Source organism: Aptenodytes patagonicus, chromosome 2 (assembly GCF_965638725.1).
Source record: "Aptenodytes patagonicus chromosome 2, bAptPat1.pri.cur, whole genome shotgun sequence".
NCBI lineage: Eukaryota > Metazoa > Chordata > Aves > Sphenisciformes > Spheniscidae > Aptenodytes > Aptenodytes patagonicus.
Genome location: NC_134950.1, coordinates 59,487,672 through 59,606,811, shown reverse-complemented (window position 1 = coordinate 59,606,811; position 119,140 = coordinate 59,487,672). Strand labels below are relative to the sequence as shown.

Here is a 119,140-nt window from a genome sequence, read left to right as displayed (position 1 = left end):
AGCTAAAATATTAGAAGATTACCTATCCTTCTTACATCACCTGGAATCATTTTGATTTGTCTTATGAATACAAGTATAGCAATATAATTCAAACAGCCAAAACAACTGCTGCGACAAGTGCTCTGGGGATGTTCTCCAGCACAGAATCTGGTCATGGAGTTACCAGCCTGTAGCTTCCTCTTCACACTGCAAAGAAAACCATTGTTACTAGAAGTGAATCAAGCAAAATGGGCTGCAAATAGCTGCCAAAATATTTAGCATCACCTGCAAACCAGGACTCCCTTGGATAACGAGGGCAGGTCATTTGCTCATACTCATTCTTCAAAACATGTTTCACCCATATATATATTTACACATTTATACACACACACGAGCACAGTTCAGCAGAGAGTATCCATAGCAGCACATTCTGCACCCTTTTCCTCCCTTACGTCCAATCCAGGTGGCGAAATAGGAAAGAATACATAAGCATTCCTCCCAGTTCTTCTCTCTCATCTCAAGAATTCCAGAAAAGCCCATAACAGAAGCGCGAACAGAGTTCCAGACAGCAGCCCTATCACAGGAACAGCACACACAGACAATTCTGAATTTAGACCAAATAAACAATTATCCAAAACTAGGGTTTCTTATTGCAATTCAAAGGTGCTCTTTTACAAAGACCACTATTTAGGGGGAAATTCTCCGTGACAATACTGACAGCCATTTCAACTCCTTTGGCACAGACAGAAACAAGGCATCTTTTTAAAGAGGCTTGTCTTATTAATATAGAAGGAACAGAGGCTGGTCCAGCATCAAAGTAATGACGATTTAATTCTATAAGATTGAAATTTAGAGGTAAAATAATCTGGAATAAACTGATATCACAATCAATCTTTGACGAAAATTTTGGATGTGTTCTAAGTTATTTTATCCTTATGGAAACCAGTGTTATGAAGAATCTTAACACAGGAGGGACTGTCATCTAACCTTGTGGAAATAACTACTAAAAATGTCCCAATGAATAGTAAAAGGTACAAAATCACATAGCTCTTATTAACAGATAGTGATCCTTCCTCCTCAGTGATCCAGTTTCCTTATTAACAGACAGTCATCTAAAGACAGTTTCTACTGAGAAACCAAGGTCCTTGAGAAAAAGGTAAAGGTTAATCAATCCCTCCAGAAACTGGTTCAGAAAACCTACCATAAAGTTGAGCATGTAAGAGTAAACTGCAGAGCTTATTAAAATGTCAGGTTTAAGTGGATAGTCAAGAACAGCTGCTACAGTTGTAAATGTATAGTGAACATGACTTCCATCAACAACAAATCACAAGCCTTCTCTTCAATAATTAAGACTTTAACTACATTAACATGTAACATGAAACAACAGAAGAGAATCTGTAGAACAGCTGGAGCTAATGACCTGAAGTCCATACTACCTGCATCTCACGAGGATTATTCTAGACTAGCAAGAGGCAAGGACAACTTTAGAACAGAGGGCAGCTGGAAGATATTCAACTAGGAAATGCAAAGGCTTAGAAGATAGTGACATTGAGCTTGGTCTTTTTTCCAGCTCTGGAAGAGACTTCTGATTGTGCTTCTAAAACTGAACCAACATAGGCTTTTGGACACTGAGGTCTTCCGCAAATGAAGCGGCCAAGCCCGTTGAGGTAAGGCAACAGACAGAAGATTCCTTCCGTTCCAATTCTGCATTCAGGAGAAGTACACAGGCATCAACTAGGGAAACATGCAAGTAACATCTGGCAGAGAGAGGGCAAGAGGAACATGGTCACAGTATCTAGCAGACAGGAGCTTACGTGTTGATGGAAGAATAAGGAGGTGGCAAGTCTTCTGATGTCTAGTTTAATTTCTTTTAGTAAATCTTCCCTTCCTTGTTTCCAGACTGTTGAGAAACGAGGTTTTATAAAGAAACGGCAGCTTTAATATACTTTAACATAATACTGGTGGCGTGTATCAAAGGCAATGCACTGGGTACTTCAGGTTTTTCCTCCCAGTTTTTTCAAATTTCAGTTGTTTGAAAATGCAGTTAAACAATCAATCAATCTCATATTGAAAGGAATTTCACTCACATTTCTACAAACCTGAAGAAAGGAATAATGTACATAAGCTATGACAGAACTATGCTGCCAAAAAGCTGCATTTCTAGCTTAAGGCAACTTCAGACATACAGCTCCATGCTACAGAAATAAAATAGCAGACAGAGCCAAGGCTACAAAGGACATGGTAACAGTGGGTAAGCTGATTGTGGAACTGTTGTTCATTGAATCCTACAATATGGAGAGCACTCAACAAAATTAGAAAGAAGCCAGTTTAGCACACAAAAAATAACTTTTTTTGAAAGAGCACACAGTGAACTTTTAGAGCTTGCTGCCACACAAAGTTGTGGAAACAAGGTGTCAAAAGGGTTCAAAAAGGTAAATAGATAAATTCACAAACAGGTCCATAAATGGAAAAAAAAGGGATAGGTGGGAATCTACCTCCCATTCCTAATCCAATGACTGCAGATGCTGAGGAAATGCAAGCGAAGTGAACTGAAGGCAGCAGCCAGGCTTATGTCATGTCTCAAAGCAACATCTTTTCACCGCTGTTAGAGGAAGAATACTGGGTTAGATGAATTGTTCTGGAGGGCTGAAGGCAGTATTGCTTATGTTTAATTTACACTGTTTTCACATTGTTAGAGTTAAAAACAATGCTTATGCCTGCCACTGAACTGTGTAAAAAGTTAAGGGCTGATTGTCAGATTATCAATCTGGTCCCAGCTTTACCAGATGGAGACATGATACTAACAGGCCAGCTTCTGTACTGCAATCCGTCCCCCTGCTCCCCAACAGCCCCCGAAAAACTAGCATTGCCTAAGAGCAGGCAGCTTGATCCCTTACCTACAGCAAGGAATCCTCTAACCAAAGACAGAAACCAGGTAGAATCAACTGTTAACACATAGATTTTATTTCTGTATTTACAATGCTTAAAATAAAATATATCAGTATCTAGCTATTCCTAATAAATGCAAAAATAGAAAACTTCCCTTTTCAACAAAAGTGCAGAAACATAAATTAGAACATGATAACTTTAAAACATACAATGTTATTTCTCAGTGTTTTTACTTTGAAAACAGATTTGTAAAACAAGCACCATAATTCATCTTACAGAAGACTTTCCATCAAAGCAGCATCACAGGGCAAAACAAGTAGGACGTTAGTACGGAAATGTAATAGCAAATCTTCAAATATTTTAAATGACAAACTGTTATAAATTATTATAAACAGTTATAAAACTGTTCTGACTATTTTTTTGCAATAGCTTTACCACATAGTCGAATATTAACTGAGCCATATTTGGTCGTCAGCACAATGAAGAGACCTTCAAATTTTCCTTCTGCCTTTGGCTTGAACTGGACTGGCACGTTGATGTAATGATGGGATCTGTAAAAAGGCAATTATGTGCATATTCATTGTTAATAAACAAGTAAATCCTACCAGATAGAGAAATTCTTGTCTAGTTTTGATTTTCACCAAAATAGTATATTGGATGTGCACTGGATCATCAAGTTTATTTTTACAGATTTGATTATCTATTATTCTTCTGAGGGACTTTGATTGTTAGGGTCATTCTTTCCTACTGATTATACGAAGTACTGCAATACTTCATTGCTGCTAGTTTACCTAGATAAGTTTGGTCTGCCTCTTTGCAATAATATTGACAGTGCATAAGCTATATTTAGAGCAAAGTTACTACATTTCATCCCTTCAGAAGTCATGTGACAAGTACACTAAAATTTCCAATTCTTTTGGAAATCCCACCAATTTGAACCTAGTAAAATAATTTCAATTACTTCTAATTGTCTGCACATTAACAAATATTTTGCTGAATCATTGCAAGTCAATATACCCATCCTCAAAGAGTGTTTTAAAGATTTTACATTACACCTTTTTAGGTTATAGAATTCCTCTTCTATTCAGATTGCATAAAAACATACCAAATGTAATGGGTGGCTGTCTTAATTGTCAAAAGCCTAGAGTGAACGCTTTAAAAAAATATAAGCTATACAACAAGCTGGAAATGCTGAGTGGCAGTCTATTAGATTCCATGGCATCCAATGGAAATATCCAGCACTAACAGACAGGTAACAGTAACAGGCACTGTTCCTGTGTGGGAGCAGTTGCTGGACGTTTTCAACTTTGGAGCTGGGCTCTGGCTGTGCTGAGAAGGAACGTATTGGAATAAGGAAAAACGAACATCACTTAGACAAAGAAAGAAAAGACTGCTTTGTTTTCTTTTATTGCAGCTTCAATTTTCTCCCCTTAACAGTATTTAGTATTATCCAACGTCCTCTGGCATATGATTATTTTCCCTACTTTTTCTTATTTCATTCCTACCTTTTCATATTCCTTTCCTCTACACTAATCCAACCTATCATAATCAGTCTGTGCTCTTACCCTTCTCCTACATTTGGAAATCATAATATTGGCCCTACATATAAGCCTGATCCCAGCCTCATTTGTTTAGTATCATCCTTAGTGCTAAAATAGCTACACTAGCAAATGTATTTTGATTCTTTCTTTTCTTTTTTCTTTTAAAACAGATCCTGGTCAATCAAGTAACTTTCAGAATAAAGACTGGTATGTTACTGTATTTTTTTAATTGGGTTAATACAAAAACAAAGCACTAATTATGTAGTACTGAACTACAATCAACAATACAGCAAAGGAGTACAGCCAGATCAGGGTTTCATGTCTCATACTTGATTGACGAGTGTTATATAACAAACCTGGCACGCTCTGTCTCTTATCTATCTATAATATATGGGATGAAGATATTTACTCAGCTTTATTTTTAAAAATCCATTTTATAAATGAAGAACATCAGTATGACTATTTAATCTGTAAAAGATGCATTATGTTAGAAAACACAAATTTTAGTAAGAATAGAGTCTGAAGCTGCATACAACCAGGCCACCTGAGAGTTTACAAAAATAAAAGTAAACTCAGCAGAAAGTCAGGAGGGATGCACAAGTCTATATCATCTCCAAAATAATATATGTATGCTTCCTTACATATCCTAACACTTACTCAGAAAGAACAATATAACCAAACTCAAACTTATATTATCAAGAACTTAGCAGTGAGTTATGTATCACTCTTTTAAAGATATGGCCAGATCTGGCTGTCAAATATTAGTTTCCAGAACACATACTATATGACCTCAGTGATACTGAGGCAGAGCACACTTTCTTAGCTATATTCAGTTCCATCTGACCTCTAAATTCAGGTGTCCATTTGGTTGGTGCTATACACATTATTGTTCTTCTCTAAAAGCAGAATTAGTCAGACATTACTTAGAGTTTGTTTTGTAGCAGTCAGTTGATTTCTCACAATCGGGATAAGGCTCAACACACTTGAATCCTTATGCTTCCTAATCCAAAGGGAAAGATACTGTTTTCATTTTCTTCAACTAACAAAACGGAAAAGTTCAGACTCCAGCTACTACATAGCATAAATGTTCTTATAAATGAAGCAACCTGGAGGATTTTTCTGAAGTACAGTAGCCAGAAACTAGTCAAGAAGAATAGTGTCAGGACAACCAGAATTCCCCTGCAATTAACTGTTTTTTTCTTATTGAAAAGTTTTACTTTACTTCAAACTTTTCACTGTGCCTGCAACTCAATTAGTCTATGAATACTATATGGCCTTTACAGGTTGTTGCATCAGTTTCAAGTGGTATTTCTAAGAAGCCAGGTATGTCTGAAGCCTACTTCATAGACAAACTAATACTGTAGTTTTCTAAACACAATAGCAGCCATAGGTAAGTTTAAAAGGAGCAGTATGGGTAAGCTGCATCTAAGCCATAGTAACCAGATCTATCATCAATGAATAGTGACTCCTGACACCCAGAATGGTGGCTACCGGAAACAAAAATAAATAGTCAAGCAAAAAAACAGTTTTACCTTTTAGTAATATCTGAAATATATACTACCCTGTAATCAACTTATTTCAGATGGCTTCTGAAGGCAATACAATAGAAACGCCTCGATTTTCAAACATTTTTTAGGTAGGCATAACCTGGTAGTCCTTCCAGAAACAGAACTTAGCCAAAGGTTTTTAAAAAGTCAAGTGTTTTTTAATGTTTCACCCATATGTTTACATCACTTCAGAGTCATCTTGTTAAAAGTATTCTCTCTGCAGTAGAAAAAATTAAAAGATCTACTCTGTCAACAAATAGAACTCCTCTTCTGAATGCAAATTCCAGACAGAATTCGTTCCCACCCATTCTTTGCAGGACTTATAATATTAGCTAAATGACATCTCTCTGGTTAAAGAACAAAATACATGCTTTGAGGTATTTGGTGAAGATTATTAAAATTCCTCCCCCCCCCCCAGTTTTGGTTGCAAGATACTGTATTTGGATAAAGCCCATTACTATTTTCAACTGAGCAAACTGCAGTAAAGGAACAAGCAGTGCTACGTATTAGTACTTGTGATCACATAACCAAATGAACAAGAACTGGCAAGCTACTATACCAACTTCTGAAGGTCAGACTCTTGATGCTGAATACAAATACAAACTTGCAATTCCATCATCCGGATTTAAAACTTGATTACATAGGATTGCTTTCAAATTTGGCCCTCAAAGTAAAGAGCATGCAATAGACCGTGTTTACTACAGGACATTTTTTTGGTCCAAAAAAAACATAGGTAGGTGGTACTTTCTATTTTTACGCTCTTATTTACAGACTAATATTCCAAGCTCCTGCAAACAGTTTTCTTATCCAATTACTTTTGAACATTACTTTGTAAAATGTCCAGTTAACCTAGTTTAGATGGAAACAGTTAACATTGGCTTTCTTGAAACTCTCCTTGATGCTGTTCTCAAATAAAAGCCATTTAAAGAAGTTTTTAACACTTTTTTAAAAGCATCTATCCAAGTCAAGTAATTCTTCTGTGCTTTATGCTCTTAAATGGGAGAGCTTCTTCAGAGAGCTATGCTGACTTCAGGTAAATGAATTTTAAAAAGGCTAGGAAAGGCCAATATTTACAACTGGAGAAAAAACAGCCAAACTTACTAGAAAAAAAGGTTGTAGAATGTTATTAGAAAGTGCAGTATATTCCATTAATAACCTTTAGAAATGGTACACTGAATTTTAAACTTGTTAACTCTACTGTGGATAAAAGCAATAGGAGTTTATTATCTCTCACAGAACATATACCAAATAGCTTTTACAGCATTCCTCAAGAATATTTTTGAAATATTTAAGTGTCTTCCAGCAAAATTACTCATCTTTTTTTCCAGGAACAATCAAGTCATCCTGTCCTTTGTCTGCAGCTGTACAGCCTCAGACAGATCTAGCTAGTAATCTTTATTTGGATAGATTTTATCTTGGTCATTGCTTCCATAAAACACCCTTCTGTGCCGTCTGATGTGACATATTTAATAAAAAGATGCCAGTTAAATAGAAACACTGGAACACATGCCTTAAACGGAGTTATAACACTTAGCACTGAAAAGCGGCCTTAAGAATACCTTGAATACCTGTGGCTAACACCACCACAGCCCTGTCTTTATAATAAATGCTAAGTATCATTGGCAGACACAAAACTAGATTAGGAGCCAGTGTATCTAGTTCCATTTACGATTTGGTCACAATTTCTGTTCTGTATATCATTAGTTTCCCCATCTTTAAAACGGGGACCTGTTTAAACACTGGGAATGTATGCTGTATGACTTCTAATGAAATGGTTGCATTTCTGTCTTCCTGACAATCCCACTGTTACAGATGAGCACGTGAGATGCTGTACTTCTTGAAGAGATGACTAATAGGACTGTCAAATACTTGTTGTAATGAACTCTAAAGATAACTGGGTTTATTTTGAGGGATTGTTATCACCAACTTGAAAATTCCTTTTATGCAGGTAATATGTTGAAATACTTGGTATGACCAGGCAATTCCACTGGCTGCTCAAACCTTGTATTTGCAGAGAATCTTCGATGCAGCTCTGCAGGTTTGTCAAATTACAAGCATGATGAAAGCAATTTGCTTGGTCTGTTGTGCAGAAAGTATAAATGGAAGGAATGACTTGATTGTGCACAGCATGCCAAATGGTTAAATGAAGCATTAGGCTTAGCATTAAAAGCAGCAGCACTGTTAGAAACAATTTGCAGGGAAGAAGTTGGCAGATGCAGAAATAACTGTGTGGGCTCATTCTGCTTCGAACCAAGATTACAGAGTACAGCTTAGCAAAAAAAAAAAAAAAAAAAACCACACACCACACCAAAAAAACCCACACATGCAAAAAAACCCAAACCTTTAACTAGACAGCCAGAATGTTGGATATTTATATCTACATTTTAGCACTGTACATACAGAGAAGATATTTATCTTACTAAATTACTTGTTTAATTTTTTTGTTAGGAGAGAATGTTAGCATATGCATTACTCACCTTAGCAAGTATTTCGAGTGCTTGATGTAGAAAGGCTCTCTGGGACTTACAAATTTCAGCTGCAATTTAATACAAAATGCTTAAAAGCACACTATATCTAAGCCTATCATATTCAATTTATGACACGCTTAAGATAAATCAGGTCACTTACAAATACAGCTTTACATAGACCCAGGGTTTAAAAATAAAGCAGGCCCACATTTGCGCATAGTAAGAAAAATTCATATCTCAATATTTTAATGAAGTTAAAAAATAAAATAAATAAATCAGGATAATAACAAATCTATGCAGACTATAATCTATTATTTTTTCAGTTGCAAATATATTACAAATACACTCAGTGATTCAGTCAGAAGAAAAGAGAAAAATTGCCGGAGAGCAAAATTCTTCAGATATAATATTGACTTTTGAAACTAACAAACTAAGACTTGTACTATCACAATCTTCTGTCAAGAGTAAAAAAACAGTGCAGTTGAACTGTTGGAAGTACTTATGAAGATGTATTTAAAATAAAGTCTGTCAAACTTACCAAGTGTGTTGTAAAGGAATTATTCCGCAAGTTGACCTTTAATGTGCAGGATTCACCAACTCTAGTTGGAGGAAAAGCGTACAGGTCTTCTGGTGCATATACCCCTCGAGTTATCTCATTTTGTCTGATTTGAAAAAGGGATTTAAGATATTAAGATTTCCTACTTATATGGTCTGGATATATTGATTGCATATTTCAAGATAACACGTGTATTTTCTGAGACTAAATCAGGAAAAAATTGAAAGATCCTGAAGGCATCAACTCTCACCTTAAATTTTATAGGCAATACATTTTAGCCAGAAAGAATAATGAAAGCATCACTGTGGCACAAATATACGTACATTTACTTATACACACTTTCACAATCTGAATTTTTCCCCCATATGCTTTACTAGAGAACTAGACTCTTCTCATAGATGACATGTTTAACCAAAACATTTTACTCCCCTGCCATATTCACATTATCCCATAGTAAAAGAACTGGAAATCAACTTAAGACTGAAGAACACCAAGGTTAAGACATGCAGTACAGTGGTCTTCCCAGAAGTGACTCTACAGGTCTATGGACTCTCCAAAAGGGGAGTATACAAAAAAGCATACACAAGATTCTACTGCTGATACCAGTTCATTTACAACAGCAAATCATGGTTAGGCAACTTAGAAACCCAACTGAAAAGAAAAAGCATGGGAGATTGAACAATACAAAGCCATAAAGAGGTTTGGCAAGTCTGTTTTTTGCAGTTGTTTACTCTTTAACATCGAATCATAGGATAATTCAGGTCAGAAGAGACTCAGGAGGTCTCTAGTTCAACCTCTTGCTCCAATCAGGATCAGCTGTGAGGTCAGACCAGGCTGCTCAGGACTTTGTCCAGTCAGATCCCAAAAACCTTCAAGGACAGAGACTGCACAGCCTCTCTGCGCAGCCTGTTCCACCACATAGCTGTCCTAATAGTAAAAAAGGTTTTGGTTGTGGGGTTGCTCCCCCCACCTTTACCCAGTTGCAGACTCTCTCATTTCAAGTTTTGTCCATACGTACCCTGCTTTAATTGTACATGCTTCAGAGTAAACCTTCATTTCTGGTATAACTGGAAGCTCAGTTTTTGTGAGGGCACTTGCAGAAGGTTTCGCAATTGAAGTTTCATTTTCTGTTTTAGTACCCTATTAGCAAAAACAGAGAAGCCTTTAAACTTTGCATTCAAAAGTATTTAAGTATTCAATTGGTCATTTCCCTTACCCAACCCAAGACTTATTTAGAGTATAATCTTTCAGAAACAGTAGAGTCTGGATCATTGAGACAGAAGCAATGATTTAGGAGGAATACTTTAGCAGGCTTCTGTGTTTTACGAATACTTTATTTGTTACATGCCAGTTCACAACAAACTAGCAGTGCAGGTGGAATCTTGAGAAGGCTGCTAGCAACGAAGATTTTACTAAAAGCCAAAACAAAAAACAACTCCTCTGCAGATATTCTGCCCATATGCCTCAAGAACAGCAGTCAGCTGAACAACTGCTCAGAAAGAAAGAAGGCATAAGTCATCATTACAGTTTGAATTCTCACAACAGCAAAAAGCTTTGTAATAATTTGGTATTACGAACAATACATCCTTCTCAAAGAAATATCTCTCCAGAGAAACAGAATCTGCTAATGCATTATATGGTAATTGTTACATTCAGAAATTAGGCCAAAATATTTACCACCGTCAGGACCCCCATTCGGTGTACTCTAACGCAAGGAGACCAGATCACCCTAAAGGAATACTTTGCCAAATAGCCAATTTCAAACTCTGCCTTGTTTAACAAATCTAGCCAGATACTGTTTGGAGCCCCTTGGGTCACAACATCTTGAACAAAGTTAAAGAACCAAAAGAACCTCCTACACTTAGGGTTGTACAACATTATCTCAATTTTTGAAATGGTGCTGACGTTTTAGACAAGCAGTTGATTCCCTTACGCAGAGGAGAGTAAAAAAATAGATTCATCTTCAATAGAGCTGCTATGACAAACTTGTCTTTTAGACATTCATTTCTTCCACTGAAAGAGCTGCTAATCAGTCTGTCAGAAATAGCAGAAGCCAAAAAAAAAAACCACTAACACCTTAATTTTAAAGAATATTTTTCAGTTGCAAATAACCCATGAACCACAGTAGAACCCAATACATAAAGACAAGAAAGGATTTGTACATGTCTTGTTTCAAGAGCTTTTCATTTTTCATGTAGTGAAAAATGGTGGGTGTCATGCCTCAGTATTATCATTCAAATTCTAACTTATCAATAAGGCAAGTTTACTGCATGAGAATAAGGCACATTATGGAAAATGATCAGAAGTTCCCCCAGTCTTTATAAGGCCATCTTGAAGTACTGCATGCTTTACCATAGCCCATACTGACTTTTCCTGTTTCAAATGAAAGCAGTATGTTAACACTGTCCAAATGGTTACAATTGAGTGCTGTTGTTCCAAAGCAACCTCAGGAGCATAGAAATTTGTTTAGCTTTAAAATTTTAATTATTTTGCTCACAGAGTTTAAAAAGATTTTTCCTCCTCTCATTTCTGGGATACCCAAAGAAGATGAAGCTTTGTACTGCTGATAATAATAATCAAATCAGAATTCTTAGTTAGCAGTATGTTTTGTGCTAAGTATTAAGAAGTTCAGCTCAGTTTGCTGCAAAGTGATACATTAAAAAGTTACGTGGTTACACAGCTAAAGTACATAAACGATGTAAATTAAAAAGTGGTATGCACTTAACATTTGTAATATCTTCAAACAACAGCGGAGATACTTTATGCAGTCCTCAACTTTCTATGTGCGAAAGGAGCAATCAGAACTTAGGTGCTGCCTCAGCCTTCTGGCAGGTTCTTGCTAGTTCCCTGTTTCACCCAGAAGGGACCAATAATTAGACCGAAATACCAATCCAAGACTTCTGTGCACAATGGTGATACTCTTAGCTCAATGATCTTAGAACAATACCCGATAGCAGCCTAACGAATGTTTCTCAGGAAAAGAAAAAAAGTAAGTTTGAGTATTGAGAGGCTGGGGCTGCAAAGCACAGGTAGAATCCCTCCTTTGTCTCTGGGATCAGTTTTGGAGACATGATCTTCTGAGCTCCTGACTATGGTTTCCAGTGGTGGGGACTGCAAACACATGCAGAGCATAATCAAAGTCACAGTTAATTGTTTTTTCAGGAAAAAATGGAAGTGGTAAATGCCACTGATTTTCCTAACTTCACCTTGTTCTTTCAGTTCTTTCCTGAGCTCTTCCAAATTTCTCATTTCTTTTGAAGTGGTGCTATAAATAAATACCACTCAGTCACTCTGAATGACAGTCAGTCAATCTTCCCACTTCATTCTATCAAAAGTCACATTAACCAGAGCCGTAACCCTCTCTGTCTCAGCAAACCCAGCAGGATCCAAGTCCTTTTCAAAGTTGTAGTAACACAGTCTAAACTCTTGATCCCTAGGACATAACAGATTGTAATTGACTTTTCTCGACTAAAAGTGGATCTGATTGAAAAGCTGTAACAATCTAAGCAAAGGTTCTGTGTTGACCCCTCTTCCAAACAAATGTATAGTTCCTTACCTAGTTGATAAAGTATTTCCCTTTCAAATCTTTCAAAATGATCATGACATATTTCAAGTATTTTCTACAAATTTCTTCCCATATGCACAAAGAGATGCTGGAATGATCTAATTGTTAACAGCTTTGAAAAAAATCAAGAGGAACAAATCTGACATGGTAGTTCAAAAACATTAATATCAAGTTGTGCCGCTCAAAGATATACACAACTCTTGACAACTAGTCATGTTTTAAAAGAATTCTTCAAAACTCTAGATTTCTGATAAAGAATTCATCTTCTCTCAATTTCAACTAGCTTTAAACAGACAAATGACATAGACATTTCCCTCATTTTAAGGAAAATTATGTTCAAAGAATTAGATGAAAGCTGAATAAAAAACCCTCCCAAACCAAACATTATACAGGTCTCAAGTCTTCACACCAAAATTAGAAGTCATTTAACATATACTTTTTTAACAAGTCCCTTCTTCAACACAATTAACTACTGGGAAGAGCAAGGACCCTACAAAATAAAAGGTAAGGTACCCCAACAAGAAGGGTAAGTAAGGTTCCTACTACAGAAACAGATTTGGTACTCTAAAGAAAGATACCAAATCTTTATCTGGGCTGCTTAGAAAAATCAAGTCAAACTCTCTGGAGAGGACAGCAGAGCATATATAGCAATCATGCAATACTGAACGTACAAAGCTTTTCACATTCAGCTCATTTAATTGATCATTAGAATTAATTCTTCCTAATAATAATAGATTCTCTGTCCTATGTAGACTGCTCTTGTATGGATGGTGAGGTAGGGATTAAAAGCAAGGTAAAGAGACAGAGCACAGAAAATCTGTTCTAACTCCCAAACCCTGCCTTCCAAGCCTCACCATAAAGTTAGAGCTGAGGAACAATAGGGGAGCAAGGGAGAGCTCAAATCCAATCACTTCCATGTACAAATCTCAAAAATCTCCCCCACCTATGTTGTTATTCTGATAAAATACTCAAACAGATTCTATCAGAGACACATCCATATCTCCAATACGGATATTTGAAAACTCCAATGTTGCATTAAGTTACTTATTATAGCAAAGGTCAGTTACTTTGCTATTTATTTACAAAAATACAACCAATCCACTTAGTGTCTGATACAAACAAATCTGCATCTACAGAAACAATTCCCACAGAAGGCAAGTTTGTCTCTACTTTTCCTGAGCAAAATAAAATTTTACATCTTAAATGGCAAAAGATAATACATTATCACATAAGCAAGATGAAAAAGGTATTTTTGTAACATAAGAAAAACAGTACAGTATAGTCCAACAAAAATATCAGCAGGTTTTTTTTCCTCAGAATACGCCAGTGCATATGAGAAAGAGTACTGTAAAGTAAAATTAAGATGTTATCAAAAATTTGTGCTCAGGACAGCATTTGTAGCATTTATATACTCACTGCTCCAGAAAGCTGAAATCTTAATTTGTGTTTCCAACTAGGTTTTTCAACTGGGTGACACTCGAGGTCCCAGAACTGGGAATAATCCCCTTTATCTCTAGGTAAAAAGATTACAGCAACCTACCAAAACAAGAGAAAAATTTTGCAGAAGCTTATTAAAATAATCTATACGTATTCACAATTTTACCTACACAAAGTTACAGTTAAGCCAGCACAAAATTTATACACTACAGAACATACATTCCACACACAGATGATCTTGCACAAAACAATACAGCTCATCCTCTTTTGCCCACAAGAGAGAAAGTTCTGATGAAATAGGTTGTGCAAGCAATCTCGACCAAAATTTGAGTTCAGCTAACCTGCTTTAAGCAAAGTCAGCAAGTACTTGCACAATTATTTCTATTAGTAAAATGGAGGAGAAGGGGACCAGGAGGGGAAATACGCGCAGCTGAAAGACAGCAATACCTTCTTTCATCTGCCAGCTAAGCTGTGAACAACTGTATTCCTCCAGTTCCAAGTCAGTAAGCACACTGTGCTACAATTACTAGAAGGCCTGAAATGTAAACCAACTTGCAGGCTATACATTTGATCATCCTTAAGGGTCACCTATGTGACAAAGGCTTGTCTCTGTATAGTGCTGTACCAGGTTAATTCAAGAGTAAACTTGCATTGTTTTCAGAGTTGAGGTTGGGGGAAGAAAGAGAAGGGGAGCAGCAGATTAGAATAGATCACTACGACTGTATCTAACAGCCAAATATTATCATACCCACTGCAAAAAAACAGCAAATCGTGATAGCACGGTACCTTATCAGCTCCAGCCAACAGCCTGACATGCCAATAACGTAAATGTTATTCAAATAGGCCTGAACTAGGATTGCTAAGGCAAAGACAATTGTTTAAATTAAAATAATGTTTTTCAATATTATGAAATAACTATGAAACTGGACAGGAGTAAGTTTTTTTGTCTTGTAAATAGATTACAAGTTGCATCACCACAGGAATAATGTAGTTAAGGAATGCCATAATAATCCATAATGATTAAAAGATAGGTGTTCAAGAAGATGAATAGATAGAATTGAAGTAGCATTGAGGGAGAAGGTGAGGGACAACAGCCCCACAGAAACCCATTCAGTATGTCCTTGGATGTGCTTTATAATTGTGGTTATGAAACCCTCTACTGGCCAGGAGATAAAATTGTAAGTCAAATGAAACTAACTTCAGGAACAGACAACTGATCCTGAACAAGTATGACAAGACTGCTTCTAAGGAAGGGAAACTGGTTCTCACACCAATTTCATAAGAACCCAGTATTATTTGTGACTTTCTTGTGGATTTTTACAAAACATTTAAAAACAATTTTCTGTTCTAGAATAATTTATCTAAAAGAAAAAAACAAAACACAAAAACACCACCATGTTAAAGTCAAACTACAGATTGTATGAATTCTCAGGATCAACTCAGCTGACATTGTAACAGCTGTGTTAAGTAGATACTGACTACCTGATACACCCCAGAACCCAGATTTTGGAAGGCCAACATTTTATCATTATCAGATAAAGTATGACCAGCTTCAAAAATTCAACTGTTATTTCAGAGAATTTCTCATGTAAGTTCCTATTATACAACTGAGATATAAACATTTCAAGCATATTAGTGTAACTGTCAATTTACCTTCTCATCTCCATGAGCTTCAAGAGTACCAGAAACACGGGAACATCTGAAAGCGGAGTAAGTGACCCTATAAACACAACCAGTTCCATCCACATCCTGCAAATAAAGTTATGAGTCAGATTCAGAAGGAGAAAAAAAAAAACAACCCACCAAACAACAAAACACCACACAATACACCCACCCACACACCATCCTTGCAAAGGACTGAAGAAAATACACCCAATCAAGCTGCTTTCAAGTGAACAAATAATATTGACTCCCCGAAAGCAAATAAAGACTAAAACTACTACAACATCTATGCAGTCACCATGACTACTGACTTCCAGTTTAGAGGTGGTGCACTGGCTGGAACATGGCATACTCAGTCTTCTGGGCTACAGCGAAGAGTGCTACATAACCATTTTTCATCATTTCATGACAACAGACCATAATAATTCTAGCATAAAATCCAAGTGACCATCACAGCATTTCAGACTATCAAAAAAATAGGGAAGCATTTACAAATACCAATGGTACAGCTACAGTAATTGCACAGGTGACAGCAGTGTAATTCAAATATCCTTGACCTAACTCAAATTACCTCCAAGAGATACCATGTACAGCGTAATTCCAGCAGCACAAGTCTCAAAACAAGGCAAGTCTAACTTTCTGGAGCCAAAAGGGACACACATCTTTCATGTATGCTTGACTACTTAATGCAGTCTGGACAATGATACTGGATAAGCACAAGCAAACTCTATAAGCCAGTAAGTGAACCAAAAATTGTCCCACAGAGCACTGATTCACAGTCAGGGAGCACATTAGAGATGGGGGGGGGGGGAGGGGGAGGAGTAAAACATTTCCCTGATATGGACAGAAGCAAAAAGAAACTTTGTAACTGAGTTCATGCTCAAATATATATTCTTTCTTGAGGGTATGGAGGGAAAAAGAGAGCAGCAGGAAGAGAGAAGGGGAAAAAAACAAGATATTTGCATAAAACTACCAATGCAAACATTCACTCACTTTAACATAGGGTGGTGCAAAAGATGACAAATGCCACTTCACATTTTCATCCCCTTTATTCTCCATTTCCAGGTAACTCTCTAAAAGAGAAATATCAGACTAATACATTAAATGCCTTTGTTCCAGTGCTCAACTATCTTTAGTGGAAAGAGTTTAAACAGAAACTATGTTTCAAGACACACAGAAGTTTAATGGAAACAGTTCTCATGATGCCAACTTCAAGAGCAGACTCAAACAAAGCACACTGTCATAAAATTCTTGAAAGCTTACACAAAAGAAGTTTGGAAGTAAAGTCTTCTAGTGAAGAATCATATTAAAGATGCTTACAAGAAACAAAGTGAGACCTAAATCTCACCCCCAATAACCCTAAAACAATAATAGGTAATCCTCTAAAAGAACCTGAAGCATAGCAAAGAATACTATGTGAATGTATTGCTCATAGTAGGAAGTTAGCTTCTTATAAATCCAGAACATGACAAATAGCAGAAAGATCTACGTAACCTCCATCTGTCTCAGTTTATTGCATTCAAATTTTTTGGCAGATACCTTCACATATCAGTATACAAAAAAATACCAGAAAAACCCACAAGATACCCAACTCCCTCCCAAGATATTATTTGACTGTTCAGGGAAAAACACTGACAGTATTCTAGTTTGGGACCAATCAAATAAAGTTGCATCAAATAAAAACTGTTCTCATCCTAGTACGGATTTGTTACTCAGCATACATATATATACACACACACATATATAATGTATATTATGTGTGTGTATATATCTATATAAAAAAATGAAACCTCAATAGAAAAGCTTATGCTTGACTTGCAGAAAGGAGAATAACTACTGACGTTATCAGAAAATCCCAACTTTGACAGTATCCATAAGCATATTTCACACCTTGAAATGTGCCTCTTGCCAAGAATCAACAGGACATTTGTGAGATCATCTCGGTCTAGAGTAGCACTTCAGGAAGTTTAGCTACATATATATTATATGGGACATTTATAAAAATAGGAAAGGAGTATTATATTATACTCCTCTTTTGTAAGGGTGGCAAAAAAACCCAGATATAATTGAGAAATTAAGCCTTGAAAGTTCTAGTCTGTTAAATAAATATGTAGCATCAGTGAATCATTAAAAAAAAAATCTCATTACCTAGAAAAGAAAACTAAGCACTACCAAAAAATCTGGTATCTAGATAACAGAATGACAGTTTCATACAGTAATTTGGAGAATTTTAAGTATTACCGGCATCAGAAGCACAGACAGGATTTGAGACTCCATTATCAGCAGTGTCCTCCTCAATCATTAAGTACAAGACAAGGATAGCCAGACTCATAGCTGACATTTCTATGTCAGAACTACATGTAACATTGTAACTACTATGTAGAATATTTATTTCTCTGCTACACGCAGATGGATTTATCTCACATCTTAGGGACATCTACACAGATGAGCAGAATGAGTCTACTGCAGAAGTGCATTGACCCAAAAGAACATCAACAAAACACAGTAACCTCAGTGCCCTCTTCACCCAGGCACAGTATGGTTGCATTCATCATAGTTGCTTAAAAAATTGGCAACTTACCTGTCTGTATGCAAACCTATCTGTGGGAAAAAGTGTGGCTATACTGCATAAGAAGAAAGAAAAAAAAAACAACCAAGCAAAACAAACAAAAAAGACTTCTGAAAAAAGTTCCATCACAAGGAGTAACATTTCAAACTACAATCAGAAGAGGGGAACTGGTCAATTGCACTTATCAGGCTAAAAGAACAAAAACAAAGTCAAGGCATTCAAGTTCCCAAACATGCAATACAGTAAACAAGACCTCTGAACACAAGATACTACAGATGTTGCATTTACTAAGTAAGCAATATTACCTGAGCTTTGGCCAGGTCTTGTTTTAGGAAAAACAATGGTTCTGTTCTTTATTTCCATTTTTGTTAGAGGGAGCACTGAGAGAGGCTTTGCCACGTGAACAGTAGGACTTTCAGACTGCGGAGTAAATATATCACGTCTTCTAGATGGAAAGTCTGCTCCAGACACACTCTGTGCGACTGCCTCTCGAATTTGCACTTTAATAAACTTTTGCACAATTTGGAGAAAAAGAAAGATTTAGATAGTGAACATTGATATATTAACAAGTCAAACTATTTAGCTCTATTTCCTTTCAGCTTTATGTTCCAACAGAGAAAGAGTCTCATACATTAAATCACCAGGTATTCTCTAACTTCAGTTCACAAAGTTCAAAGATTTTAGGACAAGTTTAATTTAGGAGAACAGGAAAATTTACTGGAAATTTGCTATCTAGACATTTTAATTAAATAGAAATAAATTTAATCTAGTTAAATTGACAACTAATTGACAACTCCTACAATATTCTCTGCTTGCAGAGAATGGGAACAGGGCTGCCTCACAGAACGAGCTTTGTGTTCACTTCTGCTACATAACTAGCACTTCTAAAAAACTTCAGTTAATGCTAGTAAAATCTTAGCATACTTTTTGCTTAATTGGATAGGTAGCAAAGAAATGGCAAAAGCATTATCAGCTACCAGATCTCTTACAATTTGATTGGTTTTGCTACATTCTCTACTTTTGTCTTAGTAGGTTTCTTCTCTTAAATCCTTTTCTCATATTGTAGAACATAACATAGTTAAATATGTGCACAGTCTCCATTTCCTTCTCAACTCACTCTTTTCAACAACCTCCGTTTGTTTGGGGTTTTTTTTAAGACAGTTTCCAATTCTGTATCACCTTCCTTCATCAAGAAGGAAAGTAGATATGCCATTTTATCCTTTCAGTGTCTTTTACTTCTCTCTTCATGCAATGTTACAATTAACCCAAAATACATACTGACTGTAAAAATAAAAAGACAAGTGTCTATTTGGGGGGGGGGGGGGGGAGATTACCAAGGAGTCTTTCTGCTTTTACACTGATGAAAGAAGAAACTGTTGGCTTCATAAATTTTATTCATATACCTTAATTTAATCAGGGAAAAGTCTTGGATTAAAATGCATGAAGAGCAAGAACCTGTTCTAGACATTCTTTATCACAGACTTGTTGGCCAGAAGGTTAAGTTTACCCTAAGGGAGCTCAAAAGGAGCTATGGTGACTTGTCCAATAACCTCCTTTAACTTCTTTTAAAATATTACATAGACTACTTTTATATATGCATGTGTACATATACATATTTAGCATTTTAGAAAATTATGCGTAAAGCAGTGGTGGGTGTACAGTTGGCAATTCAGTCTAAGTGTTCACATCATAGTATTTTTTCTTCAGAGAGGAATGAACTAAGAATCTCAGTTTGCAGAACAGCATCTCAACTACTTTTTTTTTTTTTTAAAAGAGAACTTTACAAATTAGAGAGAATAATGGAAGTTGACAGAACTGCTGTCTCATACCTGAAAAGTTTTAGCAATGTTACTAGACCTTATCCAGCAAAGTAAAATAAACAATTGCAATCTCAACTCTCAAGTAAGCCACATACCTTTTGTCCGTTATCACAATGGATATAGATTAGGCCACTCCAAGGAATTAATGAAAGCTTTGTGGCAAGTGATGGATTAGGACTCACCAGAATTAGTGTACTGCTCCTAATAAAAGAAAAAAAAAATTAGCATGATCCTCACATTAGAATGATTATCTACCACAGATCTCACTAGCTCCCCCAAAGAAGAGATGTACTTTTAAGATAGCAGGTAAGCGAAGATCATCTAGAGATAGTTAAATTTAAGGTATTCAGATATCCAATACATTATCAAGCTTTAGTAGTCAGAAACTTAACACTAACACATATAATAAACTTGTCATTGATGATTGTATAAGGGGTCATAGGGAAAAAGTAAGTCTTACCTGTTGTTAACATATACAACCGGTCAGGCCATGTAAATCAGACATATAACTACATGTTTCAGGAAAAAATAAGCTTCAATACTAGTCAACAAGGGAATTGTACTGTTCAAACAAAGTATACCGCACACAAATTGCATTTCAAGAATCTTTTAAACTAATTCTAGCTTTAGAAAAGCAGCTTGCTTTCCTTCCTCCCATGCAGAATTGATCTTGGGAAAAAAGAAAAGTCTTTCAATGTTATCAGTGCTTTCTATAGTTATTTAGAGTAGGGGACACTGAAGAGTCTAAACTCACTCGAAGCAGTTATGGCATCACACAGTAATTTGACCAGCGAGAACATAAATTCTGATTTGCAATGTTCCATATTCTATACTAAAGACATTTAAATAAAGGAGGAATAAAGGAGGGGAGAAAGTACTGAAGTATTTAAAAAATGAGTACAAAATCACTGATGTAAAGGTCATTGGTTGTATGTTAGCAAAAGTACTCAAGCTACACCTGAAGAATTAGCTTAACAGGTCATTAGCACAGCACTTTGCATTTGAAAAGTTTAGTGTAGGAACAAGATCAGTCCCCATAGGAAAGTCAGTTCCATAATCCTTGTCACAAAATGACCATCTCTACAATCTTCAACTAACAGATGTTAATGGCCTTAAAATATTAAATCAGGATACTGATATTTCCTTAAAGAATTGTGGGGGTTTTTTGAATCTCAGCAGTTTTCAGAATCTTTTCACTCATGGTTCTCTCTCTCATGTACGAGCTGCATTCATGAGAGTATGATTTACTAAGTACACACAGTATCTGTTATCACAAACCATTCCACTGTCTTTGCTCCTACCAGCTTGTCTTTGACATTTACTGCAAACTTCTCATGCAAATCCAACTTGCATGGGGTCACAAACCACGTGTCTCTCAGAAGAGTCATATTCAACCTAAAGACACTATCTCTCAGTACTTTCATTACCACGGAAAGGAGCAGAGCCTAGGGAAGAAACGCTTTCCAAAGGTAGCTCTTGCAGCCTTTGGAGATTCCAACAGTCCCTGCTCCAAAAGTGCAATTCCTTTCACAGCACTTACCAATACTCCCAACACTGAGGCACAGCAACATGCCAGAGACTAGTTTCAATTCACCTCCACGAGAAAATCTCTTGGAATTCTACCAAATTCAGTAGGGACTCAGGACTTTATTATTCCACATTCAGGCAGGTTAGAGGTTGCCTTTAGCTCATTCCATAGAACTTAAGGGGTCTAGTCAAAATGAAACCGGGAGTGCTCTGCTTGCTCTAGCATGACACAGTCCTTGATCTTAGGACCTTCTTTCACCATCACTGAGAAATCAGACCTTCTCTTTTCCTGGCCTAAATCAGTTCAAGAATTCTGTCAGCTCCAGCCATCGCAGTGCATAGTACGAAAGATTCTGGCTGGCTCCTGTCCCGACAGGATGACTGCTCTTGGCACTGCAGGGAGATGGTCATGAAAAGTAGAAAACTGGGCAAGCGCTCCTTGCTGTGCTTAAGTCAGCTGTTCTCACGGGTCTGTTTCCTACTTGCAGGCCTCTGTTCTCGATCCAGACTACTTACTTGGATCCCACATGTGACGTTTCAGCTCATTGTTTTCCAGTGAAGGGAACACATCTTAAAATTATGCAGTGCAAGAAAATTGCTTGCAGAAGGCCTTCAATTCCCTCTTTTTAAGAAATCATTCCACAGACAGTCCTGAGTCTAGGGTATGAGACACTCGAGATGTCCTTACTTTCACAGCTACTGGAAAGTTGTTCATTGTTATCTCTTTTTGAAACCACTGTTCTTGGCACTGAATCTGCAAGGAGTGGCAGATATCCTAGCCCTTCCAGAGAATCCTCTTTATTTTGTTCTCACTCGTGATGAAAATTCCCCAGCAGTATATCCAAGAATTTATATACACATGAACATGGAGTTAAGTGTTTAAATGTATCAACTTGCACAGTGATGCAGGACTGAAAAGAAAGTACCTGTTCAGGCAAACATCTACAAAGTTAAAGAAATTACTTAAATAAAACTCAAAGCAAAACCTATTTTTTTGTGGAACATGAGACTTTTTTTTTTTTTTGGAAGATGAGAATACTTAAATAACAGCGTCTTAAAAGCCTTTCTGAACTGACCGTAAAAAAACCATAAATTTAGAAGTAAGAGCTGGTCAGAACTTTCAAGCATTTTATTGTGAAAGATTTCACTGACATTTGTGAGAAGTCTCACACACACATGCAGTGATATTAAGACTACTGTTCCAAAATACTGCTAATTAAGACAGGTGACCTGACACTGGCTTGTAATTCTTTTCATACCTACAGGTATTGAGAAGCCAAAGGTTGAGTGGCAAAAAACAGTTTTGTCAGAATACAAAAAAAAACCAAAAAACCACAATCAACTTCTGATGAATATCAGCACATTTGCAAAAGAAAATGCTAAGTCCCCAGAAGAGAAGCATTCTGTAAGAACTGTTATTTTTGGTTTTGTTTGTTTGTTGTGGGGGGCAGGGGAGAAGTCCTTTTTGTTTTTAAACACACAGGTCATTTTTAAACAAAAAACTATTGTGAAAGGAAATTTTTAAAAGCTTCAGCTTTGTTGACCATCCAGCTCCTGGAAAATTATGCAATAATAATAGTATTTCCAGGCACAGAAAATTCTTGGCCTCCAGCTAACTTTGTAGGTGACAGAAGAACATTCCCTCTATACAGAACTACAAAAGGATAAGGTCCTAAAATATAAAAGCTAGATTTGTGTGTTAGCTGACAAAAAGACTATACCCTAACTAAAATAGCTAGTTCCAGGGTATAGTCTAAACAAACTAAAATAAACTCCTAAAAACTAACTACAATTCCTAAATTAACTAAATTCCTAAACTAACTAAAAATAAATTCCTCCAAAACCTCACCACACTTTCACACGTGAAAAGAAACTTACTCTGGTTCAATAACTCCATGCTGTGGGGTTATAGTAAGGCAGTGAGCTGGCCATGAAAGCTCAAATGCCAACATCCTATTAGAATTGTTGACAATTTGTACATGTCCAGTATCCGCTGTTCCACCTGTAATATTAAAAAAAGCTAATATGTACAAAAATTCACAGAAGTGCCCAACATTCAGAGATGCACCAATTAAGATAAAGCATTTTCTGCCCTATTTTTACCTTCACAATGCTTTAAAACCTTCATTAAGCATGCAGGGCATATTATATCTACACACACGGGGCACACTACCTCTGACAATTTAACTGAAATTGTGTTCAAACCAAGTTTACTGTTTACATGTAAAACTACTGCAGCAATATTATTTGCCAAGCCACATTTACAATCACAATATAATTACAAACACAGTATACAGTACAGTTATTTTAGTACTAGAATGGTTATTTTATTAACTTCAAGAAATACTCACTAATAGAAGGAGACATCAAAGTCAAGTACTCAGGTTTAACAGCCCAAGTCTGTTGAGCATCTGATTTATTCTGAACCAGGTCATCAGTTTTTACAGGTACTGGAGGACCCTGAGGTCCTTTAACAGGAAGAACATCCAAAGTTGCATTGATATGTCTGACAGCGTTCTCAAATCTGAAAATAAGATTGCATTAAGCAAAAATAGTAATAAAAATAACTTATGAGTAATTATAATAGCCTACTTTTAGTATTTCTCAAAATTTAATACTGAAATGCAGTGTTCTTTACATGGGCCTTCAATTTAATTCAATTCTCCATTATTAAGAAAAAATTAATTCAGCAGCTATATCATGACACAGCTTTTTCACAGAATGTTTAGAAGTGGAAGGTACCATTTAGAATGGAAGGTATTAAAATAAATAATTATCTTCAGGTGATAATAAAGCAATATGCCTTCTCTATACATATTTTATTCAGATTAAGAAAGTACTGCAGAGAGAAATAAGGCAATGCAAGTTGTGTTTCACAGAATGCTGGAGGTCAGGAGGGACCTCTGGAGATCACCTAGTGCAACACCCCTGCTCAAAGCAGGGTCAGCTACAGCAGGTTATTCTGGACACTGTCCAGTCAGGTTTTGAATTTCTCCACAGATGAAGACTTTACAGCCTCTCTGGGCAACCTGTTCCAGTTTCTGACCACCCTCACCAGAAAAAAAAAAAGTTTTTTTCTCATGTTTAAATTTAGTTTCTTGCATTTCAGTTTGTGTCCATTGTCTCTTGTCCTGTCACTGGACACCACTGGGAAGACTCTGCCTTCCTCTTCTCTACTTCCCTATCAGGTATTTATACACATCGATAAGATCCTCCCCCTGCTCAAGCCTTCAAACCCAGCTCTTAGTCTCTCCTTGCAAGACAGATGCTCCAATCCCTTCATCATCTTCATAGCCTAGCATTTCACACCTTTGCTTGCAAAATACACGGCAGATAAGCTCATATATGAAAGCTAGGAAGTTGTTATTTTAGGATTCAGCATGTTTTCTTAAGTTAAAAGCTTAACTCACAACAAGTTTGTTTTTAAATACTAAAATAAAAGCAGAAATCAACAATTAAAGAAAAAATAGGTAACTTTTGCTCCATACAACGTTGTGCAAACATACAGCTCTTCTTCCTATTATTTCTACTCCTACTTTTAAGGCTTCTGAGAATCCTGACTCAGTTCAGGACAGCTGAACTAATAACTGTGAGAATTCATCCCTTAAGATAGCTATGGAGCCAGGAAGGCAACTGATTCACATAATTCCTTGACATGGAATTTCCTAACAGTCAGATTAGTAGTTAACATGCTCAGATCTCTTCCAAGAATTACAGTCTACTCAGAAAATGAAGATCCTCATGATGCTTAGCCAGGGAATAAATTAAAGTCTAGAAGAACTGATAAGGGTATCGATTGGAAAAAACAAACAACAACCACCAAATAAGAGAAATGTCCTGCTTGCTGCTGCAGATATTTGTTTCCAACCTCTAGCTTCGCAATCCCACTATGCCTAACACCTTGCCAGCCGACAAATCTGTCAAGTGTCCCAAAGTGTTCAGCATCTGGAGTTCAACAGGTACAAGGAATTCCAAGACAACATCTACACATGTAGATGTTAACACAACAGGACTAGGTAGGACCCCTTCTTCACCTATGTAACAGGATCTTGAGAAGAAAAAACACGAAGACTCAAGAAACAACCTATGCAAATATATTCCTTATAGCGTTTAAGTTAACCCATCTTTAATTTGTTTTTATGCTACACTATCTTATTAAGTAGGACTTGTATAGGGTTTGGACATTTCTTTCCCTTTTCAGGGCTCCAAATGCTACAGCAACCTGTCTAAATAAAAGTGACAGGTCCGTTTTAAGACCAGGTCTCTGCCTCCTCCAAAGAAATCCTCCCAGTAACGGACCACTTCATTCGAGAGAGTGACAGGGGTGGGGGTAGCCTCAGCACTGATCATTCTTTTCATGAGTATAGTACACACTACATTGAAAGGCTGGCACATGGGCTGGACAAGGAAAAGGCCGCTAAGTCTTCCTAAGATGTCTCTCTTGCCATCCCAGACACCAAAAATACATTACAAGGAATGAAGTGGTTATAGTCCTATTAGGACTACAACAACAAATGCACTTTGGAAATGCCTATGGAAAAAAAAAAACCAAAACAGTTTCTTCAGATGAAGAATAGGAAGTTGCAGATAAAGTTAATGGTGTCAGTTGAGGGAATAGTTTAAAAGTTATCATAACAGTTTAAACAGACTATATAGAGAAAAAGTGAGAGGAGCCACCTAGATACTCACTGGAGTCATTCTCATTAGAGCCAGCTCTTTCACTTGTAAATCAAGTCAATTTTCATCACTAACATTAAAATTTTCAATGAAAGGAGATGCACTTCAGTTAGGCCTTATTTGACAGGTAGCCTTATAGTTACATTACCTGTCCGATTCCAAATGACGTCCAGGAGACTGCTGAAATCCATCCTGATCAAAAGTGGAATATCCAACCACAGAAAGGATAACCTTTCGCATATTTGCATAGAAAAGATGGATATCATTTGTCCCCCGTGGGATATCGCATACTAAAAATGAGAGTAATAGAGCAATTCTAGTAAGAACAGATCTATAATACTCAGAAATTATACAACAGAGATATAGGATATAGATCTAGTTAATAATCTGTTGGCTAAGATATCCTAGATGATTCAATAAATTACTTACTACAAGTTCAGTTATCAGGCGTAAATCAACATTAACGTGAGATGTAACAAAAATCTAAATACACACCAAATTTTAACTTAAGATAGATATTTTCCACCTTTATAGAAATAGTACACACTAATCTGATTCTATGCCAAATTAAAGTTAAGTTTTACTTTTTTTACCCTGACAAATAAGACTAATACATGCCTAAGGCTTCACAGGAAGAGATTCAACTTGAGAAAAGTTGTTTTTCAATTACTCAGTCTAGTCAATCTAACACTTCATTATTTAATTCATTATACCAGGAATGTAAGAGTATGATTTAAAAATAAACTGTTTCATCAAAATGTTTAATAAGTCAAAGTTTTCTCCTTTGCTTTGAGCCATTTCATGTTGAATAGACAGCATGAAGAAGTGAACACTTCTCACACAGGATACATTTGATCCAACCATTATTTCATTTGCTGTGTAGTAGATACCAGGGACAATTATTATTTGTATATAGCTTCTACAACTCAGCTACAGATAAGACAGAGCAGCATCTGTTGTAGCAGTGGTTTTTAGTTAGAATCTACATGCCATGAGAAACTTGTTAACAAAGCTAAGTTTTGCAAAAGGAAGTCTAGCAGAATGTGTTTTCTGGAAGAAATAATTTATTTCTTCTGTCATATCTATAAAAAAATTGAGTATGGAAATGTGTTTTCTTTAAGATGACCATTATTTCTACTCTAAGTTTCTTTTATTCCCTCCCCCATCCCCCAAATGAATTCCATTCAGTTCAGGAAATTCCGATTTTCAAATATCCCATTAAAATATTTAACTCTTACCACTTATCTCATTTTCACCAACTTAAAAATATTGAAATGGCCAGTTTATGATATCATTAAGATAACTTTGAATGCCAAGGCCACAGTGCACACAATTCCAGACCCAAGTGTCAGACCCAAATCACTGCATGCAAACAGCATGACGGTGCCATCTTCACAATCACAACAGACAGAAACCGTTTTATACAAAGGCTGATCTTATAAAATACAGTGAAGTACATCATATGATACCTAGAAATGCACAAGAGGATCTTGTGAAGAATATTTGATCAGAATTCCTTCCCTCCTCTTTAACAATACATCCACATGCAGACAAGATGCTAATATGCATTGGAAACCAAATTCCTTTTGACGACCCAAGTACAGAAGTCACAAAACGTTTCAGACTGCTTTAGAATAAAAAGTTGCTAGATGTTAAATATCAACAACCACTGTCTCTGTTCAGCTAGTAACTGAAGCATACCTTAGCAATTAGAAACATATTCAGTATGTAAAAGATGTTCGATTAGTGCAGCAAACCACATTAGTGTTAGGGAGTAACTGCATCTGGTAGCCTGATAGAGGTGAGGGCTGCCACAGGTCCAACCAGAAGCAAGGCTGAGCGTGTGCTCCCAGGAAGCACCCCCACGCACCCCACACACATACGCACACACAGAGCCAGCCACACAGACAGAAACACTCAGCACTCACGCAAACACAAACAGCACCAATGGCCTCATCCTGTTCCCCTCTCTGGCTGATCAGGATGAAGGCTCATTACTGGGAACATACACACGTACAACGTGGATCCCCCCAGCTGCTGGCCCCTGGACCATAACACACTGATGCATCAAGTGAGCAAATTGGTGAAAAACTGTCACCACACTATGTCAAACACTAACGTTAGTATGTCATTTCTTAATAGTTTTTTCAAATACCTCTGTGGATTAAGGCAATGAGGAATGGAGACCAAAACACTCTAGGGATCCAACTTTACATGAAAAGCAATCCTTATAAGCCAAGACATTCTATTCTTTGAGCTTTTTTTCAGCATCATCTCTCTAGCAGTCTTTCGTTTAAAAGGCCAAAAAGTAAAAAAAAAACATTTAGATGTTGAAAAAATAACTTACTTTTCACCTAAAAGATAGCATCTTACACGAAACAAGAAAAAAATAAAAAATCAGATTTCTTAATTCTAGGTACTACTGTTAGTTCCTGCGAAGTATTTGACTTACGAGAACATGTAACAAAAAAACCTGTGGATATTCCCACTGAAAAGTCAGTGAACACTGATCTGTGTAAAATAAGATTGTACTATTCACACTGGACATCACTGGGTGACAAGAGGGTAAGGAAGGGCTTGAAGTTTGTATCATTGTTAAAACGAGTAAGAATAACCTAATTTACTTTTCTAAGAGCTACTCTTCCAGCACCCCTCCTTGAAGGCATATTTGCAGTGTTATACAAATCTGTCTCCTAGCTTTTTTGTAATAATGGTCTTCACCTCAAATTTATTGATTGAGTACAGAAAGTAGTACATAAGAGGGCAAGGATCTTTTATGTCCAAGATAAATAAGTTTGAGTAAATAAAAACAATTGTGACCAAATAGGAAACAATAAGCTATATTTCACAAATTCAGGAAAGTATGCTCTCAAAAAGAGACAGAAAAACATTAAGATGCAAGAGGTAGGCCTTGTTTTCTACAGGGAAAAAAAAAAATAAGCTACCATTAGCAAAACTCTAGCAATAAGGCAATAAGAGATAATCAAGGATGTCTAGGCTCTAACACTGGCTTAACAACTTCAGAGCATACTCCAGAATCAAAGTATCTTATCTTCACTAGGATTTCACCTCAACCAAGATGAACGATCGACAATCTTTACTTTTCCAAGTAAAGATAACATACAATCTACAGGGAAAGATAGGGAAAGAAGCGGTCTACAACATTTATTCAGGTGTAGTAGCCTTAGAACAGTAAAATCTTTCATATGTGAATATAACTAGCTCAAGAAATAGCATTTGACAATAAAATTGTTCATGACACTTATGGGATTGAACAGTTAGGTGGGGGCGGGTAGTGTTGGTTTATTTGGTATTTCAGTGGTTTGGGGGCAGGGGGTGTTGTTTTTTTTTTTTTTTAAGGACACCTTCACAATATACTGCATTCTTTTTTAATAAATTGCTTCCTTACACAACTACAAAAAAATAGGAAGTTATTTAACTTTGGAAGGGAATTATATATTTTAATGTCAGCAAACTTGTGTGCCGCTCAATTTTCAAATATAAGATATATCTGTGTATGAGAAACTGAATCTCTCTATTAACAATAAGGCAAATATTCTCCAAATAAACTGAGCATTTTTAATGCTGTAACATTCATAGACTGGGGTTTCATTTTGCTAGGAGAAAAGTACAGTAAATTGTTTAAATAGACAGGTATTGAATGAAAGAAAGCAAGTTCCATTGTGTTGGGTTGACCCTGGCTGGATGCCAGATGCCCACCAAAGCCGCTCTATCACTCCCATCCTCAGCTGGACAGGGGAGAGAGAAATATAATGAAAGGCTCGTGGGTCGAGATAAGGACAGGGAGAGATCACTCAGTAATTACTGTCACAGGCAAAAAAGACTCAAATTGGGGAAAATTAATTTAATTTATTACCAATCAAATCAGAGTTGGATAATGAGAAATTAAATCTGAATCTTAAAACACCTTCCCCCCACCTCTCCCTTCTTCCCAGGCTTAACTTCACTCCTGATTTTCTCTACCTCTTCCCCACCAGTGGGGCAGGGGGACGGGGAATGGGGGTTGCAGTCAGTGCATCACACGTCTCTGCCGCTCTTTCCTCCTCACACTCTTCCCTGCTCCAGCGTGGGGACCCTCCCACGGGAGACAGTCCTCCATGAACTTCTCCAACGTGAGTCCTTCCCACGGGCTACAGTTCTTCACAAACTGCTCCAGCGTGGGTCCCTTCCACGGGGTGCAGTCCTTCAGGAACAGACTGCTCCAGCGTGGGTCCCCCATGGGGTCACAAGTCCTGCCAACAAACCTGCTCCAGCGTGGGCTCCTCTCTCCACGGGTCCACAGGTCCTGCCAGGAGCCTGCTCCAGCGTGGGCTTCCCATGGGCTCACAGCCTCCTTTGGGCACATCCACCTGCTCCAGTATGGGGTCCTCCACGGGCTGCAGGTGGATATCTGCTCTACCCTGGACCTCCGTGGGCTGCAGGGGGACAGCCTGCCTCACCGTGGTCTTCACCACAGGCTGCAGGGGAATCTCTGCTCCGGTGCCTAGAGCACCTCCTGCACCTCCTTCTTCACTGACTTCGGTGTCTGCAGAGTTGTTTCTCTCACATATTCTCACTCCTCTCTCCGGCTGCAGTTGTGCAGGTTTGTTTTCCCCTTCTTAAGTATGTTATCTCAGAGGCTCTACCACCATCGCTGATGGGCTTGGCCTTGGCCAGTGGTGGGTCCATCTTGGAGCCGGCTGGCATTGGCTCTATCGGATGTGGGGGAAGCTTCTATCAGCTTCTCACAAAAGCCACTCCTGTAGCCGCACACACACACACCCCCCCCAAAACTTTGCCACACAAACCCAGTACCTCCGTCCAAATTGAGAATTTTGCTTCTACATTTATCAAAAAAGAAACAGTGGAAAAATAACTAGTATTGAAGCCTAAAAGCACATTTTTCCACCCAAAAACAAGTATTACATTTTTCTTTTAACAAGTCATAGGTTTACCTTCTGTCACAAGCTGCTCCCCTTGAAATTCTTCATCAAATACAATGTTTCTCAATAAGCTGTTTTCTGGGATTATGTGGTTTTCTACCTCAGGTTTATACATCATAGCTCTGTTAAAGAGATAAAGAAACAAGAGTCATTAAATTACACAAAGTATTGGAAACAACAATTTGAAAAGATTGGTAAGATTGGTAAGAATGCAGCATAAGTTTAACTTTATTATTTCTCAAATACACCAAGCTCAAATCTGTGAGCATTCGTTTAGAATGGAAATCTTTTCATAATCTTAAAATGGTTAAAGGAATACCTGTTCTATTGCTGCACAGTAAAAGGAACCACTGAAATAATGGCTACCATACACTTGTCTTTCCAAGATACTTGTTCTCTGCTGTCAGTCACACCTACCTAGATTTCTGATAAGTACATCAGGCATCTGAGTGATTTTTCAGTCACCACAGGAAGCAGAAGAATGCTATTTTGGTCGTGAGTGAAAGCCTTTTGAGGGAAAAAATTGACTAGTCAATGGCAGAGTGGCAGCAGGTGCCAGCAAACAGCAGGAACATGGAGCCAAGGAGCATGACTGCCAACTAGACAGAAAAGACTGGGAGGCATAGGGATATAAATAGTCCTTGGAAAAATGGGAAGCTACAGGTCAGTAAGAGGAAACCTGGCACTCAGACAGGGTCAGAGCCGTGGAGGTGGAAAGAATACCTCAGCACTACTAACTCTCAGGTCTAACCTACTTACCAGGCTGCTGACTATGTATATTTTTGGAGTAAAGAACTTGAGCCACAAGTTGGCAGTCTAGGCAGATTACTCATTTCACCTTCCTGCCCCTAAGTCCCAAATCATGTTCTTGTTCTAGTACACAATTACAGAATGGGGTTTGACTGGCTTACAGTACTCAGTCATTTCAAGAAATAAGCATCTCTTTCAAATTATCAAGGGAGACTTCAGAGAAGCTCCCACCAAGAAAAAGTCAACAAGACCACCATGTTCAAGAACCAAATGCCATGCCTGCTGACTAACAAAATCAGCAACAAATAATTTCACTCACGTACCAATGTCCAGAGTCTGAATAAAAGTTTCCAACACTACCTATATAGGTGCATCAAGCTTCTTAATGGGTTTTCTGTCGATCAGTAGATCAAAGCTTTTCCCTAAGTATTTTTGCCCTTTGAGGAGGATTCATTGGTAGAGAGCATTGCCTCAGACAAGAGTTCATACAAAAATCAGTAACAAGCATCTTCTAAGGTAAGCCGATTTTCTATCAAGAAGGTCACAAATGCAGCTATTCCATGAGCTTTTTTATTCAAGGTCATACAGTTAAATTGGATTAAAAAAATACAATGACTTTCATGAAGTTTCAGGCAATCACATTTAAAAGCAATAGTGAAATACTGCCATTCTGAAATTTTGCACTGAATGATGATCATCAACACCTTAGCGCTCTGCCTATTCTTAACATTTTGCATTATTACTATACACCATACACAGCACAAGTCAAAAGTGCCACTTATGTCATTAAAAGCAGAGTATGCCATTTTTGTGCATTTGAGTTATGTAAATTGAAATGCAGAATAACATAGCTTCTAAGCTCGGTAAGATATATTCTACAAATTTCCTTAGTATGTTACAAGCATATGTGGATGTTACTCCTCTCACATACACATCTACTCAAACACTGTCTTCGTCAACAGAATTCAGCAAACCAAGATGCAAATCTCGTTCAAAACTTAATACTACTGAATTTCAGTACTACTCCTTTCATAAGCCTTTTCTTTAAATCTACATACGTATTGGAAAGAGAGATACCAAGATAGAACACGACTCTCTTCCGATACAAATAAGCAAAAATTTTCCCCAAAACCCAAACACACTCAAATTCAAGAATGTAGAAAGAAAATAAAATCCTTAACTAGGATTGGAGCTACAGTATGTAAACAAAACCACAAATAAACAACACCAGATGTAAGACTTACTAGATCTCTCCATATCATCACTGTCTTGGTTTGTTCTTGCTGTTTTTGGAAGCATGTTAAAACCATACTCATGGTAGCACACAACTCTAGTTTAACTCTTCATTAAACACCTGTCTCTGTTACAATAGCAAAGTACATCTTACCTACGATACTGCTGCCTAGAAACTTCATCTCCACAAAAAAAACATACTGTTGATACCAATGTGTTTGTTTTATGGAAGTTCTTTTCCTTTTCCATTGGATTCCATGTTATAGTAATCACCTGATAAAATAAATAGACAACATACTCAGAAAAAAAAAACATCTTATTGTTAGTACTAGTGTTTGGAATATGAGTCAACAAATTACTGCAATATAAGTGAAACAGGATTTAACACAAGTTAAGTGAGATTTTAATAAAGAACTAGTCGGACACATTCTCATTGATCACATTTATTTTAATTTAAATTAATAAAATTTGTTCAGAATCAGGTATTATACTTACTTCATGTGTTCCTTCTCTTAGTACAAACTTCTCTGGAGATACCATCATTACCTGAGGATCCATAACTGTTTTTGTCCGTAGGTTTGCAAAGCACAGTGCTTTAACATAGGCAGCCCGAGAACCTGTATTTCTTATGTGGAAGGAAGCTTTCCTTAATCTTGCAGGCAATAATCCATCCAGCGTTACCATGTAACTATCTGACAGCTTTTTAACATTTTCTAAAGTTATATGGCTTGTTCCTCCATATCCAGATAACGGTATCTAGGGGCATGGGGGGAAGGGGGCGGGGGGGAAGGAATCACAAAAAAATAGTATTTCAAATGAAGGCAAGCTTCTTACTAAAATTTCTGTACAACTATGGTAAGCTATATAAAGAGTTACAGAAAGACAAATGAAAATGCTTAAAATGTGAACTGAAAAGACTTTGCAAGAAATGAAAAAGCCTAAGTTTATTCAACCTGTTTCAAGTTTCACTGAAAATTAATTTAAGGACTACCTATAAAACAAGACAAGTTCAGATTTTTGACAGTTCTAGAATTAAAATCTTGGGCTACTTTTAATATAGTACATAAAAGTCTGTCTTCTTCCTTCACAAGGGGAAAAAGTGCATGCAAAATTGAGGCTCATGTTCAAACTGTAAAATTTAATGCCCACACAACCTTTAACAAGTATACAGATATGCATAGTGTATATCTTGAAAAGTTTCAACTTTTCAATAGAAACAGCTATTCAGTGCTAGATTTAAAATAATTATGAAAAATGTATGTTTAAAGTTATTACAAGTTAGGTTGGGACTCTTACAGTAAACTTAATTCCTGGCTGTGATCGAATCCCCAGCTGTTTGATTTCCAGCTTTGCAAAGAAGCAAGTTATACGAGTAGGTGCAAACATCAAGTATATGTTAGTATCTTCTTTGGGACGGATTTTGAGTTCCCAATTACTACTTAAGCGTTCTTCTGATCCGAATATACTTTGCAGCTATAAAAATGAAGACATCAGAAGTGAGTGACTACAATAGGAAAAACATACAGTAATAAGAATTACTTCACTAGTAATCCAAAATTAACTTCTTCAAAACCTGGCTTAACTCAGTTGACAATGGCACATATTTAAGGTTGCAATACTTAATATGCAACAGAAAAGACCAAGTTCAAGATTCTTTATACTCCCACAATGAGCATATCAATGCCTCTCGGTTTAGACCAGAGTTTTTTGCTTTCAACCCACAATACGGTAAGGCTGAACTTAACCAGCACTACATTAATTCCCTCTCAGTTGAAGATTTTAGATTATCAGATCTGAACTTCTGAGCTTAAAAAGGGGATATAAATGTATGTGGACTGCATAACAAAAAAAACCCTCTAGTTATGGTAATTCCTAAAAGCTAATTCTAGTTTTTCTTTCCTCCCTCCCTCATGTACACTGAGTCCCTTAGAGTGAGGTCTGGAATCCCTCCTGCAAGAAGTGCCACTGACTGTTTACTCCACCAGGTATTGACTCTGTTGTTCTACAGAATCAAGAGCTGTAAACTGAGTTCCAATTTGCTGCAGCACTGTTATGGTTTCAGCTCAGGTTCGTAAGGTGCCTGTGTAGCTTAAGTCCTCCTACCATGTCCATCCTGACAGTCTCAGAGCAAATACTCACACAGCCTGCTTAGTCACTGACATTTATAAAGGAACAACCCTTCAGGGCAAAGACATTTTTATTAAACATATCCTGATAGTTGTCATAAACACTAAAGAAAAATTTTCATGACGGTTACCTGAAAGCAGTCTTGATCCTGGCCTCTTATCAAGAGTCTTAAATGCTGGGTCACAGATGGAGAGTCATTTCTTAGAGTTAACTTCTGCTGGCTGAAAAATACCAAGTTTAATTATATTTTACAGCAAATGTAAATTAACTGCATATGTGTATTCATGGAAACAATGAAAATGGGAGAGTCAATTTTAAAGTCATTCCGTAAAAAAAAAATCACCACTTGCTACAACAGAATACATTAGCTAGAAAGTTACTTCTGTATTCTCAAACCTACAGACCTTACAATATTATACAACATTACACATCAATCCTCATAGAGCAAAACAACCTCAAAATATATATATACACACACACAGCTTTTCTGAAGTTCAAGTATTGTACTTAACAGCTTAAACTTTTTAAAGCAAGCAGCAGTTGCATCAATATAAAAATTCCTTAAAAAAACACTAAGACAGTTATAATTAGATTATCCAGAGCCACTTAGTTATGCAGAAACAGAATCTTGGGAGTAGTCTGGCCCAGATTCACTGGAACAGTTGTAAAGAACTAAGCTAAGTGTAACTTTTCCTTTTCATGTACTTTTCAACATGATAGTACCATAGAAAGTTATGGCCACCTGGCAGCATCAGGTTGACCAAAAAGTAATTTTTTTTCTCTGATATGTCCTGGCATTGACCAGGCTTCTGGTGCTCAGATCCTTCCTTGTCAGAGGAAGGAAACCTCTCCAGCAAGAACAGTGAGTGTCTTTGTCATTTTAACAAGTCAAAAAAAAAAAAAAAAAAAATCACAGAAGGATGTGACAAGCCCTAAAACTGGTAAAAACAAAGGAAGGATCATGCAGTTAGAATCAAAGAGGAGAATGGAGAGAGAGCAAAGCCTCTCCCCAGTTTTCAGTGGCAGACACTGTTTTGTACTCTGTTGGAACAAAAATTTTAAGAGTAATCTCAGCTTCCTAAAACCAATGGTGAATCAAAACTGTTTTTAGGAGGAACAGAAAATAAAAAGGTAGCAGCATACGGGGAAGAGAAAGTTATTCCCAAACACCAAACAGCCAAAACTACTATGTTAGAAATAAACTATCTTAACAAAACAGAAAAGTAGGAATATAGCTATCAGAAACAGTTCTTGTCTACAAATATGGATCACATTTAAACAACCAGGAATATTATTAGATTACTCAAAAAGTTCAGTATTAAAACAACAGTGGATTAGTCCCTAAAGTAATACTTACTAGAAGTCCAGAGATCTGCAAAACTTGCAGCTTTTACATACAAAAGAAGCAAAGTATATCTAGACAATTATGAACAGTTTCACTAAATCATGGAATACTGAGGCTGTAAACTTGAAACTAAGAAAGTTCAGACAAGAATAGTCTGAAGGATAAAGTAATCATAATTAGGGATACAATGGACTCTCCATCACTAAAAGTTTTCACATTGGAACACATTCAAGTTCAAATAAATTAATTCAGGGAAGTTGAACAGCCTGTGCTATTTGGATGGTCAAACTCCATTACCAGACTGGATTCTTCTAGTCTTAATGGATGAATTGAAGAAAAACAAGCATAGAGATTTATTTCTAGCAAGAGGTAGGCGTCAAAAGAACAAATAGAATTTTTCCATCAACTTGCTTGGAAAATACTTTCCACTACATTTCTACTTAAATAACACACTAATCTTACAGAATCAGATATTATTGTAACGATAGCTAAAGAGTCCTGAAGAATACAAAAAGCTCAAAGAAGATCACAGTTTGTTTCCAAAAATTTCTTGCACAAAAAAAATAATTGTAATACACTGCTTCTCTCACTTGAGTCACAAAACAGCTTAGTTTATCACCTGTGGATTATTAACGTGAATAGGGACAGTAAGGAAGTTTTACTTCAAATAAGTGCAATATAAAATACTTAATATTATATTCTATATGAACGGCTGCCCAGCTTATACTTACACTGATGCTCCAAGTGTTACTCCTCCCCAGGCAATGAACTGCTTGTTGGAGAGAATGGGTGGGATGTCTGAGCAGCCAGCAGCTGTAGACACAGGTCTATTTTCCTCAGACTCCACCTCACCTTTTATCACCACTTCATACTGAGGCCCAGATGGCAGCACAAGGATTTTCAAAGTACTTTAAAAATAAATAAATAAATTTAAATCCCACCACAGAACAAGATTAGCTGATGAAAACAAAAAACATAACTGAAAAAAAATTATAGATAGGCCTTTTTAAACTACCTTCTTAAGGAGAGAATACAAATACTTTTTTTTATTTTATGACAAAGGCCAGCTTTAGGCATAGCAAAATTTAAATCCTTTGGTTTGTAAGTATGCATGCCACATGTACCTCAAGCAATCTTCTGAAGTATTTCATCTGGAAATAGTTCAGCTAGGTATTTCAGAGACTACAGCTAGGCAAATTATTTTTTGCCCATGCTAACTTCTGATCATTTTGACAGACTAATTTTGGAGAGAAACAAAGTCTGGCTGTTTCTACATACATTAAAGAGATGCCTTTTGAAATACCTGTGAAACTTCAATTAAGTTTTACAAGTGTGAGATATCCAGGAATGTTAAAATTAAACTGAGTCCTGTTAACAACAGTAGTGTTCTAAGCCACAAACCCAAGAAGATTTCTTCCTCACTCTGTTTCCTGGGATTGCTGTGAGAAAGAACACTGGGCCCACAGGCAGGGAACCAGACCACCTACAGCTGGCTTTTCATGATACGGTCTCTACCCTATAGGACACAAGCACAGTGCAGATGACTGCTGCCTTCTTCAGGCAGAGCAGAGAAATAGATTAACGAGAGAGCATCAGGAGTACCGATTCAAATAATGAAGTAGAAAGAAATGGGCTAATACTGAATAGGAAAGCTGGACCTAACTAGCAAAGAAAACAGAGAAGAAACTAGACACACACAAAAAAAAAAAAACCCCAAACAGAAGAGTAACCATGAAAAAGAAAGTGCTGCCTAATTAAGGGGGACAGAAGTCAACAGGGAAATAAAACAAAAGGCTAAAGTACATAGGGAAGGAAGTGGAGATTGGAAGTATCTAACCAACAACACAGGGAACAAGAGAAAAAACAATCAGAAAAACAAAACAGAAAAAAACACCTAGAAAAAAAGGCATAGGGCAGGAAGGAAATCAAGCTTTTAAAGAATAGGCTGAAGCATTTGCTATAGCACAGACCCACTTCGAGCCAGGAATGAAACTCAAGAACCTCCACTCTAGCTGTCATTGAATTCCTGTGATGCCTACTGACAGAGCCCAGCACTCCATCAGTAGGGAACTGAACTCTTGTTACTGCTTTAGTTAGTTTATTAGTCTTTTGGCAGCATTTGCAAGTGGACTGCAAAGTTTCCAACCCTACTGAGTACTTTGAGCCTGTAAAGCAAAGCAGTTATGCATAAAGCCACAGGAAAGCAAAGATTAATCACTTTGCACACCTATCCATTAGGACCATACTGTCATTAGTGCAGAACTTCTCATTGTCTAATTTAATGCACTGGGTAGGCCCAGTTAAGCTAGATAGTGAAGCTGAACATATTTTGGACAGATTCCTTTGTCCGTTCTTGCTCTATTATAGCGAAACTGGAAAACATGTAACGAAAGAGGAAAAGCTGCTCTGGAGAAACGAGTCTGACCCCTGCCATTGCCAAAAAATTCTTACATGACACCAGAATGGTCATTTGAACCAATCAACTCTATTTTGCAGAATGAGGTTCGACAGGTGCCAATGTGCAAAAATATTGTTTACATCTGCAAACGGAACATGTACATTACTGTTGTACAGGATTTACAGCCGAATTTTTATTTTATTATGGCAGGCAAAATTAATGAATACTTTTGATCCTGATCTGTGCTTGAGTTTTTTCGTATGTAAAATAGAAATAACATTTCCCTTGTCTCAGCGGAGTGAAGAAGAAAGAAGCAACTGAAGGGGCTGCTGAAGATAAGTATTTTAAAGCTTTGCTGTACTTTAGAAACAAGTACCACATAAAGGGCTTCAGGGACTTACTCCATTTATTTACACTAAACAGGTCTTAGGACACCTGTTGATCTGTGATGGGAAATATTAGCTACTCATTAAGCTATGTACAGCAAAAGAGGCAGGGAATCTATGGAACAGGTGAACCCTAGCAAAAATCTACTTTGTAATGAATGAGGACTCTCACGAAAACAACTGAAGTCAAAGTTTCCCTTACAGGTAAAACTTTCAATTTGTTCATGATCTTAAGGTCAAAAGTAGCTCTGTTTAAAACAGGCAGCATAAAATCAGTTATGTTACCTTTCTGTAGTCGTTATGGTTTGGGGAAAAAACAGGACAGTCACTTCTCGTTCTTCTCCAGGAAGAAGGAAAAGATCCTCGGGTTCAACAGCAAAGCAGCTGTTCTGATTTGAAGTCTGAAGGTGGGCAAGGGGGAAAGTGAAGGTTGGTTACTTATTTTAAGGGTGTAAACATTTCTACAACATATAATACAATTTCGTTGTGCATCTGTTGTACATACAGTTCAGACAATTCAAATGCACCCGGCACCTTCAGAACTCTCCCATAACCCTGCATTAGTTAAACTCTTCTAAAAAGTTGGACACTACAGCACAAATACCTCTAAAAGAGGGATCTTAAGACATCAACTGTGTATACAACACTGATACAACACTGAAGGGGCCACAAAGAGATTTAAAGAATTTAACAGTAAATACAACATGGCAATGGTACACCACTAGTCAAGTAACATCACTAGTCTCAGCGGTGGTACCAACCATTGCTGGTATCAATTAGTATCCAGCATCATCACGTTAATGTGGCATTTGCAATACAAGTCACACACCCTAATTCCACAGCTTGTGCTCCAAGAAATGATGGGCTCACAACTCTCAATTTTTTAACTTTTTTTTTTTTTAATGTAAAAGGGGACCAACTGCTCCTTCTGTTGACTTTGAAATGCTAGTCACCTTTCAGTCCAGGACCATACTTTCCATGGATTCTCAAGAAAATTAAAGAGATCATGTATCTGAAAAGAGCTCACTTCATACTTGAGTTGCCAAGATGTCCAACAAAACCTAATGCAGCTTTGTTAGAAAATAAAGATGTTTCCCAATGCTAATATTCCTCATTGCTCTAAATGTGCTTTACTCCACTAGCTAATTAACACCTGCTGTGAAGCACAGGATTCACTGCTTTTACATATTTGTTATACACTTGTTAAAAATCATAAAAGTATGTTTGTTAAAACAAATACAACCGAAGCTGAGCAACAAAACCCCCATATGCTTTTTCCAATAATGTGAGCTAATCTCTTTGCTATCTTTCATTCTCTTTATAGAATCATAGAATGGTTTGGGTTGGAAGGGACCTTTTAAAGGTCATCTAGTCCAACCCCCCCCCGCCATAAGCAGGGACATCTTCAACTAGATCAGGTTGCTCAGAGCCCCATCCCACCTGACCTGGAATGTTTCCAGGGATGGGGCATCCACCACCTCTCTGGGAAACCTGTGCCAGTGCCTCACCACCCTCAGCATAAAAAATTTCTTCCTTATATCTAGTCTAAATCTACCCCCCTTTAGTTTAAAGCCATTCCCCCTTGTCCTGTCACAACAGGCCCTGCTAAAAAGTCTGCCGCCATCTTTTTTTCTAAGCCCCCTTTAAGTACTGATAGGCTGCAATAAGGTCTCCCCGAAGCCTTCTCTTCTCTAGGCTGAACAACCCCAACTCTCTCAGCCTTTCTTCATAGGAGAGGTCTTCCATCCCCCTGATCATTTTTGTGGCCCTCCTCTGGACCCGCTCCAACAGGTCCATGTCTTTCTTAGGCTGAGGGCTCCAGAGCTGGACGCAGTACTCCAGGTGGGGTCTCCCCAGAGCAGAGTAGAGGGGCAGAATCACCTCCCTCGACCTGCTGGCCACGCTTCTTGTGATGCAGCTCAGGAGACGACTGGCCTTATGGGCTGCGAGCACACATTGCTGGCTTATGTCCAGCTTTTCATCCACCAGTACCCCCAAGTCCTTCTCGGCAGGGCTGCTCTCAATCCCTTCATCCCCCAGCCTGTAGTGATACCAGGGGTTGCCCCGACCCAGGTGCAGGACCTTGCACTTGGCCTTGTTAAACCTCATGAGGTTCACACGAGCCCACTTCTTGAGCTTGTCCAGGTCCCTCTAGATGGCATCCCGTCCCTCAGCTTGGTGTCATCTGCAAACTTGCTGAGGGTGCACTCGATCCCACTGTCTATGCCATTGGTGAAGATATTAAACAGGACTGGTCCCAATACGAACCCCTGCGGGATGCCACTCATCATTGATCTCCACCTGGACATTGAGCCGTTGACCACTACCCTCTGGATGCGACCATCTAACCAATTCCTCACCCACCGGACAGTCCACCCATCAAATCCATACCTCTCCAGTTTAGAGAGAAGGCTGTTGTGGGGGACCATGTCAAAGGCCTTACAGAAGTCCAGATAGACAACATCTGTAGCCCTTCCCGTGTCCACTGATGTAGTCACTCCATCACAAAAGGCCACTAGGTTGGTCAGGCAAGACCTGCCCTTGGTGAAGCCATGCTGGCTGTCTTGAATCACCTCCCTGTCCTCCATGTGCCTTAGCATAGCTTCCAGAAGGATCTGTTCCATGATCTTCCCAGGCACAGAGGTGAGGCTCACAGGTCAGTAGTTCCCAGGGTCGTCCTTTCTACCCTTTTTAAAAATGGGTGCAATGTTTCCCCTTTTCCAGTCAATGGGAACTTCACCTGACTACCATGACTTTTCAAGTATCATGGAGAGTGGCTTGGCAACTACACCAGCCAATTCCCTCAGGACTCTGGGATGCATGTCGTCAGGTCCCATAGACTTATGTCTGTTCAGGTTCCTCAGGTGGTCACGAACATGATGTTCTCTTACAGCGGGAGGGACTTTGCTCCCTCCGTCCCCGTCTTGCGGTCCATCCACTCAAGAGGTGGGGGAAAAAAGACTGCCACTGAAGACTGAGGCAAAAGAGTTGTTGAGTACCTCAGCCTTCTCCTCGTCCGTTGTTACCAGTTTGTCAGTCGTGTTCATCGGGGGGGATGCTTTCTTTGACCTTCCTTTTCTGGCTGACATACCTGTAGAAGCCCCTCTTATTATTCTCTGCATCCCTTGCCAAGTTCAGCTCCAGCTGCGCCTTGGCCTTCCTGACCCCATCCCTACACAACTGGGCAGCGTCCCTATACTCTTCCCAGGATACCTGTCCCTGCTTCCCCTGCCTGTGCATTTCCTTCTTGCCCTTTAGTTTGACCAGCAGGTCTCGACTCAGCCACACCAGTCTCTTGCCTTCCTCGCCTGATTTCTTGCACCTGGGGATCGAGAGCATTTGCGCTCTATGGAAAATGTCCTTAAAGATCTGCCAGCTCTGTTCTGCTCCCTTGTCCCTGAGGGCAGCTTCCCAGGGGGTCCTATTGACTAACTCCTTGAACAGCTGGAAGTTTGCCTTCCTAAAATTCAGTGTCCTGACTTTACTCTTTGCCTGACCCATATCCCTCAGGACTACAAACTCCACCAGTGTATGATCACTGCAGCCCAGGCTGCCTCCAGTCTTGACGTCACTGATTAGCTCACTTGTGTTGGTGACCAACAGGTCCCGTATCGCGTCCCCTCTGGTAGGGCTGTCTACCTGGCTTAAGAAATTATCCTCAATGCATTCCAGGAGTCTCCTGGATTGCCTACACCTCGCCTATTTTTCCAGCAGATGTTGGGTGGTTGAAGTCCCCCAGCAGGACGAGAGCCTGTGAGCGTGATGCCTCCTGTAGCTGGAGTAAGAAGGCTTCGTCAATAGGCTCCCCTTGATTGGGCGGCCTGTAGTAGACACCAACCACAAGGTGCCCTTTGTTGCCTTGGTCTCTAATGCTTACCCATAAGCTTTCAACCTGCTCGTGGCTATGCTTCAGAGACAGCTCTTCACACTCTATCCATTTCTTGATGTAGAGGGCAACGCCTCCGCCCCTCCTTCCTCGCCTGTCCCTTCTGAACAGCCTGTAGCCATTGATAGCCACACTCCAGTCATGGGATTCATCCCACCGAGTTTCAGTAATGGCAACTAGGTCGTAGCTTTCTAGCGGCACGGTGGCTTCCAACTCCTCCTGTTTGTTGCCCATGCTGCGTGCATTGGTGTAGAGGCACTTCAGCTGGGCTGTTGGCCGTGTCATCTTCTCAGAGGAACACCCCTTAATTCCTTTGAGGTATTCCACCGGTGTTTCCCTGTTGGCTCCTATTACCTTAGGAGCCCCTGGCTCATCTTTGTAAGGCTTCAACTGTGCTCCAGTGTAGCCAGCACGTCTCAGAGCAACAAGCTGAGGGCCCTCACTAGCACCCCGTCCCTCTAACCTTGGCGTGTCATCCCACAGCTTGTCACGGGCAAGCCTGATATTATCCCCCTCTCCCTTCAAGTTTAGTTTAAAGGTCTGTCAATGAGCCAGGCTAGCTCGTGAGCAAAGACCCTCTTCCCCCTTTGAGAAAGGTGAATCCCATCTGACGCGAGCAGGCCTGGTGCCACGTAGGCCATCCCATTATCAAAAAACCCAAAACTGTGGCAGTGGCACTAGCCACGGAGCCATATATTAATAAGACTGGGTCCGTCTGTTTCTTCCAATGTCACTGCCCGCAACTGGAAGGACAGAGGAAAAAGCAACCTGTGCTCCAGATTGCCTTATGTAAACTTGCAAACATTTTGTCAAACCACACAGTTAAACTAGGATCCCAAGGCTCAGCTCTAGTTTCAATACAACATTAACAGCACAAAACTCATGATTTCAAGAGGGAGAAGCCAACCTACCTTAACTTTCAAATATACACCAATGTTTCCAGCATTTTTCAACGGCAGCTGCTGTTTGGCTGTTGAACCCACACTAGTAGATAGGTATATTGTCTGGAAAATGTAAAGAAGTATGTATGTATTTATGTATATATACATATATAATAAAACCAAACATTACAGAAGAAGTAGGCTAGGAGAGGCAAACTTATTAAAACACACTTTGTAAATACATGCAAACCTGTAAGTCCTTTGGAGCATGTATCCTTGCTGTTCCAGCTCTTGCTCGGAGAGGAATACTTTTAATCACACCGCTAGGTCCTGGACTATCCACTTCCACATCAACTCTTGCCAAGAATTCATCCGCTGGACCCAAGGAATCTAGGAACAATTCCATCAGTAACAAAAGCAAGCAAGTCTGCTAGCAGCAAGAGCCATTTCCATGGATGCATGTCTCACTTCAGCTACTGTCCAATCTTAACATATTAATGTTCTGGTGATATTAACAGAAACTCCCCCCATTACCCTGGCAACACTTTTTTTTCTTTTAAATAAAGTCTCACAGGATCTTATTTAAGATTTTTACCTTTCTGTCAAATGTGGCTGAAATTGTCCCTAAAGCAAACAAAAAACCCCACCTTAACATACTAGCCAAACTAGTTGATAGTTGTACTATTTCCTATTTAGGAAGCTAGAAAAACTCAAGAGGTTTCTTCAAATTTCTTATCTATTTTGCAACCAGCGCAATGTTTTCTTAAGTGATGATTTAACTCCCTCAGCAAAAGGAGTAAAGCAAATTCCACACATTTTGCAGTAGATAACCGCTTTGTACAGCTTGATACTGAAGTATAAATACCCCTGTTAACATCTAAAAGATTAAGACATAGAAGTATTCCACTGAAACTGAATGCAATAACCAAAATATTAGGACACAAACCAAAGACAGAACATTTAATTTCAAATTTGCAGCCTGTTCCTGCAGTTCTAACACGTGCATACATTAAAAGTCAAATTTGTTTTAGTTGAAATGAAAATCAAATTGCTATACCTGAACAAGAAATTTGTTTCTTAGGTGCATGGAACAGAACCCAAACTGTTAAATCTTCAGGATCCTGAAAAAGAAATTGGTTGACTCATTTTAGGGAGGGGGGAGGAGGGAGAATTACTCAAGAGAAAAAAAAAATAAAACTATCAACAAAACTCTACCGCTCAAATAGGTAGACTCCCCAAATATCATTACTGTCAACCCAGATATTCAGAACCATCATTTCAGACAGCAAATAACAGGAAGAATCAGTCAACTACAAACTACTCACTTGCCCATCATAGCTTGCATGTATCACATGATTTACAACTGACGGAGCTGCTATCTGAGAAACTGCATCCATTTGAAGCGATTGTTCATTAGAAGGATTAACTGGTTCTTTGGAAAACGTGAAGCAACGCCAAGCTACTGCATTCTGTCAAAGAAATAAAGTATTAAAAGTATTAAATCTCTTATTGTCACTAACAATAATGCTGACAAAGCTGAGAAATACAAGGCAAGTTCTGAACAATCTAAGTAGTTTGGAAAAAACAAGATTAGCCTGTAGTTTCAGTTAGTATGTGGTAATCCAGCAAACTAAAAATAGTCAGAAACCCTTCTGCAGTAAAAGGAGACAAGCTGGAACTGGTTAGTTTAAGCCTTCAAGAAGTTTGGCTGTTCAAGACCAAAACTCACTAGTCACCAAGATGACCTGATCCAATCTTAACATAAGGCCAGTCCTTTCTTGTCCCCCCCATGTAAGGAAACAAGACCAGCTCTTCCCACAGCACAAAACAGCAGCCAGCCTAGCCAAAAATCTGAAATCTGCATTGCCACAGAGATGCAGAGGAGCATATTGTAGCCTGTAATACAGGCTATTATTGTCTAGTGGGACACAGAGTGGATAGAGTGAAGAGTCCTGCTCTTGCTCCTGCAGAGGAAGAAAGAATATGTTAAACTTGCTATGAAGCAAGTCTGGCTGCTTGTTTGAACAGTCAGTTGTTCCACTTGAACAGTGGAATACGTCTCCATCTTTTCAGAGGGAAGGATTAGGCAATACAACCCTTTTGCTATCTGCTGCCCTCTGCTCTCCGATTAGGCAACACAGAGGCAGCAGTCCATGGCTGGGCTTTAAAAATGAAAAAACACCACCACTAAACAAAACCCCACACCTATCCCAGAAGCATTTTTGTTGGCACCATTATAGCTGAATCAGATTACCACCCTGCAAAAAACAATTATTTCCTGACTAACCAAAGATTTCTTGGGAATCTTACATCTAGTGTCCAGGGTATGTTTCTTAATGACATATAACAAAGCGTTTTGGTATTAAAATTCAGTATCACAAGAAGTTAACTTTCACGTACAGGAAGTTTACTGTACTTACGGCATTAATAATGAGTCTAATTGGCACAAAGGCATGGGTTTTGTTGATAAGTTTTAGCGGAAGAGCCTTCCAACTGCCAGAAGTCAAGTCACCAAAATCCAGATAATCTCTTTTTCCCGTTTCCACCTGGTTTTAAGGCAAAGCAGAACTTATAAGGAAGGAAAACCTCCAAAACACACTACCATACGAAAGCACCAGGAAAGTAAAGATGTTATTCACTTATTCCATCCTCTTAATGCTATACCCGTATACCATACCTACCTCCTACCAGGGGTAGGAGGAGTCTAAGAAACACATTTCCTTTGAAATTAAAAGGGGTTACACCCAATTGGCTATCTCCCACATTTTGCCTCAATCAATTAAGCCAATCTTAGTGCCATGTTCATCCACCAAAACCCAGCACACAACTGAATTATTTTGGCTAATTTAAAATAAAAATAAATTTAAACTATGATTACTGCTAGCAAGTAAGAAATGTCAGTTTTAGATAGTTAAAATATCATTTTAGCAAGTTAAAAGTTAAGAAAATAACTAAGAAATAGTTAATTTTTTGTTAGCATAAAAAGACTTAAGTGCCATGATCTGCAGCAAAATACAGCTTTTATTTGATACTTTTTCCAATCTCAGGAATATAACAAGACATGCAGAGATATAGGATAGGGTTTAATTTTAATTTAAATATGAAGCAAGTTTGAATGAACTATACCATGAAGAACATGGAGAATGATTGATTTTGCTGAATTATGTATTAAAAAATCCATTGAAACTTAAATTAAAATTTATGGAAGAAGCATAAAAAAAAAAATCACATCCATTCATGTGTATTCAACTAGAATATCATTACTTTAAAACATATACTTAGCCCAAAGCAGCTTAATACACCACCTTAAAATGCAAAAAAATTGTTAGCTGTGGTTAATGACTAAAAATTTTCCTTTTATCAGCAACGTCACAGACTGTAGTGTAATTTGTTCAGTCACCTCCAAAAGTACCATCAATCCCATTTCTGCCTGTCCATACTCTTAAATTTAGGACTATAGCCAGATTTAATTCTTAATGTCCCACTGTCTCCCATCTGGTTGCTCTTCATAAGACAAAAGACAAAGTATTTTATACATCCACTTACTTTTAATTTTTAATTAGTCCAAAATAAGAAAATAGTCTCTACAACCATAAATAAGCTGAAAGTAATAAGAAACCAAGACAAAGCCTACTTGATGTAAAAAATAAAGAAATCCTTACAATTGGTAATAAATGCTTTTTGTTACATTTTAATGCCCAATGGTATCCAACATAGCAGATACTTAGAAAGCATTAGGTGTTTAAGATCTCATCCATTCTTTTAATAATGAAAAAGCAATACCTTTTAATTTATACTTTTCAGACAGTTACATAATAATTCTTTGTTTCCAGCTAGGTGCTTTTCCACAGCTAAAACGTCCTGGATTGTTTATGAGAAGCTTATATAACTTTCTCCTATATTCCCTCCCCACTCCAAACATAAGAAATCCCAGGCTCCTTTGAGGAACAACCTTGCATTCCTATGCTTTTCCAGTGTCATTAAACTATTCATAAGATTCCACAAAAAAACCCAACACAATAAGCAGCTACTTACTTCTAAATTAGGATTTTCAGCAACTGCTGTCAGAACTACCCTACTTGCCAAAGCTTCTGCCTGAACGATTGTCTCAGGATCTGCAGAAACTGGCCAAGATGAAACGTTGAGAATACACTGAAAGATCCCCGAATGACAAGGTAAGAAAAGTATTTTCAGATCATTGGTAGAATAGGATCCTACGATGGTTTTGTTCTTGAAAACCAGACATTGATATTTCACAGGATCCATCTGAAAAACAAAATCTCTGTCATTTTCAACAGGCCTCTTGCCAGAGGACAGCTTCTTTCAAAATACCACATTTATCTGGCACCACTGCTCAACACAGACATTTTGTATACATTTTTGCTCAGTATTAATTATTGCGTCTTCATATTCATGTCCCACTTCCATCTCACTCAACTGTAGGCATTTTCTTTTAATTTAAAGAGTTAGGTAAGTCAGCCTGAAAGTTGCTGGGGTTTCTTTCCAGCATCTAGTGTAAGATTAACACTGGGATTATAGTATTTATTATATTTGAAAGTGAATTCATAAGTGAAGCCCTGATTTTTGAGAAAGAACAGCAGCAAAACAAACAAAGCCAATTCTACTTGGTGGTTTCTGCCATCAAAGGTGGGAGGAAGAGGTATGGTGGAAGAGTAACGGAAAGGTCAGTGTATGGAGTTCACCAGTAAATCCTAGTGCAGATGCCTTAAAGTTTCTGTTGTGAACATACTCATAGATAATCTTCAAGCAGGAGCAACAGACTGCAAGTCATGCTCAGTGTATGTCAGAGTTAACTTGACTGAAAAAAAATTTTTTTAGTTATATTGTGCAGCAAACAAATTAAATGTATATATTTATTCATGGAAACATCTGTAAATGGGACTGTCAACTGTAAAGTAATTTCATGAAAAAAATCACTTCCTGGTACAACAGAATCTCAGGTTTGAAGAGCTGCATAAGAGCCCCATGATACTGAGTGACTAGAAAAATATGTAAGAACTCTTAACTCTCATATACACGTGTGTATATATACACGAACACAGAATTGTGGTTTGGTGGTTTTTCAAGAGGAAATATTCAGAGAAAACGAGAGCAAAACCAGAAGTCATACTCCTGGAAAGATATGTGCTACATCTGCTGGAAAAATACACCTAAGGATATGGTAAGGATTTATAAAACTTAGAAGCAGCAATATATAAAGTGAATTACTGTCCATTATTTCTCAGTAATAAGGACCATCAGACAAAAACAGCAAGAATCAGATTAAAAAAAAGAAAAAAGCAGTAGTGCATAGAATCCTCAGCTGAACTGAACTGTGGACAACACTACACAATTTCAAAAGTTTAACTAGATAGAGAGCAGTCCACCAAAAACTAGTAAGAACAGAAATAACATCTGGCTCAAAAGTTCCCAAGCATCAAACTGCCAGAAGCTCAGAGTGTACTATGCTTGTTCTGTTGTTATATTCTTCTCTACTGAGAGTATTCATCAGTAAAGGAAATTAAATTATACTGATGGACCTTTAATCTAACTCATTCTAATGTTCTTGAGATCTTTTATGTCTGGAACTACTACTGTGATGACAGAAGTAGATAGAATTTAAAAGATTAAAGTGCAAGATGCCCAATCTATGGCCTACAAGCTACATATAACCCACAGAACAACCCATCTAGCTTGAAGTCTGCTCCAAGTATTTCTCACTCTCTGTCACACAAGATGTCCCGATTTCAAGAAAAATGGGAGCAAACTGCACAAAATGTTTTAGCAGCAACAGTCCTCAGTGTGGATGCTTTCTTTTTTAGGGCTGACTTTTCTTACATACAAAGGTGGGAATGAATAAGGAATAAATTCAAACCTACCACACTTTACAGACGCAAAACAATTCTACAAGTCAATTCCATCATGTGGCATTCACCTCTCTATGCCTACTTGTTGGAGTAAGTCAGGTGCCCTGCCTGAAAGAAGGTAGCACTGCTTTTGTGCATATTAACTATAAAATGGGAAAAAACTACAAACCTGTACAGAGGGGTCTAATTTTACCTATAACATCTGGTAAGATTACAGCATTATTCCTACAGCTTTATTAAAAAAATCTCTTACCTTTTCCCCATTAACTGAAACACTGAGTATTCCAATGCTGACCTGCAACCACCGTTCAGTTGGATTAAAAATGCTAAGAACCGTCTGTGATGCAATTCCCACACAACAAGCATTAGGGAACTTCAATTCTTCTGGTACTTTCACATGTCCTTTGGAAGAAAATATGCTCCTGTTAGTTCCAAGTACCCAGAAGCAAATCAGCACTCAGGCTGCCACCACGTCAAGTTTATAAACACATTTGACTAATGCTTCATTATGGCAAGGAAATGTTCGACTCCTACAGTCTTCATAAGAATGTTTTCCACAAGCCTGATACTCAGAATTTCAATCGTTTCTAATTTGCATCTTACTTGGAGTTCTACTGTCACAAACAAAAATATTTATGGAAATACCACATCCCATGCAGACACTAACCCACAAAGTATACATATACACCTTATATAAAATACTCAGTGTTCACAATTTAATCAGTACTAGCTCAACTCAGAAAATATGAATATCAGTATTACATCATCTTTAGAACATTTACACCAACAAAAAGGAAAAATCTTTTTTTACCAGAGTATAACTGTTACCTAAAAAGGTGTTCAGGCATTTTTTGCTACAGAAAATACTGAGTACTCCTAGAGTAGATTTTTGCTGTAGAAGTGCAGTCATCAAAAGTTATCACCAAATCCAAAAGAAATCCTGCTTCAAATATTTTACTTCCAGGAAGTCCTTACTTCTAAAATATTCAAAGTAACTCTTTCAGAGGAATTGCAACATTATAACGACAACTCAAAACTCAAATGAAAGTAGGAGTTCTCTGGCATGTGGAGGATCAATCGTCATTACACCCAGAAACCCACTAATGGGTACTCATGTCAAATTAAAAATTTGACTTCTCAGTTAGAGACACACGTAATCACCTGTAGTAGTTTTAGTTACTTGAGCAACAAGCTTTACTCTAAAGCCACACCCTCTTACTACACTCCAAAAAAGAAAATTTAGCACAAGTATGAAGGTGAAAATATAAACCAAGACTAGCATCACTGGAAATTAAGTTCAAAAACTCAAGTTTGCCAAAAAATCAAGCTTAGACTACATAGATATTCAGAGTTCAGAAACATGTATATTAAAAGCAGGCAAAGAGTAAGATTGTTCAAATTTTACTATTTTAAAATGTACTAAATGATCAATGATTTAGAACAATCAATAAACAGAAAATAACCTATAAACTGTCACAAATTCAAACCTTCAACCCCATTAGCCTGTCACTTTGTCTGAAAGAGTTGGCCAGAAAAAAAAGTATAACAAAAAACTAGAGAGATCATAGGTGAGAAGTCTTTAAAATAAAACACTCATTTGCATTGCTTAGGTTTAGAGCTAAGTCAAGATACAAAGAAATAGCAGAAAGTACAGAAGGCACTTGGCAGCTTCTTTCCCCTTCATAACCAGAAAACAGCTTAAGCCCTCCACTCTCCTCCTCGGATTTTTTTTGCTTAACTGACTGCCAATACCAAGTCAGGCTGGAGACAGAAATGTCATCTACTTTCCAGATAAAACGCAACTGAATTTCTAGAGCATGACTTGTCTTGCCTAGTATGAACTGCAGCTACGATTTCTCTTCCTCCTATGAAAGACAGTTCTGCATCCTTTAAACAAACACAAAACCACTAAATGCTGAAGAAGAAGAAAGCTGAAATCCTTCCAGATTATGAAAAATTTCTTTTAAGACTATTAGGGGGTCTATAATAGACATTGAATTCAGAGAACATGATTAAATAAGGAAAATTAGTAATACCTTTTTTTAAAATAACAAAGCTTGCATAAAGAATAATTGTGGTTACACTCAGTAGTCATCTTAATTTTATTTACTATATTAGCATCATCATTATCGCCATTCTTGTCCACAGCTGCATTTTAAACACACTAAAACACATGCTTACCAATATCAGGTGATTTTGGCAGCTCCCACTCGTTTCTACCAGCTCCAAGAGGTTGTCCAGTACAGGATTTTATATTTAAGATGTTCTTGTTCCAGGAAGTAGAGTGTGGATTACAAAGTGAAGCTGCACCCAATGAGCCAGGACCAATACTTGGACCTAGAGGAATTCCTACCATAAGTGGATTCTCAACATGTCCTGCAGGGATACCGGAACAAGGAAGCCCTGCTGGAAGACCAAAACCTGCAGAGCTGCAGCCATGCAACTGAGACAAAACTGTATTTCCAGTAGACAGTATATTTCCCAGATGCTGTTGTGCAAATGGAGTCGTTGCAAGAGAACGTCCCGTGAGCAATGTGGGAACAGAAGAAGAAATTGCTTGACTCTCAGAGGTAGTGACGTGGGATTTAAAGCTTGAAATAGGAACATATTGTTCACCAGATGAGTTTTGATTGAATGGCATGTAAGTGCTTAATCCAGGATATATGGGTAATACATTCAAGGATGGTAATCCTTGTCTCCGTGCTTTGCTTGTTTCATCCTGGCACGCTTCTTGTGCGTCAACATTAACAGAAAGTGGCTGAAAGATGCAGTATTTGCTTGGTAAAGCTGATTTAATATGGTCTAGCTCTTTATGATTTGCTGCTACATTTGAAGGAATAGATGCAAGCTGCTTTTCATTCTTCGGAAAACCTTCTTTGGACAGTTCTTGACCCAGTACATCATCAAGCTTTCTTTTAAGACCTCCAAGTTCATTTTCTTCTGATTTCTGGTCAATACTAAGCAGTGCTTCTTTTGTATTTCTTTGACATGAGTGGTCTTCCAGATTTTCATTTGTATGTTCCTGCGAAGGAGTTGGGCTGGCTCGAATTATTGTTGTGCTCAGTTCACTAGCATTTTCACTCTAGTAAACAAATACAATATGCAGTATTACAAATTTTAGAGAAGCAAATAGGGTACATAAAACAAGACAGACCTTAATACCGGTATTGCCATCCAATATAAATAATCAAGTTTGTCGAGTCTTGTCTGAAGTTTTGCTTTTCTAACATCTGTGGCTCCTCACCTCGAAAAAGAAAACCTGCAACTTCAACCTGTTTGCTGTCTAAAGTCACATTCTAGCTAGGTGTACTGGGTCTGGCTGGGATGGAGTTAATTTTCTTCACAGTAGCCCCTATGGTGCTGTATTTTTAGATTTGTGACCAAAACAATGTTGATAACATACCAGTGTTTTAGCTTTCGCTGAGCAGTGCTTGCACACAGTGTCAAGGCCTACTCCATTTCTCACTCTGCCACTCCAGAGAGTAGGCCAGGGGTGGGCAAGAGGTAGGGAGGGGACACGGTCAGGACAGCTGACCCCAACTGACCAAAGAGAGAATCCATGCCATGTAATAGCATGCTCAGTAATAAAACCGTGGGGGAATTTTTCCAAAGTAGCTGTTGCTTGGAGACTGGCTGGGCATTGGTCTGCTGGTAGCGAGTGACTGCTTTTGCATCACTTTCCCCCTCTTTCCCCCACCTTCACTTAAACTGTTTTTATCTCAACCCACCAGTCCCCCACCCCACCCCACCCTTTTGCCCTTCCAATTCTCTCCTCCATCCCACTGTGGGGGTGTGAGCAAGCAATTGGGGGTGGGGGGGGTGAGCCACCAGCTGGGGTCAACCTACCACACTAGGCATTAACACCAGAAGAATTCTCTGCTCTCTGAAGTTACTACCAACTAAGAGAGCTTCCACAGGGCCAAAATTGTTTGATTTTCTATGATTTTATACAGTCATTCTGTGGGAAAGTAACTGTACTATGAAAAAACCCTAATGGAGCAGATTCCTAAACTCACTGACAGATTCACAGACATTATTATTCTAAAAAACAGAGACCTGCAGCGAATTTTCTTATTTATTGTGTTTGGATCCAATACCACGAAGATTTTCATGTTTAAAAATGCATGAATCATAGAATTGTTTAGGTTGGAAAAGACCTTTGAGATCATCAAGGCCAATAGTAACCTACCACTGCCAAGTCCACCACTAAACCATGTCCCTAAGCACCACATCTACACGTCTTTTAAATACCTCCAGGGATGGGGACTCAACCACTTCCCTGGGCAGCCTGGTCCAATGCTTGACAACCCTTTCGGTGAAGAAATCTTTCCTAATATCCAATCTAAACTTCCCCTGGTGCAACTTGAGGCCGTTTCCTCTTGTCCTATCACTTGTTACTTGGGAGAAGAGACCAACACCCACCTCGCTACAACCTCCTTTCAGGTAGTTGTAGAGAGCGATGAGGTCTCCCCTCAGCCTCCTTTTCTCCAGGCTAAACAGTCCCAGTTCCCTCAGCCGCTCCTCATAACACTTGTGCTCTAGACCCTTCACCAGCTTCGTTGCCCTTCTCTGGACACGCTCCAGCACCTCAATGTCCTTCTTGTAGTGAGGGGCCCAAAACTGAACACAGTATTCGAGGTGCGGCCTCACCAGTGCCGAGTACAGGGGGACGATCACTTCCCTGCTCCTGCTGGCCACACTATTTCTGATACAATCAATCCTAATCAACCCTATTTCTGATAGAATCGATCCTAAATAGCAGCATCCAAGTGTGGTATAGATTATTTCTTTTCATATTCTTTATTACTTTCTTGAATGCAAAGGTGCTTACTAAGGTCTAAGTTTCTTCTAATAAGAAATGAAAATCCCCAAGCATTAGAGTCCACTAACAAAAAGCTGATGTGGTTAGGTATCAAATCTGTACTTAGGGTTCTTAGTAAAAGCTAAGGACCTAGAAGCAGTAAGTTACAGTAATATCACAGCAGACGGATTTTTTGAGAACAAAAAAACACCCCAACACACCACTGAAGACATACGTGCCAGCTTTTTAAGAAAAAAAAAAATTAAGAAGCTGAGTGGTCCTGAACCAAATCATTAATCAAAAAGGATTAGTTTAAGATGCATGAAAATGCACTGATACAAACACTTTCTTTGTGCACTTACACAAAGAAATCATTCAAGCCGAAAGACCTTCCATTTTGGCAGGTATGCATGGTGTAGGTGGAATGAGTGCACCTTATCCTGAGAGTCTTAGGATTTCTGTACTTAGGAATCAAACCAAGAGAAAAAAGAAGTATGAACCATAAATATGCATACACACAAATATGTTTCAAGGAATCTCCTATTGGGTTAACTGTCAAGAGCAGAAGTGATTACACGCTCTCATGCACTGTTCATAGCTACTAACAATAGCACTGGCACTAATCAGTGGAGGAGGACTGACCATGGGAGAACCACCCTCCCGCAACTGGCATCACACTTGGAAGTCTTCACAATATAGTGGATGGAACTCCAGGTATTTCCCCTACCGATCTGAAAAATGAAAGTGTTCTTGAGATGTGCTACAAAGGTTAATTTTTTTCTTGTGAAGTACATCCAGATCACAGATTCCATTTTCAAAAACGGAGTTTCAAAATAGTTCATAAAGTTTCAAACCCAAAACTAGACAGTGTGGTATCAAAGCAATCAGACATCAGCTCAGGACAGATGTACCTAGAGAACTCTGACACAGGAACAAGAGAGCTACACAAAAGGATGAAGAGCATCTACAGTATTAAGCAATTGTTCAGCTTAAGTAAACGGGACTTGGGACACAGGGAAAGGCATCTGAAAGAAGGGGAAAGAACAATAAAGTAGCTGATCAGATTGTTGTAGAAAAGTAAGCTGCAAGTTACAATCTTTTAAAAAGGGCATTCAGGGCAGCTGCCTGAGGTGAGATGGCTCACCAAGCCAAAACAACCAAACAAGAAATAAAAAAAATCATGCACCTTCGACAACCTGACCCCGGTATTAAAGGGAGAGGGCACCACTGGTTAGACAGATTGTGCTATAGGAAGTGTTCAGATCTGAAGATAACACTAACACAAACATTCTTGTTGTCTGTAAGAAGCTTCAGGCAAAGGACATGAAAATGGCTTTTAACAAGTACAGATGAGATTAAGATCTCTCCGTCTCTTTCTCTCTCAGTGGTCTCTCTCTCTCAGCGTAAAAGATTACTAACCTAAAGGAATAAATTACCACTGCAGCCTTATAAATGGGACTTACAAATGTACTCATAATACAAATGTAAAACTTTGGCAAAGTACTTGAGGATCTCCTTGCTAAACTACCCTGGAGAACAAAGACTACTCAAACACTCTGTCTCTTCAAGACAGAGGGGCAAACTAGTATGCAGCCAGTTACATCAAAGCATCAAGAGCCAGCCGTTTGCATGAGATGACAGCAATCTGGAACCATATGCATTTCAAACAGAGGATAGACCCAAGAGCTGATGCTATGCCAGCATTGACTGCAAGCAAATGCCCACTTAAATTTGCCCTTGGGTTCCTTCCTACAGGACTGCGATTCCCACTGGAAACATCAAGATGGAAAAGAACAGATATTCCCTGCGTAACTTGAGCAACTAGACCTAGAACAAAACGGGCTATAGGCCAGAACACATGCTTCCTTCTTCCTGATGCTTTCAGCATGAAGGAACATTGCTGCTGGTGTTCCTATAGGAGGAAGAAAAGGCTTCACTAAGCTTTCACTAGCCACCAGTTCTGAAAAGCCTCACCCTCTGCAAATGAAAAAAAAAAAGCATAGTACAGAGCATTTCTATTTCCTGTGTTAGAGGAATCCACAGCTAATAAAGATATTACAAAATAAATGTAACCACTCAGGTTTACACAGATATGGATGCAGTCAGAGAGGTTTTTCAGCTTTTGTTGTTTGTTTTTTAAAGTTCCATCCACACTTCCACACACTTTGGAAGGTGGGAGGCATAACAAAGATTCCAGATTCCAAGGAACCCATGGATTTAGATGAAAGAATGCCAATTATCTTAATCAGCATAAGACTACAAGTCTGAACAAAAGTTTCACTCTCAGAGTACACTCTTTTTGCTAAAGCAGTAAAAACAGTCAGAATGACTGTCAGAGGTAGAAAATGACAGCTTCAGTCCTGAAAAAAGAAGTTAAAGCTAAAATATGTATTTATAAACATTTCTCCAGGAAAAAAAAAGGAAAAATATTCTCCTAACAGCTGAAGCTGAGCAGAAAGGGAGCCTCAGGGGTGATGAAAGCAGATATAGATCCTACAAACTACTACTGGAATACTGCACTGCATTCCAAGAACAGAATGACTTAACAAGCAATTGGGGGGTGGGGAGGGGGAGGGAATCAAAGGGGAAAAACACACCAACTCTAACTTTTGAAAAAAGTTAGTAGTTCTTTGAATGTTTTACTTTTTTATATTCATTAGGGTTTGTGCATTTAACATAATCTATTTCAGAATTTAAATTTCTGAAACTGGGGAGTGGGGGAGAAGCAGAATACCTTTTCCCTATGCACAGCATGTCCTAAACTGTTCCAAAACCCTTAAGGCTTTTCTAATTTAGAATTAGTTTGACCATTTAAGGGTTTGGTTTGGGGGTGAGGGAGAGGTATTGTTTTGTTTGTTTGTTTTAAAGAAAGGGAATTAATACATATTTACAGTTCAAGATTTTCTTACCCAGTATGTCTCCGGATTATGTATTACAGCTGTGTTCTTAAGGGTACTGTCAGATGCAGAGACGTATGTTAATCTGCTCATGCTAGGACTTGAGTAAACTGACTGAGGTAGTACACTCTCTTTGCAAGAAGATTCCTGATAACATGATGTGCAAGTAAAGTCAGTTTCAGACCTGAAAACAGATTCAAAGTATATCAGTATTAGAATATATTTCTAATGCTGCCCCCAAGAAAAATCAATGCTATGCATTGGCTATACTATTCTAAAAATCAACTTACTTAGCCATTCTGTTTAGTACAGTCAGTAGAAATGAGAATTCAGCTCTCAATTAACCTTTACAAGTTCTAGCTTTGATGTACATAAAACTCATTTTCATTAGATATAAATCCGTAAGGCAAAGCATCAGAGTTCCACAACTGAACTCAGATGCTAAGGTCACAGAAACAACACAACAACTTATTAAAAGAAAAAAGGTGCATCAATATACTTGTATCTAACTAGATGGAAGAATGTCAAATAAAATCATTCAACATCCCAGGCATCACACATTAGTATTTCCTATTCACTGCTGAGATTCTCTTCACTTCACACACCTGAAAACACAGGATCTCTCACCACTTTGTCAAACATGAAGAGATAACATGAAAATGAGTAAAGTCACTGACAATTTTAACTGAAAATCCTAATGTCTATATAACACATTTGCAAAAATACACATACTTCTGCACATTTTAACTTCTGAGAAATGCCAGACAGCCTGTAATTCTAATATCATGTACAACACACTAACTGTAGTTAAATATCAGTGACCTTAAAAAATAAGGCAATCAGTTGCCTCCTCTTTTTATAAGAACGTATATAGCCATTGGCTACTTGCCATGTTTATATGTTTAAGACTACACAATCAACTTAGTTGTAATCTTATAGTTTATATAACACTTATTGTTATGGGAGCTCATTTAAAAAACATTGCCCTTTCAGTTGCTAAGAAATCTTAGACGCAAGTTGCAGTTTCAAAAGGTGAAGTGGTCAAAAGCAATACAAATATTTCTACCCATCCTCTCTCACAACAAGCAGTGGTATGAATCAGAGAACCAAACCGAGTGAAATACTTACAAGTTTAAAAAACACATCTTCATTGGTCTATACAATGTCAAGCTTTGTTATCATATAATTAACATCATAACCCCCAACCAAATAGCTTTATTTGTAATAGATTAATTACAGTAGAACAACAATTAATAAATATGGGATTTTATAGCTCCATCAACACAAAGCTTTAGGTATCTGAGATATATGACTAGCTAACAGGCTGAATATTTTGTATTCTTGCATTACTGGATAATCCCGAGCAGAAACAGCAATGTTCCTACCCAGCATCTCTGTCTCATCAGGCCAGTGAGGAAAATAAAAAGTTAACAATTGCTTAAGACTGCTTCCCCATATGCGTAATAAAAGCAAACAGAAAGCTTAGTCTAAGAATGAAGTCTTAGCCTAATAAAGATCTTCTATAAACTGAGATCAAGGTCAACATTCAAACTAAAACTTGATCCCTCAAAAATCTTCATGAAGCATTAATAATTCTTATAACTTGTATCAAGAAATTTACCCTGAAAATGCTGTTCCAGAAGTCTCACTAGGAGAAGAGTGGATTAGTGGTGAAGTTGAAGGTCTGAAGCTATACTGCTCATCCTCCAGAGGGTGCAAGTCACATTCAGGTAGAATGGGTTTATGCTCTGGTAAATAAACAGAATTTAATAACAGTATTTATTTAAGCACAGGGAACAAGTCTACTATCAAGAAATGCCTTTTCAACAACTAGTTACATTTATATAGGTTTACTTACCAGTACTATTCTGGAAAGTTGGGGAGAGCTTCTCAAAAGTTACATGTTTTGCATTCCCACCGCAAGCAGCACTGGTATCTTTGTTTCTCTTCTCTATTTTTGCATTTTGTTTCTTTTCATCATTGTTCAAATTCTGCGTAGGCTTTGCTTTTGTAGGACTTACTGAGACATATTTACTAGATTGCTTGGCAGGTTTTAAGTTGCTGAGTGACGGAGTGTTTCCTGTACTTCTTTCCACCAAATCATTACATGGCTCAGGAACAACATTTGTTGCTTGATCTACTGTTTCTGTGCCTTCCCCAATACAACATCTACTAGTGAGATCGTTGGTCTGGTAAGCAAGCAGACTTCTCTGTGCCACTTCCATTTTTGCTGCTAAAGGAATTCCACATGTCTGTGCTTCATTTCCAGTAGGTGAGGTTTGGGTATCGAGCGTATCTGATCTAAGATCAGCATTCACTGACTGTAAGTGTTTACTATTTACTAAATCTGACAACTTTTCTGAATATTTAACACTATTTGCAGGTACATCTTCATGGTTGGGAACACCAGATAGGCTAAAAAAATTCTGAATACCATTTTCTTCATTAAAATAATCCAGAAATCGTTTCTCCATTTCTTGCTGCTTGCTATGATTATTTATCAAGTCTTCTGCAAGAGTATCCTTATTGTTATCTTTACTCAGTAAAAAAGTATCAGGCATAAGGTTCTGGACTGATGCTTCATGTTTCACAATACTCTCGTATTCACTTTCATGTCCAATCTCATCTGTTTTTTTGAGGTATTTTTCCATATCAAATGCAGTATTTTCCACATTGCTAGATAATACCTGATTAGCAGAGAGTTCCATCTCTTTAACAATTCCAGGAAGGAAACATGTTCTTTTACTTTTATTAGAGAGTGACAACATCATAGCAGCTAGCTGGGAAGGATCAGCACTGGAGGAAGCATTAGCAATAGCAGAGGCTATTGTGCTAATACTCAGGACGGAGTCAGAATGATTAGATAAGCCGTCTTCAAACTTGTCTTTATGAATTCCATCCTACAACAAACCAAAATGAGCTAAGCTCCAAATCAAGAAATTTTTGTTTAGTGTTTTGGTGGTTGTCTCTTTTTTTTTTTAATTATTTTGCATTTCGTTATACGGTAATATATTAACATTTCTAGTTGTCACATATTTCATCGACTGTCAAGAAGGAATACTGCAATAGGCATAATTCTCATTGAACTGATTTTTTAAGTCTACTCCACAAAATTTTTTTAAATATTAAATAAAGATTGCCTGCTAGGAAGCCTTAGTTCCTGTAAAACTTCTGAAATCCTTAAGTGTTTTAATTCAGTTGGAAGAACTGGGAGTAAAATACCATCAGGAACAAACACAGCAGAGAAGAAACTACCATGACCAAATACACAGTATCTTCCCAATTAACTTTAAACCATCTGCCTCTGTACAAGGGGAAGGCAAAGCTATTTCTACAGTTTTCTCTATCACTCAAGTCTGATTTTGTCTTTAGTTTTCAATATTGGCTATTCTTAGCAAAGGGCATGGAATAAGTAGACAAACATGTCCAGACCACAATCCCTATCCACCTCTCTTAGATACAGATACATTCAGGAAGAAAAGAAAACATCTGTCCTCCTGTAGATATGCATGCATGTCTTCATAACATCCTCAGAAAAAGACTGATGAAGTATGGAGCAGATAAGTGGACCATGACCGGACTGAAAACTGGCTGGTCAAAGGGTTGTGATCAGCAGCACAAAGTCCAGCAGGTGGCCAGCCACTCACTAGTGGAGTACCCCAGGGATCAAGACTGGGGCCAGTACTGTTCAACATCTTCATTAATGACATGGATGATGGGGCAGAGTGCACCTTCAGCAAGTTTGCCCATCATACAAAATTGGGAGGTGCAGTTTATACACTAGTAGAGTGGGCTGTCATTCAGAGGGACCTCAACAGGCTGGAAAAATGGGCTGAGAAAGATCTCACGAAGTTCAAAGGGAAATGCCAAGACCAGCACCTGGATAACCCCATGCACCCGTACAGGCTGGGGACCGACCAGCTGGAAAGCAGCTTGGCAGAAAAGGACTTGCGGGGCCTAGTAGACATGAAGCTGACCATGAACCACCACCAATGTGCCCTTGTGGCAAAGGAGGCTGACAGCATCCTGAGCTGAAGAAGAAGTAAGAATTACAAAGAAGAAGTAAGCTGAGTAAGAAGAGTTGCCAGCAGGCTCAGGGAGGTGATCCTTCCCCTCTACTCAGCACTGGTTGTGACCACATCTGGGGTGCTGTGTCCAGTTATGGACTCCCCAGTAGAAGACAAGACACGGACATACTGGAGACAGTCTAGTGAAGGGCCACAAAGATGAGTAAGAACTTGGAGCATCTGTCATATGAGGAGAGAGCTGGAAATCTTTAGCATCACGAAGAAAAGGCTCAGGAGGAAATCTTACCAATGTGTACAAATACCTGACGGGGAGGGGAGGCGAGGGGGGCAGGGAGGAGTAAAGAAGATGGACCCACACTCTTCTCTAAGGTATCCAGTGAGAAGAAAGGCAACAGGCACAATTTTTAATACAGGAAATTCCATTTAAACATAAGGAATAGATTTTTAATGTCAACATGATCAAACACTGGAACAAGTTGCCCAGAGAGGACCCAGAGAGACTACAGAGTCTCCATCCTTGGAAATACTCAAAACGTGACCAGACCTTGAATAACCTGCTCTGTTTGACCTGGCTTTGAGCAAGAAGGGATGGACTAGATGATCTCCAGGAGTGCCTTCTGACCTCAACCGTTCTGTGATTTGTCTGTGTTTGAGAACATTTTAGCATCCATATCAGACTGAAGGTGACCTAAACTTGTACAAATTGAGGGTAGGGTAGATTAGAATCTGGATATACATGATCAAAACCCCAAATTACTCATTTTGTATCTAGAACAATAGAGATAATAATAAATTAGAAAGAAAAGCAATTATGGCAGTACACAGTCAGATGAGCGATCCAACCAGTCCTCCTGCATTTAAGTCTGCAGCCTTCATCATTTGATCAGCTAAACTAAGTCAATCTTGCTAGCTACCGACTCCTTTCAGCGATCATGTAGAAGGGCTGTTTCTGTAACTGAATGGGTCTGTATGTGTTATGCCTGATCAGAAAAAGAACATGACACGTTAAGGCAGAGAAGCTAGGATTACCAAATTGAAAATACACCTTTTTCAGACTTACACCACATCAATATTTTTGAATTTTATCAAGTAAAAGACTTAATTCACATGCTAAAGACACATTGTTTCATTAAAAAAAAAAGAAGGGGAAGACATAGCTGAAATTCAGAAACGTGATCGCAGAACATCAATAGCCTAGGAATCTCTCAAAAACTATGGGCTGACAGACCAAGCAACTCCAAAAGTGAAGTAGGGAGAAAAAGGAAAATGAGATGGTGATAGTAACACCTGACTCACCACAGGATGGTGGCATTCTAACAAAACTATCCTAACAAACAGTGGCACCTGCTAGGAATCAGATGATCAATATAAAAAGCAGTGAGCTGATATGAAAGTCCAAATCTAGCCGTACTCAAAGCAGCAATAATAATAGGAATTATTTGAATTTTGTTCAAGTTCATAGTTGCACTTAATAGAAAAATACAAGAGAAATACCTTTGCTTTACTTTTGGTAGCAGCTTCTATATTAATGCTCTTATGTATTCCAGCTGCAGTATCGATCCTATGCCATGCACCTTCACAACTGGCAGAATTTGCACGTTCTTTTGTTTGTGCTTCTATGTCATCTAAGAACAAAGAAAAAGACAGGGAATTAATTCACAGTAAGCTATCTAAACACCTGTATTCTTGGGATACACATGCTCCCTTAACGCTCTATAGAAAAAAAGAGCTGTTATAATAGCACAAAACCAAATACTGCAAGCATCAATTGTTTCCTGTACAGTACTCAAAGTTTACATTCAAGTCACAAAATTAGCTGGCATTAAGAATACCATGCTCACACTCTTCAAATTTTATTTTCAGGTAGCTTATCATATTAGCATAAGCTAAACACACCATTTCATAAAATGGTGTTTGCAAGATAATATGAACATTCTCCAGTAGAACACTAGAAGAGTTAGATATGAGTAAAGCCAATTTTCTTATGCTGGAGACAGGGTTTGACTGAGGTAGATAGCAGTGAACTGGTGATTTTGAAGTGTTATGTTTAGGAGGGAGAGGTATGTTTCTGAAACCATCAAAACCACGAATAATCTTCTTGATTAGGAGATCAAACCCAAACTAGGAGGTATTATTCATATGAGATCTAGAGGATACCATTTCCAACAAATGAGTTCCTGCTTGAAGGAAAACATCTGGACTCCCTAGGACATTAAAACCAACTTTTAAAGGATGCTCTGATCAGTGAGAAAACAAGTATGAAACAAACATTTTTTGTTTGGGTTTGGGGGGGGGTTGGTTGGTTGTTTTTTTCTTTTTTTTCTTTTTTTTTTTTTTCTTTACTTCTGTTCTTATAGTAGATATTTGGGGTTTGGATATACTTTGTATTTCAAGTAACGCCCTCCTCAGGTTATTGACCTCTCAACTTCCTCTCCATCTGCTGCTCCTTAAGCAGGAATTGCATACTGGTATTGCTGATAAAGATGATTACTGCCAGTACTACTGAAAATCAGATGGCAGTAACTATTAATATCTTGGCCACAAAGTAACCCAAATACCTACTTTCTCTAGCATTTATAGCAACCCTCATATCAAAAAACCTGCATGTTTTTTTTGACAAAAATCCAGACTACTGTATAGTGAATTTAAGCACACTAACACTAGATTTAAAAAAAATAATCGTCATTGGAGACCCTTTAAAAATATTTGCAAGGTTCCCGCATAAGGAAAATTACAGCTGTAAAGCCATTTCAAGGAAGCAGGCTCCATAAAAGCCTGATGGGTATTTTTCACCAACGCAAAAAAGTACCAAAATCACTGCACTGACGGTACAAGCAGGTTCACAAAGACTGATGTTGCCACAGTTCTATCAAAAGCAGTAGAGACGCTTTAAAATGCAGACATCCTTTCCTAAACATACCTTATTAAGTTGATAGGCATATATATGCACCAAAAATGCGTGCTGTGATCTTTACATATAAAATTTTGGCGGAATCTCCTGAATTATTACTTTAAGTTAAGCAGATATCATGGGAGTGTAACATTTTTTTTTAAAGATGGCAGGAAATAATGTACACTATGTTTTATGCACACACTGTCAGCTCAGATATAACCCGAACCATTTTCCTTCTTTCCCTATATCCTCTATACCTATATGAGCAAACAGACCAATTTTCCAGGGTTTTTGTTTGTTTTTTGGCAACACGTTTATACAGCTTTTTTCAACAGGAAAACTCTGAACAGACTTTAATTATCAAAAGACATTCTGGTAGCTATCCAGTATCTGGAAATGCTGAAATATCCAAGACAATTTAGGGTAGTACTTAGTATTAAAATGTTCTCTCTTATAAGCGTTTAGGTTCTGTGTTTTTCTGGGGGAAAGGGGGGTGGGGGAGGTGCTCACAGCAAAAAAGATATTTGGTGAATGAAAACCAGTCTTTCTATCACAGATTACGCTTAGTAGTCTTTAATAGCTATATACAAGTAATTCTTAACTACTGTTATAACCACTGTCTAGGGCTGACCCTTCTGTTCTATAATTACCTGGAAACACCTCAGACAATTGCGAAATCTCTTGGCCGGTGTCACCTCCTGATGAATCAGATTGCCTTAGCAAAGCAACAGGTTGCCTTTTCTTCGGAGATGTAATATAGTAACCAAAAGATGGCTATAAAAAAAAAAAATATTACCCCAGAATACACCATGAGTAAATTTAGTCATTAATAAATCGGTTCAGTGGGCTTGCAAAAGCAGTTCCAGCCACAGTGCCTCCCCAGTTGGTGTTTGGCTCTCATACCACCGAGAAGTAACATATGCATTAGGCATTAGCATTGCAAATGCCTAATCAAAATACATACGCTTCCAATATATACATAAAATAAACTAACGACTTATTTATACCAGTTAGACAAAAGAAACTACATATGCTTTCACCATCTCTGCCTGGAGACATTTCTGCCGCTCAGCCTCTGAATGCACGAGGACAGAACATGCCGATTCTACCAATTCAGCAGGACACGACTGAATTACACAAGCATATTTGACTTCTTCCTCCCATTGTACACACTTCCCCACTTTTTTTTTTTGTCTGCAACACAGATGAGATAGTGTCTACCAACAGTAGATAAGAGAATAGACAGGTATCAGATAGATGCAAGAAGCATACAGAAGTATGTTGGTAAGTTAGAGTCTAGATGACTATATTTTTACTGAAGTCGGGCATTTGCCTAGATAGCGCATCAACTATCAATAGCCAAAGATACCCTCACTGTTGAAATACCCCTGTCTGAGCAGCATTTCACTCAACTACTATGTGGATCGTTTGCTTGGACCTCCAACTTGCACCCTGTATATGGTGTACTTTTCTCTCTCTGATCCTACACATAATTAGCGCCTCACCAAAAGGTGAGGATCAAGATTCATTGATAACACCAGCCAGCCCTTCACATCAGAAATTCCAACTGGGAAACAAAAGCCAATCCAGACCTGTCACACATAGAGAATTTCCTTCGCAAGTGAACGGGAAAGTAATTCTCAGAAAGAATTAATTATAATATAAAAAACCAAAAGTAGCACTAGCTGTTGTTCTTGTCCTTTCCTTGTGTCTTAATACTGATACATACCCGTTTCACATCACTGCCTCCACCAAGACAACCAAGAGCTTCAGATCTCTGACCGAAGAACTCCCCCAAAGACAAACGTAAGTAACTGGCATCTTTATCAAGATCAGATGTTCTCAGCAGAATGCAGCTATTGGCAGATTTCCATGAAGTATCTGCTAATTCAGATGCATTTAGAACATCTATTTTTTCCACCTGCAGACAAAGACATTTCACAAGTTGTAACTTGCAAATAAATTAGAGAACTATTCTGTTTACATTGAGATAATTAGTTACCTGCACAAGTTTGTGTGCTTTCTCAAATTCTTCCTGGTCTTGTGCAATCATAGCTGCTGCTTCAGCTTAAAACCAAAGAGAACATTTATTAAAATAAGGCATAAGTTATTAAGTGCTGTCATTACTATTTTGCATCATTAAACTAAATTTTGAGGGACAGATATTGCAATATTTAATTCTACATCTGAGACAGTTTGGAACACACTAGGAGTTATTCCATCCTGTTATGGTGAGAAAAATTCACATGAAATACATTTTAAAAGAGTAACTGATCCCCCTGGATCATTAGGGGCCAAAGTAAAATCAGCATTTAGCTAACTAACTTAATGGTGAATAAAGAAAGTCTCTTACGGCCTTAACCCCAAACCAAACTATAACTTTTCATAGGTTACGCTACCCATACTAGCTAGAATTGAGCATCATGTGGCTACTTCCGAATAAACTTTTACTACACTTGGTTTTGAAAATTTCATCAAAGTGGTACCTGTGAATTGGAGCAAAAGAAACAGACTGGTTTGTACCAGTTCATTAAATACCTGCACAAATTAACAGGCCAAATAAATCCTTACTTCTTTTAAATTCAAACGCTTGTATTATTCTCACAATGATCATTTACAGAACAATGAACACTTCAAGTCTCTTCACCAAAATGATGTGAAAAACTGCTGATCAAGAGATATTGCTCTACCACCTTATTTCAATGTTAATGTATCATTAAGCCCATCCAAACTTAGAAAATATGTGGCCTTGTACACACAGCATCCTTAGTCATAGAGGACACAGGGCAAATGGAGGAGTAAGTCAAGAATGGACACAAACTTGTAAAGTGAATACAGCTGCTGTCCATAAAATTACTTCTGGGAAGTCACAACACATACTCTGAGGAAAGAAACAAAGTTGGACTACATCTTTATTGAGCGATCCAACTGCATTTCCTAAAGGCAACCTAGCACTATCGATGACACATTGTTATATGCAGTTGAACTCTAAGTCAGTATCAGTTCTTCCTTAATCCTCTGTATAAGCCATACAGCTCTCTTCAGACTTCCTGAAGCACCAAAGTCCATCAAGTGAGCAATCCTGCACTATTCTAGACAAGAACATACTGTGTGCACCGTCTGCTGACAGAGATAGACATGTCATAAATGAGACTCACAAGCATCAGATGCAACATTCCTTTTCTGCCCCTACACATAAAAGTCTCTCAGCTGTCAAGCATCACACGTGAGCATTGCAAACAGACAGGCAAACTAGCAGCCAGAAAAATGCTAATCAAATTGAATCTGTAAGCACATGTCTTCTAGTGTGTGAACAGGTAAGCCAATCAGCTCGAAAGCAGAATTCCTTTAAAAACCCATCAGGCAGGAAAAAGCTAAAACAGCCTTGGAAAAATTTACAACAGTCAAATATTCTAATCACTCGACAACCCCAGTCTGAGATGCAGGAAAGTGTCTGAAATAACCTGGCATTTGAAAAATAATGGAGGAGCTCTGCTTTGCTGACAGAGTAGATCGGGAATTTTCTACCAAATTGGATCATATTTGCTTGTTCCAGCAGAAAACCACTACAGTGTTGAAAAACATTATTTCAACTAATCAACCCTGTTTGATCATTCATTCAAAATAAACAATTCTAGACAGCAACATATACAGCATTCCCTTTGAAAGAAAGAAAAGCCTTGAGTGGACCGTGGACATCCTTAGAATATATTAGCCCATCCATATCTCACTTTAGAAACTAGGAGAAACACTGTTGCTTGAATCTGTCTAGTAAAACAGATGACCAGATGACATTTTGGTGTTAAGGAATTGATTTGTCTACAGTACTATGCACATATTATCCAAGCCTGTATGACAAACATACAGACTCTCATGAAGATCAGTCTGAGACAGCTTAAGGAAAAGAAACAACTTTAAGTAAACAGAGGTTCAAGAAGCCTGGAATTTGTTAGAAGATGAGAGTCCAGTAAAGCCCCTCAATAAGCTCCAACGTTTTTCGGTACCAGTACCATTTTTCAGCATCAAGACATTCCCAAGGGGTTCACAAAAAAATCACCAGCTAGTGAATTCAGCAGCTCTTTTCACATTCTAGTTGATTTTGTAGTAATTTGTTGTTTACAATTATTTCCTGTCTTATAACGGTCACGTGATACAGAATGACTACTGTTTCCTCTTCTTGAAAGGATAACAATAATTAAAGTCCAAAGGAAAAACTGTGCAAGTGACAGCTACAGGAGTTACTTCTGCTCATACAATAGGTACCAGTGACACATTAGAATGCTTTTTGAAACGAAACAAAATACTCTTCATGGGAAGAGTAGGAAACATGGAAAAAAGCTATCAACTATAACTGATGATAATATCATTATACGCTACTATCGACATCAGCTTTCAAATAATTTGTAGTATCTAAAGCCTGGAGGCTTTGCAACACCAAGTACTGATTTGTTGAAGTGGAAAAAAAAAAAAAAAGAGGAAGAAAGTTTCCTCAACACTATTACAGATAACAACAGCTAACTAAAAAGGAAAAAGATTACATACATCCAGTAATGAACTCCTCGTTTATTTTATCATCTTCAGACAGATTTAAATCTTGTTCTTCATCAAATGAAGTATAATACGCGAGATCAGTCACCCATTTGCCCTCTTCATTCTGATAGACAATGCTGTGTGGTAAATCACCTGAAAGATATATCAAATACGACACTTGATTAAAATAAAAAGAAATATGGCAAAGTCTCTTAAGTTTAGATTAAGGAGTTAAAAAAAAAAACGTAGCTCAAGTTGCTGCAAGCACAAGCTTAAACTAGTTTCATCATCAAATAAACAACCGTTAAGTGTAATACACAACAGTATTTTTTAAAACAAAAACAAGTCAAAATTTATTCAAGCTACATTGTTTTTATTATCAACTTGCACAACTAAAGAAAAATGCATAGCTTACAATTTTATTTCTTTTTCCATGCAACGGAGTCCGATCACAATTGTATAAATAGGTTATATCTAAAGCAACCTACCTTTGTCTGTTGTAGCTAAACTTATGTTCTCACAGCTGTCTGCAGTTGGAGACAGGTAAGTATCAGCAAGACCGACTTCACATTCAGTTGCATCTGTCTGAGATGCATTTGCACTAAGAAGAACTTTAGGAGTGGTGTAGTGCCCCAAAAATCCGCTGGCTGCGTGTAGTACTTCTGCATCAGAAGAAGCAGCCAGACACTCAGAGGACTGTATTTCTTGCTTTGGAAGGACATCCGAGACATCAGCTTTATAGCTGTCCATGCACTGAAGATACCGTGAATCTAATCGCAACTCAGCAGCAGTGCAGGAATCTAGCACATCTCCAGTAGTCATGGAATTCTTAGAAAACAATAATCATTTAAAAAGTGTCAGAAGTGCAGTTGTTAACTGTTTGTGCTAATAGTTCTAGGTACAACATAGTCCAAGCTAGCTATGTTTGAAAAATATGTCTGAAAACAAAGTGGTGTTATTAATTTTTTGTAAAGAAAGTTTGGGTTGTTAGTTCAATCTCTAACAAGTTTTCAAATGCACTGCCATTTTCTACTACAGTCTTACTCTACATGATAAACAGAAAAGTAAATGACAATTTCATACCAGTTGCCGTACTGCTGTGGGCAGCGTTTCTCTTTGCACAGGACATCCAGTTATCCCTTGATTTTGTGAATCTTCATCACTAGCATTTCCAGAGTCTACTCCTGTCACAGACTGATAAGTGTCAGGAACCTGAAAGTTCTCCTTTTAAAAAAAAAAAAAAAATTAAGATTTAAGTTACACTAGAACAGATATACCAAAGAAAAAAAAAAAATTTAACACTACAATTGTTTTCACAATGTTAAAAAATTCTCTAGTAAACAGATTATAATACTTTGTTCGCTCACGTGCCACTGCCAGAAGTATCTCTAGCTGCTAGCACCATGACCAAGGACAACAGTTCCTGGCTATGCCAGTCCATGCATCTGCCTCCAAAGGCATACGCAGCAAGAAGATGGAGGATCTCTTCTTTTTCCTACTACACCCTTTCATTCCCTTTAACAAGGGCACCATGCTACTCCTCTTCCCCATCTGGTTGACCCACTGCTGGATGAGGACTCCAAATCCAACTCAACCTGTTGTAGCTACCCCACTGCCTACCTACAATGGCAGTGAAGAAGGAACATCTTACACAAGTAGAAAAGACCTGAGGTCAGAGAGCAGAACTGTATTATTCTCACTCTTCAAACAACCACCTATTCCTTTCTTCACATACAGCCGTAGATCAGCAACTGGCAGCCTATACAGGCTGCTTTTACAGGGTTAACATATCACTTCCCACAGCTTAGAAACTCTGATGTCAGTTGCAAAATTTCTGAAATTTCAGAAGCTACAGTTCATTTAACTGTTTAAATCAATCACGCTTTTCCATTCTGGTCAACCATGCAACTGCCAGGATCGCATCCATCGTTGCAAAGCCAAGAAAATGGAAAGGCACTTAATCCCTGGCACTCTGTAATGGAGCTAACTGCTGCTCAAAGATAAGCCACAAGCCAGCCAGTTGCTGCTCTACACTTATCTTTCACACACTGACCACTTATTTAAGAGACTGACTTACTCTCCTGGAAAAACGAGTCTCTGTGATACTATACACTTAATAAAACCTTGGAGATTGCTATCCAAAATAATAAACCAGTGATCAAAAAGATTTTATAAACTAGTTGTATGATAGAAAATAAGTGCCAGCATGTTACCCTAACAGTTACAGAAACAAAAAATAAAACAATCTTTTATCAATAGTGAATTAAATTTCTTTTCAACAAGTTTAATCAGTGTCTTAAAAGAAAATTCCATTCCGTTCTTTGAATTTTGTTGCAGTTAAAACTGTAACTCTAATTAAGAATAGGAACAAGTTAAACTACTGAAAGTAGTTTTGCCACAGAACCATCAGAATAAAATTAAGCAATTCCTACACAGACAGTAGGCCCATCTCCCGGATATTACAAGCAAGTTACAAGCGAGATCAAAAGATGGTCTTAGTTTCAGTTCAGCTAAACAGCTTGCTGGGGCTGGAGGGGACAGGGTAAATCAAGTATTTTATGGGTATTAGCTTTCTTATGGAGATTTATCTTTCATCAAAAATTCTTTGCATTCAGAGGCTGGTAATCAAAATTAAAATCCTGCCATCACAAGACGATGGTATCAGTAGAGGCTTCTGCTTAGTTACCAATGATATAATGCTTATCTAGAAACATCACACCATCTCTGACACTAAAAACCACCACTAGGAAGCTGAGAGGGGAAGCAAGGTGTATAAGAAACATTCATACCTTAAAGCATTCAAGAGAATGCCTCAGAGGTTCAGACCACCATAAACAATACAAAACTCTAAAAGCAATTTTTAGTGTTGTAATAAGTATTAAGAAATGCAGTATTAAGCAGTCCAGCAGAAAAAGTCCATCTTCAGGAAATACTACTGATGCTATATTAGTTATTACAGGATTTCTCTGAGGACAAGCGTCCATCATCCCAGAGAAGGGACAGGAATCCAGTCTTAGGAGTTTGGGGTTGGTTTTTTTTTCCCTTTTTCCCTTTGCAAGATCAAGTAACAGAATTGACTGCACAAGGTTCTCTACCAGAGCTGCTTATCAGGAGAAAGGAGAAGGCTATGCACAGGACAAAGAGGAGTGTGAGGAGCAGGGTTAGAGAGGCATGGGAAACCTGAATAGACACTTGAATAAAGGAGACACCATAATAGGAAACTCTTCAGCTTTGCTGCAAGCCTTCCCGACTAATGCCTCCTGGGACAGCCAGCTACTTACCTAATTCTACCTTATCTCATAAACAGCAAGACCTTCTGTAACAAGCAGATGAATCAGGTGCTAGCTCTGCACTACAACGAAAAGGAAAACAAACACAAAAATAGCTACCTAGCTTCTTTCCTTTTCTTCCTGCTGCCCCGCCCCCAAGGAAAACCTTGCAGAGGGAACAAAAAAAGTCAGAAGCTCACTCAAATGGCTTTGTTTCTAGTTTGGAGCTGTATTTGCTATCTTTAAATTTAAAAAGAATCCTTCGCTGTACAGGCTACCTGTTGGACAGTATTTGGGTTTGTCAGGAAAGAAATAAAACCTAGTTCACCCCAGCAGACAACCCTCAATGATGCTACCGTGTTTAAGGGCCATTGGGCATGCTAAGCTTTGAACTTTACTTTAAACCTACTTGAAATAAGCCATTTTCAGAACGCTTCAGCGCTGTACAGCATTCTGAGAGTTTCTGTATGTCAGTGTCTCCTCTTGTCATTTCTGGTTGTATCAGCTGCTCAAAATAGGCTTCTAGTTGGTTATCAAAGAACTCTTCATCATCAATATCATCATCTATTGAAAGAGAAGAAAATATCCTATTCACCTTTCACAGACATTTTGTATCACCTGACATACTATCAAAGCAACTCCATAATTTTTAATACATTGAGTCTCACAATACACTCACACAGTCAGAGCAGAATTATCCTGGTTTTCCCTTAAAATAATTGGGTCACAGAAACACATAATTGTCTTACTCCATGACTACTGATATACAGCAAAATAAGATGACTATAAGCTAGCATGTTAACTCCCAGGCTATCAAGTGACTCCTCTTCCTTCACATGATCTATACACCACCACATTCCAACTAGCAAATTGTATACATACTCATAAATTAAAAGTAAAATATATATAACATTTTTCAAACTTCACAGAAAGTGACTGAAGCATAGTTCTATATTTCAATGACAAAAAATGTTAAGTGCCATTACTAAGAACAGTATTATTCCTATTTGTCAAGTGAGAACTTTTCCAAGACACAATTTTTCTTGTTTTGGGGCTGCTTTTAATTTGTGGGGGCTGGGGGTAGAGGAGAGTTTCCAGGGTTTTTGTTTGTTTATTTTTAAAGACCCTGTCCTGGTTTTGGCTGGGATAGCATTCATTTTCTTCCTAGTAGCTGGTACAGTGCTGTGTTTTGGATTTAGGATGGGAATAATGTTGATAACACACTGATGTTTTAGTTGTTGCTAAGTAGTGCTTACACTAGTCAAGGACTTACCAGCTTCTCATGCCCTGCCAGCGAGAAGCTGGGAGGGGGCACAGCCAGGACAGCTGACCCAAACTGGCCAAAGGGATATTCCATACCATGTGACGTCATGCTCAGTATATAAACTGGGGGGCGTTAGCCAGGAGAAGGGTGACCGCTGCTCGGGAACTGGCTGGGCATCAGTCAGCAGGTGGTAAGCAATTGCATTGCGCATCACTTGCTTTGTATATTTTTATCATCATTATTATTATTTTCCTTTCCTTTTCTGTCTTATTAAACTGTCTTTATCTCAACCCGTGAATTTTACTCTTTTTTTTTTCCGATTCTCTCCCCCATCCCACTGTGCAGGGGGGAGTGAGCAAACGGCTGTGTGGTATTTAGTTGCCTGCTGGGTTAAACCACAACAGTCCTTTTGGCACCCAACGTGGGGCTTGAAGGGTTGAGATAACAACAGATCTGACCAGAGCATGTTAAGGCAAATTTGTTATAAGCATTCATTATATTGATTTAACAGTCGCTGGTCACAACGTTCATTAATTTACTCTCAAAGTTGTCGTGCTTGCTCTCAAAGTTGTGTTATGTAACACCTTACTTGCTGTGTATGTTCCCTGTTGTGCTGTTTATCACCTCCGGGAGCTGGATCAAGGATATCATTTTGCTGCACTGTTAACACTACCGGCTTATGATGTGATAAAATTAACTCTATCCCAGCCAAAACCAGGACAGACCCAAACATCTGTCAGCTTTTTAGGGCATGGTTAAATGCACTCTTAAAACCATTGTAAAACATATTCTGAGAAGAAGTTTGACATCTTTACTTTTTATTCTTTCATTTCCAGGAAACAGAATCCTGTTTGTGTTTTTCCTTATAAAAAAAAAAACAGTATACTCAAACAGGCCTTGCATTTATCAACTCGTAACTATATTTTGTTTTCCACATAATTAAAGAAACATTCGTTTTCAGGGTGCTGGTGATGGTTTAAGAATTCTCCAGCAATTTTGCCTTTGTAATATATTTCAATTCTTCCCCCCAAAAAGGTAATTCTGAAGAATCTTCTCAGTATTTCCTTCTGCCAAAGAGGTCTACACAATGCCAAAAATGTATAGAAAAAAAAGTACATCTATACACACACAGGTAAGTCATCATTATTTTTGCATTCCCAGTTTTGCCAGTGCCCCATACAAAGAGCCCAATTTACAGAAGCACACTCTCTCAACAAAATGCGATTTAGTTGAATTGGAAGCTATGGATGCTCCGCAACTTTGATATTACAGCAAAGCAACCAGGGTCTGTTACATCTGAGAGTCAATAAATGAGAAATTTGCATCATGGCTCTGTTTCCACATATGATACTGGAGAAGGTGGATGGATTACAGCAGGCTAAGTTTCTTCAATTTTTGAAAGAGGACTAATACCTGTCCTCAGAATGAACATCCATAGAGTGCTTTAAAAATTATATAACAATTAGTTAGTTACCTGAATGGTAGACAAATACCTACAATTCAAACTCAAATTAACACCACCACGATAATTGTTTTAATTTCATTTACCTATACTTTGATTTCTTCTTTGTGAAACTGAAATAATAATCCACTATCTTCCAAATAATGAGAAAGTAGATGAACGTATTTTAGCTCAGATACCAGAGACTTCCTCCTTATTTTTAGAAATACTGAGCTGCCAAATTTACACTGGATACAGAATTGCATGATAAAAATTAGTACATTGCACACTGACCAGGAAAAATAAAAAGATCAGTTAGCTTCACCAGTACCGGAACCCTGAATAGACAAGTATTTCCAACTAAAGACTACCAACTCCTTAGAAGGGCAGATAAAAGTAATTCCATTCCCTCGGGTGGAGGAAAAAAGGAAAGTATTTTTACTCAGCAAACTATTAACTTAATTTTTATACGCTTAACACACAAGTAAGTTATGCAACAAGAAAGAACAAGACGACTTCAAAAGACAGCCATGACATCTGTAGATGTAATAGGGAGAAATCCAGTAACGCTACTTGAACCCTGCGCAGGGATACTTGATCACAAGACGGCAGTAAACCTATTTATCACCCTGCCTTCCTCATTCATCTGAGGACATACCCTGTCATCAGGGGTTTTGATCAAGCATGATCCTGTATTAAATACTTCAGTAAAACACCACCTTTCTTCTCAAGTATGCAATAACATTGTGTCAGAATTCTAGAATCAACTATCCAGAGTTATAAATACACTTACCAGTGGAATCTTCTTCTGAGCTTGCAAGAGATGAGAGTTTCTCATTTTCCAAAAAACTTGAAAGGCTATTGCTCAGATGATCACTTGAGATTTCACCTTCTATCAGCTTTTCAGAAGGTTCAGATGGACCAACCTGTGAAAAGCATCCACACAGAAATGTTTCTAGGAGTTACTAGCTATTGTATAAATTCAGTTATTAATAAACAATTAATGAGGTTTAAAATATTCCAAAACTTCCCCCCCCCTTTTTTTTTCCCTACTTAACCCAGCAAACATTCTCGTTCCAATGGACTTTGCCTGCTAGCTTCCAGAATGGATACACGCAAGAAATACAGGGATCTTAAAGGGGAGAGAGGGAAAAAGCATCTGAATGACACCAAACTTAAAAAACCTCAAAAATAAAATACTGAACCACTGTATTAAAGAGTTTGGACTTGAAAAAAGCCCCCCCCCCCCCCTCATTAAGCTGCAATCCCAACCTAAAAAGTACAAAGACAACTCTCAATAGTTTCCTATGCTGCCAAAACAGTGCTTCTTCAGAAATCGTACACCCGGATCAACCCTTTGTTGATAATTTCTTCAAATAAGCATACTAAATTGCTTATAAAGTAGTATTTCAGCTGAATCTAGCTAACTGTAAATATTGTATCTTTTATATACCTGAACGATTTTTATAAACAGCACGATGTAATGTGTTTTGGATTTAGTCTCACATTCTTCGTGATAAACGGATCATCTTGGACAGACAGCAAAAAAGTCAAAAGTTCAGAAAGTAAAAAATTTGAAAGGGACTTGAATTATGGTTTTCAGATGACAGCCTGTGAGCATTCAACTGCAACTCACTGACCACTGTGGCCTCTAGAAAAATCAAATGAAAGAAAACTATATGAATTTAGTAAATACCAGCTGACACATTACGGAGCACACACTGGACAGCATCCAGCTGCAACCTGAAGCATATTTTCTATAAGGGCCACGAGATCTCCCATTCCTGTCTGCCTTGTATCTCTGTGCCCATAACTATCAGCTTCTCTAACACAGTAGATAAAAACAGCTGAAGCACAGCCCTGCCTGTCAATACCTGCAGCTATGTGCTAGCTCTGGGATAGAGACACCAAAAAAAGAATAATAATACAGAGGCAGCAGGAAGATTGTGTTCGTACAAATGGTGCAGTATTTAATGCTGAGGACACTGAAAAAGTCACCTGAACTAATATTCCTCAAAGTAATTAACAAGTACAGGGGCAAGTCAAATCAGGTGGATATTGTCTACTTCAATTTCCAAAACCACTCCAAAAAGTTCCAAAAGCTAAACTACAATTGGGATAAAATGTAAGGTCCTTACATGGATAAAGAACTACAAGACAGCAGAGGGTAGGAGTAAACAACAATTTTCACAACTGAGAAAGATTAGGTGGAGTCATGCTCCCATGGTACTAATTATGTTGTGATCTGCAAAAAGGAGGCAGAGTGAGGCATGACACATTCAGCATGCTAGCACTGTTACAAACTTAAGGGATACGCGACATAAGACAATAAACACAGTTCAATTCCCTCCCTCCTCCTCTCACACAATTAAGTCTAGTACAAGATTAATATTAGAAAACTTTTAATTTCACTGTACATAGAAAAGGTTTCACCTTGTTATTCTTACTGTCTGGAAGAAAACATATTCCAGTTGACAAATCTGGAACAAAAGAACATAGTGTAATCAGTATTTTATTTTGTTCTTGTTATACTACTAAGTGCTAACTATTCTATAAGATAGCAGACTGAGCTTCTTGAAGGTTTTGGCATACACCATAAAAATAATCCTGAAACACACACTTTATCACAATACCAAAGTTTACATGTTCTTATAACAATGATCAAAAGTATCTGGGAGTAATTAAAAAGGCAGGGCTTCATCAGGGCTAGAACTGTAAAAATTATGCAAAATAATTACTGCCTTAAGGATTTCTATAAGGCAGTGGAAAAAAGTAAGGAGTCCCAGGTTGCACTAGCAGAAGTCGCAACAAGCATTCTGTTCCACTGTTGCATTTCACCTATTGGGCCAATCCTTTCTTTGGATCACTTGTAAGCAGCTTCCATTTGTCCTTGTGTTATATCCACCCATAATCCAATTGCAAGTCCCACAAGACAGAGAACATTTTAGACAGGCACATACAGATTTTAGCAAAAAAGGTTCCTAATTCTTAAATAATAGATGGGAATAAAAGGCAATTTCCGGACTAGAATCCTAAACCTTGAATAAACAAGTTAAAACCAATTAACTAAATACGATCAGACACTATCAAGTCTGAACACTGGGCAATCCCAGTTTTCCAAAGCATCATGATTTTTGTTGCCACAGTTACTGCCACTTCCTCAAGGCTACAATAATAAGTGATTGAAGTCAACACTTCACTGTTAGAAGTGTGTTTTATAAGGACCCATTTATATCACAAACCATAGTACTTTCTAACTATGTTCTCTATTAAATAATTAATACTTACCTCATGAAAACCTATGCAAATATTCAGATAAAGCTTAGAAAATGACTAGTAATGACTAGAAGTATATATTTACTAAGTATATTTATTGAATTTTAAGGAACAAGCAGAATTTAATCACAGGATTGGCAGTAGCAAAAAAATCAAAAAAGTTTAATATCAACAGCCACGCTTTTAAAATAAGTTACAGAATATTATTTTGCTTCCACTAGTCTATTCATACTTCAAAAAAAGCAGTCTTCACAGCAATTATTCCAAACTACTTTTTCATGCACCATCTCACTAGAAAAGTAGGTTTCCAGCTTCTATAGCTGCAGTTAAAGATCACCTATTACAGGTCAGAATACGGCAAGAAGAGAGACATTAGTTAAAATATAATCTCATAGACTTACACCTACTGAAAGAGAAGGGGTAGAAAACAACTTACATATACTTTTTCCACAAGTAAAGTTCCTACTAGCATTCCAATTATGGTATTTTATAGCAAAGATTATTTTCACCAGCTCCTGCCTAGCTTTGTACTTTGGGGAGAAATCTAAGAACACAATGTCAACCACAAGCTTTCTCTGTTTTCAGTTTGTTCAAATCAGAGAGATTATTTTTCAAAACCCATTTACACTATGCCATAAAACAGTGAAAGGATCAAGAGAAGACATCTATAGCATAAAAAGCAAATTATGCTGAGAATATGAATACAATTTTTCTCAAACTTTAATACCTTCCAATCGTTCGGGTGGCAATACCTCAAGTAAGGTATCTTGACTGCAGTTTGAATGCTCAGTGACATTCTGATCTTGCTCTCCATATATTGAGTGGGATTCTTTCCAACTAACAGAAGTTGGCTGCGGTTCTTTAACTTGTGTAGCAGCTTCCCTAGAAAGAGAATCATTTCAATGGAAAAAAAATCACTCACCGAGATCAACGTTAGTATACAACATCTCTATATATAAAGATCTGATAAATTCTCCAATTTTAATCCTTCGTCTCTAGGAAGTTAGCTGTTCCCATTAACATAGGTTCTACAGATCTATTACCTTCATTTTACAATAAAGGAATAAATATCAAGATTACAAGAGCTTCAGTTTCACAATCTAAAGTGTGAAACAAATAGTGAAATTTAATGTAACATATACCTCTCTACTTTTTTCTGTTTGTTCCTTTCTCTTTTATTTCTGCAAAAAGAAGGAAAAGTATAAGGGGAAAAGAGTCTATGCCAGGCGACTTCCATGATCCATTTGAGAGCAAGTCAAACCCTAGACAAGATTTTCCCAAGTCCACAATATCGGCACGCCTTTTGTAACATTAAATTAGGGACTAAATCATAAAGAACATGACTTACTGAAATTTCATATAGTTCTAACAACTTAAAAAACAGCTTTTATAATTCTGCAGAAAAGTTATTTTGTTGAGATGTACATTGTAAGATGTTACAATTTCCACACTGAGTGGACGGAACCATACTTTTGCTTTAGTATTTTAGATACATAAATAAAACTAACATTTGAAAGTCTAAAATGCAGTTATTCCATGTTTTGTATTTTTTTTACTTGAGTACATTCAAGAAGCTGACTCCCTCTCTTAAATCTTATAGTCTTTGTTTTTATAGGGACATGCTGCCTATAGTGCAATTTTATCAGTAAGACGCACATTGCAGTTTCTGTCACAACAATAGGAACAGATTTCACCTTGGTTGGAACAACCTATGCAACAGCTCCCAACACTTCCACCACTTAGTAATGCTCTCCAAGTTATTTCACCAACATGAGTTATTTCTCTTAAGAAATAGCAATCACTGAGGCTACAAGGAAGCTAAATTTAATAGAAATGGATGTTCCTTTCTGTATGCAAACCACATGATACTTACTTGGAACAGATTAAAATCAGTGCAAACTGTTATTCACACACATGACATGAACCAGAAACATCAGCTTAATTCTAGATTATGTAATGTAAACTAGGTAAATACAAGCCAGATTCAAATAAGTCAATTAATTAACCACACTTAGGAAATTTTTAATTAGTATGACAACAAAAGAAAACATCATAGTTTAAAAAAAAAATCACTTCTAAAGATTCATTCCTGTCACGTACATGAAGCCAAATTAGTCAATTAAACAGCAGAACGCTGTTCACGTAGGGCTGTACAGCCTAAGTGGTAGCATTGCACAGGATGCTTCCACGTAGCCTGCCACTATCCCTCTTCAGAAAACATGGAGGAGCTGTTTTAGTAGCAAAAGCTGCCTAGGCTGCCAAACACTATAAGCTAATAGGCTAATGCACAGCTGAGCTCTCCAGTTACTGCCATCAAAAGGCCAGTAGTAGAAGCTGCTGCTGAGGTAGGCAATTCAATTCCAAAGTATTCCATAATTAGCTTATAGTACATATAAATCTACATACTACAAACTGGTATGTGCATTTTAGGACAGAACTAGATTTTAACTGTCTCACTTACATGTCATCACGAAAGCTGAGGGCAAATCTCCCCATTGGCTCAGGATCTGCATGACTACTGTGAGAAGATCCTGATGGAGGTGAATGTTTCCCTTCTAAATAGGATGCACAGATATCAGAAAGCCTGTAAGGGTGGGAAGGAAAAACACACAACAGAATCATTCTAATATGCACCTCTCCTGTTTTCCAAAGAACTGGAAAAATAAAAGAAATCATATTGATGGCCATTCACCTCCTGTAAGTTCAATTATTTTAATATTTTAGCATTTTCTAGCCAATCTGTATTTATAGGTACACGTATGTACCCAGAATGATCCTCTCCAGTTCTCTGTGGTTCTTTAGAGAAATACCGCATTATCATTTTTAGTGGGTAGTGCTGTCCCATTTGGAACGCACACTTCTGGAAAGACAGGGTATAAAAGTCTGATCTTACTTCTTGTTAAGTCACAGGACAGCAGTTAAGTGAGCAAAGGCTTCTAGTTGTTACTCTTTGCTCTACTCCTTGCTGAACAAATCATTATAAATCGTGTTAAATTTTCATTCATACCCATAACATTAGTTCTTACACTACCCTTTCTAAAATGAGCCAGATTCAGGTAAGTTAAGTGAACAGTTAATAGAGTTAAGAGAACACACATGTAAAAAACATACCATTCTCTATATGACTTCAAACTTGAGTATACTAAGCTGAAGAGTTGAGTTAAAAGAAATTTGATTGTTATCAGTCTAAAAACTAAAATCCTCTTTTAAAGAGTAATTTTAATAAAAGTTAAGTATTTATGAGTTATGAGTGTAATGCAGATTTTTCACTGCTAATACAATCAATCCTATGTTTGCTGATTAGTATGCTACTGATTAGTAAATAGTTTTATCATCTACCAAATAACCTATCAAAAGAATTTTTCCGCTCCAGAATTAAATGTTTCTAACCAGTCAACTGTTTTTTATATTATTAAGTGCTACTAACTGATAGTCTCACCTGTTGTCACAGCCCGTTTTACTTCTGGCAACAGTTGAAGCTGCAACAGGTAAGCCAGGGTTTGAGGAAATAGTAACATTTTCAAAAATGACACTTGCACTGCTACTCAGTGAATGGCCCAAGAAGCTTGGAAACGTCTCATCAGCAATATTTCTGAAATCTTCCATCATCCTGCGCAAGCTGCTTAAAATAGCACTCTGCTTGGCAACACGATCAGCCCTGGTCCAGCAGCATCTGAAAGTAAGAACAAAACAACCATACAGTTACACAAGTCACAGTAATGCTGTCAAAAATACGTTATTTATACATCACAGCCAATATTCTTTGGCAATCACCCCACTTCACCCACAAACGTACTTAAAAATTATTTCCGGTCCTCTCCCCCCAGGCTTCTTGGGGGCCACAGAGTTTTATATATAGTTTTCTTGAACTTTCTAAAAAGAGCAGCACTCCTGCAAGTTAGCGTACCGACGCTGCAAGACATGCCAACCTATATTTAGCCTGTAAAGCTGCTTGGATCCAGACAGCCTTCCTCCATTTCCACAGCAGCGAGCACCTGGGGAGCTACAGACTCCGTCAGGCGATCACCTCGGGCCGCTACTTGGCAGGCTACAGCCTAACGCTACTGAGCTCAACGCGGAAGGCCCGGGCCCTACCTGCCTCAGCACTCCGCGCAGGCACCACCGCCACCCCCCACCCGCCACGGCCCGGCAGCGGCACGATAGCCCCGCCAAGGGAGGCGGCCGCTGACACTCTCCGCCGCGCAGGCCGGAACCGGGGGGCGGCTCGAAGCCAGAGACCCCTTTTTCCCCAAACGGGAGGAGATCGGCCCCGCCCTCCCCAGAGCAGCCGCGAGGGGCGGGAGCCAAGAGCGAGGGGCCCGCGTCCCCCCGCCCCGCCGCAACTCGCCTGAGGGGAGAGGGAGGAACCGCGGCCCAACCGCCAAAACTTCAAACCGCCGCTCCCTCCCTCGCGCGCCCGCTGCCGCTGCCCTGCCTTGCCCCGCCCACGCCGCTCCGCCGCGCAGCGCAGCGCCCCCCGGCGGGCGGGCGGGCAGGCCCCACCCGGCGCGCGGCAGAAACAACAGCCCGAGCCGAGCCGAGCCGAGCCGAGCCGAGCCGTCCCGTCCCCGCCGCCGCCCCCAGACCAACCCTTGGCGAGGAGCGCGTGCGCAGCGCCGCCGCTCACCTCCCAAACTTTCCCGAGCCCGCGCGCGCGCTTCGCCCTCCCGCCCGCGCCCCGCCTCGCCCCGCCGCCAGCCAATGGGCGAGCCCCAGGCGGAACCGGCGATTGGCTAGCGGGACACGGCAGGAGGAAAAAGTTAAAGGGAGAGAGAGAGAGGGATGCTGATTGGGCGAGGGGCGCGCGGCACCGCCCAGCCCCGCCCCCCGCCCCCGGCGGTGCCCCGTCGTCCGTTAGGCGGGAGGCGTTCCCCCGGGGGGGCGGTGCCGGGGGCGGGCAGTTTCGCGCTAAGGCCGCCTGAGGTGTTCGGAAGGGGACGATGAAATCGGTTATCTCAGGTATGTGCTTACGGACCGGTGAGTAGCTCGGGGTCTTTCAGGGGAACGGAGGCGGCCCCCGGGCCACCGCGTCGCCGCTGAGATGTGCCGCCAGTGGTGTCTGACCAGCCGGTCCGGCCCTGCTGCCCCGGGCCACGGCACGACCACCTAGAAAGGAAAAAGCTTTAGTCGGATTTACTTATGTGACTTTTTTTATTTATATGACAGGCGTTGTTTCTGTCGTATTGTTGCTGTATGAGTCACTTCGATGAGGTTGAGCCATGTGCCGTTTATATGCAGTACCTGGATAATTGTATTTCGATTTTGAAGCATAAATGTCACGCTCTTTTAAGTAGAGGATGAGAAGGCAACCGATGCCTTCCAAACAATGTACTCCGGAATAGGTCTATGTGTGTATGACAACTTCCAAAGATCTAAATCAAATTCATTGTTATACCAGCACTTTTTTACAATGCACTTCTTCTACAGCTGTATTCCAGGTATGGAGATGACAAAAAGCTAGAATGAGAGTGAAAAATCATACACTCAACGTCACCAGAATTTCACACCATGTTCAAATATGTTCCAAACAAAACCAAACCAAACAACAATAACAAAACAAAAAAAACCAACCCAAAGCCACCTCCCTGGCTACTCTACAAGACCCAAAAACTCCTGGTCTTAGAAGTTCAGGCTGAGATGTGCCCCAAGCACATAAACAGTATACGCGATAATACATATCTTCTTTCAGAAGAAGCAAAGGGACAGCAGCCCTACAAAGTGCTAGATAAATACTGCAAGTACCTGCTGTAATTATCCCTTTCTAAGCCCTTCTATAATCTCCCTCCCTCCTAGGGGTTCTGCTGCTTACATTCAAGGGCCCAGATCCTGCACGGAAGTACAGTTCATAATTTTGAGTCATGGGAGCAAGAGAGATGAATAAAGAGGGAAGCATGAGTTTGAGGAAGCGGAGGTGGACAGTCAGGGATATGGAATGAAAAGTCTTTGTTTGGAGAGACATCAATGCAAAATGGCAGGCAGAGGGAAAGGCAAATACCAGCCACACAACCAGCGTTAAGTTCATTTGTCAAAGTACTTGGCCACTCCATTGGAAACGTGACCTGTTTGCACTAAAAATGTAACAGCATGTTTCCATTAGCAAGAAGTGTGACTGGAATTAGTCAGGATATCTAATAATACTACATGCTCAGCACAGAGGAAAATAATGTGATCATGCTGCATTAACAAAACAAATGCATTAAAAGCTGCTAAAAGTTGCCATTTACTTTACTATTACCATAAGCGGATATTCTGGGCTCCAAAATGACAACAGAAGCAAATTTAAAAAAAAAAGCAAGCAGAAATCTTCCCCTTAGATCTGGCTTATCAAGAATGTTTATATGTAAAGAATTATCTTTGAATATATTTTACACTTGTGTTTCTTACAGTGCAGTAATTGAGGCATATCTGAGACACTGCAGGGTCTCACAGCACAAACTTTAAGCACTGGGAAACAGCAGCTTTTCTAGACACTGTCACCTTGCTTTTCTTGATGGCTGCTTAGGAAGGAGCCCTATTTTTTTCCTGGTACAACTAGAAGTACAGTAAGGAAAAGATCAATTGCTGTATTGAAGGGAGTGACCTTTTAAAGGGTTAGGACAGAAATTCTGCAAGTAGCTTAAACCTTCAAAAGTATATTCTGCTGCTTGCGTAACCGGAAACAGTTTCTTCTGTTTTAGGAATGAATCCCAGTATAATAGTTCCCAGTATAATAGTTTTGATGTCTTTTTTTTTTTTTAATGACTCATTCTCCCACTGAGAAATATTGTTACTCCCCACTCCCATTTAAACCTTATTTTTTAATCATGTAACATTTCTGTTGTTTACCATACAAAGTATGGCATAGTTCCATAAAAGTTAATCTTTTGGTAAAAAGGTCTAAGTACCCGCTTTTACAAAACCTTTGGTTCTTTCCCCCCAGTTCTGTTCCTGCTGGCTGAAAACTACCAGCAGCCTACCTCCACCCACAGTCAGCAAGCACTCCATAACACCACTTTTACCTCTCATGGTTTTTTTCAGTAAAAAACTAAAACTAGATTCCTCAGAGATAACTCAAGAAACAAATGTGGTGTTTCTGAGCAAAAATACAGCAAATGAGCAAATAGTTTCCAGAATACAAGTAAAACTCACAGGAACTTGCTATCGTTTTGGAAGAATGCAGGTTGCCCTCTCCATTACCTTATACTAGTGGTCTAGTCCAGGAAGTAGTGTAAGCCCATTTTGAAGCACGCCAAAATACACTATTACACTTTGGGTTTCTGCTGCAGAGCCCACCTTTATCCCCCCTCCCCCCAAGATCTGCTGAACGCGCTCAGCAATTACATCCTGTACAGTAATGCTACTCCCTAGAAATACCATGTAGTCATTGTCCAGTTTTATCCTCCCACCTGTCTCACACCAGCCAAAGCCAAGTCAATGCCAGCATGCTGATCCACAGCAATGATGTTCCTGTGCTGACACATCAAAAAAGGCAGCTTTTAAGTCAGTACTATTTCTTCAAAATGTCTTACGTGAATTATTCAATCACTGGAAAAGAATTATGAGGTAGTTTGAAATCCAACTCTAGTAGTCTCTGCAGACCTTCAACACACCCATGAGAAAAGTCAGAGCACCCTGTGGCAGAGAAATGTAATATGCAACTGCGCATCCAGAATGGCACATGACTTCACAAAAGCAAAGCTATGAGAATGGACACCTGAACCAAAAAAGCTCCTTGATCAGGAGCCTGTTAAAAAAAAAAAAGCCTATTACAAGAAAAAGCATACTAATACAGACCTTTTAGAATAAGTTTATTAGTGAACCGCAATTACAAAATTTAAATATTTATACAGCAAAATGGAAAATTCTTAAGTAACCAAACACTTCAAACTATTTTGCTGTAGTATACACAGGAATGGTTTTGTTTCTTTTACGAGTCGATGCAATATCATCCTTTAGTTACTCAACAACTTCTTGAAGGCATGTTTAATTTTGAGAATATATTTCACATCTGTCAGTGCAATATACAAAGAAAAAAATTCAAAACCACACTAAACTGATTCCAAAAATAAAAAGGAAAAAAAAAAAAGAAAAAAAGACAGGCACATTGAAGTCAGATACTCTGTAAATAGCTCATGGTTAATACTGTTTGTATGTGTTGCCATAGTTCAAAGGGTACAGATTAAAATGTTGCTTTGATACACAAACATAAACATGTTCCAAGTGTTGTAGTTTGTTTTGCAAAACATACACGAAGTCCCAAAATTTTTTAAAATCTTCTGTACAAGAGAAGAAATACAAAGGCAGCCAGAAATGGAAGCAATTCACAAACACCAGAATAAGGCCCTTCAGAGTTTATTTAAAGTAACATGTTAAACCCCTTCATTCTCAGGTAATAGATTAAGAGGTCGAGATACACATCGTCTGCGAGGGTGAGGATACTGGATGGTGGCACTGTCAGCATCGCAAGAGTGCTCTATCAGAGGAGGAGGAGGAAGGAGCTGGGCATGACTGGACCATCTCGATCCAGCCCGTGGGGAATCCAGAGGGGGAAAGAAATACCTGAAACAATTAAGAAAGGAACAAAACACCAAAACAAAAAAAAAAAAAAAAAAAAAAAAAAACAGAAAAAAAACAACAACAACAAAAAAAAACAAAACAAGAAAAAGAGAAAGGTAGTAAATACAAGGAGAACCAAAGGGGAGAAAAAGACATGCTGGAAAAAAAAAAAGGCTTTAGTATATCCATGCCAAAACCAATAGAACATAATAGCAGAAATTAAGGCTTGTAATTCAAAACAAGACAAATCTGGAAACTGTTCTTTAAAGGAAAATAATACAGTCTTTTCCACTGAAATTCACAGAAAAGGATACCATAATAATAATCCTAGTATACACTTTTACAAAAGAACAGATTGCTTTGGAAATCAAAAGGATGTCATAGCACAGCTATTAACAGGCTTTCATTCTCCCAGAATTCCTGTGATTTGTTAACAGAGCTTTTAGTAATGCTTCATTTGCGACACAGGATATACATTAAATATTATGTAAGTACATTTTCTGCATATGCATCTAATTCAGATTAACTTCACAGCACTTCTAGGATAGACGTAAAAACATCATTGTTTTTACAACATTTTAATAATACACATTTACAGAGAGTAACTACTTTCAATGAAATACAGTCTTTGTACGTATCTACATATTTCTGCAAAATCCTCAGAGTAAATTTAAGATTCCTGGCGAATGCAAGACTAAGAATTATGCTATTTCATGTCATTTTTCTGCTGTTTTTATTAGAACTTACCCGTAATACTTGTGCATTTTAGTATAACTGTATTAGATACCTACAGGTGTTTTCTGTCTTGTTTACAGTTCCGTGGGCTTACATAAAGGAACAGCTATACGATTAATGAAATTATGGGACAGTTCACAACGAGCTGCATTTTGGTTTCCATCTTTATATGGCTCAAGTGTTTGTGTTTTTTAGGATACTATGCTCAGAGAATTTTAATTAGTTGATGGAATTATTACCATAGGAATGTACAAGTACATATCAGAAAAAGTACTTCTCTTAGTTAGGATGAAGAAAGTATGACAGTACTTACAAAACGTTTATTTGAAGTCATACTAAGTTATAAATGAAGCAATACCGAACTATTAAAAGCTACCATCTGTACAATTGTCAAAATACAGTTTTCTTATTCCTTTAAAACTAACAATTTCAAATATTACAAAGCAGTTACAAACTTGTGATGTTTAGGAATCTTAATCAAATGCTGAATGCTATGAAATGCAAAACAAATTAGTTATCAAAACAATTTTAATGAAAATAATTTTAATGGTCATTTCCCTCCTCCCATCCCAATCAAGGACAAAAATTCTCATTTTTAGTCATAAACTAGTCTTTTAATGTGACAAGCTTTCAAAAAAAGTGTTTTGATGGAAGTTTTGGGGTTTGGATTGTTGTTTGTTTGTGGTTTTTTCCCAAACAAGAAGCCTCTCCAAGTATTTTTCTATCAGGAGTTCCAACAGTATCAAACTGTGCGGACTAGTACAAAAAACGTACACAACGTGTTTTAAAAAGGCTTTTTGAATAGCATTTAGTAGTTAGCAGGCTGCTGGTGTCTTGGGAGAGGTCAAACGGCGTTGGGGAGGGGAAAAAGGAGTTCGTTTTCCATTCCTGTGTGCATGCAACAAGCAGCAAAACACCAAAGTTACTCCAGTTAGCTTGGTATCAGCTCTGCTTTCTGTTAAAAAGGACATAATACAAATGGAGAATGGAAATTGTATCATGAATCTAGACACACAATTACATCAACATAACAATACAGCCTTACTGACTTATTTTCCAACAATCTACATCATCTGTTCTGAAACTATTCTGATTACAAATCCAGTTTGGTGGTCGTACTTTAACACAGTTTTCCAGATCTGCCTATGCTTTATCTGTTTTAAGTGTTTAAATGTATAGGAACTGAAACATAGCATCTACAGTCACAGACAAAATAAATTGTGTAGCATACCAATTTAGTCAAATGTCAGTACATAAATCTTTGTAAGTGTTAATACACTAAAAAAAAGTTAGCAACTGTGCTTATGCAACTCAAGCCAATGTGATTACAGAAGAAAGTATGTAGTTAAGTGCATCTTTTTTTATAGTAAGGCTCAATCCTAGGACAAGACACCATATATTTTGAAATTAAGCCATGGATTTAATTCTTTAACAAAACATTAATTCCAAATTGGAGCCGAGAATACTTTATTAAAACAAGAAAAAACTCACACCACTTTCAAAATACAGAGCAATGGAGGGAGTCTAAAATAATGCTAGAAGTTTCAGTTTCACAATGGCTTACTACCAACTTCAGGGAGAGGAGTGGGTGGGGTAGGGTAGTCTGGCTGGCAGCAGCACAGTCTTAGGTAAGGAGGCTGTGAAACCACACCCCAGGCTAAAGAGGCATAAAATGGCCTCTATCTCCCTACGGGAGCCCAAGCAAATACAGTTAAGTAGGTGTGGATATCACATTTCCAAGACAGGACTGCATTTCAGTGTTTTTTGCTACACTGTAAGTAGCACCTGGAACCAGATGACTATCATTCTGGCCTCCTTTATTGCTGGAGACTGGGCCCATTACCACCTCTTGCTCTCCCATTTATCTTGTGAGGAAAATGTGAAAGCCCTTCCCTGTTCAACGCAGCTAGGGATCTGGAAGCCAGAACTGCCATTCAGGATTGGCTGCTGAAGGCAGGGGTGAAGGCTACTCTTCTAAAGCAAACGTCACAGTACTTTACAGATGAGCATTTTAAACTGAAAAAGCGCCATACTAGTAGCTGTACATGGATGGAAATGGAGGCCATCCCAAGGCATTTGAAAAAAATAAAGGTGGCCACTAAACTTGGAAGCTGCTGCTATGGAATTTGGCCACATCTAGTCCTTACATAGGACACATCCTGTAAAGTTGATTGTACACACTCCACCATGCAAATGCAGGGCAGTGTATTTCTAGAGTTCGGTGTGCGCAAATTAAAATGGTTTTCAGAAGAGGCAGTTATATTTACCTACTAAACAGCAATTATTACAGAATAAAAACAGAGAAAGCAAATCAATCCGCAATAAGAATGCCATATGAGGAAGACTAAAAAAAAACCAAACTTTTATTCAGTTGATGTTACACCTGCAAAAATGCAAGTAAACTAACACTAGTATATGATTGTTGAAACCATACATTATGAAGTATCTTTTCCTCCTTCCTTTCTGCTACATTATCCCCGTGAAAAACAGAATTTGTTGCTGGTATTTTTGCTTCACTTCTAAACGTGCATCTAAAACAGAAGGGCAGTTACACAGCAGTATGATGAAGTTTCTCCTTGTTTGAAACTATTTCAGAAAAGTTATTTTTAATCATGCAAAGGACTAAAAGTGAAAGTAGTTGTTTACATTGCTTATTCATACAGAATGATTCAGTATGACTTAGGTTTCATTCATTTTCCTCTTAACACTGGCATAACAGACACCATCACAGAGCAAGACTAGAATAGCTTGTAGAAGTACTCATGCAATAAATGACACTGCACTTTAAAAAAAATAATTGTAAAGCAAACATGAAAGCTAAGTGAAATTAAGAAGATTCAGAGAAGAGAGTATTTACTGAAATTCAATCTCTCTAGGAATTAACCTACCTGCTGGCAGATGATCCGTTTAGTGAATTCTGTAGACTTGTATTGGCTGAACCTAGAGAGGCATTAAAAATTCCCTGCTGAGAACTACCATTCACTGGACTCCCGTTACCTTTCAGTATACCAGTACACTTCCAGTTGTCCATGTAATTAGCTGCAAATACAGATATATCAAACTGTTAGTTTCTCTTCTGAAGCTCAGCTTTTGATACAGCTATAGTGTTTCAACTGCTACACACCTGTTATGAATTAGAATTGAACTTAAATACCAATCTATAAATTCCAAACAGCTGAGGATCTGGCCCTTTAGCTGTCTGACATTCTCTGCCTATCCACAATTTAAAACTCAGTTTTGTTCAGTAGCAAGAATGAGTTTCCTTTATTAAAATACCGAGGAACAAATGAGAATGGATGAGGAAACTGCCACTGTTTTTGTTGTTGTTGCTTTTGGAAATTTAAACAGAAAAAAAGCCAGTTTGCCTGAACATTGTGACTGAACGTAGATTTTCTGGTTTTGGCAGCAGGCAAAGATAGTAATGCAATACATATGTTAATTTTAAAAATGACAGCTTTACATAGCTCTGGTGAAACAATTTGAGGGTACGGTAACAACTATTCACAGCAGCCTAAATCATTCAAGTGTTCCAGCACAGAACATAATTTGCTTTTTCTGAAATGTAAACAGAAATATAAAAATCTATCATTCACAAATCAAAAATGGATTTTTGCTCCAAAATTATTTTTTGAGTAAAATTTCTCAAGTATATTCAGCATACTACAAAAGCTAGTGTATTTCAGGTGGGTGACCTTACCCTTCCAGAGCCTAACACAGCCATCATCACCAGAGGAGGCAAGCACTGTGCCTGTAATATTCCAGCTCACTCGCCACACCTGGGAGTTGTGATTATCAAACTGTGCCACAATATGAATTTCAAATTTTGTTAATCCTCCAGAAGAAGTCAATTCTTTCCTGTTTAAGAGAAAAGTGACAGTTCTGCACACAACTGTTCAAAGGTCTGGGCTTGAACACAATGACAAAAAGAGAGGACTACATCTTTCAAGGAGTTTATATAACAATTGTTACTAGATTAGGAGTATTAAGAGGTATTCAGACAAAATTATAGGCTTGCTCACAATCTTGTAATCTTAAAAATCAGGTTGCTAAAAAACAATCCTGTATACATTAAGTTACTACTTTTGCTTCACAGATACTATTAAAATAAGACTATATAGTATGCACCACATCATACCAAACTATCTTTCTTTTAAGCTCACCTTAGAGGTTTTAGTGTGAAAATTCGTACGTCTTTGGTTGCTACAGCTAAGATGTGGAAGGATCTTCCCAGATTTGGAGCAAATGCAATGTCATGTACAGGATCTGTGACCGTCATCAGAGCTTCTGCTTTTGCGTATTTCCTGTACAGCATAAGAAACTAACCTTTAGTGCCATCAAAATGGCCAGTGATGCAAATTATATAAACCAGACATAGTGGAACAGGGAAAAAGGGGTTAGTATACATGATGAGACTTGCAAAAATAAAAATATTTTCTTAACATAAATTTAATTGTAAGTAATAAATACAAGCTGATTTCTTCAGAAATTGAATACGTCCGATACAGTAACTACTAACATCCATATGCTAAATCATACAACAAAGCAAGGATTCCAGTACAAAGAACATTTTTGTCTGCATTTGGAAGAGCGAAAGAAGAAGATTCTTCCATTCACAAATCTAAAGGGAACTTGTATCTCGGTAACTTACTAAATTTTCTGTGCTTGTAAGCAGACCGCTATCTGCCTCCTTCACGGTATCATAAACATGCATCCCATTTTCTTATTTACCACCAGGTAAGTTACAACAACTTTTCTCTATTGTTAATGCACAGAGAACATTGTCTGAAGCCAGGCATAAATCCACAAAACACCTTGGCTCCTTTCCCACACCAATCTCCCTGAATGAAACACAAGTTCTCTGTTGTCATTTAATTGAAAGTGCTTGTGCGTACACTTCCTGGCCTTTTCTAGTTCTGAATTCTTAAATGTACAAACTGAACTTTCACAGAACGCTAGTAATTCACAGGACTTTCTGTCATTATAAACATGCTTTTAAAAGCGTTTTAAGGTCGCCTTGAACAAAATAGTGCCTAGTGCAACGCAATTCAAATTTCAACTTCATCCTATTAATTCCTTGTGCAAAATTAAGCGTATAAACTAGCAGAAGCAGAAACAATTCTCCCTTTAAAATGCTGGTAAGGACACTGGCATTTCTGCACTGACATGGAACAAAATTATCAATATCATGTCTGTTAACATCAGTTAACATTCTGAGGTCTCCCTCTCCTTTCCCATCCAATGGCTCAGAGACAGAATTAAGGTACTATTATTTACTACTCCACTCCACAGCTAATGACAGGAATAAAAGGCCATCTATTACAAACTACTTTAAGATCCCACAAATGTTATACATTGTCATTTAGCATACCTGGTATTTTCGTTATATTCGTAAATTTGAACCTTAGCCAATATATTTGGACTGTTGTCATCACTTCCTACAGCTATCATTGGAGAATGTGCTCGAGAGCTAAAAGGTAAAAACAAATACTATTATATTTACAAATGGTTTCACAGAAAGTACACCAAGCCATTTTTTTAAATTTCAGACACATTATCTATAAAGAAAACAAAAAAAAAAAAAATCACAAGGCGGCGGGGGGAAAATCACAAGGAAACATGCGTAAGTGCTATTCACAGTTACCGGTACAATCTCCATTCTGTTGTTTTGAACGCCCACTTCATACACCCACTAAGGAGAAATCATTAGGGAACATTATTTGGCAATTCAAGATGATGCTCCCAGGAGTAGGATTGATTTTATATATGCATCTGCAGTCAAGTATTTGCCACAAGTTTCATGGCAGAGTCTGCGTTCTTTGCAGTACTTTTAATGATTGATTTAGTGGGATTTCATTCAGGTTTTGGAAGACAGGTTACAAAAGCTACATGTAGATGAGTTCTAGTTTTTAAATCAACTTTTAACCCCATCCCATGCATTAAAGAGAAAGCCTGTACTCTGTACCTTCAGCACAGACTACTACTAATGAATAGAAGAATAACGGGATCGGGAGGACACAGACCTCCCTGCTTCTGTAGGGAAAGCCATTAAGTGCTTCTGGACAAACAGAATCCAAAGCAGTTCAGACTGCTGGGGGAGGATGTGAGATGGAAAGCGAAGGAGAACCTCTGCTTGTATGTGTTCTTCTGGGTGGGGACTACCCAACCAAACTCCTCTCTGATTCCTTCCTGTTCAAGGAGGTTAAGTGTATCATTGAGCCCCTGAGGATATAACTAAAAGAACAATTCTTAGGCTTTCTATTTGTGCTACCAAGACTCTTGTGGTTCCTAGTACTCTGTTGCACTGGCAAGGGTGCATGTCCTTGTTAGAGTTGTCAAAATTATTACCTATTGCAACACCTTTCTTAAGGAAAGAAGAAAGAGATGGGAATTGTCCCTTTATAAACACTTTCTCTTCTGAAAATCCCAGTTAAGTTTTGTGGGATAAATAAAGAGCACTCCGTAGCTCTTTAGCTCATTACTTGCTAAAAATAATTAAGCTGGGAATATTTCCTCACAGAGCACTGGAGGACTTTTTGTAACACTTCTCTGGTTCTGCCAAACTTGCTTTATTAAAAGAAGTGTTAGCAGCTTTCTTTCAGATCCGAGTAACGTACACTCAATCTTCTCCATGCATATTTTAGGATTTATTCTATAAAATTTCAGAACTAACTCTTGGATCTTCTGCTTCAACAGTCATAAAGCAAAACCTACAGTTTTAATAACATACCTTGAAGGATTCCAAGAAATACAACTGCAGCTTAGTTTACATGAGATTTCATGCTGCAGTGACCACTGACTGAGATTCATCACATCTGGAGCTTCATAAATCCTTACAACTCCATCTGCTGAACAGGTTGCTAACATAAGACCCATATGCTTGGGAGCAAACTTCACATCTGTAACAGATGTCCTACTGTCTACTAGAGTGGTCCTCTTTACCTGCAAAGAAAGACAGAAATTCTTGAAGGAAATACTAGAAAATTCCATCAAAAATTTATTCCCTAAGGAAGGCTAATGAAAGTCTGACAACACCATTTCATAGGATCACTTACCTCTTCCATCAAGAACTAAAAAAAAAAAAAATACACACCAATGAATTGGAGAAACAACAGATCATTGCAGTGATGCAATTTCAAGCATCAAGAGATACACGGACAGTGGTACCAAAGTTCTGATACCAAAAAGAGTTGTTTAGATTATGCTCTTCAGGAATAAAAAAAAAAAAAAAAACACACACATAACATAAGCATAAAGTACAAGAGTATTGGCCACAGGCAGTTTGAAACTGTCCTCTTCATTCATACTGGTGACAATATTAACTGTGATGCCTAACAACGCCACTTTCTAATGTCAGTGCTGCTGAAGTTTACCATGCAGCATTTTCCAACAGAAGCATCAAAGCAAGTATTTCTGGTAAGGGAATGGGTGAATACAGCAGACATTTGATAGGAAGATTAGCTAGGGTGAAAGAGGAAAAAATTGTAAACATTTGTTTTTCAAGTTGTCTGCTCTCCTGCCAAGAAAGTGTGAGTTTGAGCTGAAAACTATGCATCACAACTGCCTCCTGCACACGGAAGTCAGCTTTCATACTCCACTGGGTGCCAAAGGTCCCGATAACCCAACTCTTCACAATTATGTATTTTAATGTTAGAAAACTTTAGTAGAAAGTAGAAAACTGCAGACATTTTAGCAACTGAAAACAAAACATTAGAGGCAGGAATACTATACTGAGTTATATATGATTACACATGAAGAATAGCTGCAAAATAATCTGTTTAGATCTAAAATTCCCTTGATGAAATGCTACCCTGAAAATCCACTTCCAAGCAAACTATTTCCCCCCAAAACCTGACCTATTGTTTGAAAGATGAAAAAGAACAGCATGAGACAGTTTCAAATGAGCTCTTGTCACAGAAGAAAAACCCCACAACTTTAATTCTACTGTAGATGGGAATTCATGTCTGCAAGTTGTTTGCCAGGGAACATCTTACTAAGAAACACCAACAGTAGTGACACTAATTGAGCTGAATGTTGCCATTTAGCTGTCTTCCCTAAATGCTTTAAAAATACTTACTCTATATTGGAATATTGCCACAAATTAACAAAACAAAGGCAAAATCACGAACACTTAATATATTAACAGAAGAAAACAGGGTGCTTTCTCTGTTTCAGGAATAGAAAATATGTTGCAGAACCAGAAATGTCCAGTAACTTGGTATTTAGAACAATTTTCATGTTCAGTCTTCTGTTTAATTCTGGAAATTAAACAGTTTAAAGCTTCAGCCCATGATGATAAGCAAAAAAATCAATGAGGCACAGTAAATCTGTTTTGTATGAGAACATATAGAAACTGTAATTAATATGTTAAAGTCTCACCCAGTGACTCTGGCCTCGGAGTTTATCATTTGACTCTCCCACTATTTCTTCCCATACAGCTGCTGTTCTGTCAAAAGAGCAGGAAGCCAGGACCTGCCCAAATTCAGGATGGGCCCACGTCACACGCCACACAGATCCACTATGTGTCTGCAAGATAACACCAAAACACCAGACAGAAACATACTTAATGTATTAGTCCAAGTGATCATACATTTTCATGACTTTCTGCAGAAGCAGAAGTAAATTCTAGGAAGTAGTTAAGACTATTCCTTTGAAACCTACTTTTTTTATAAAGCTCAAAGTTACACAGCAGCTGTTGCATTTGTTTATTCCTATAAGCACTGCAAAGTTTTGTTGCTATTAGCTAATGGTTAAAAGGTAATTATTACAAGTGTCTTTCAAGGCATTATTTATTACTCCTTTAAACCGTAAGGTCCAAGCTAAGATTATGCCTTGACACAAGAAGTGCAGCTTTGTTTTCAATTTTCAGCCATTACCATGCTCACTTCTAGCTTGCCTGTACTTTTCCAAAGCATATGCAGAGCATTACTTATCTTCTCCTTTTTTACATGAAACTCCTCTTCCATACCTAGTCAACCTAATGCTTCTTTTTTTAGACAAGGGGAATTCAAAAGCTTCACTTGCATTTCCGTTTACAGGGATTATTGTATTGTGGTCCTATTAAATGCAAGTTTAGGGACAACTCAGAAGCTGAAGGCACTAATTATCCTGATGAAGCAGAGTCTCTATATGACACAGTTCTCAGAAAGGTTTGGGGGGGGGGGAAGAGGTCCAATGTTGTAACATTTAATAGCCAGACCTCTTCCTTTTTCCTTTTTTTCCTTTCCTTTTTTACGTCTTACAATATGTAAAAAGCAAATATTCAGTTAAAAATGAAGGTACTGTTTTCCAACTCCCTAACCACCAGTTACTGCTATGTTTACTGATAACAAAGCCTGCCAACATAACAAAGTACTAATACTGTAAGACTGCATGTGAGCCTCTGCTTGAAGCGAGAGGCATTAAAGATGTTTTATTAAAGCAGACAAAAAGTATTTTGCCATAAGAAATACAGGATCTACAATAAACCAAAAGTTTTTCTACTCTACAAGTCAGCAAAAACTAAGCATGTTTCTTCAAAAACAAAGGAGAAATTATGGTTATAACTGTGTAATTTTTGTAAATACAAACCTTCCAGCTGGCAGTGCAATGCCAATCCCCATTTTCACTTTTGTCCCAGACCTATTGAGAAATCAAAATACAATCATACAATTTGTATGTAAAGCTTACTAAGTGGTACTAAAAAACACAGCCGTTAAAAAAATATATATACACACACCACTAAACATTTTCATCTGGAAAACTCTACCTGGCTCAGTACACAACTGCACTTCACTTGACCTTGAAAATATCCCTACTACAGGTAGGGAGAAGAGGCATACACCTGCAAAATCTGCTATTGTATGAAGTCTGTCTTTTTTTAAACACTAAATTATTCATAGAAGACAAGTTATTACAATTCTCAACACTTCATTCACTCTGTTCCATGAGTACACTACTCAGTTTCACTCTGCAGCCCCCACGGTCCTCGCCAAGGCACGTGCTCAGATCTGGTCGCAAAACCCTGAGGTGGCTCCTGGCAATCATCCCAAAGACAGCAGGACAGCAAAAAGAAAATCGAGCCAGTGGGGGAACAGGTCTTGTTTCTGTTTCTAATATTTCTGCCTTGATTTATAACCCCATGCATGTCACTTAACCTTCCTTCCTCTTGATTTCCTATACATCCTTATGACCTTTTTTCCCCTGAAAAATTGTGAAGGAAGTCATGAATGTAACCAGATGAAAGACACCTCTAGAAGCCTGGCATCCACTCCTGCTTGTCACGCACTCGCTGTGTAACTTTACTGAAAGTCACCTCGCTTTTGCCATTCTGGATCTCTAACACAACCTTGGTTGTTATCGCCACAGCCCAACTTCGTAACTTCTCCCCAACCGCTATTCTGCACGGCCCACCTAGGGAGAGTGGGACCTACGCCAGATACACCACTGCTGTTTTACACGTGTTGTAGAACTCCGGTTAGAGTAAAACTTCTTAAGACAGTCTCATAAAGGATGCTGTTATGATTGGAAAGCAACGTTACATTTGCTAAAGAACATAGGTTCTGAGTTCTGCCTACCTCTTGGCATCTTTCTTAAGAACATTCTTTTTAGGCTGCAAGTTTTACATAGTCAGTCCAGACCAGAGACTGACATGGTTTGGGCTTCCTTTTTGGGGGACTTCTTTTTTATTGTTGTTGTTGTTGAGGTTTTTTTGTTTGCTTTTTAGTATGTGGTCAGGGAGAAGGGGCTGCTCGCTTGCTTTTAAGCCTGGTCTACATTTGGCACAGCTTTCTATGGAAAAGCAATTTTCTCAACCGTTTACCTGGCCTAACAAAAGATATGACTGCTCTCTGCAAATTACATTTCTTACATCTAACCACGTAACTCCTGAATTTTTGTCCATCTTACTATGCGCAAAAAATGGAAAAAGCAATTAACTTTTCATTTACCATTATTTTATTTCCTCTAACAGAACGTAAAATTAAGGTTTCTAGTATTTTACAGTTTCCCTAATCTGCCAGAGCGCATGCAGAACATTTCAGCCTTTTTCTTGTTGGCACTTCATTATGAAACAGTAGCTTCTTCCCTTAGCGCCCTTAAATAAATATGGATTTTCAGCTGAATCAACAAAACAAGCAGCACTGCTGTAGCCACAACAGTTTAAGGATGTTTTCCCAGCTGCAGCAACGAGTCGAAAAGAAGTTGTATTTTTATGTGCGTTTGCGTACACGCGCATAGACAAACAACGTGCGTTATCTATGAACGCATCCTGGTTCCGCAGCCCCCGCCGCTACGGTCTGACACCGCAGGCGTTTCGCTACGGGCCGCAGCCGGGACCCTCCGCGGACTGTGCCCACGGCAGCGCCCCACGGCGGGACGCGGGCGCCGAGCGCGGCCCTTCGCTGCCCGGCCCCAGCGGGGCAGGGCGGAGCGGAGAGGTACGGGCCCCTCCCGCCTGGAGGCCCGGGCCCGCCGCGAGGAGGAAGGCAGCGGCCCGCCCCGGCCCCGCCATCCTGGTGCGGCGCGGGGCGCTGCTCCGCGCGGCCGCGCCCCGACGCCCGCCCGGCGGCCGGTAGGCCGCGCACCGCCGGCGCCGCGCCACCGCCGGCAGACGCCGCGACACCCCCCAGCACAAGGCCCGGCGGCTGCCGCTCACTTTGACGCTCTGGTCGCTGGAGCAGGTCGCCATGCGCCGCCCGTGGAAGTCGAAGGAGACATCGTGGATGAGGTCGCGGTGATCCGCCGCGATGCTGCGCGCCACGAACATCGCGGCGCGGCGCAGCCGCCACGCTCACGCTCGCCCGGCCCAGGCGCGCGCCCTCCTCACGCGGCGGGGCGGGGCGGGGCAACGGCCGCCGCCGGATCGCGCGCAGCCGCCAGAGCCCGCCGCGCTCGCTCGTCGCGCTCTCTGGCTGCTTCGCGCGTGCGCGCTCCTTCCCACCCCCGAGCAAAGCGCAGTCGGGCACCCCGGGAACGCGCGCGCGCGCGCGCACTTGGTCACCCCCGCCGAGCGGAGGGAGGAGCGGCGCCTCGTGCGCGGCCGTGGCTGCGCCCTCCCCCGCCGGGAGGCTGAGGCGGGCGGGATGGGCTGCCCGCCGCGGGGGGGCGTGCGTCCCGCCGGGGGAAGCTCCCCCGCCGCCGCGCCCGCCCGCGGCGTGGCCCCCCCCTCACCCCGGTTCCCAGCTCGGGGCTGGCGGGCTGATCCACGCCCGGGTGCGCCGTCCGCCCACCCGGCCTCCTGCTCCGCTAAGAAAACAGCGCCGGGGTGTGTGGCGGAAGCGTTGGGCCGCGCTGCCGAGCTAACCGGAATACTTCAAATAGCGAATCTGTCGTAGAAAACAGCAAAGCGGTTGACACCGAGTGCGGGCTCACCGGGTGAGATCAGGCATGGCTCGGAGTCGCGTAAGAAAGTTAAGAGAATACGCCTCTGCAGGTGACAGAGGGTGTGAGCTGCCGCGAGGCGTCACACAGGCCCTGGCAGCTCCGAGAGCCGTGGCCGTACCCCCCGGACGGACGGCCTTCCCCCGGCCTGTGTCACGCCTGAGGCCTTTCCTGCCCCGACGTGAATTGCGGCTGGGCTTGGGGGGGGATTTCTTGCTCCACGGCCTCGTACAGGCGCATTTAAGGGGGCCGGTTGCCGGGTTTCGGCGTAGGGCGGCTCAGCGGTGGCCGTTACTAACGCTCCAGCAGATGGCGGCAGGCGACGGGTTCCCGCTGCGCTGGGCGGTCTCGGGCAGCTGCCGGGGCTGGCCGGGCGAGCCCCGGGGAGCGCTGGGGAACCGTTGGTGCCCCACGGCCCACAGCTCGCCGCCGCCCCGTGTCCTCCTTTCCTGAACGCTGCTGCTTTCAGCGCCTCGTAGGAACCCTTTGCAGCTATTTAGCTCACCCAAATAAATGCCGTTTGCTTTCTGTCATCACCGTCCCCACCTTTACCCTGTCCTCTGGAGCCCAATTGCTGTCTCCTGACCGGTGCTGCTGCTTCCCTCTTCTCCCCTCTTTGCCGGGGCCATCGCCATTTCCCTCTCCTAGCAGGTACTGTTATGTCTCTTCACATTACCTTACTTACAATACTGGAGCTCACTGTAATGATGCAAATCAGTAAGCAAGCAGAGGAAACATTCAACACGACAGTGTATGATTTACCTCTTTAATTCACGATGTACGGTACTAATGAGTACTATCGGATCAGCCCTAAGAATACTGTCGTGGAAAAGAACATGAGACTTGCTTCTTGAGGAGAGGTGCATAGGGGCTAAGTTTGGAAGGTTTTATAGGGAGGATGAAGCACGTGATACTCAATGCAGACAGTGCAGGAATCCAAAGATGGGTTGGAAGCGCTAAGTGAGATGAGGTGGGTATTGGACAGCATCACAGACTACGAAGCAGAGGAAGCAGAACGGAGACCTGCACATGGTAGAAAACACATCACAAGTGAGTGAGGTCTGGGCAGGAGCTATAGACCAGTAATGACTAGTGAGTAGTCAGAGGGCTGTACAAAATAAATTAACCAAGGCAGCTGGAGGCTCTTGAGGGCTGAATACTCTCACCACTGACCTACCACCTTCCAGGGAGCCCCTCACTAGCGGAAGCACTTTCTTCCAGTTTGTATCCTGCAGTATCAGCTCGCACACTGGATCATGCAGCTCTCAGTGCTAGTATTTTTTAAATACCATTCATGCATCGTATCACTGAGCACGAGTGGTCTTGTTTTTAAGGAATGTTTCATCTGTAAGCCATGTTATTTACTAGCTATTCTGAAGCTAATTACAGTAGCTGATAAATATTAACAAAGAAAAAATAATTAATTCGCTACAATCCACATAGTAATAATGCAGTTAGTAGATTTAAGAGACTAAATAATAATGAAATTATGGTGGTAGTAATAACAGCAAACACACTTGTATCTAACTGTGCTTTATTTGAGTTCCAAAACAGTAGTCAAGTCATTAGGACACCTGCACTGCTGTATAGCTATGATCCAGTTTTCAAATCATACATTAAGTGATTAAGGAAGAGAATCAAATGTAAATTTTCCTGAAATCCGATATATTCAAATTCTCTTGATTCAAGGCCGATTCAGAGCTTTTCTAGAACATTTTTTATATCTGCACCTTTAACAGGAGATTAGTTTTACCATTTTCAAAAGGACTTTGGATTCTCACCACCTATTTAAAATTTTCATGTTTGGTCATGGCGATAAGGAGTCAAATTCAGTCCACTTGGTGAAGAGAATTTGTTCAGGGATGTCCAAATACTTAACAGAATTATAAAGAAACCATTTCCTGCTTGTGGAATAAACCTGGCAGTTTGGGTTTGATATTTAGTGCATTTATTTTTACAAACTGTAAACTACATTCCGTAGCAACTGATGGAGCTGCTGCTATCACACGCCATAGAGATCACGGTTTTCTGCATAATATGCAGGCATACTTAATATGCAAGCACTTAACACACTAATGCGTGTGTTTCATTAGTAGACTTCATATTAAGACTAGATATGCTGGTACCCAAACGTGATAAGGAATGATAATAGATTAATGATAAAAGATTGAGGCAAATTACAACAAACTTGGACTTGAAGGGACACTATGGCATTAAGATGCTAGGATTTAATCACTTTAATGATACTGGGTAAGGAGAAGTTAACATGTTGAAAAATATTTTGTTACCCAAGTACAGGGAGCATGATAAAAATGTTTTCAATTACAGAGAATGGAAAATGCGGAAGGATTTAGAAGAAAAATTACCAGCTGGTTTTACATTCTTATCTAAGTTGGCCAATGATAGTTTAAAAATTATATTTTTTTAAATACTAGAGAGCTAAATCTTAATGGAGAACATGAGTTGAAGAGAGGAATTTGCAAGTTGTTGTCAAGAAAATTAAGACATCTAAGTTCTACCTATTTATATTAGTGGAGAATTTGGTTTGGAGTTTGCAAATAACACAGAAAATTTGTAAAGCATTTTAAAAAATGAGGAGCTAATGAAAGGAAGGGGGTAACATTTTCTTGTTTCTGAAGATGAACTGGTACTGCACAATTCATCTCTTAGAGGGAACCTCACTGTGGACTGTAGGGCCATGGTCAGCATAGCCTTTTTTTCCCCCCCGCAATCACATGCAATCACTTTGGAGGTTGAAATTTCAGTATTTTCTAAATAATAGGTAAAATTTAAGTAATACAATAGGAGAAGCAAGCAAAGTTGATTGTTCCTGATCGTTCCAGTGCTGTAATTAGAGAGGTATTACGTTTTTCATGCTAGAGGAAAAACACTCATATATAAGAACAAAACAAACAAACAAAAAACCCCAACAAATAATACTCATGCACTTATTTGGACTGCTAAGGAGAAAGATTTTTTTAATCTTCTTTCAGCATGATTAGAGACATTTGTACTTTGAAATTTCAGTTATTGCTTCATTCAAATAGCTGGAGAGACAGTGCCTAATAAAAACATTAAAGCTGTTTTATAAGTTCTTTAATTCATGGCAGGGTCTCTGAATGGTTGATTTTGTTAGCTATTTTTGGGAAATGTCTTTTACTGTAAACCGTTGATTGTATTTATAAAAAATTGCATTTCTTTTTTTCCAGAAGAATTGTTTCCAGTCAGTGATTCAGCTGTCAAAAACCCATTCTTTAGCAATTTTTAGTAATGTAATGATTTTGTCAAGACTGAGAGTATGTTACAACTAGTGAATTCATGTTTTTCACCTGCTTACATTTAGTTTATTTCTTCAGCCGATAGTATCAGTATAGTTGGAGCAGGGCAAAATTGTCAGGTTCACAAATAATTGGCATCAATCTGTTTCATTTGAACAGTATATAAATTTTTGAATGTGGCACAAATGCATGTTTTTGTTAGACCTAAAAAGTTTATTTTCTTTGACAACAAAAATTGTACACTTCATATCAAGACTTAGACTTTTTTCCTTACATTTTAGTTTGGTCAGTAAGCGAAAAAAACCCTACCTTTTTTAATACATACACACTTACACAATTATTTATTCATCTAAATACAATCTACCCCTGTCCTCAGTCTCTAGATTCAATGCAGGTAGCTCAGTTTACATTTATTTAGAAGCTAGGTCCACAAACTTCACTGACTTAAAAAAAATCCAGGAAATATGTGGGGGATTGTGATCCCAGAATGTTAATTTACCATTGTGTCTGATTTCAGTCAACACCGAGTAATGAGATAGATAAATACATTTATCCCATGTAGACATTTCTATCAGGTGTTTTTTGTTAGTGGAAAGACTGACACAGAACTAAGGCTCAACAGAGGAAACGCTTCATAGTGAAAGATCAAAATTACCAAAGGGATGAGGGGACAAGATATACCCTTTCTTAAGGGAAGCAGTCATTAAATAGACAGGCAAGTAGAGCAGATGACATCCGGTCTAACAGAGGCATTCGCATCTTCTGGGAAATGAAACAATGCTTATTTAAATTCTTTTAAATGGCCAGACTGTCTCCTGGATTAAAAGTAAAATAAAATTTGTTGAATAAGATCAAATCTCTCTGGACCTCTTCAGGAAGAACTCAAATGCTGTAAAAGCTATTGGCTATAAAAGCTAACATGCTACATCAGAAGAGGGATTTTCCAATGATGTAACATGAGCATAAGATATCTAGGACCACAGAAGTCTTGACGTCTAGGGTAGTATGGTAAATCAGATGGAAATAATGTGAACAGTATGTGTAGTTTAAATGTTTTTCTTTTACTTCCTCACTTAGGTCTAATATAAACCTTTGTTATTCTGTTGCCTATTTGTAATCTCATTAATAAATACTGCAATTTCTTTTTATCTTAATCTAGATGAAATTAAGAATTAATTCAAGATTACTCCCTAGCAAGACATTCCCCTCTGAATGGTGTAACAAATCTAGAAAGCAAGGCACTGAGTACTGAAAAGTGGTGCAGCTCCCTGCTGCATTTCTAGAGTGTCCGGAGGGTGGTAAAGTTGGTGCACAATAGGATGATCCAAGCTGCACAGCGATGGTAGGCAGCCAGCATGGCCACGGTCAGGAGGGCATAAGCATTCTTCACTAATGGTAACCAGAACATGGTGTGCCGTGTAGCAAGATAACGGGAAGCATGCTTGACCTCATGGAAACCCCAGGAAATTTGCAGATTCCAGTTACTGAGCCATGAATTAGGATTCAACTATTAGCTAACCTCGGTGACTTCCTCTTACAGCTGGAGCTGAACAGTAAAGAAAAACATTCTATTTGTGGTGATGGTGTGCATGAGGTGGAAAAGACAGTCGTATTTTAACTTTACTATTTGCTTGATCACGTGCAGAGGAAGACCATACTGAATTACGACAATCTTGATACATATTTTTGAACATTTGGGTTCAGTATTATCTCTAGATTAAATTACATTGACCCACAGCATAGGAGAAGAAAGAGAACTATAATAAGGTTAGTTTTCCACTTTGGACACAGTAGGCCAATTTTGTTTTCAAATTGACTGTATAAACCTACATAACTTAATTAACTTCTGCTGGAAGTTCAGTGTAACTGTATTAGCATTGGTAGAGATATTCTCATTCCAAATGAGTATAACTGATGCCGCCTTGGATTTAAAGAAAATACAGTTAGTACTTCCCTTTCTTCCCTTTTGACTACCTTCTTCAAGTAAAAGATGCTCTTGCCTGTAGAGGGAGATTTTAAAAGATACGAAGGCCTGCCCAAAAGAAAGTAAAATCATGAACTGTGTGCATTAAGGATGTTTATATCGGCATAGGATTGAGGGTGAGGAAGCCTGTCTTACATGGCTACCTCTATCATATGCTTCGGTCCTATCTGCACTAGAAGGTGATCCATTACGGACAATCATGGATTATCATGCTAACAGCAAACAGCTTAAAGCATAGTTAAAGGTTCTGTTCCTGATAATCATTTTAAAATACTGTTGTTGACAGGGAAGACCTGCCTGACCCTGTGAAATTCATCCACTTTTCTGTACCATGTTTTCCTTAACAACTGGATTCCCAACAATTCATAATATTCCATAGGGGGTAAAATAATATCTATTATTTTGAGATTCCTGGATTAAGGCACTGTAGAAATACTAAGTGGTATTATTGAGCAATTAGATTCAGGAAAAAGATCTAGTAAACCCAGTCATTAAGTAGGTTGCTTAGCTTTGAGAATCTGAAGCTTAACAATTAGGAGGAGTTTGAAAATGTTAGGCATGCTGCCAGCAAGTGGTCTTGTACGTGTAACATACTGTGTCATACAAACTAGAAATCTAAAGGTGGATGTTTCAGAGGAAAGCACTCATAATCGCAGCAGTGTGTCAAAGATATGGGATGAATTCCTGTTAAGCAAAAAGAATACCAGCAATTATTGCTACGAAGGGTAAGTCAAATTAAGAAGATCACTGACCAGGCATGACTGGCAGATCACAGAAAGAAATTAGTAACAAAATTAGATTTCATGGGCAAAAATGAGGGTAAATAAAGTCCCCAAGTCTATACATGAGTAAAGTGAGAGTAAAACTCCTACAGGTGTTTGAGTGAACCTTTCTTTATATGTCACCCTGCTTTGTCGCTGCTGCAATCAGAGTTCCGCTTACAACCTGTTGTTACTTGTTCTGCTAGGAAATCAATAGGATGTCCCAAACTGAAATTAAAACTTACTGTTTACTTCAAAAAGGAATATTAGAAAGATGCAAGAAAAAGATAAGCTCCAACTCCATAAAATTACGTTTTACCGCATCATGTAAAAAAGAGTACAGGAAGACAAAGTAAGCAAAATAATAATTGATAAGCCCAAGAAATGCTATTCGAGCAAAACAGTTACCCAGTCATGATGAAGTATAGCTTTGGCAGCCCGTAAGAGATGACTTAAGGGGAAACAGAAGTGATGTTATATAAGTAAGTGGCTTATGGATGGAAAACTATTCTCAGTCGTATGAATGTGCAAAGAAATGTAAGGGAAAATTGGAATGACAGACTGACAAGCAACATAACTGACAGCTAGGAATGGAATACTAATGGCCTCATAACAGATGAATATGAAGGTTGATCTCGGATCATATAACTACATCAGAGCTATCTCTAAACTAGTGATCTCAGGTTGGGAAATAGAAACAGAGCTTGTAGGAGTAAAAATGGAAAATAGCTGGCCCTGAGAGTTTTCACAGTAAGAACAGACAGAAAAGTCTAAACTTAGCAGTGGTGGCTTTCCTCCGTCTGCTTTTGTGTATATGGAAAGAAGCAGCAGAAGTAGAAACAGACGTATAAATTGCTGACAAAATTGAAAGCTAAACCATTTTTGCAGACTACTGTTATGATCGAGTATCAAATGCAGTATTAAAGCTGTTGCTTACAGAATGGATATTTATGCTTGTTTATAAGCTAAGGATGCCTTTAATGCCTTTACTGGTGGGTGGTAACATGAATCTTTCACTACCTTAAAAAAAGATTTCACAGCACCACCACATACCATAGTAATATTTAGTCATTTGGACAGCGGGGTCAGACAGGGTTTGGTGAACTGTGTTTGAAGAATGACCTTACTCCACTAATTCTTCTTCTCCCCAGACGACCTGCCCTTCCTAAGGCCTGGAGCCTGTCTGTTTGCATGTCAAAAGCTGCAGCATAGCATTGAACTACCCGCTTCCTGATGGAGGACCCTCTAGCATGTATGTTTCCTTCAGCGAATACCCTTCTGCCGTCTAGAGTCCATAGTCTCTCAGTGACCTAACACACGAGCCAACTCTCATTTCCTTCAGCAGTCTGCTCACGAGGGGGAAGAGCAGTGCTGCTGACGAAAGGAGCAAATCTTGCAGCCTTTCCTCTTCGGCCTCTCGCCCGTGGGATGGAGACACTCCACGCGTGGCAATCCTCCTGGTCTGAGGAGGCGGAGGCAGAGGCACAGCTGCGGTGGGGCACACAAAACAGGGCTGGGCCATGTTACACAGGGTGGTTTCTCACAGGGTACTGTTTGATGCCAGATACACATCATGATGCCATCCACCCTGACCGTGACTTCATTTCATTTACCATAGGTATCTTCTTTAGATTATTTTTTCCTTTATTTGGAGTTTTCCTTTCTCACATTTCAGAAGTGAGTATTCAACTTGAGGTGGTCTGCTTATTAAATTGGAAAATTTTAAGTGGTTGGTTACTGGAGCTGACTCAAGGCTTCTCCACATACGGGAAAATTTGAATTTTGCAGCAGTTGTAGTCAGAGTCTGTATAAAAAAGAACATGGGGGTTTTGGAAGGTGGACATGCGTGAAGAAGAGCATGGAGGAAAGAGAAGAGGGAGGTGCAGGGAGATAGGCTGAGAAGACTCAGTAGGGTTTTGGCTGACTACGAGTAGAATTAAGAGGCCCTCTTCATCCATCACTGGATCCCAGCCCTCCAGTCTCTAGATTCAGGATGTTGTGCCTCTCCTTGCCCGTGCTCCTTACCACTCAAGCAGCAAACAAGTCCTCATGTGCATCTCCTCCACTGCTGCCAGGGCTCAGCTGCTCCCGTAAAGGGAAGGGGCAGGGATAGGACTGAGTCAGAAGGGTCAGGTTTGCTGCTGTCGCTGGTGCATGCTCACTCTGAGAGTGAGTATAAAACACGTATAAATACAGTATAACACATACATATACAGTATAAAAGTATAAATTACTCAGGCTGAGAGAGTTTGCCACCAGGAGGTAGAAATCAGTTGTTCACATAGCATGAACAGCTCAAACGTGGTCTTCCTCTCCACAGAAAAGGCCTTGGCAGAGGAAAGAGCGGAGCTTGGCTGCTCTTTATTGGGACCGTTTTGCCACCCTGAACATCTGCATCCATAGGCAACCTGCCCATGTTGCCTATACCTGTAGCTGGCCCTGCTGTTCTCTATTCAAATAAAAGAAAGACTCTAAAGTTAAAATGGAAACTTCAGCACTGCCTATCAGTAGAAATAAATGTCTTTAAGATTTATTTTTTGTTTCATTTGGAAAAAGAAGAATAAATGCTTATATTAGGGCATAATAGCTGAACATTTGTCTGGAAAAAATCTGAACTTCTAGTGCAGCAGAGGTGGTGCAACGCAGTTTGAAAGACACCACCACCACGATGTTATCATTGCAGTATTAGCTATGGAAGTAACTTGCTCATTACTCTTGTTACATGACCAATACTTTTGTTGTCGGTAAGTGTAACAAACATTTCATTAAAATGCTATTTACCTATAATAGGCTAAAGACCTTTTGAAATCAATGTTTTAGGAAAACTACGTATTCCCCAAACCCAACAGGATTACCCATTTAAAAAAAACTACTTAAGCAGCTATACAAGGACATTAATATATTTCTGCATCTACAAGGGCAGCAGTTTAACAAATGCAAGGCCCATCCTAAAAACAGCCTTATACTTCTGACTTCCAGCAAAAGAATAATCCTTGGGGCCATTTTCATGTGCCTAAAAGTAAGTGCTTAAGGAATCACAATCTATTACGTGTTCCAGGGCTAACGGGAATCCTAGCTCGGGCAAGTGGCTGTACTTACAGACGACTTTAGATAACTTAAAGGAATATGGTTGAAAGGGTAATGTGAAAGGGCATAGCCAAGGTTTTCAAACTGGTAGAAAACACTTTCATCCCTTCTTATGTAGAATAGACCCTGTCTCTCTCTCAGATTTCAAGTTTCCATATGGCGTATGGGTAGACTATGTAATAGATTTGGAACCACCTATTTATGAATGCCATATGTTACATACAGCTTTTAGATCATTGTGAGACATAACAAGATGGAGTTAATTTACCTAAGGAACAGTCCGGGGACATAGTCCAGATAATATATATCAGCAAATGTTAAATGGACAATGCTGGAGTAATTTTCTAGTTTGACCACCATTAGGAGAAGCTAAACATATCTGTCTAGGAAGGTTTCAGACTCTAGTAGAGAGAACACCAAAAGGCTCCCTAGAGGTCTGCTAAACACTCCTCCTCCCTCTGACATTTCTAAAAGCAAAGATGATGAATTTATTCTAACAATAATAATGGTTCCTTGTTTCTAAAGCATTTGAAACATCTGGGTTAAGAACATGTAATGAAATCCCAGACAAGATTCCAGGGAAAGCATACTTGGATTTCTAGAAGACACGTGACTACAAAAGCTAATTGCCCATTCACTGGAAGTTTTGAAAATGTATTGTTGTGCTCACTTAAGGCTTCTCCCCCACCAGTGAAATTCTCACTAGCAAAAATGCTGCCTTACAGTCAGCTATAAGGGTGTGCTCCCTTTGAAGAGAAACTGTACGGCGATTTTATACTCCTCACCGACCACTTTATTCATCACATGTCTCAACCCAGCGATACTGTTAGATCAGAATCATAACAAGGAGAAATTTCCAACAGGAGTTGCTATGAGGACAGATTACCCAAGGGACCAATCATTAGATGCGGCAAAGAATTTACATAATTTTAAATTGTTATTGCGTAAACTGTATGGTCATAGTTTATGCTAACATATTTTCAATTAAATTATTTCTAAACTTCACTGTTGCAAGACAAGAATCAGGTCTGCATATTGTTAAGTCTCTTTTCTACAGACTTGTACTAATTAGCATGGTTAGTTGGCCTTACAGGAATAAGTACTGTTTGTGCTGTGACACATATTTAAACTGAAAACTCTAGACGCATGTCAAAACAAACACAGTCCAAAGCTAAGAGAGCATCCGCCACATGAACACACTGAAAAGGGCACTCGAGCATTTTAAGGCACATTCACATCATGCCTTAGGATTAATGGCGCTTCGAACATTCCCACGCAGCGCTATTGTGGAGGCTTATTAGCAACTGCTGAACAGTGAAAACTCTTTTCAGCAAAGGTCAGGTAAGTGTCACTAATTACCAGCAATTGCTTCCTGCCCAAGGTAACTCACATGCCGTGTTGTGGAGAGAACATGTATGCCTAACAGACATAATTTCTACTGACACAACTTACTCAACGTTTCACCAAAATTATCTGCTTTTGAACAAGCTGAAATATAATTATTTCAGATTTGTGCATCTTCGGTGAGTGGCTGATGTACTGTCCCCAAGTACTGAGCATAGCTTTTGAGCCTAACAAATGTCCTCGAGACATCTGAAATACGAAGAGAACACACAGCACATTGCCGTGCTCTCTAGGAGGATAGCAGGAACAGATGATATTTATGTACGCAAGTATTGTGCACAGAGTATAAACACACGCGTGAAATGCTGAACAGAAACGTTCTGTGCATGGAGTTTACTTATCCACTGTCTCTTCAATTACACAGATTAGTCAAACAAAAATAATATTTCCATTTTCCCCAAATAATGCTATATTCTAATGTTGAAAGAGGTAAACTTCAAAGTTAATCATGCAGTTATCTGCATGATTATTAAAAGTATCTGCCCTACTTTTTATAGAAATATTTTTAAACTATTGAGAAAAATATAATTCAGCGCTTGGTAATTCTAGCTAATTTAATTTCCATCACATCTGGTAACACTTGGTAGATTTAAATGTATACCTATATGCAACTCACATTATAAAACAATTTTATAAAATGCTGTGCATGTAAGTTTCCAGTTAGAATACCCAGGGGGGTATAACTTGCAGCATAGATTTCATTAATCTAATTCATTATTGAACCTATTAATGAATCACTCCTCTGTGTGAACAAAGCACTCCCAACTACTTCCCCTCTCAGGAAAGTGAGAGGTAAAAGAAAGAAAGGGAAAGTTTTCATGTCACCCAGAAAGGCATATGTATTTATGTTTTAAAAACATAATCATTGCAGTATTTCATTGGGACCTCCTTTCCAAAGATATTCAGGATTTATTCCACTTGCTGTGACAGAATTGTGTAAATTCTATATTAATACTGCACACTGTTGATGCATATTTGACAGCAGATTTAGCTGTAATGGCTAATGCAGTTACCCCCTTCAGTTATCTGCCTCGTCCTGCTTTCCAAGGTTGCTGAAACTCTGGAAATTAAGTGAGAATTACCCTTACCACTTTTTATGAGACCAAGAAATACTGGCATCACAGGATTTGTGACATTCCCCAGAGAAAACCCCTAGAACCAAGAGTGTATGTATGTGTGGCATAGTTTCACAAAGAACGCATCCCACTTCTCATTTCACCACTGCTGCTGTCACATTTATTCCTTATATGGTATAGAGAGGACAACATATATTCTGAATCTAGAAATTAGACTGTGCATTTATAACTTCTGATAACATTATGTATAAGGTATTACCAATGTGTTGAGAAGCAATGGGAAATCAGGAGCGTACTGGTTACGATAGAAATGTTAATGTAACAGCTTGTTGGGATACACAGATACGGGCCTGTGGCAGTCATATGTCCTAATCCTCTCCTCACAGAATTGCTTTCAAGAATCTGATCACCAGACCCAACTAAATATTCTTTCTTAATCAAGAAAAACAAAGGGCAAAACTAAGGTGGTCTTGCTTGGACACAGAAAAAAACCCCTTTGCTTGTGCTCTGCGTCCTACCTTTCCTGCTCAGTGCTTAAGAGGGGGCTGGTAAGAAGAAACCAGCCATCTTGGACAAAGAAAATCAATTTCAAGTGAATAGAGCTTCCAAAATTAGTGTAAGAGAATGGGAGCTAGAAGCTAGCTGAGATGCTAAAGTGACCCTGGAGGATGTTTCTTGACAAATATAATCTTAATAACCTACTTTGTTTCTTTACCTCTTTGTAGCATTGCTCCATTACTGCAAATCTGTGTTAGTAAATACATTATTTTATACTTAAATCTTGAGAAGAATCTGACTCTGAGTGATCTAACACACAATCAAGACATTTCTGATATAAAAGGGTGGCAAAGTAAAGAAAATGGCGTACTAGGACACCTTAAGCGTTTTCTTTCTGACAAATTGCTTCCAGTGTATTTAGAGGGTACTACTGTCTGCCACTAAAGAAGCTGCAGTGGTCTGTCTGAGAAGCGGTACCACAAGGTTTTTAAAAAGAAAAGAGTATCTTTTGATGACTCGTGATATCTCTTTGCATGCAGTGAGACGGTAGGAAAAAAGATCTAAAATTCAAAAGATCCAGAGAACTTCATACACCCATTTTGATACTGGACACGTTCTGTACAAGGGTGCTTTTCTTCCCAGGTTGTTAATTCCAGTAAGTGGTAGTGTCATGACTTGAGTGGCTGGAACTGTTCCACTGGCTAAAATAAGATGTTAAAGACCTTGACAGCATTCCAATTGGAAAACTTGTGTTATGGATCCTTCTTTCGGTACATTATACTCAGTTTTTCTTTTCTTTGAGAAAACAAACAAATTGGTTTAGCAGTTACAGCAATTCATATGCCATAAGGGTATGAATTAGAGGTTTTAAATGTCTGGACGAAAGAAAACATAGCATACATTCAGAAACCGTAATATACTTGTTATGCAAACCAGATTTTTTTAAGACTCCTTACTTTGGTAGATTAGTTTCAAAGCCATTTTTATAACAGGCATTATCAAAGAAAAAAAGGAAAGATAAATTTTACATGCACTACTAATTTGTTTTTGTTAGGAAATCATACCGTCTGAAAAATTAAGAATTTCTTCATGGCGCTCTGCCACCTACAGGCAAAATCTATTTTCCTCCTTGCTTTCTGATTTACTTCGAGGGTAAAAAGAGAGGTGCATCGATTATTGCAATCCTGCCTTGCCAAGTCAATGTAGCAAGTTCTTATTTAGTATTCCGTGGTCCTTGCAAGATTCAGTGCCTTTACACGCTGACACAAGCATGAACACCTTGCCCTATATAACATACCAAAGGACATCTCAGCAGACAAAACTAGCCACACGTTCATGGAACCCTGCCATCCAAACAGTGACTCAGAGAATGTGGCTCCTACAGGGCTGCTGATTATCTCATAAGACGAGCTTATACGGGAAATTGTATGAAATCAGATATATTAATGTCAACTTAAAAACAGAAAAAGATATCACAAATCTTGCACAGATCTACCTCTGCTAGCGCAGGAAGGACAGAAGTAATTATTGTAATATATGTTGAAGGCTCACCACCACATGGTAGATTTAAGTTGCTGTGAAGTTGGTAACAATAAGATTTTTTAAATCATTATTACAGCTAGTAGTAAAAGAAAACCCTTTCCTGTTATTGGCACTTCAGGTTGTCTAATGCAGAAACATAAATTACAAAATGGATTACAATCCTAAATCACGTTGCCAAAAAGACTTTTATTACTTTATTCCAAATTATTGGGGGGGGGGAGGCAAACACAATTTGGAGACTTTTACACCCATGAAAATAGACATAATTGCTTTGTTCAGATGCTGGGAAACCCAAAGGAAAACTGGAACATAAAATTCAGAACACAAATTTATAACAGAAACATTTACTGATACTCCTCAGTACAAAGTCTTCTTCTGCCGAAACAGTACTTTCTTACAAGAACTTCTCCTAGCAAGTAACAGTGGTATGAGTCGTGCATTGCAACCTTTTCAGCTGTAATTCAGAGAATGCCCTTAATTTTGTAATTTGGAAGATAAGCTTGAATGTAGATGAAAATACAGAATCTGTGCTATAGAAAGGTTACAAGATCATGATAACATGATTTCAAAATTACGAGAGAATGTGAATTAAAGACTCACCGGGCAACATAAAGCTGTTTCCAGAACTGCAGTTTAGACACCTTTTTAACCATTATACAGTAATGTAAAGTGATGCTTTGAAATAATAACGGTGAGATTAGAAATGGTCTAAGCATGGAACAGCTCTATTCAGTCTGTGAGGAAAACAATTTTAAAATCTAATAAACCGGTGATCCTCAAACAAATGCAAGTCTCAGTAAACTTTCAATGTCAAAACCTTTGTGTTAGCTGTAGGCTATCAGTGCAGTTTCTAGTAAAAAATGACCTCCTAACCAGGAATGTGGAATGCCATCAAGCCACTCTGGACACTCACTGAATTAGACTTTCTCACTTGCAAACTATGATTTTAATAAATGTCACTGTAGCTAGGGGTGAAAAGGAAAGAGGGACGGAAAATCAAGTAACGTATACAAACCATCCCCAGCAAGCAAGATCCTCTCCACAAGCAATAAAAATAATAACTTGGAGTCATCTTTTTTGGTAAGTGGCTCTTCTCTTCCTGTAGCTGCTCCCCGCACCCCCTGCGTTGACTCATAGGCATTAGGTTTTATGGCTGACTGCACACCCCAGCTTAGGTTGCTGGAAGGGTTGCTTCACAAAGCCACAGCACAGCCTAAAGTTGTTCTACCCATCACACATCCTGGCTGGCTGCCTTTTCTGCTAGCTAGTGTCCATTCACTCGTGACAGCACTTCTGCCAGTTTCCGTTTTCTTTTCACACTCCACAATGATTTCAGCTTCACCGTAGGAGCCCAGTGCCATACAGACCGGCACGGATCTCTGGACTATAGAACAGACTTCCTAAATAGACCTTAATCTTTCTTTTCTTCCTTGGCCATGAATTTCTTCTACCCAGAACTCCAAACTACAGTTTGGGCAATCATTTAGTCTGGGCACAGCTGTGTTGTCCTTCTCTTCAAAGCATAATTACAGCTTCCATTTTACTACATAGCCATTTTTTAACAGACATTGCACACTAGAATTCCACTGTTGCGGACCTGTGACTGATGTGACAGACTTCCTTAGCTGAATGCAAACCTGTTAGAGTCCCTTGTGCTTCTGCTACTGTTGCTGCTACAAGGATGTGCATTTTGCTACATACATTTTGAAGGTTTTTTTTTCTTTTGTTGTATGCCAAAATACAGTGTTGGGCAGGGGGAGGAAATCAATAATATAGCTGAGGACAGGTATTTGCACTGGCACCCACTTTCAGTCATAGGAATTTTAATGTTCACTTGAACAAGGAATACAGTCCCCAAAAGTCTGAAATAGGAAGACTCCACTGTAAATGCACAGGATAAATGAAACCTGTGTCACCCTGACCATTGGACCTTTTCATTCAGCTTCTCCTGCTCCCTACCAGATGCCAGAAGAGTGGCCAGCCTTCTGGGTTTCCAGTCCTATCCAGTTCGTGGGGGAAGGGAGGATCCTCTTCTCCTTTAGGCCTTGGGCTGTAAGACTTAAATCAGGAAAGATATGTTCTCATCCTCTCACACCGTGGCAAGCTTAAGCACATTACAGCTTTCTTCCTTCACAGCTAAGATTGATATGGAGTGTATTCGTGAATAAAACCACCTCAGGGAAGAATTTGTTCTTCATCTACCAATATCCAAAATGGTTCTCAGAAAAGCAGCACAAACCAGATCATTTCCAGTAAATGATACTTAAGTAATTCCAGTGAATGACCCCCAAAAAAGGTACACATGGAGGAACAAGCACTTAGTCGATTCCGGACTGGCACTAAAGTTAATTGTTTGGCCAAGGTCACTGGACAAACACCATTTAAAGTTAACTTGATTGGTCTTTTTCATTTGGGTGAGCAAGGGCACCAAAACCAATTTTGAGATCAGAACTGGTGTGGATACCAACTACCCTGGGGTGACTGTTTTGTCAGCACAGCAAGGGGCTTCTCAAATTATCAGACATTTTAATAGGAAAACATTGCAATAGCTACTTGTTTATGTTTATACCAAGACAGAAAACACTAACAATATACCACACATTCCAGCAACTCCATTATCCTGCTTTGCATATTTCTCATGCTGTCTCAAGGGTTTAAGAGTTTCTGTAGTAGTTCATCTGGGTTTGGCTGCACAGCTCATACAGAGCAGGAATATACTATTGGCAATAGAATAAATAAAGTTTTCTAATGAGTGTACTTGGTTTATGTTGTGTATACAGTTCTCCTCCATAGACCATTATAACTGTAGTCCTGGGCCTATCCTGGGCTCAATTCCCAAAACCCAGAGAACTGGTACTACATTTTCAGCGTATTTGCAGTAAAAAATAACAACCAAAAAGCAAACAATGGCAATTTCTCCAGAAACCCCTGGTTTACCAGTTATTGCTCTTCTAAGCCAGCTGTAAATCACAATTAATAAACATTTCTTTTAGTTTTCCATGAGCTGTCTCTAGGCACTGGTTTGTGTTACAGGTCCTAAACATAACTGCTACCATAAAACTCCCTCCCCTAATAACACAATTACATTGCTTTCCCAACATGAACTATGTCACCAAATATCACAAGCAATGACAAGCGCAAGCTTCTCATATGCACGACAGCTGCTAATTAGAAGAGCAGAATACATGTTCCTGTGTTTATATATCAAAACTACCGCTTCTCCTGCGTCCTTCTCAAAACACCAGTGTCCCAATGGCCCGCTCAGCTGATCCACACAGGGTGCTCCTTAGCTGATAGAGCTGTCCTTGAACTCAAGCACATCTTCTCACACTCCACGGGCAGCGACCTCCAAGTCTTCCCTGGCCTTTGCACTAGAATAAAGAGAAACTAACATGTCATTGGGCAGCATCATTCTCCGTACTCTGGACGGACAGGATGGTGACTGGGCCTCCTTTAGCTGTGATCCATGTCGGATGGCTTCATGGGCGTCACGATGCCTGTGACCTACAGGTAGCTCCAGTGAGGGGTAAAAAAGGCTGTAATAACAAATGCTACAAATACAGGTTGGTCAGCCAGTTCATATCCACAGAAAAGCCTACTGAAGACTAAACTCAGTGAGGAAGTTGAGTATCTTAATTTCTTTATTAAAATTTGTTATTTTGCAGACAGTTTCTATGTATCTATTTACTTTCTCATACCCAGCCTGTGCAAGATCAGTTTTCTGAGGTTAAGAACACTTTTTGTTCATTGAAACATGAATTCAAAGAAACCTATTTTGAATTAAAAAGAATCATTACCTCTAGGATGGGCACTTAGATTCTTCTCTGCACTCCTAAACCAGAAACATAATTCACAGATGTTGTCTTAATTTACTTATTTCACAACTGATCACATGTAGCACATTGATGAAGTAGAGAACACCTGCAGAAGAACAGACATAGCCTGTCCCTCAGTCTTGCAGGCAGAAAAATCCAGAAGAGCTACTCCCTATATAGCTTTCAAAGTTTGAACCCACAGTTCAAGAAAATCTGATGCAACATTTCCTTGAGTTACCTGGAAAAACATGCTATGAACTTACCGATGCATACTGTCCCATCAGCTATACTTCAGAGGTGCGTCATGCAAAACCCCACTGTACAAGATACCAGCTTTCATTATAGGACCTGAGGGAGCACATCAGCCGGTGGATTTGGAGCACGGTACTGCACTGCAGCCCGCAGACAGGAAGTGCAACAGCCGATGACAGGTATTTGGACGTCAAAACCGGAAGTCTGTTCCAAAAATATTTGCCTTACCTGTGTACCCACACATACATCTTTTGTGTCATGCTGAGTGACCCTTGTCCCTGTGTTTTCTAGCTATAAAACACCTCCGTGGAGGGGAGCGTGAACTCAGCTCACCCAGCACTGAGGCCACATTTCTCCAGCATGCAACTTTCGGCCTTTAGGCGCGACGTGGGCAACACTCGTGCCAGGCATCGTCCCTGGCTGCCCGTCCTACTGTGGCCTTCACGCTGTGCTGCTTTAACGGCGGCCGGCACGCTACCTCGTCAGCAGCTTACCGATGGAATTGCATCAGCATGCTAATGGTGTGAGTGCCTCGCTCTGCTGGCCTTTCCTCCTCACGTCACACATCTGAAATTGTTCTTAGAAACCACCCGAGGCCCAGCCCTGCGCCCCAGCAGGCATGGCGTGCAGGCAAGCGTGGTGCCAGTACGGCCACGCGCAGGACCGCGCAGCGGGTTATCGCGGGGGCTGTAGATGCCACGCTCGGCCCCCGCACGCGTGTACAAGCCCGGTGACGGGGCACTCTGAGGCGGCCCGGGGCTGACGGGGCCCGCTTGGGCCCGGCCACCGCACCGCAGACGACGGGCGCCGTGGCCGGGGGCGGCAGAGCGGGGCGGGGCTAACCGCCGGCGGGCGGCAGAGCGGGGGAGATGAGGGGAGCGGCTGGGGCGCGGCGGGGGCGGAGGCCCCTCGGGCGTGGGAGCGGGCAGATAAAGATGTCCCCCGTGAACCCCCCCAGTTCGCGAGGGAGCGTGTTGGGGGTGGGGGGAGCCCGCTGCGGGGGGTGGGGGGGAGTAGGGACCCTACGGGGAGGAGGCGGCTGGGCCAACGGCAGGGCCGTCACCGGGGTGCGAGGAGGGAGCCCGGCACTGTAACCTCCCCCCCTTTGCGGTACTCGTCAACACCAGGCATTTTTAAATCGCCGTACGTCAATCGGCAATCTGTGCCGCGGTGTGAAGCGTAGCTGCCTACCAGCAGGGCTGCAGGCACTTCTGCGTTACGCCGGGCGGCACAGCGGATTTCCCCGCAGCCTGAGCAGCGCAGCCCTCGCCGAACTCCGCGTGACGTTCCGTTTCGCTAAGCGTTTGCGGAGCTGGTTCCTGAGGGGCTGCCTCTCCGCAGCGATCGCAGAGGGCGGCTGCGTT

At 39.1% G+C, this 119,140-nt stretch overlaps 1 protein-coding gene across 1 annotated transcript; it reads right to left on the bottom strand.

The window, feature by feature from the left end:
* Nucleotides 1-2,922: 2,922 nt before the first annotated feature.
* Nucleotides 2,923-99,515, bottom strand: CEP192 (centrosomal protein 192). Its single transcript, XM_076328963.1, has 53 exons — nt 99,355-99,515; nt 97,290-97,340; nt 96,099-96,245; nt 94,450-94,661; nt 93,091-93,189; nt 91,883-92,023; nt 91,420-91,577; nt 90,611-90,761; nt 86,807-86,990; nt 83,043-83,185; nt 81,892-82,125; nt 80,914-81,036; nt 79,180-79,334; nt 77,610-77,656; nt 75,970-76,102; nt 72,881-73,035; nt 70,286-70,426; nt 69,691-70,030; nt 69,215-69,355; nt 66,675-66,739; nt 66,402-66,593; nt 65,323-65,446; nt 63,274-63,404; nt 59,610-60,651; nt 59,373-59,499; nt 57,764-57,935; nt 52,235-53,135; nt 50,307-50,455; nt 48,222-48,452; nt 46,607-46,732; nt 45,512-45,655; nt 45,244-45,307; nt 44,437-44,576; nt 44,217-44,309; nt 39,705-39,820; nt 37,367-37,543; nt 35,421-35,511; nt 34,460-34,636; nt 33,659-33,919; nt 33,318-33,436; nt 31,193-31,302; nt 26,386-26,527; nt 23,912-24,084; nt 23,439-23,562; nt 20,129-20,234; nt 18,519-18,723; nt 16,638-16,717; nt 15,636-15,731; nt 13,962-14,081; nt 9,999-10,120; nt 8,963-9,086; nt 8,434-8,492; nt 2,923-3,419 (listed from the first exon to the last, which is right to left on the bottom strand). Exons 1-53 carry the CDS (start codon nt 99,463-99,465, stop codon nt 3,281-3,283), a joined length of 9,108 nt encoding a protein of 3,035 aa, XP_076185078.1. The 5' UTR covers nt 99,466-99,515; the 3' UTR covers nt 2,923-3,280.
* Nucleotides 99,516-119,140: the final 19,625 nt, after the last annotated feature.

Coding starts and splice junctions, on each gene's coding strand:
- CEP192 (XM_076328963.1), bottom strand. CDS start 99,465: ATGTTCGTGGCGCGCAGCATCGCGGCGGATCACCGCGACCTCATCCAC. Junction 86,991..90,610: donor AACGGATCATCTGCCAGCAG/GTAGGTTAATTC, acceptor TAATTGTTTCAG/GTATTTCTTTCCCCCTCTGG. Junction 73,036..75,969: donor CTCAGAAGAAGATTCCACTG/GTAAGTGTATTT, acceptor CTCTTTCAATAG/ATGATGATATTGATGATGAA.